Source organism: Solanum dulcamara, chromosome 6 (genome assembly GCF_947179165.1).
Source record: "Solanum dulcamara chromosome 6, daSolDulc1.2, whole genome shotgun sequence".
Classification (NCBI taxonomy): domain Eukaryota; kingdom Viridiplantae; phylum Streptophyta; class Magnoliopsida; order Solanales; family Solanaceae; genus Solanum; species Solanum dulcamara.
This window is the reverse complement of record NC_077242.1, coordinates 62602844-62747022: the sequence shown is the minus strand read 5'-3', so window position 1 is coordinate 62747022 and position 144179 is coordinate 62602844. Positions and strand designations below refer to the sequence as shown.

At 36.0% G+C, this 144179-nt stretch overlaps 1 long non-coding RNA gene and 1 pseudogene across 1 annotated transcript; one reads left to right on the top strand and one right to left on the bottom strand.

Moving 5' to 3' along the window:
- Positions 1–65579: 65579 nt before the first annotated feature.
- On the bottom strand, positions 65580–116506 carry LOC129892888 (protein STICHEL-like 2; annotated as a pseudogene).
- Positions 69091–71395, top strand: LOC129893451 (uncharacterized). The gene is made up of 3 exons (XR_008767450.1): positions 69091–69226; positions 69902–69951; positions 71237–71395. It is a non-coding gene; the product is annotated as an uncharacterized LOC129893451 (long non-coding RNA).
- Positions 116507–144179: the final 27673 nt, after the last annotated feature.

The following is a 144179-nucleotide window of genomic DNA, read 5'->3' as shown; positions in this document are numbered from 1 at the left end:
TTCTGACCATAGCCCTTTACTAATAGATATGAATGCTAAAAAGGATTTCGCTATTAAATATTTTAAATTCTTGAATTGTTGGGTGGATAACCCTACTTTTCTTGAAACTGTAGAGTCCTGCTGGGACAGACCCATGACAGGGAATCTAATGTGGTCCTTCCACCAAAAAAAGACTTTCCTCCACCCTTAGCAAATGGTCGCGAGTGGAATTCGGTGACATTTTTTCCAAGGTTAAGGAATATGAAGAATTGGTGAAAAGAACAGGATGCAATTGCATGCTCTCAACGCCGAATACATCATATTTCATAAAATTAAAGAGAACATTCTCAAATAAAAAACTCATCTACATTGGTTCAAGGATGGAGATGCTAACACCAAGTATTTCCATGATTTAATCCGTGGTAGGAGAAGGAGACTGTTCATTCACAAAGTTACCAACAAGGAAGGGGATTGGATTCAAGGTGATGAACACATTGCAAAAGCAGCTTGCGATTATTTTTAGAAAATATTCACAAGTAATGAGTCTCCAATTCCGGAGAACATCTTGAATTATGTTCCTAGAATGATCACAGATGCTCAAAATGAAAGCCTTCAAGCCATGCCTACCATTGAGGAGTTGAAATAGGTGGTCTTCTCCATGAATCCTAACTCTGTAGCTGGTTAGGATGGTATGAATGGAAAATTATTCCAAGCTTGCTGGGAGATTATTTTGGAGGACCTACTAGCAGTGGTTACTTCTTTCTTTGGGGGGTATGCTATGCCTAAGTTCTTTTATCATGCTTATTTGGTCTTTCTCCCAAAGGTAGATCACCCCAACACACTCTCTGACTATAGACCCATTAGTATCAGTAACTTCACCAATAAGATCATATCAAAACTCATCTGCCTTAGGCTTGCTCCGAATCTCCCCAGTCTTATTTCTCCTAACCAGTCCGGGTTTGTAAAAGGAAGAAGCATCTCTGAAAATATCATGCTAGTACAGGAGATTATCCACGATATCCAAAAGCCTGTTATTGGCGAGAATGTGTTTATCAAGTTAGAAATAGCCAAAGCATATGATAGAGTCTCCTGCTCCTATACTTGTCTGGTATTGAGAAGAATAGGCTTCGGCGAGACCTTTATTGATATGATTTAGCAAATCATGTCTAACAATTGGTACTCTGTTATTGTTAATGGGTATAGACATGGTTTTTTCTACTCCACCAGAGGGCTAAAATATTGAGATCCTTTTGCTCCCGCCTTATTTATTTTGGGAGCAGAGGTGCTGTCCAGAATGCTGAATAGTCTTCATAATTATCACTTCTACCGTGGTTTTAATATGGAGAAAAGAGGCCCACAGATTAATCATTTGATTTTTGTGGATGATGTTATCATCTTTCCCTCCAAAAGGAGAGAAATTCTTCAGATTATCATGAAGACCTTGACTCTGTATGAAAGGACATCGGAGCAGCTTATAAACAAGAATAAGAGCCACTTCATGATGCATTCCAATGAGCTCCAAGACAATGTAGATATGGTGAAACAGGTTACGGGTTTCACTTAGAAGAATAGTCCCATCACCTACTTAGGATGCCCTCTGTACACTGGCAGGCAGAGAGTCATGTACTACATGGACATGGTCTCTAAGGTTGTCAACAAAATTAGAGGGTGGCACTCCAAAATCCGTATCTACAGCCGTAGAGCTACACTAGTGAAATACGTACTTCAATCGCTCCCCATTGACCTTCTTTCAGCCATTACTCCCCCCGTACTACTCTCAAGCAGATTCAGAGAGTCATCGTTGATTTTTTCTGGGGGTGGAAGGATAACAAGAAATAAAATACCATTTGGCTTCATGGAAAAATATTTGTTACCCTCATGAAGAAGGAGGTATTGGGTTGAGGAGAACTACAGATGTGTGAAAATCTCTCCAGTTAAAGCAGTGGTGGATCTTTAAAGCTAAACCAATATTGTGGGTGATTTTCTTAGAGCTAAATACTGTCACAGAGACAACCCCATCATCAAAACATTCCATACTGGCCAGTCTTTTGTGTGGAAACACATGATGCACAACAAACACATTGCTGAACCTCACATTTAATGGAGGCTTCACTCGGGTTCGTGTTGTTTTCGTCTATGATTCCACTCTATGCTATTTCTGTCATAGACTAGGTCCAGACACCATAGAGCACATTTTCAAAACTGTCCACTTCACTAGGAAAATTTGGCGCTACTTCTCAGAGTCCCTAGGCATAAGGCATGAAGCCACACCCCTCAAACCTCTTGTTATGAGCTGGTTGCTTTGAAAGTACCGTACAAAATCTCACAAACTTATCCTCCACTCCACCCCAATATTTATATGTTGGAATTTGTGGAAGAATAGGTGTATGAGCAAATACGAGGGGAAGATTTCTAGCTTGGCGAGAGTGAAATTTGCAGTTTTCAAAGACATCTCAAATCTTCTTAGAGTTGCGTACCCCTATATCCATTATCCTTCGAACTGGATCCACACTATCTCCTGTATAGATAAGTTTACTCATGAGATGAAGATTACCCAAGTTTCATAGATTAAGCCACAACTCAGTTTTGTCAAGCTGAACACTTACAACAGTACATTGGGTAATCTAGAGGAAATTGGGGAGGTGGCATCTTAAGAGATCACATAGGTAGATTCATATTTTCCTATGCCATACCGTTAGGGGAGGGAACCAACTATCAACCCGAACTAGAGGCGGCAGTTTATGGGCTTAAATGGTGCATTAAACAGGGCTTTCAGCACGTTATCCTATAAGTTGACTCGGAGTTGCTTACTAAATGGATCAATTATCAGACTAAAACTCCATGGAGCCTTCACTAGGTAACTCATGACCTTGTTTTTATTTTTGAATTATTTGTTTTCTTTTCTTGCAGACATGTATACAAGGAGGTAAACTTCAATGCGGATGATCTCTTCAAGCACAGTCACACTCATACCACTCCAGCCACTACACCACCCTCCAGCAGCTACCTCATGGTACTCGAAGATGCTACATGCTAGATAGAGTTGGCCTGCCTAGCTTCAGATGGAGGAAGACCAAAAGAATTAAGAAGCCTTCATGATCTACTACTTTGTGTTGCATGTTTAGACTGAGCGCCCAATTGCAGTATTTGTAATTCTCCATGTTATATTTTTAGCCATGTTATTTGATGATCTACATTTACACTATTTTTTATATATATAGCTTTTATGAGGATTTATCTCCTTTTTTCTTTAGATTTTCCCTTTACTATATAAAGGGAGAGTCTCCTTTATTTATGCTTTCCTAGTTTCTTTTATCGAGAGGAGTCCTATCCTTTAGGTTTATAGTTTCTAGGTTATCTTTTTGTGCTTGTATCAGGGATGAGTTGGCTGACCTTAGTAGGATGACCGGCTTATGAACCACCATAGGATTGGAGGTTAGGTTTATGTCTCCTTTTGTGTATTTTTCTGCTTTTTTGTATGATACAACTTGGGGTAGGTGGCTCAACCTGTGTACGTGCATGAGAGGTGGGAGCCTAATGTAGGGTCTGTTCCCATAAACAAAAAAAGGTAGTTGTTGATGCTAGCCATCTTTCCTATTCCTTTTTATCTTTTACTTTGTTCTATTCGAGATACAAATATTAAGAGTTGTATTAATTTCAGTATCTTGTATTAGAAGGCTTGTGCATGTGACAACCATTCCATGGGGGATTTTGTAATGATTAATATTTTTCTCTTTTTTCATTTAAATTGTCTATTTTCAAACTGTTTCCGTTTTTACTTCCACATTTAGTGGATTAGGCTGACTTGTCCAGTGGGAAAGGATATGTGCCATCACACCCAAATTTTAGGTCGTGATAAATAATTTTAGAGCCCCAGGTTCATAGGTCTCACCTGTACAAGCAATGTCTAAGTAGAGTCTCGAGGATCTATACAGAGACTTCTGTACTTATATTGAGAGGATATGAAGACTGTTAGGAATCTTCTATTATTCATTTTTCTTGTTGTGTGAGGTTGTTATTGTAGTACTGAGAGTCGCGTATTGTTTTGGCAAATTCGAAGGACTTGATCTATAATTGTTGGTAGAGGGAAGGTAATTCACAAGGTTGAGGTCGGGACCCCAGCTAAGGGTAGAGGTAGAGGCTGAGCTAGGGGCCATGGGTATGAAAGGTTGTAGGTAAAGGCCATGCACGAGGAGGAGGGGAGATAATCCCCGAGGTTGACGTCGGGACCCCATCTAGGGGCAGAGGTAGAGGTCGAGCTAGTAGTCGTTGGTATGGATAGGTTGCAGGTAGAGACCATACATGAGGAGTGGAGCCAGCCAGAAGTCAGGCTAGAGAGGCTTCTCCTGAGCCACGTGTTGAGATTAATAGGGACCAGGTCCTTTCCAAGGTTTAAGGATACTTTGTTGAGGATGTTGGGAGTACTAGAGGGCCTTACCTAGGGTACTGCAGGTATGCCACAAGGTTCATATACTAGAGTTGGAGTATAGATACCCGAATAGTATCAGGTTTCCATGGTTCAGGTTCTAATGGGTCACCACCCACAGGTTTTATAGTTGATGAGGGTGGAGTACAATGAGAGAGAGATCAGGATGCATCCAAAGTCATGATAACAGACAATGAGTAGCATTGATATGAGAGGTTCTAGAAGATGGACCCACCATAGTTTCAGGGTGGGAAGACTGAGAATGTATATGAGTTTTTGATTATGTGGAGTGAATTATTAGAGGCTATGGGGTTAACTGATACACATGAGGTTAGTTATGCTACACTTCAGCTACATGGTCCAGCTCAAGAGTAGTGGAAGGTGTATTTGAGTGCCAGGCCAGTAGGGTCACAGCAGGTCACATACGATAAGTTCACTAATGCCTTTTATAACTATTTTGTCCTTTGGAGTGTGAAGGAGGAGACTCGGTTATGATTTGAGAATTTGTGGGATAGGACCTTTAACTGACACTAAGACCATTCGAGCTATTAAATAGAATATGATGAATCCTGCATCGAGGCAGGTTGATGACTCCTACATCAAAACAAGAGAGTCTACCTTGCCAAGGTATACCCCAAAAGTATAGATCCATTAGCTAGGCCATGAAAGCAACCTATGTGGGCAACGTAGTTTGGGACTTTAGGTTGCTACTAGGATTGCCTTGGATAACCAAATACGTTATCCGACTGAACCCTAACTAGAAGTCCCCTCGGTGCTTAGTCAATATCCCAATGGAAACTCATAAACTTGATTATAACATAGTAGGGAAAGATAATAACTGCCTATCAATCCATCTTTAAAATATATTAGGAATAACTTATCTACTTGGTTATTCATAAGAATCTATAACTTCGGTGAGAATTGTCCTTATCACCATCTTTAAACATGTTTTGATCTTAACTCTGGTCATCATCATAACTTTAACTTTAGAATCATAAATCTCAACTTTAACTCATATAAAACTTCGATTGAAAATCATTTAACTCATGATCAACTCATAAACTCATCTTAAATTCATAATCATAGCTTGAAAAAATAGCTTTATACATGGGCATCTATAAATTAACTTGAAATCATGCAATTCATATGAGAACATACATGTAAAGGTCGTTGATAATATTTAAAAATGAAATTAAACCATCCTAATGCAATTCATCAAAACTAGGGTTCATAATCAATTGTAAATTGAATGAAAACTTGAGAAATCTTTTGGACTTCATAGGTGAAAAAATTCCATGAATCAATCCCCACATGCCTCTCTTGAATTCCCTAGGAATTGAAGAAGAAACCTCATAGAAATCTAGAAACACTAGCTTTTTGCTTGAAGAAGAAACTTTGAGAGATTTTGTTCTTGCCTTAGAAAATTTTAGGAGAATGAATTGAATAGGAGGGAAATTTGAAGAATTGAACATTTATACACTTCGAACATAGCCGTAAAAGTGTCTAGGTTCATTGAACCGATCTTTTGAAAGGAAATAATTACCCCTTATTAAACTTAAACTAGTGGCATACGATACCTTCCTGGGGTCATCCAAACTATGATGAGTCATCAAAATGACTCATCCTGCAGGTCTGAGAAAATATCTTAAAAATTGAGTCTCTAAATTTTGCAAAGGGGAAGTTTCTATGAATTGTAATCTTCATCACGGATCATCAACTTCATCCATCCTGAAGGTCCCAAAACCTGCAAAAATGCAAGTCTCTGAAGTTTTGTGATGGGTGGTTCTTACAAACCGTCATAGGTTCTACGAGGAATTCTTTGAGGGAGGCCTCAGAAGTCATCCTATGAAAACTTTCTATGAGTCATCTACTGGAGAACGGACCTTAATAGTGAGTCGTAGGACCTCTCTTTAAGGTTGGTCTCAACTAACCATAATGAATCCCTCCATGACTCATTTTTACGGGTCGTGTAAACTTTAACGACTCGTAGAAACAATCGTGAACTTGGGTCCAGTTCAAGATTTGAGAACTTTTCTCCTTGGTTCCAACCTTCTTGCTTACGGGGTCTTACAAGAGGAGGTGGTTCCTTTAAGCGTAGAGGGACTGGTCATGCTTCTATGCCAGATTCTAAGGGTGGTCAGACACCGTGTGGATCATATAGTACAGGTCAGGGTCACCAGGGATCACAACAGAGGCCAGCAGGCTGGGGTAGTTAAATGGGTTTATTTGGTCCAGCACAACAGTATTTTGTTCCAAGATCTTGCTATAGTTGTGGGGATCCCATCCATCTAATTCATTATATCCCACTACAGGTTCATACTGATCTACAACACACTTATTCTACTCCAGCGAGAGCATCGGCGCCTCCAGCCCGAGGTCGAGAAAGGGCTCAGGTAGAGAGAGGTGGTCACACTTCTAATAGGGTGATGGTGGGGTTATAGTACCACAAGGTAGAGGCCGAGGCTTTTGATGCAGTTATTATAGGTATCGTCCCCATTTACCATCAATCTCTATCTGTGTTATTTGATCCCAAATCCATATTATGTTATATATCTACCTGCTTTGCATCTATTGTTTTATTTGACTTATGATCGCATGCTCATGCCTGTCTATATTTCCACACCCGTGGGTGAGCCCTTAGTGATGGATCCAATGTATCGATCATGCCTTATTTTTTTAGACGGATATGATACTTGGGTAGACATGATCATTTTGAGGATGGTAGACTGTGATGTGATATTGGGTATGGATTGGTTTTCTTCTTATCGTGCTATTCTTGATTGCTATGCTAATACCGTGACTTTAGCTATACTAATGCCCTGAGACTTGAGTGGAAGAGTACTAGTAGTTCATATCCTAGAAAGGTAATCTACTATCTTCGCACTCAAAGATTGATCGATCCGGGATGTACATTATATTTATCCTTTATTTGGGATACTAGCATTGAGTCACCTCCCATGGAGTTTATTCTCTTGGTTAAGGAGTTTGCCGATGTTTTCCTTACTAATCTTCTAAAAGTTCCTTCGGATAAGGACATTGACTTTTCCATTGACTTAGAGCCGGGCACTAAGTCCATATGTATTGCACCTTATCATATGGCTTTGGTAGAGTTGAAGGAATTCAAAGATCAGTTATAGGATTTGTTGAGTAAGGGGTTTATTATCCCTAGTATGTCGCCTTGGGGTGCACTGGTTTTGTTTGTGAAGATGAAGGATGGGTCTATTAGGTTATAGGTAGTTGAACAAAGTGACTGTCAAGAACAAGTATCCTCTTCTTTGCATAGATGGTTTGTTTGACCAGCTTTAGGGATCATCTTTGTTCTCTAAGATTGACTTGAGATCAAGGTACCATCAGTTGAGGATTAGGCCATTGGATATTCCTAAGATAACTTGCCAGACGCTTTATGGCCATTATGAGTTTCTGTTTATGCCTTTTGGCTAACTAATGCCCCTAACAGCATTCATGGAGTTGATTCATGGGGTATTTTATCCATATCTATACTCCTTTGTGATTTTTTCATTAATGATATCTTGATATATTCCAAGATAGAGGAGGATCTTTCTTTTCATTTAAGATCGGTGGTTCAGAAGTTGAAAGAGCAGAAATTATATGCAAAGTTCACTAAATGTGAGTTTTGGCTTGATTCTGTGGCATTTTTAGGGCATGTGGTGTCCAAGGGGAGAATTAGGGTGGATCCGTCCAAGATTGAGTAGTTAGAGGTTGTACTAGACCTACTTCTCCAACCTAGATCCAGAGTTTTATAGGATTGGCTAGTTATTATAGGTGTTTTGTGCAGGATTTCTCTACCATCACAGCTTTTTTGGACAGACTAACTCAGAAGGTTATGGATTTTCATTGGTCTAATAAGTGTGAGGAGAGATTTCAAAAGCTCAAGCCTTTGTTGACTATAGCTCTTATTTTGACCCTACCTGAGAAGGATGTGGATTTACTGCATATTGTGATGCTTTTGGAGTTGGTCTAGGTGTAGTATTGATGCAAAAAGGGAAGGTGGTTGCCTATGCTTCTAGACAATTGAAGACTTATGAGAGAAACTACCCTACGCACAACTTGGTTACTTATGCTTCAACTTTTATGGGGTGCATTATGAGGTTTTCACCAATCACCGGAGTCTTCAATACATCTTCAGTCAGAGAGATCTGAACTTGAGACAATGCAGATGGCTTGAGCTACTGAAGGACTATGACATGACTATTTTATACCATCCGGGGAAGTCCAATGTGGTGGTTGATGCTTTGAGTAGGAAGGCTCCTAGTATGGGGAGTCTTGTAGGGTTTAATATCGAAAAGAGACCCTTGGCTAGGAATGTATAGAGGTTAGCCAATAGCCTTGTCTGGCTATGGGTATCTAAGGAGAGTGGAGGCTTTATTTTTTTCCTTGAGGCTCAATCTTCACTAGTCGAGAAGATTTGGGAGTGACAATAGGACGATGAGAAGTTGTGTCTTATTTGAAATAAGTTGATAAGGGGAGAGGACAAGGAGGCCAAACTCAATTCAGAGGGTGTTTTGAGGATTGAGATTAGGATTTATGCGCACAAGGTAGGTGATTTTATCATATTGATTCTAGAGGAGGCTCATTATTCCAGATATTCTTTTTACCTCGGTGCGGCGAAGATGTATCATGATCTTAGCCAACACTATTAGTGATATGGGATAAAAAAGGACACTGCAGACTTCGTGTCCAAGTGTTTGACTTGCTAGCAGGTCAAGTATGAGTACCAGGGACCTAGAGGTATGAGTCAGAGAATGCCCATTCCTACTTGGAACTAGGAGAAGATCACTTTGGACTTTGTTGTGGGTTTACCTCCCACTGTGGGTGGTTATTAATCTTTATAGGTGGTTGTTGAATGACTGACCAAGTCCACCCATATCATTCCTATTAAGATGAAGTATACCGCGAATAACCTGGCCTAGTTGCATATTAGTCAGATCGTTCTACTTAATGGTGTTCTAGTATCCATTATTTCAGATTGGGGTTCAATGTTCACTTTGCACTTTTGGCATGTATTAGAACATGGATTGGGTACTAGGCTTAATATAAGTACAACTTTTCACCCATAGACTGATGGACAGTCCAAGTATATTATTCAGGTGTTGGAATATATGCTTCGAGCCTATGTTATTGATTTTGGTGCTCGATGGGATCAATATTTTCCCTTAGAAGAGTTTGCCTAACATAACCATTATCACTCCAGTATTCATAAGGCTCAATTTGAGGTATTGTATGGTAGGCAGGGTCGATCTCCTATTAGGTGGTTTGATTAAACTAAGATGGATTCTTTAGACATGAATTTGCTTGGAAATGCTATGGAGTAGGTTGGTATGATTCAGGGTAGACTCTTGACTGCCTAGAGTAGGTAGAAGAGATATACAAATAGGAGAGTTTGACCTTTAGAGTTTATGGAGGGTGACCATGTGTGGGTTTGAGTGTCTTCCACAAAAGGCATGATGCAGTTCGAGAAGAAGAGCAAGCTTAGATCTCGGTTCATTGGCCCATATGAGGTTTTGGGGCAAGTGGGAGAGGTGTCTTACATATTGTTGTTTCCACCTAGCTTGTTAGTTGTGAATCTGATATTCCATGTTTACATGCTTTGGAAGTATGTTTCGGACAAGTCCCATGTGATCTCCCTTGATTCGGTGGTGTTGGTCCCATATTTGACGTTTGAGGAGGAACCCATATCCATTCTTGATAGATGGGTCTTTAATCTTAGGACCAAGGAGATATCTTTAGTGAAGGTCTAGTGGAAGCATCGTACAGTTGGAGAGGCTACTTGGAAGGTGGAGTTCGACATGCTTGCTCGACATCCACAACTCTTTGAGACTTTAAGTACTTCCTTTTACCTTATGTTCGAGGATGAACATTGTTTTTAATGATGGATGATGTAATGACCTTGAAGGTCATTTTTGGAAATTTTTGAAAAATAACTGTTTTACCCTCCCTATAGTTGCCCCGAGTTTTTTCTGATTAGTATTGAGCGTTGATTTTAAGAAAATTCTATGAAATGGTTAAAATTTAGAAATTTTGAGTCTTCATATGCTTTAAGTATTCAAAAGTGGTATTCGGACCCAATTGAAACTACTAGTCTTGTAATGGGATTCCATCGATTCCAACAGCTTCATAATGTGGAAATTGGTCTAGGAGAGTTTACGAGATCAGTTTTGGAGTTGTAATGAAGATTTGAGGTCTTGAGTGGGAAATTGAGGAATTTTAGGCCAAGGCTTGACTTTAGTCAACTTTTGGAGTTTTGATGCTTAGAATGAAATTTCGATGACTCTGTTGGATTCGAAGGGGTAGTATTTTTGTTCTAGAAGAAGTGTTTGTTGAATTTTTAGAACTCCCAAGATCGTTTTTGTATTTTTGAGGTCTAAGTTAGTTTAGTTGTGACTTTTCGAGTTTCGGGTCAAAGATGCCTCAAATTCAAATTTTGATGGTTCTATTAAGTCTGGAACGTCGATTTTAGTATGGTAGCATATAGAGTTTGTGTTCTTGGCATTCAGAATAAATCCTGAGGGTCAATTTCGAGATTTGAGACTTAGTGAAATTGTTGTGTTATTTTATATCTAGTGTAGGTAATTTTTGTTCTTAGCGGTCATAGAGGTGTAGTCACGATCGAAAAGTATTATTTGGTTAGGAATTGCGATCACATGGCCTTCTCCGCGATCATCAAATCTAATGAGTTAACCAATTTTTACTTATTGCGATCGCGAGGAGGGGTGTCGCAATTGCGAATTCTAATGATTGGGAAGACTTGAAATTTCCCAAGAATCAGGAGTTATCCCATTTTCACAATTATTGAACCCTAGAAGCACGTCTTAGGCGATTTTAAAGGGGATATTCGAGAATCTTGGTATGGGTAAGTGTTCTTGAATTCAATCTCTCATTACCCAGTGATTTTAATGTGATTTTCTCATCGAATTCATGGTTTTAAAGATTGAAAAATTGAGGGTTTCACCAAGAACATTGGATTTCTTAAAATTGGTGTTTGGGTCAGATTTGGGCCCATTTTTCAAAAATATTGATTGGGTATTGTTAGACTCGTGTTATGACTGGGATTGAATATTTGAATAGATTATCTTGATTCGAAATGTCAGTGTAAGGGTAAAGCTTAGATTCTAGAGTAGTTCGAGATTGAAATTGAGGCAAGTGAATTTCTAAACCTTTGCTTAAACTTGTATGATCATATATTCATGTTTTAAGTGTTTGTAAGTAATTTGAAGTGATTTTGGGGATTAATTGATGTTCAATTAGACTTGAAAATGAATAAGGGGGTAATAGATGGCAAATGAGATAATTTAGCATGTTATGTTTGATATGAGTTGATACTTGGCTTATGGTGAATACTTGAATATGTTATTGAGATATCAGTTGTGACTTGTTGATATTATCATTCTATCATTGTATTTTATATGGACATTTCCTATTTGCATTGGTTCCAATACTTCGAGATGAAACTTGATTTGAGGATTACGCCGAAGGAAAATGACTCCAGCGAGAGCTAATTTATACTGAAGGGAAATGGTCCCAATAAAAGATAATTTATGCTGGAGGGAAATGGTTCTGGCGGATACATGGTCCATGTGTGACCCCCATGGGTTCCGGCCTGCTAGTCAGTGGATATGTATCATTTAGAATAGACATGCATCACTATATGTGACATCGCATTGCATTACATTGCATCATACTTGTTTTGCCATTATAGATTGTTTTGCCCCTAATATCCCATTGATCTTTATTATTGACTGATAAGATCCTATTTTTACTTGAGTTGTACTATTTTGGAGATTGATATATATAATTGTACTATGCTGTTAGAACTGTTAGATGGGCTTATTTATATGCATGTTGTAGTCTGGGGGTTGGATGGTATGACAGGTTTACGTGTATCTTATTAGCTTAGCTTAGTCTTAGTCGTTCGCTTGCTGGGTACCGTATCGATTATACTCAGCCTTTCTATTTGATGTACTGTAGATTTACAATACTTTAATAGTTTAAACATGAGAAGTTGAATGTTTTCTAAAGTGATTGTTAGCATATTTGATGTTAGCTGTGTTTATTTTGCAGGAAACTGAGTTGGAGAATTGATTGAGGAATCATAGCGCTGAAGTAAGGAGTTTTTGGAGATTACGGGTTCATACTACGACTCATAGTTACTTCTATAGGTCTAGGTACCAATCTTCTAAACATAAAATAGGAATGCAGTTAAAGTTAAAGGTTACGAGTCCATTTTATGACTAGTTCTTATTCTTACAAGTCTTTGTTCATAATCATCAAAATAGAAGTGAAGCATGAAGGCAAAGTTGAAAGTTACGAGTTAAGTCTATGACTTTTTCACATCACTATGAGTCGTCAAACAGTCTTGTAGAAGAAGTTACTGATGATGAAACCAGGACTGTGTCTACAATACCAGTTGACGAGTGGTCCTCAGAGTTACGAGTCGTAGAAAGCTATTGTGAAGAAGAAGAGTTCCTCAGTACAATGTGATTGATTACGAGTTGTGTCTATGACTCTTCAAAGTCATTATAATTCGTAGAAATGAGTCATAGAGCCCAATCGAGTAAAAGTTTCCTGATTCATCCAAATTTTTATTTATTTAGGATTAGTATTCTATAAATACACTCTTTAGGTTTATTCTTACATTATGCACGTTTTTGGGTTTGAGAATATAGATTGAAGTACTTTTGGTCTTTTATTCTTGAATTCCGATTTTTGTTATCGATATTTACATTCGAAATATATTTGAAGATTTTTTATTCTCACATTCAGTATAGTAAGTACATGATTTCTTTTACACCAAATATTCTTGATTGTTATCACATAATTATGAGTAGCTAATTCCACAATTAGGGTTGCAGGAACCATAAAGAATTAACTAAGTAGAACATATTGAAAATTAATTCTTGAGTAAAGTGCATGCATGTATTATTTTTCTCTTTGTTTTGATTGCTTTTTAATGGTGGCCAATGTTAGAACTCGCCTTGTTCTTACTTGCCATATCAAAGAGGTAACATATGGGAAAAGGATTAAACAATGAGATTTGGAGCTAATCATGCTCATCTAATTAGCTTGAATGGATTAAGAGATAGCTAAATTTAGGATCATTGGTAGGGGTTAGTAAGGTATACACTCGTAGACAGATCAAGTCGCATAGTGAAATTTATTTATTTGATGGGTTAAGGACTTAAGTAAAATTAACTTACTGATTGTACATGTAACATACTATGAAAGGATTACTAATAAAAAAGGTTTACTTAGTTAAGGATTCGTGGGAAACATTTAAATTCCTAGTTTCACTTTGTATTGATTTAAACCACATTAAACCATTACTTTGTTAGTTGATGCTTGTTATTTGATTTGTTAATTAGTTTTTATAAAAATCCCCCCTTTCTTTTCGGAAATAAATTGATTACTAAAGTTAATAATAATAAGCGATTAATCTAAGGTCTAAACCATATTCTTCGTGGGATCGACCCTAACTTTTGTTAGGTTCTATATTTGATCAACGATCGCTTTATACTTCATTAGGGAGATGTAATTTGAGCTTATCAAATTTTGGTGGCGTTGGCGAGGAATTTTGCTTTTAGATTAGATTAATTTTATTATTTGATTTGTAGTCATTATTTCCTTATTTTACTATATGTTTCTTTTTGTTTGTGCTGAAATAGGCTTTGATTCTTAGTGCATTTCAAATATGAGAAATCAAGTCATTCACTTTATTCTATTTAATCCCGAAATTAAAAAAACATTATGTAGGATGGTAACCAACAACTATAAAAATAATGGACACAAAATTGGTGATGAAGCGGAACATCTTAGTGGGCAACATGACAATGTACCACAACATCTTCCGGAACGTCAACCACATAATGTTTTTGACAATCAACCAGTCACAAGACAACTCCCTCTACCCAGACAATGACCTAAATTTGGCATATGGAATAACTATGGGGTCAACCTCGACACCATCGGAACTATTGGTGCCATTTGGTTACCTCTATTACCGCCTGTAACTAAGTTTAGCATCACAAGCGGCCTGATTCAAATGCTTCATAGTAGAGAACTATTTGATGGATAAGCATCCGAGGATCCGCACGCCCATCTCCAGAATATGGTGTATGTTTGCAAGAGCAGTGTTGGCGACCCAGGACTAATTATGGATTTCATTGGACTACATCTTTTTCCATAATCACTTAGTAAAGAAGCTACAATTTGGCTGTCCGAATTTCCCTATAACTCCATCACAACTTGGGATAAATTACACACGATATTTATCGAGAAGTATTTCCCATTGTCAAAAATGTTGAAACTAATAGATCAAATCAACAATTTTCAACAGATACTCGGAGTGTCAATTAGTGGAGTTTAGGAGAGATTTGTAAAGTATCTACGAAGTGTGCCAAATCAAAGAATAGCCAACGAGTCACTTCTTGAGCTATTCTACTGTGCACTTGATGATAATGGAAAACTTGTTGCAGAAACCATCACTAGTGGAGCATTCTTGGCCATTATATTTCAAGAGGCTGCGGAGAGACGTGATCGTGCTGCAAAGACAAACTAAGCTTGGAGCACTAGGGACACTGAAACTTCAAAAAATTCTTTTACTATTAGCATAAATCAAGATTCCAAGATACAAAATGAAAAAGTGCTACAAGAGCTTGCTTAATTAAAATCAATGCAATCGACCATAAAGGTAGGGCACCAAGTTATGAAGATTATGGATATGAGCAATAGACTTACTATGTGAATGAGCGCGGGGTTTATGGACTAACACCCAAGCATCCAATTAGGATTTTTGGCGCCAAGGTCAAGGAAATCAAGGTCGAAACTATAACAACTTCAATTGAGAGGGACATTACAACCGTGACAACAACTATAATCATAAAGGGAACTACAACCATGAGAACAACTACAATCAAAATGGATAAAATGATCACAACTATGGGTTAGACAGAGAAAGTAATTGGGGAAGGAGATATAACAACAAGAGTAGTGCATACATCCCACTCAAAAATTGAGATGGGGGATTCGAACTTGCAAAAATCGAAGACATGATGACAAAGATGATGAAAATGTATGATGCAATAGAGGATAATCTTAAGGAGATATGCAATGATTTTTTTAGAATGAATCAAAAAGTTGAGTCACACTCTACATCCATAAATTTTATTAAGAACCAATTGAGGAAGATTTCATCATCTTTGAATCCATGCCAGAAAGGAACTGTCCCAAGTAATACAATTTAAAATCCAAAGAATGATGGGTAATGCATGGATGTGACCACCCAAAGTGGCATTCAAACAGTGGACCCACCTATGCCAAAACTTGCGGATGATGCACACGACTTAGCTGTTAGTGAGGATGAAAGAAAAGGCAAAATTGAGGAAGAAGCAGTAGGTGAAGAGCTAGCACTAAACAGCCTAGGAAAAAAAGATAAAAATAATGGTGAGAAAGTAAGAAATGCAAAAGACGCTACCCAAACTCCGATTCCAATGCCATGACCTCCTTCTCCTTTTCTGCAAAGATTATAAAAGAAGGCTAAAAACAGAAAGTTTCTTAAGTTTATTTCCATGTTAAACAACTTTCGATGAATGTTCCATGATTGAGCTACTAGAATAAATGCCTGGATATACCAAGTTTATAAAGGATCTTGTCACAAAGAAGAGAATGGTAAGCTTTGAACCGATCAATAACTTCCATCATTGTAGTGCAATCGCATTCGCTCACTTGTGAAAAATAAAGAAGACCCAGGCACATTCACCATACCATGTACCATAGGAGTATTTAACTTTGCAAAAGCATTGTGTGACTTAGGTTCTAGCATTAACTTGATATCGCTAGCAATGTTTCGCTAATTGGGCTTAGAAGCCCCCAAATCGACGTCAATGCAACTCTTGATGGCAGATCATACAGTGAAAAAGCCCGTGAGCATTATTTATGATGTTCTAGTGAAGGTCAAATCATTCATATTCCCTGCTGACTTCATTATTATTGACTGCGAGGTAGACTTTGATGTTCCTATCATTCTAGGAAGACCATTTTTGGCAACTGGACGTGCTATGGTGGACATGGAAATGGGCCAGCAGAAGTTTTGACTAAATAATAAAGAAGTGGTTTTCGATATATGTTGAGCAATGAAACATCAGAATAACCTACGAGTAGTGTTCGTGATTGATGTTGTTGATGATTTGCAACCAAAAATACCTATTGAGGAGAGATTGGGTGTTGAAGCACTAGTTGCTATCATTCTGAACTTTGATAATGATCATATTACAAAGTATGATGAGATAGTTTGTGCACTAAATGTTCTTGGGACTTTCAATCAAGCACCAAAGAGACTCGACTTAGACTTGAAGAATAGAGAAAATCCTTTTGTGAAACCATCCATCGAGGAACCTCTGACTTTGGAACTTAAAGCTACCATCTCACTTATAATATTCTTCGGGCCCAACAACACGCTGTCAGTCATAATAGCTACTGATCTTCACCAAAAGAAATTAGAGGGTCTTACATCTGTTTTGAGACGTTTCAAAGGAACAATAAGATGGTCCATAGCCAACAAAATAGGCATCCCACCAGGCATATGTACTCATAAAATATAACTCATGCTGGAATTCAAACCAAGCATTGAACAGCAAAGGCGTCTCAACCTACCTATGCAAGAGGTAGTAAAAAAGAAGATCATCAAGTGGTTAAATGCTGGAGTTATTCACCCAATTGCAGAGAGTAGTTGGGTAAGTCCTATCCAATATGTGCTACAGAAGGGTGGCATTACTGTGGTTCCAAATATAAAGAACGAGTCATTCTAATGAGGCCTATCAATGGTTTGAGGGTATGCATAGATTATCGCAAGTTGAAGTCATAGACCGAAAAAGATCACCATCCAATGCCTTTCATAGATCAGATGCTCGATCATCTCACTATCAAGGGATGGTACTAATTTCTTGATGGTTATTCAAGTTACAATAAGATTTATATAAAACTCGAAGACCAAGAAAAAACCACCTTCATATGCCCATATTGAACCTTTGCCTTCAAAAGGATGTCTTTCGGATTGGTTAATGCACTGGTAACCTTTCAACGTTGTATGATTTCTATCTTTTTAGATATGGTGGAAGATACAATTGAAGTTTTCATGAATGATTTTTCAGTGGTTGGTGACTCATTTGACAATTGTTTGGCTCATCTCCAAGATGTACTAAAAAAGTGTGAAGAGTTCAACCTTGTGCTCAATTGGGAGAAGTGTCACTTTATGGTAAAAGTGGGCATAGTGTTGGTTCACAAGATTTCAAGCAAAGGCATAGAGTTAGATCAAGCAAAGATTGATGCAATCGCAAAGTTACCCCCTTCCATCTCTATCAAAGGCATTCAGAGCTTTTTGGGACACGCCGGATTTTATCATCACTTATTCAAAACCTTCTCAAAAATAGCTCATCCTTTATACAAACTACTAGAGAAGGAGTTGAACTTTGTTTTTGATGAGGCCTACCTAAAACGATTTGAGGAGCTGAAGAAAAGGTTAGTATCGGCTCAAATCATCATTGCACCAAATTAGGAGCAGTCGTTTGATGTCATATATGATGTAAGTGGAGTAGAACTTGGCGTAGTATTAGGATAAAGGTGTGAGAAGGTTCTACATCCAATATACTATACTAGAAAAACCCTTAATGTTGCTCAAAGAAACTACACCATGATCAAAGAAGAGTTGTTTGCTGTAGTATTCGCTTTCGAAAAGTTTTGATCCTACTTGCTTGGCACCAAGTCATTGTACACACAGACCATGCAGGATTGAAATATCTCATGGAAAAAAATGATGCTAAGCCAAGACTTATTCGTTGGGTATTATTTTTACAAGAGTTTGACTTTAAAGTGAAAGATCAAAAATGAACTAAAAATCAAACAATCTTTCTAGGCTTGAAGAAGAGGCAATGTTAAAGTTGGAAGATGGAGTTGAGATAGATGACAACTTTCTAGATGAAACAAGTATTAGCAGCATCACACAACTTGATTCCATGGTTTGCCGATGTTGCTAACTCTTGGTAGTTGATATAGTGCCATACGAATTGAATATTTACAATCAACACAAGTTCATGTCCGATGTGAAGAAGTTTTTTTGGGAAAAACCTATCACGACCCAACCCTATAGGCCGCAACTGGGGTCCGACCTGGACCCCCGTATATGTACCTATCAGCTACACTTAAGTTGAACCATGTGTGATGTGATACTATACATAAAAAACTCACTGGTTTAAATTTTTTTTCATAAATCTGTAGCCTCATTTACCTGTATCATAACAGAAAAGGGTACGTGAGCCGATGAGGCTGCTATACTATGAAAACATTTGCAATACGTCATATGGTCACAACTAAAACGAACTTACAAATAACCCACATACACCTATCTACAGACCTCTAAGAGTAATAACTACGTCAGATGGCGGGACAAGGCCCCCGCCGTACCCCTGAATAAATAAATATGTACATCAAATGACCAGTATAAAAAATTAGGCTCTAGAATAGTGAAGCACTTCCGACATAGCTGAGAGGAAATCCTAAGCTGATGGATCTTCAAAATGAACATCTGTATCTGCGGGCATGAAACACAGCCCTCCGAAGAAAGGGGGTCAGTATGATATATGTACTGAGTATGTAAAGTATAACACATCATAACTGAGACCATAACTGAAATAGGGATGCAGTGGATAAGTATAACAATTAAAAAATTACTGTACCTGCACCTTAGAACACGTAATCATATGCATCATCACATACTCTGCCCGGCCCTTTAGTGAACTCGGTGTCATAATCATTTTATCATATTCACATGTCATCATATCATCATGTAGTTTACTCCATCATATCATCGTATATGGCATCATATCATCATATACGGTATAATCTTATCATGTATGCCATCATATTATATTCGGTTCATTACGGGGCTCAGGGTTATAAATGCATCACCCTAATCTCATATGCATGCTTACATAAAGTATCTGGCCCTTTAGTGAGGTACTCAGTGAATGGAGTGGTGTACGTGTAGAGTGTACCATCATAATATACATACCATACCCGACCCTCTAGGGAGGGACTCGGTGTTCCTTCCTTATTTTTCCACATATACTATCATATTACAGTCGGCTCGGGACTCGGTGAATAATTGTATCATCATAACGTATAATATGTATCACACCTCACATATAGAATCGTCTTCTCGTATGTGGAACTTTACACATCTAGCTCGGGACATGGTGAAAGAAGTAGTAAAACTGTGCACGATAACCTTCCCAGCCCATTATAGGACTCGAGGAAGGATGAGTTACAGTATGCATGAGTAGAGTAGTGAGAAATCATATGAAACTAAATCATTATCTGAGACTCGATGAAATAGTTAAGTAAACCATCACCTGAAGACTAGGGGAGTAATTATCTGAGGTATCCCTTTAGATGTCATTAGGGTTTACATCAGTTGGGGCTGCAGGGATCACAAACATGCATCAAAATAATGCCATACAATTAATGCAATTAGAAGTATAGTTTATGCAATCAGAAACACAACTTATGTAGTTAGAGACTCACTTATGCAATTAGAGGCATTTATCATTTCAGAGCCTTTAGGAAGAGGAGCTTGTATCTCCACTTACCATTCAACATGTAGATGGCTCAAGAATAGTGGGTGAACCACTTTAAGACTCTTAATATTCAAAAGTGCATACAAGTCACGAGTGACACTCAGATTTCATAATTGGAATTACCTCTAAACCCATATCCTATATCATTTCACTTAAAATTAAGCCATTACAAAGGAAAGAAGAGATAGGCTTTACATGTAATACTTTTCATCACATAGAAGACTTAAAGGCAACAACTCAGCTATTGTAAGAGTTCTAACATCAAGAAGTCAATGAGAGTATCGACTCATACTCAGGGCTTTATGAATGGATTGAATCCCAAATATCATATACATATCATTTATAACTTACATCTAAGACATGCCAAAAGAAAAGAAGGATAGCTCTACATACCTGTTATGGGTTAGTCTTTATCCCGATCGCCTTATCGTCCCGTGAACCTAGGTAACATGAAATTAATACAAACATCAACATCTTTAGATCTTTCATTGTCTTACATTACTTACGAGTATTCATAAACCCTATTTCCTCGCTCTCCTTCTCGACTAGTTCTTTAATTAGTTAAGGCGTTAACGAAAATCGGACAGCACCTCCCCTATAATGTGCCCTATATGAATTACCAATCACGTCCCTAACACCTACAGACAACCAAAAACATAACCATCAGCTCATATATATAGAAAACTTGGTTACAACCTCCGAATGACTCGCTCGAAATTACGATATCCAAAATAGGGTTTCTAGTTTCTATTTTGCGAAACCTTTAACCGTGTGAAGTGGGGAATCATGGGGATAAAACCAGCCATTAACCCACCTATTTTAGGACACATTTAGGCCCTGCAACTAACACCACACAACTAGCAGCATCCTTCACACACACAACGCCTCATTTCCACTATAATTTAACTACGACGACTTTAATTTCGATTGTTTCTATCATCGAGCATTTCCACGACCTTATTGATACTTCAAGAAGTATACAAGGTATATATACACTACATAACAATCCCATAAACTTCAAATTAGGATGGAATACCTTACCTTTCCCTAAATTGGCCAAAACTCGCCAAAATTGCACCTCAGAACTTCTTTAGTCGCGCTGAAACTGCGTGGACTGCTTGTTGTCCATTTTGGCTGCACCAAGACATTATTTTATACTTATAATACCTCCATAACATCATGGTATATGCTATATAATTAATTTATGGAACGAAATTGGAACTTAACTTATTTTTTCTCCTAGGCCGTCACCCTTTTCTCTCTTAGCTTAGGGTTTTCTTTTCTTTGTGTTGCTGAAGTTTTTGGTGTTTTGCTGCAGGTTTTGGATAATTTAACTGAAGATAAGAGTCATTTTAACATGTATATATGGGCTGCCTTGGAGGTGACATGTGTCATCCCCTTGGGGTGACACGTGTCAAGCCATGATTGGCCACCGTAACATGCTGCCAACTAGGGCCTGCCACATGGCAGTGGGGCCCACCTCCCACAAGCAGGTGGGTCACCTACTTGACCCCAAGATGGTGGGTCACCTGCTTGCTTGAGGTTCTTCCATGTTTCACTCCTTCATTGGTTGCCACGTGTCGTCTTTTCCCCTTCCTCGTGGGTTCGTAATCTCGTCTTATTTTAAGAGCCTATGTAATCCATACTACGTAAGCTTGGCATATCCTCAAGTAGCTCAAGTATGTAAGACTTCTAAGTTGGTAGCTTACATAGGTAAATTGATTCCTACGACTCATTACTTGGCCTTCAATTCCTTCTGGATTCTTATGACTCTATTTCAAACTTTCTCTACTATGGAGTATCACATTCTCCTTTCCTTAGCATTGTTTGATAGTGTCTTAGCTTATCTGGTTCACATGATAATGTCTAAGGAACTTAAGAGACATTCCGAGCTCGAGAGTGTGGGGTGTAACAAAACCATACTTGTTTTGTGTTTGTGCCGATGGGATTATTCATCGCTGCATTCCCAAAGTTGAGATGATGAGTATTTTGGAAGCATGCAATTCGTCACTTGTTGGAGTTCATCATAGTGGTATCCAGATAGATTACAAAATTCTACAATGTGGGTACTATTGGGCAACAATTCATCAAGACTCTCATGATTTTGCCAAGTCTTATGATCGTTGTCAAAGGGAAGGAAGAATCTCAAGGAAATATGAACTCCAACTCACTCCTAATCTATTCATTGAGTTATTCGATGTATGGAGAATTAAATTCATGGGTCCTTTTCTGAGTTCAAGTGGAATAAAGTACATTCTTGTTGCGGTTGACTATGTATCTAAATGGGTAGAAGCTATCGTGCTTCCCAACAATGAAGAAAGGAGTGTCACCACTTTCCTCAAGAGAAATATTTTCTCAAGATTGGGTACACCGAGGACAATAAACAGTGATGGAGGTTCCCACTTTTGCAATCTATTGTTCAAAGCATTCCTTGAAAAGTATGGGGTTTGAGTGTAGTAACTCCTTATCATACACAAACTAGTGGATAAGTTGAAATCTCAGATCGTGAAATGAAGTAAATACTTATGAAGACAGTGAATGCAAATAGAAAGTATTGGTCAAGAAAGCATGATGACGCTCTACGGGCTTACCTCACTACATTCAAGACTCTCATAGGTATGTCACCTTATCTACTTGTCTTTGGGAAATCTTTCCATCTACCCGTAGAGTTGGAACAGAAAGCTATGTGGGCGCTGAAGAAGTCGAATATGGATTGGGATACTGAATCAAAGAAAAGAATGAATCAAATAAATGAGTTTGATGAGTTCCGCCTAAATGTATTTAAGAGTGTAACCTTGTACAAAGAGTGAATGAAGAAGTACCACAACCAAAAGATTGAAAGGCGAACATTTGTACCCGAAGCCTTAGTCCTTCATTTCAACTCAAGGATGCGTTTATTTCCTGGCAAACTCAAGTCAAAATGGTTAGGACCACTCTGAGTGGTCAAGTTTTCCGTATGGTGCAGTCAAGCTAGAGAAGAAGAATGGTACGAAGTTCAAAGGTAATGGGCAAAAAATAAAACCATACATGGGCACAGAGGGTAAGACCAAAACTATGGAAGCATGGAAGCTTAGTGAAGTCTAAGTAGCTAGGAATATCTATGTCATGCCGCATCATTAAATCAAGCGCTACTTGGAAGGAAACTCAAGCTTTTTTTTTATTGTTATTTAGTTTCTTTTGTTGTCTCTTTTTATGTTCCCTTGATAGTTTTTTAGGATAGCATATATTGTGTTGGGGTTCATGTCAAATTAGAGTCACAAAAATTATAAAAAAAAATAGACCAAAAGATGAGTACATGCCCATGACAAAATGAAAATACTAGAAACTGAAAATGAAGTAGAAAGGCATACGAGTCATTTTTATGGGTCGTAGAAACTTCTATGGCTCATAAACATAACTCGTCAACTTCAAAATCAAGATGTGAAGCAGCTTTAAGTCTATGAGTGTACTCTACGACTCGTAGAAATCTCTACAATTCGTGGCCTACACTCGTGGACTCCAAGTGTTAAAGAGATTTATGATGCTAGCTTACAACTCATAATATCTATTATGACTTGAAACTAGAAAATTTCACAGACTTAGTAAGAAACCAACCCGACCCGCGATAGAGAAATAAAAGGTTGGAAGTTCAAAAATTAACTCCATTTTTCACTTCAACATCGAACAACCCCTGTTCTTTCTCATCTTAGAACAACCCCTCTATTTTAATCTTCCCATTCACGTACATCCTCTACCATTGAAGCCTACAACAAGTCAAATCCCAATACCCTAAGTTCCCAAGTACTTCCCTGTATCAGCCAAAATTACACTCAAGGATTTAATTGACAATTGTGGTAAGTTGATTCCCCTCATGCTATTATATTTTGGAGCATATTTTACTTAAATCCATAGTGGGACTATAGGATCAGTCTGTACAAAGTTAGGTTTTTGCAATTTTGAAATTCAATTATTGAACTAGTTGTGTGAATTGGGGAACTGGAGAAATGTTTGAACTAAGGCTAAAATCAATTAATTGATGAAAGTATGGAGATATTGAACTAAAAGTTATGCTGACTTTGGTAGGGTATCATTGAAACTTTAAGTTTTTCTAATTGGGGGTTTCTACGAATGATAGATCATTATATGATTCGTAGTTATCACTCGTAAGCATGACAACAATCCTAGTGATTCAACTCTCACAAGTAACAACTCTTACAAGTCTAATTATGAATCATAGAATACACTACAGATCGTCAAGATAACGAAATCAAATTCAGTAACTACAAGTTTGGGCATTTAACTTGTACAAGTGCCTCCTACGAGTTGTAGACTTCGCTATGAATCGTATGATTGACTCATACAAGTCAGGTACCCAAATTCAAGTGTCACAGAACTAAGTCTATGAAAGACCTTACGATCCGTAGAAATCTCTATAAATCGTAAAGTCAACTCGTAGACAAGATTCAAAGACTTACAACTTGTAGGCCAGATTCTACGATTAGGTTCTATGAGTCGTAGATTCCTCTACGACCCGTAGATACCCTATCATAGAACCAAAAATAGTAGATTCAGCTAAATGTTGTTTCCTTTTCTTGCTTCTTTCTATTATGTTATTGTACCAACTCTTCCTCCACAGGTACTAATGCCTCCCAAATGAACTCTGAAGCGTGGTGGTAGGAAGAAAAACATTTCCAATAAGGAATCCACTGCAATTTTAAAATGACAGATTCAGGATGAGGCAGCAGACCTTAAAAATAGTAGTTTTGAGGAGGAGTACTCTATTGACTCCGATACACCACTTATTCGAAGGCGAAATCTGACCAATCCAAATAGATTGTACCAGTGACTAAACCAGGCGGAGGTTCTTATCCTTCTCATTCGCCAAAAACATCTATACCCCTAATATAAAGAGAGGGATTTAGCCAAGGCAAAAGAGAGAAACGATGAGTCTGTACCCCAATCTGCTTTAGGATTAGTATTCGAGAGCAGGTCAACGCTTGAGCATTCCTCCATACCATTCTACGCCAAAGGGGAACTAAAGATATGGTGTATAGAAGGGATGTTTGACTTCTACAGAATGATACAAGAGAGGAACAAATGCCAAAATTTATGACAACCCATTATTGAGGAGTCGTGTGTTATCACAACTAGGCTAGAAATAGTCCAGGAGATCCAAGATTTGTTTCATCGCCATAGATTGGAGTGGATGGCAGAGCATCCGAGCAGCTATAGTAATTCCATGGTGCGCGAGTTCTATGCCTCGTATGTGGCAACGATCAATAAGAATGCTCCATCCAAGGCAAAGAAATTAGAGCAGCTGGTGTTGTTGACTACACTACTATGGAATATCCTAGTTGATTTATCTGAGGAGATAATTTGATGAGTTATTTATGGCCCACACTTTCAACCAGCAGCCTCAATAGCTGAATTTGATCAAAAGATGAAGGTAGTGCAGGATAAAAATGCTATGAGGGATCCGGTGCAATACGGAGAGTTACTTAGATGGGTGGCTGGTTATATAGCAGAGCAGGGAATAGCAGCGGATAGGGTATCACACCCAACTCTAACATAGCGATCTTTTTAAAATTTTACAGCAAAGTTCTAGTGGGCTATCATCTGACATCAACTTTGCCTGACCAATACGGACAACAATTTGACTTCGGATCAAACCGTGAGCATGGCTAGCTTGATGGTTGGGTATGAAGTTTATTGTGTGAAAATCATAATTTCTAAGATACATAGGTAGGCCATTCAGAGAAACACCACAGCCTTATTCCCTTGCGTTGTTTATGCACTGTGTCGTGACGCCATAGTCCGAATAATTATAGGGGTCGACCCGCCAATCAGAGTTAATTAGACACAAGACGTTAGGCTCATCCTGGATGATACAAAGCCCATCGCACAACATCATGCTCTACATCTAGAGGTAGCCGGTTGCCTAAATTTGAGAGCGTCTAACAACCTTCTTAAGATGATTTGGCAGCTATTTTGGACCATGAGACACCTTTCATGGAGCCATCTGAGGCTGCCCCCACTGCCTCTGCAGTCCCTTCTACTAGTACACTGCACCTTTAGGCCACAAGCTTAGTCACTATTTCGAATGAGGTACTATAAACTTTGATGCAGCGACAGGCTCAGACAGAGGCCAAACTTAGACAATTGATTCAGCAGCTCAAACCATGGGTCCAAAAAGCTATCACTAAATTGGAGAAGCGCATAAAAACTAAGATCGAGGTTGCTTTGGCTGAGCGGGAGTGGAAGATTCATATACGTATAGACACCTTCGATCTTAGAGTGACTAAGAGGCTGCAATCTTCTTCTAGCACTAACATATCTCTTATCCGGGTAGAGGTTGGTTTACTATGTACCGAGGTCACATCCCTAGCTACACCAAGTCCTATACCATTTACTATTCCAGTAGTCCAGCCACCACACTTGTTTGATCTATTTGTGAATGATGATTCGGAGGTGGAAAAAGACAAACGGCCTCGTGCTGATGATGACACTTCAGACATGGCTGAGGCTAGGTAGAGGAAGAGGAAGGAGAGCCATGATTTAGAGAAGGCCACATGAGCATTTATAGTGACCAAGGAGATATGACGTGAGGAGAAAAGGCAGCATACTATTGGAGCTTTGAGCTTACGAGTTGACACTCATGATGACTCCTAGACTTCCATGGTACCACATGCTACTGCACCAGCATCCACACCGAGGGACCCGAATGCCGCTATATAGACTTCAACGCTTATGCGCCATATGTTCTTTATCTTCTCCCCCGTACTGTTTACATATTATTGCATTGCATTGAGGACAATGCAAGGATTTTCTAGTAGGGGTAGGGTAGTTATGAATGTACAAGTATTTAGGCAAAGTCTCAGTAACCTAGATACTCGATTAAATCCTTAGGGTTTTCTTGCCTGTGTTTTTCCCCATAAGACCTTTTAAATTTATATTGAACCGGCATGTTTAGGATGTAAATGTAAGATGATAGAAGGGATCTATGATGGATAGAAGGTTTATAACGGAAAAAATAGACCCCTCCAAAATTGATTTAAAATGTTATGACTATTTCTTTGATATGTTCAACATGTAGGATATTTGTGTGACATGATGTAAACTGATATGATAACACTTAACTTAGACGGAAATAGGAACCAAATATTAATAATTGATAATGAAACTTGATGCTAAGTGTGTGTGAGGTATTTTGTGTGTTCAGAATATTTGTGTCAGTCTAGAACTTGCCCCGTTGATCATACTGTGATAATTGAACTATTGATTAGGAAAATATCATAGGTCATTGTTGAATTAGTTCACTTAACCTTAAAAGAATCAACCAAAGACTGTTTTACCCTTTGAACCAAAGATTTGAGCCTCTTAAAAGACCTTTTTAATTCAATAACGCATACTTCAAATGTCCCTATTCCTAATTGGTATCCTTTGTTTTACCCTTGGTCCGTCCTAGGACAATGTGCACCTCAATTCAGGCAAGTGAGAAGGGCGTATGATAAAGGAAAAGCAAGAAAATAAAAGGCGTGAAAAGAGAGGTATGATAAAGAAAAGTGAAAAGAATAAAAAGGGGTGAGTGGCCAAGATGAACAAATACCTTAGCAAGCGTTAACATTGAAAAGCATGAATCATAAGAAAAGTGCTGAGAAACGATCAAACGAAATCCACCCCCAAGCGAAAAGCGAAAAGTGAAAAATAAGATTAAAACGTGTTGTAGGTTGTAAGACGTGGAATCAAAGTTTAGAGTAGTGTTTAAGGAAGGAAAAAATTCACTAAATCCAAATACACTACACCTGTCCCCAAGCCTATGTTACAAGCCAGAAAAAGTCCTATAGTGATCCTAATTCAAGGTTCAAGAGTCTAAGTATTGAAAATAAGGGTAAGTCTATGGTATTTGTATGAAGGTCTGAATTTCTTTTGAGATCATGAGTGTTTGTCCTATCTTTGAGCTTTAAAGAAATATTATGATATGTTCGAAAAAAAGGATTTCTTTTTAGTGAGGGCACAAATTACATTGTCGAAATAGTCATGAAAATGGTGAATATTTTTTTTGCATATGAGTTTATGTATTAGTGTTGAAGTGTCTAATATTGATCCACATAAGTTAGTTTGATTTGAGGTTACAACGATATCATGGATGAAAATTGGAAGGGGACGGTAGTCAGTAGCCTTGTGATTGATGTACATTATTAATCTTATATTGCATTGTTTCGTTTTATTATAGTAGTGTCTCTTTAAGACAAGCAACCATTTTAAGTTGAGGGTGTTGATGTAGAATGAGTTTATGGTACTTTTAATAATTTAAACTTGAGAAGTTGAATGTGTTTCTGAAGTGATTGTTAGCATATTTGATGTTAATTGTATTTATTTTACAGGAAACTGAGCCGAAGAATTGATTGAGGATTTACATTACTGAAGTAAGGAGTTTTTGGAGATTACGGGTTCATCCTTCGACTCATAGTTATTTCTACGGGTCGTAGGTACCAATCATCTAGAAAGAAAATAGGAATGCAGTTAAAGTTAAAGGTTACAAATCCATTTTATGACTCGTTCTTATTCTTATGAGTCTTTGTTTGTAATCGTCACAATAGAAGTGAGGGATGAAGGCAAAGTTGAAAGTTACGAATTAAAGCTATGACTTTTTCACATTCGTACGAGCCTTCAAACACACTCATAGAAAAATTTACTTAAGATAAAACCAGGATTGTGTCTATGACACCAGTTGACGAGTCCTCCTTAAAGTTACAAGTAGTAGAAAGTTGTTGTGAAGAAGAAGAGTTCCTCAGTGCAATGTGATTCATTACAAGTTGGGTCTACGACTCGTCAAAGTCATTACGATTCATAGAAATGAGTCGTAGAGCCCAATCGACTTAAAGTTTCCTGATTCTCCCAAATTCTTATTTATTTAGGATTAGTATTCTATAAATACACTCTTTATGTGTATTCTTACATTTTACACATTTTTAGGTTTGAGAATATAGCTTGAACTACTTTTGGGATTTTATTCTTGAATTTCAATTTTTGTTATCGATATTTACATTCGGAATATATTTGAAGATTTTGGATTCTCACATTTGGTATTGTAGGTGCATGATTTATTTTACACCAAATATTCTTGATTGTTATCATATAATTATGAGTAGCTAATTCCACAACTAGGGTTGTGGGAACCATGAAGAATTAATGAAGTAGAACTTAATAAAAAGTAATTCTTGAATAGTGTGCATGCATGTATTGTTTTTCCCTTTATTTTGATTGCTTTTTAATGATGGACAATGTTAGAACACGCTTTATCCTTACTTGCCAGATCAAGGAGGTAACGGATGAAAAAAGAGATTAAACAACAAGATTTGGGGCTAATCATCATCATCTAATTAGCTTGAACGGATCAAGGGATAGCTAAATCTAGGATCATTGGTAAGGGTTAGTAAAGCATACACTCGTAGACGGATCAAGTTGCGTAGTGAAATTCACTTATTTGCCAGATCAAGCACTTAGCTAAAATTAACTTACCGATTCTACATGTAACATACTAGGAAGGGATTACTAATAAAAAAGGTCTACTTAGTTAAGGATTCGTGGGGAACACATAAAACCCTAGTTTCACTTCATATTGATTTAAACCACATTAAACCGTTACTTTGTTAGTTGATGCTTCTTATTTGATTTGTTAATTAATTTTTATAAAATGTCCCCTTTCTTTACGGAAATAAATTGATTACTAAAGAAAATAATAAATGATTAATCTAAGGTTTAAATCATATTCTTCGTGGGATTGACTCTAACCTTTGTTAGGTTCTATATTTGATCAACGGTCACTTTATACTTAATTAGGGAGGTGTAATTTGAGAGTATCATTATCAATACTTGTGTAGGTTCTGAGCCCGGACAGTGACCCAGTTCTCTTATCATCCATCCGAGGCTTTCTGAGGTGATTTGAGAGGTACTTGTTAATGATGTCCATCTTTCCTATTCTTCTTTATCTTTTACTTTGTTCTATTCGAGAGACAAAGATTGAGACTTGTATTTAGTTCAGTATCTTATATTAGAAGTCTTGTACATGTGACAACCAATCCGTGGGGGATTTTGTAATGATTCAGATTTTTTGCTTTTGTTATTTAAATTGCTTATTTTAAAACTGTTTCCGCTTTTACTTCCGCATTTAGTGGGTTAGATTGACTTATCCGGGGAAAGGATAAGTTCCATCACACCCAAATTTTGGGTCGTGGCATAATTATTATTTCACTAATGTTATTTTTTATCATACAATCTATTAGAATATACTGACTCATTAACGAGTCTCACCTTTTGATAAATTAAAACAATAAATCAAATTACACAAATCATAATAATTTTATCGAGATTAAAAGTATAAGTACATGTAATGGACTTCAGATATTTTTTATTAAAATTTAGAACTTAATGAATATCTCAATTTGGTTCATTCAATACATAGTAAAGGTACTAGCACAAGAAGTTGGAATTTTACCATTCTCATGAGTAAGATAAAATTATGTTTAATTTTGTGCTACAAGCATCAAGATGTTTTTCCAACTTCATCTTTGATTGTAAATGTTTAATTTATAACTTATAAGAACCGATAATTTTAATCTTCCATGTATGAGTTCAATAACTCCATGCAAAAAAATCGTCTACCATATAAGTAATTGACACACATATTAACATAAAGAAATGTTTAAATTAAAACTTTATTATATTAAACCAAATATAATAAAAGGCTTTACAAGGAATTAAATAAAATACTATAACTTAATTACATGGTTAATAGTGTATCCCAAAAATCTCCCACTTGAACTCATAACCATGCATTGGCAACTTTAACACCCATTTCTTCCACATGCTTATCAAAAGCCTTTTGAGATAAATCTTTTGTAAATAGGTCCGCCAAATTGTTCTTCGATTCAATCTTCAGCATTCTCACATCACACCTCTGAGTTATATCACGAATCAAGTGATTATTCCTCTCATTGTGTTTACTTCTTTTATGGCTACGTGGTTCTTTCGAGTTTGCAACTGCACTGTTATGTCGAAAAGACAGTTTAAAAAGTAATTTTAACATTTTAGAGAAAAAATTAATTTTTTGAAAAAGCCGCCACTTAATTTTTTAAAAAAATTAAGAAAACTTAATTTAAAAGACCCTAACATATTTAAGTCTTAAAAATTAGAGAAATAGGGTAAGGGTTCAAATTTTCACTTTGAGAATGTGTTAGCACTGAAAGTGGTCGCTAACGCATGGTTATCCGACGATTTGAAAATTATTTGACTAACTTTGGAAAAATAATAAAGACAATTTAAATCATTTGTACAAGAAATCAACTTAAGACATTTGAAATAATTTATAAAGAAGGTATACTTTACTAAAATGACCAAGTAAAAAGAAAAGAAATTTATTTGAATAAAAAAAATTAAACTCAACATAGTTTAAGTAAATTAAAAATGATTAAGACTTGACTAAACTATGATTAAGGGAGAACACTTGCATATTTTCTAAAAAAGATAATAACTTAAAAAATTTTGAAATAAGTAAAGGATTTTGGACCAAACAGTTAAATAAATAAAGACAAAAGTCAATAAAATCTAAAAATGCATCCTAATAAAAAGAAATTAGTTTCTCTATTAGAGATTTAATTAGATTAATCTAAAAATTAAAGTTGGAGTGAACAAATATTCAATTACAAGAATGAACAATTGAATAGTTCAAATAATAAATTTAAGCTTCTTTCCCAAATGCAAACTGTTGGGCCATAGGCCAATCCTCAATCATGTCCTAATTTCTAAAAAGAAGGTAATTGTTGCATCATTTGGGCCTTTGGCCCATTTTTTATCCCTTTATCACCAATGTATAGATAATGTATATCAGAATATCCAGTCCATTTTCACCTGTAGCTCACGTATATTAGCGTCCAAAACTTGTATTTTTGGCCACCTGCTTATATATTAGTTGTATACATCGTATGCATACTCTGTATAACCAGTATATCAAACATGCATCTGATGTATATTAGCCTATATATCAACTTCATTTCCTGTATATTTACTTTCTCTGCTTTGTACATCAGCTTTATTAATCCTTTCTTTGATCGACGAGGCAGACTCAAGAAGAAAGGAAATTGGTCCTCCATGATCCATTATCTAAATCCAAGAGAAGAGTCCCAATGGACTAAACGAGGGATTTACACATAAACAAGAAGGGATTAATATTGCGTCCCAATGATAGTAACAAAACAAGAGAGAAAAAGAACACAAATGATATGAAAAATAAACATAAGAAAAGACAAGAATTCAAAAGGGAGCAGTGGGCATTTATCATGTCCAAATCATATGACGGTACACATTTAATATTCAGAGTGTGCTTATTTAAATCAACTTTTCAGCAACAAACAAAACATATCAAAATCTAATTCAGGAATCCACTTAAACATAGATTAATCAAAATTATATCAAAAATACGTATTTCACTAAGCAACCATTTTATATATAGCTTTTTAAAAATAACACAAGGAGGGGAGATTCTACCATATCTCAACCAAACAAACCATGTGCACGATCAAGGAATGTATATGCCTTTATACTATAATTTCAACAGTAAAATAATAATCTAACAACATTGACTATCCTAAATCATAAGTTCTTTTATTTAGAAAGAAACTAAGATATGATTCACATATATTCACATTTTTGCTAAGCCAAAACAGAGGATAAAAATAAGACAAGAAACGAATCATTATCTGCTTTTGAGCAGTGAACCTAGACGATGAGTAAAGAACTATTTCTCTTCGAATCCACCAAGAAATGAACAAAAGAACTTGAAAGAAAATAAAAAAGGTGAGGCCTAAACCTTTGTGGGCTTGATTTCTAAGAGTACTATTTTCCAACCATCAAATTCAACTCTCAGTCCGCCCTTTTTTCTTATTCCTTATTACTTTTTTTTTTTTTCTCTCTTTTCCCTTCCTCAGATAGTGAAGACGGTGGTGGAATTTCTAGGAAAAATTAGGTCAAAAATGAGAGGAAAATTCTGATAAAAAATTGAGAATAGTATTTATGAATTTTTGAAATTTGAAATTCAAATTCTCATTTCGAAAATCACGGAGAAAAAAGTAGAAAGGTAATATATTTATCTGGAGTTGTTGGAGAAGAAGATGCGTATATTGTAAGTTGTAAAGTGGAAAAAGGGGGGTTGATGGTGGTGAACTATTGTATATGTTATTGTGTTGAATTGTAACGGAGAAATGAGGTGTAGGTATGATGTTGCTATGTGTAAGGGGATGGGGTAGTTTAGGTGTTTGTGGTACGTTGTAGGAAATTATATTATATCGTATGTAGTGGAGAGTAAATGAGAATTGGCGTTAGTGGGAGTGCAGTAAATGTTGGTATAGGTGTCATATGTGGAGGAAATGGGCTTTGTGGTTTGTTTTAGTGTATAAGGGGATTTTGGGCCTAATTAAAAATGGGATTTGGGCCAAGACTTGGTTGGAAATAAGTTTAAGAGTAGGAATCAATTGGCTAGATTTGCAATTAAGAAAAGGGCTTCAAGAATTTCAATTATAGTCATCCGAATTATGAATTTAGCCATATAAATCTAATTGGTGAATTCGGCTAAAAATTTAAATAGGACGAATTAATATCAATTAATTAATTAGCTTATTAATTTTGACAAATTAAAATAATGAACTTAATTTTAAACTAATTAACTTGAAATATAAATCTATTAATCAAGCCAAATTAATTAACAAAATATTTAATTTAAAACAAAACATTTTTGAGACGATTTTCGAGTAATGATAAAATATAATAATTATATAAATATATATATCGTTCAAGAATTATAAAAATGCTAAAATTACTTTAAAATATTTTTTTGGATTTTTGCAAGCTAAATATTTTAAAATTGTTTAAAATTGAAGAAACTTGATTATTAATTTATATTGTGGAGGGTTAAAATTGGGTGTCAACATGCATCACTATTATCACAATAAAGTGTGATTGGTACTTCAACTGAAGGGACCACTCCAAGCTCTTTCAGAAAGTTTCCGAGCCAAACAACCTCCTTAGCCGCCTCGAAGACAGCTACATATTCAGCTTTCATGGTGGAATCAACAACACATGATTGCTTGATCCTCCTCTAAACTATGGCTCCACCTCCCAAAGTAAATACACATTTTGAGGAAGATTTCCTTGAATATCTATCTGACTGAAAATATGAATCTGTGTACCCAGAAGGTATAAGATTACCAAAATGGAAAACAAGCATGTAATTTGTAGTCCTTATATGCTTAATTATTGTCCAATGTTCTTGTTCAGGATTAGACTGAAATATACAACCATGTGAATAGATATCTGGTCTAGTGCAAAACATAGCATACATGAGATTCCATATCTTCATTCTCTTTATCTCATCGATCGTTTTGGGCGACTGATCCTTTGATCAAGTAATTCCATATCTAAAAGGAAGAAATTTCTTTTTGAAATTTTGCATGCTAAACCTTACAAGAATAGTATCAATATAAAGTGCTTGAGATAAGCCTAATATCCTTTATTTGCAATCTCGCATAAGCTTGATCTCGAGGATATGAGCCGCTTCTCTCAAGTCCTTCATTTGAAAATGTGACGACAACCACTCCTTTACAGAATTCAACATGCTCACATTATTTTCTATTAGCAAGATGTCATCGACGTACAGTATCAAAAATACTAGTTTGTCTCCCTCCCATTTTTGTAGATGCATGATTCATTTTCAAATTAATCAAAATCAAAAGTCTTAATTGAATTGTCAAAATAAATGTTCCATGCTCTAGATTCTTGTTTTAATCCGTAAATGGATCTCTTAAGTTTACAAAACATTTGTTCATTGCCACTTTTCTTGAAATCTTCTGATTGTTCCATATAAATACACTCATCAAGACTTTCATTTAGAAAAGTCGTCTTGACATCCATTTGTCAAATGTCATAATTGTAATGAGAAACAATGAATAAGAGAATCCTAATGGATTTAAGCATAGCTACCGATAAAAAAGTTTCCTCATAATCAATTCCTTCTTTTTGAGTAAACCCTTTCGCAACAAGCCTAGCTTTAAAAGTTTTCACTTTTCTATCCACACCTCTCTTTTTATTGTAGATCCACATTCAACGAATAGGTTTAACACCTACAGGTGGTTCTACAAGATTTCAAACTTAATTAGAGTACATAGACTACATTTCAGATTTTATAGCAATAATCCACATTTCAGCATCTTTATCATGTAGTGCTTCAGCGTAATTTAATGATTCTGTATTAGGCTTTTCAGGGATTCTATCATACGATTCTCTTAAGAGCATAACTATTCAGGTTTTCTAATTATCTCCCACTATAATGACTAGCCACTACAAGATTTGCTACATCTTAAACTAAATTTTAAGCATCCAAAACTGCTTCCTCCACAATTGGAGGTTGTTCGACATTACTCCCACTACTTTATGGTAGTGAGATGTCTTGAGCTTACTCTTGTGCAACCACATGGGAAATATCATGCCTACTGACATTTATTTCACTACATGGATGCAATGGTATGTCAATAACAGTTTGATGAACTTGTTCTGGTGCTACTTCATTTCTAGTTATGCTTTTGCTTTGTTCCTGGAACGCGAGTTTACTTCTAGGAACATGATTCATTAGATAGTCCTGTTCTAGAAATTTGGCATTTATTGAGACAATTACCTTTTGTTCCTTAGGACAATAAAATAAATCTCTATTTGTACCTTTTGGATATCCAATAAAAATGCACACTTCTATCTTAGATTACAACTTATCTCTCTTTCCTTTTAGCACATGTGTTGCACAACCCAAACTCTAATATACCATAGACTAGGCTTGCGTCTATTCCATAATTTGGATGGGGTTAAAGAAACAGATTTGCAAGGAACTAAATTCAGAATGTAATTCCCAATTTGTAAAGCATATCTCCAAAAGCTAAAGGGAAAATCAGAATAAATTAACATGGATCTAACAATTTTCAAAAGAGTTCTATTTCTTCTTTCTGCCGCACCATGTTATTATGGTGTTTCCAAGGCTGAATATTGAGATGTAATTCTTGATTCTAATAAGTACTTAATGAATTCGGTAGAAAGATATTCACCACCACGATCAGATCGTAATGTTTCGATATGTTTACCATGTCCCTTTTTCGTTTCTATCTTAAATTCTTTGATTATTTCAAAGCATTCAGATTTACGGTGCAATAAATAAATATATCAATATTTTGAGTAATCATCTATGAAAGTCACAAAATATTCAAAACAACCTCTTGCTTGTATGTTTATAGGACCACACAAATCATAATGAATTAATTCTTACTTATTGCCGGCTCTATTTCCTTTAGAAGGGAAGGGCCTCTTTGTCATTTTTCCTTCTAAACAGGATTAGCATGTTGGTAGTGCATCCACTTTCAATGAACTCAGAGGTCCATCACAAACCAACCTTGAAATTCTATTTATATTGATATGACATAGACGTAGATGCCATAAGTAAGTTTGACTCAATTCAGAAATATATTTTCTTTTATGAGACAAATTAATGTTATTTAATTCGGTTTGTAGCATGTTGTGAGAGACTTCAATACAAACAAATCTTGCATTTTAGGAGTAGTATGGATAAAACAATTATTATATTTAATAACAACACAATTATTTGTAAAATTAATATTATAACCAGCATTCATTATTTTTCATACAAATAGAAAATTCCTTCTTATCAAAGGAACATAAAGAACATTATTCAAAATCAAAACTCTGGAACTACTAAATGAAAAAGAAATATTTCCTATAGTTAAGGCTGGTGTTGTTTCTCCATTGGCCTAAATAACGCAGACTTCATTCTCACTTAGCCGACGCATTTTTTGAAACCATAGTTGGGTAGTGGCTCTCGAATCTATAATGCATATTTGGATAGAAACAGCCACTAAACAAGTTTCAACGATATTTAAATAAGAAGTATCTTTATTTTTTATATTGGCTTGATAGTCAGGGCACTGCCTTTTATGGTGACCAGACTGTTTGCAATGAAAGCACTTACCCTTTGGCTTAGCCACATCACCCCTAGCACCTCCAGGTGCCATAGCCTTACGAGGCTTCTGCTTCTAATTTTGGGCTTTTGCCTTCTTGGAAAAAAAGACATATGCTTTTCAACCATGAATGACACAAAGGAAGAAGCTTGCTATTTGATGATAGTCTCGGCCGCTTGCAACTAATTCAACAATTTCGCTAAGGGCAAGTCCATCTTGTTCATATTGTAATTCAAGTGAAATTGCTGAAAATTGTCAGGCAGAGTTTGTAGCACCATCTCAACTTGAGACTCCTGATCAATATTTGCTCCAAGAATTTCCAACACATTCAGTAAGACCATTATTTTCAGAATATGCTCAGGAATCGATGAGTCTTCAGCCATTTTCGTAGCCAAGAGGGCTTTCATATCAATCTGTTTTGTCGCATGATTTTTCTCACTAAACATCTCTTTGAGAGATTCGAGCATATCATACATAGATACTATGTACTAATGTTGATACTGCAAGACATTAGCATAGAACTAAGAATATAGCATCTTGCAATCTCATCAGCCATCGCCCATTTGCCATAGACTTTAATCCCATCCTCAATTGCATTCTCAGATTTTTCAGAACATTCCTCAGCTAACACAAATTTGAACCTTCAGCAGTTAGGACAATATCTAAATTTTGTTTCCATTCAACATAGTTAGGACCTTTCATTTTGTTTTGGTTCAGGATAAAGGTTAAGGGATTGAAGTGAGACATAGTTAATCTGAGAGATATTTTAATACATATCATTAGACGTATGTTCTATAAAAAACAAGTACACAATACACATATAATCATGCTAAAGAACAACTCGATTCGATAGGGAAACTTAACTATTCTAACAAATACATGAGCATGTTCAAATATTACTACTTAAACAAAATCGGTCCAACTCAGTTAGAGAATAATCCGTTAAGTTTAGTTATGTAGATCTACTTTATATAATCTATTGTTCATTGATTCAACATGTAACTTAGTTAGAAAGTTAATACAAGTCATCAAAATAAAAGACTACAAAAAAATAATATGTAAGTATACAAGTTTATCAGATGGGGAAGAAGACCTATGTCAATATTTAAACTCATACCTATACTATAAAAAATCATTCAAAACCATAAAGAATGAACTCTTGAAGCACTGGTTTGCAAAAAATATTCTTTTCAGATTTTTTAATATTCCAAAAAAATACAAAAACTGCCAAAACCCCATCAAAATGATTCTGAATGGCCAAAAAAGGGCCTAGGTCACAACATAGCAATGAATAAAAAAAGGGCCTAGGTCACAACATAGCAATGAATATTTTTCAGTGGGTCATTTCGGATGAACCATCCAAAGTTCAGGTTAATCGGAGTTCATCAAAATTTAAAAAACTCCAATAAGCTGTGTGTGAGAGAGTAGGGTTGTCTGCTCATCTTGGCTACTAATTTGAGCTTATAAATAATGATAGTAGTTGGAAAAAATCCTAATTGTAAATAAATTTATTGTCAATTGGCAGAAACTATATAGTAAGAAATTGATAAAAATTCTTTTGAGGGTGAATCAAATTATTCAAACAGAATTACCATGCACTATAGTTTCAGTTACGACATTATAAGAACAAATATATTTGGGTATAATCAAAACTCTCTACATTTATTTCCTTAATGTAGAAAAAAACTTATAAATTTTGAATCCAACAGTCAACAAGAGATAAATGAAAAATGAGCTATGAACTCATTAAATCTTTAATCAACTGAAACAGTAACAAGATATCTTCTGAACAGACAGAATAATATATATACAGATCCTGTCAAATCTTTTGATAAACAAAATTTTGTAATAAAACAAAATTATTCATCCATAATAGCAAGATATATACAGATTTTATCAAACTCATATATCAATCATCGCATTCTTATTACATTAAGAGTTATATGTAAGAAGACTCATGATACCAATTGTTAGATTGTACACAACAGAAGAAATTTAACAAGAACACGAACTTACATAATAGTTGATGAATATAATAAAACTAATGTATAAGAACACTTGCTTGCTAAAGCTCCTGCAAAATTTGTCTAGAAGAAAAGACTCTAGAATTGCAACCTTTTGTTGTGTCCTGACTAATTCTGATAAGTTCTTCCCACTCAAGATTTGATATATAGAATTAGTCAGGAAACAACAGAAGGTTTCAATTCTTCTTTTCTTCTAGATGAATTTTGCAAGAGCTTTAGCAAGTAAGTGTTCTTATACATTCGTTTTATTATATTCATTAGTTATTATGTAAGTTCGTGTTTTTGTTAAATCGATTTCGCTGTGCATAATCTAACAGTTGAATCGTGAGGTATACTCCTATACCAGGTGAAATATCCTTAAGGACATTGTCTTTGACGCGCCTCAAGCTTTATGAGAATTTCCTACAATTATTGTGACAGTACTTTTCGTACGATTTCCAACAATCTTAACGATACTTCATTTGACTATATTCTTATGGAAAATACAAAAAAAATATTTGAAAAAATAGGAAACTTCATAGTAGTGTTTATTGCTGTATTTGTAACAATTAGAGTGACAACTATTGGGAGGCTGACTGATGGGATGTCCTTAGCCTAATGTCCAAGACATGTGTTCATAAAGAAAATGATGTATAAATAGCTTACAACTGACAAACAACAAACTGAGTTTATTTTGTGCGTGGCAAATTAACCATCATATTCCTCAATATAAAACAAGATTTGGAGAAATGATAATCATGCTACGTAAAAATAAATATGACTAACATATAATATAAATTGTTATGGTCATTTCTCAAGCGAATCATGTGGCTAATCTGTGAGATTGGGTGATAGATTTGAGTTGTAGAATTTTTATACTAACAAAATTAATTTTGTGTTCTACACCCAAGTTGAAGAAGAAGAATGATTTATTTATGTTGGTGATTGTACGGTGATTTTAGAACTATTAAAATTGTTAAAATGAAATTTTCTTCTTATTAAACTCAAAAAATATTAACATTATCTAAGGTGGTAGATGATTTAAAATTGGTTCCAGATTGGTTTTTGTGGATTAATGAGACAAAGTTGAGTGAAGACTTTATTTGAGTTTAAAGTGTTCAGAAAATTAACATGTTGGCGATAAGTATTTTAAGCATGATTTATTTGTGGTTATAATATTTCAAGATGAATATGTTAGTAGTTTATTTACTTGACTGATTCATATGATTTACTACATGTTAGACTTGAAAATGTTAGTTTAAAGTTTTCTTTATGTTGAAAAGGGAGAAAATATGAGATTATCAAAAATTCATGTTTAGATTTACTATTTTAATTTTATATTAGTGAGCCATTTCTATATTAGTTATTTTTAAATATCTTGATGTTAATTTGGCAGATTCTTATTAGCCATTATAGTTATTTATTATGAAATATGAATAGAATTATTAAGTGTCCGACAATGGAATTGCCTTAATGGTTTGTATAATGAGAAAATAATGGTAGTTAAACAAATTTTTTCTTGGAAATATTTAAATTGACCACAATTTTTGAATAGCTTTTAAAAGATTTGAGAACCTTTTTTTAATTAGATGTCCATTCCTTTGACGCTTCAGCTTTGGACCTGTCTCCTTTTTCATCAGAGTATGAAATTTTTGAAACCTGATCTTTGATTTTCAAGATATAAACCCATACTTTTCATGAAGTATCATCAATAAAAGTAACAAATTATTTGTTATCGTGCATCGATTCTATCTCCATCGGACCACAAACATCTGAATATACCAAATCAAGTATATTCAATTTTCTTTCAGACGATACCTAAAATAAGACTCTATGTTATTTACTAAATAAACAGTAGTCACAAGGTTTTGTTGTCGTTCCTTTGGCAAAATAGATGGGTGATTTCTTGGCAAGAATTTGCAATCCTCTCGCTCATATGACCTATTTTTCTATGACAAAAGTTCGCAGAAATCTATTCATTAGTCGATTTCAATTCACCTCGACATTAGGCATTTTTCATGTAAGACGTGCCACAAGCAACTCCCCTTTAGACCAACAGTGCTCCGTTGGTGAGTCCCCATTTTTGATTTGCAAAGTAGTTCTCATATCCATCTCGATTCAAAGCAATCCTTAATTAATAATAACATAATAAGATAAATAACTTAATTCAGAAATCCCTAGAAATTCCTTATGGAATCGCTTACTATTTCTGAATTTCAAAAAATAGATAAAAATAACTGGGGATATTAAGTGATTTATTAGTATTATAAATCTTAATTTGTATTCCAAGTATCCAATTCAAGTAGACAAAGAGATGGTTGAATCAAAAAATTAACTTGACATGGCCAAGGCTTATGATAGAGTCTCATGGTCCTTTATCTGTCTTGTCATGAGAAAGATGGGATTTGGGGAAACCTTCATAGACATGGTATGGAGAATAATGTCTAACAATTGGTACTCTGTCATCATAAATGGCAGCAGGCATGGTTTTTTCCACTCAACAAGAGGTCTCAAACAGGGAGACCCACTCTCTCCTGCTCTCTTTGTTCTTGGTGCAGAGGTGCTGACCAGAATGTTAAACAACCTTCATCAGCACTATCTATACACTGGTTTTCAAATGGAGAAAAGGGGTCCTCAAATTAACCATTTGAGTTTTGCAGATGACATTATTATTTTCACCTCAACTTCCAAGTATTCTCTTCAACTCATCATGAAGACTCTTCAGATGTATGAAGGCATTTCTGGGCAGCTTATTAATAAGGACAAAAGCCAAATCTTAATCCCTACCAATACACCTGTTGATATAATGGATAGAGTAGTGACCATCACTGGTTATAAATGCACTCATGGGCCTATGACATACTTGGGATGTCCATTGTATATAGGAAGACAAAGGGTCATATATTTCACTGGTATAGTTTCAAAAGTGATTGCTAAAATTCAAGGGTGGCAGACAAAGATGCTAAGCTATGGGGGGAGAGCCACTTTGATCACATCAGTGCTTCAATCACTTCCTATACATCTGTTATCTGCCATAACCCCTACCAGAACCACTTTGAAACAAATAAAATGCCTTATAGCTGACTTCTTCTGGGGTTGGGATAAGGAGAAAAGGAAGTATCACTGGGCCTCTTGGGAAACCCTTAGCTTACCATATGAGGAGGGAGGTATTGGTGTAAAAAACTTGGAAGATATATGTCTGGCAATGCAATACAAACATTGGTGGTTATTCAGAACTAAGAGATCTTTATGGGGGGATTTCTTGAGAGCTAAATACTGCCAAAGAGCTCACCCTGTCACAAAAAAGTGGCATACAGGTCAATCTCTCATGTGGAAGAACATGATGAAGAACAAAGGTGACATAGAACCTCACATTAAGTGGAACTTATGTTCAGGAAACTACAGTTTCTGGTGGAACGATTGGCTGGGTATTGGCCCTCTAGCCAATCACTATGAATATATTCCAAGATTCAACAACTCCACTGTCTCCATGCTCATGACAAATGGAAAATGGAATGAAGAGAAAATCAGGCAACAGGCCCCTCAACACACGATACACACAATTCTCAATACTAAAATCATGTACCAACAAAACACATTAGATCAAGCTCAATGGAAGCTGCAATCACGTGGAAATTTCACTTGTAAATCAGCTTGGGAAAATGTGAGAAAGAAAAAAAACAAGACATTGATAGATAGGATGACATGGCATGGTAACATCCCTTTCAAGGCTTCATTCTTGCTTTGGAGAACATTGAGACACAAATTGCCAACCAATGATAAACTGATTTTTTTGGGAGAGAAACCGCAGAGTGCTCATGCTGCTACAGGCCTGGTTTGGACAACATAGATCACATATTTGTCTCGGGAAGCTTTGCTAAACACATCTGGACATATTTCTCCAACTGGGGGGGAATCGGGCAGGACCACAACTCCATTAGAGACATCTTGATGAGATGGTGGACCTACAAACCAAACAATGCTGTACATAAACTCATGTTGCAAGCCCTCCCTATATTTATTTGCTGGAATGTCTGGAAGAACAGGTGTGCAAGTAAATATGGAGGAAAGAAATCTAGTACTACTAGGGTGAAGTTCAATATAATCAAAGAAATATACATGCTTATTACTACAGCTTTTCCATATATCCAATGGCCACCAGCTTGGAAGGATCTAATTATTTGGATAGAAAACTGTAAGCATGACATAAAAGTAACCCAGGTTAAATGGCTCAAACCCCCCCTAACATAGTTAAACTTAACACTGATGGGAGTGCCATAGGCAACCCAGGAAAGATAGGAGCAGGAGGCATAGTAAGGGATCATAAGGGTAATCTGATATATGCTTTTGCCTCTCCTTTGGGAGTTGGAACAAATAATCAAGCGGAAGTGCAGGCAACCAGTTTTGGCATTAATTGGTGCATTCAACATGGTTATAATAGAGTAATATTGGAAGTAGATTCGGAACTTGTGATCAAGTGGCTGAATCTGGACATCAAACCACCCTGGAACATTCAAAACTACGTTAATGAACTCCAACAACTGGTCCAACTGCTAGAATACTTCCAATGCAAACATATTTTTCGGGAAGCAAATTTTCCAGCTGATACATTATCTAAGTACAGCCATACACTTGATAATACACAACACTTCTACAACCTTCAACAACTTCCACAAGAAACCAAGGGCTACATAAAGCTAGACAAGATAGGAATGGCAAGCTTCAGGAGAAGAAGATTAAAAAGGATAAAACAACCTTCTTGAACATTTTTTTATCTCTAATTTTCCTAACTTGGCTACGATTGGTGTTGCTGCAACTTTCCTTGGACCTACTTGGTACGACATGTCTAAAAAGAGCAAAGATGAAAAGAATTTCCCCAACCCATGCGAGATAGAAGGTTCGTATACTTGTTCTTGAATAGGACTAGTGTAGGCTACTTTCTTGTATTCTCATGGAAGGGGAGAGTCTCCCTCATTTATGCTTTCTTAGTTGATTTGTACCGAGAGGAGTCCACTCACAGGTTTAATGCTTGCTAGTTATAGTTAGTCTCTTTTTTGTATCAGGGATGAGTTAGCCGACCTTAATAGATTAGCCGACTTATGAACCACCATAGGATCGGAGGTAAGGTTTATGTCCCCCTCCTTGTATTTTATTTTGATTATTTATGTTAAGGCTTGGGGGTGCTGCTTAACCCCTGACTGTGCACGAGAGGTGGGAGCCTCGTGTAGGGTCTGTTCCCATAAAAAAAAAAAAATCAAAAATTTTTTATTTCGAAGATTAATAAAATAAGAGGTTTTGTCGTTATAGAACACAGAGTTCTCTAGAAGCAATGAGAAATACATACAAATAGAAAAGGAAAGGGAGGAAATACGAAAAAATAGAAGAGAAAAGTCATACAAATGCAAAGAAAAGAATAGGCTAGGCATTAATCGATATGCTAAAATTTAAATAAAAAAATAAATAAGAAGAGGAGCCCATTAGATACAAATAATGAATTAGAAATAGAGAAAATAAATTTAAGGTAATAGATAATAAAAACTCCATACAGTTGATGTTTTGAACCCGCTTCACGCTATCATGACAATTCACGAATCTTGGGGTAAACAATCTTTATTGCTTATGTTTACTTTAGCGGCTTGGCCAGTTACTCAAGATTCTAGATTATTCCATTTTCTAATGTTAGTAATGTACAATGGTCAAAAATTTTGAGATCAAGTTTATTTGCAAATCAGGTACATGGAGCACATCTTCACTACTAATGTGCATCCGACATTAGTCTTGATGTAAAGATTTTCAATCGCCACAATTTTGAGTAACTTGCGTTTTCCACTTTTACATTGCCAAATTTACCTGCTATATATATATATATATATATATATATATATATGTATGTATGCACAAAAGATCTCTTACCAATGTGACTGTCACAATCCAAAAATCTGATGTAATGGCACATGTCTTATCCATCCAAGAGAGGTCAGCGTAAGCAACCCTCCAGAAGGATAAATGCGAAAATTAGAAAGAAACTAAAAAACTAAGAAAAACATTATGCAAAATCCATTGATATATACATAAAACCTTCCCCAAAATCTAATGTAACGTGTTCAAGCCACTAGATGATAATAAATATTAGATGAAAGAACAAGTCTGAATGTCTCCAGTTCTAAAATAAAATAAAGACATAATATAAAGGTATGTGACATCTGCTGGAACAACAAGCAGCTACCTCACAGACTCATAAATCCAAGCCTCGGACACTCATGTACGAGAAAGATCAGGATAAATTGGGGTCGTAACCTACATAAGTGTAGAAAAGCAAGAGAATGAGTATGAAAACAACCACGGGGTACTCAACAGGCTTCCTAGCTGACCTTAAAAAAAGCGATGACAAGTATCCTAAACCCTGACACACCATCCAACCCTCCAAATACTACAACCTGCACAGAAATTCATCGACCAACCCATCCTAACTAATACAATAGTAATTAAGGATATAACGCAATAGAAACACTTAGCGAATAAGCAACACCATATGTTTCTCAACAATATCAATAGGGGAGAAGGAAAATTTCAAGTAGCACTTACAAGAGGGATCAATCACCAAAATAATAGATCACGTACAGACATCAATCAATGGTAATGAAATGCAAATTGCTAAGCAAATGTCATAGAGGATGATGTATGTCTGTTCTATTGATACATACCCACTACACAAGCTGTCGGGACGTTTGAGGGACCCCCGAGGGCCATGTATCTGTTGGAACCATTTCCCTTCGGCATAATAACACTCGCCAAAATCAACTTTCATCGACATAATAACACTTTTTAAAATTATTTCCCATCGACATAATAACACTCGTTGGAACCATTTTCCATTGCCATAATAAAGATACAAATCTCATAAATAAATCAATGGACAGTATCAACCATTAGTTAATTTCACATAGTGTCATATCATATTATATTTTCAGTAACATTACAAGTAAACAAGATCATATACTCAATGAGAGGATGATAATTTTCATTCAATGCATCAATCGTGCCTCTCGTGGATGTAACACCAACAAGGAAATCATAATACTCATCCAAGACATACATAGCATCATATAAAATAGTGACTCAACACGTATAATTAACCCAACATGCTCGACTCTAGTGTTCGGGTGGATACTTAACACTCTATCCACACCCCCACTATTCCCCACACTCTCAATCACAAAAATTCAACACATAGAGTCTAAAACACTTTCTAAAAGAGTAAAAGAGGTCCACTTACCTTAAAGAAAAGAAATCACTGAGTATCCAAATGGCTCCATTTGAATCCTTGTATGGTAGGAGGTGTAGATCTCTGATTGGATGGTTCGAGGTTGGTGAGGTTACTTTTATAGGACCCGAGTTGGTATGTGAAGCTATGAAAAAGGTTAGACTCATTAGGGGGAGACTGAAAACTGCCTAAAGCCAACAAAAGTCCTATTCGAATGTAAGGAGAAGAGATCTTGAATTTGATGGTTGGATTTACTTGAAAATATCACCTATGAAAGGTGTGATGTATTTTAGAAAGAAAAGGAAGATTATTCCTCATTATGTAGGCCCATATCATATTTTAAGGTGCTATGGCATGGTAGCTTACGAGTAGGATTTACCTTCAAAATCAGCATCGATGGATGCAGTGTTTCATGTCTCTTTGTTGAAGAAGTGTGTTGGTGATCCTACCTTTGTTGTTCCATTAGAAAGCATTGGTGTGAAAGATATTTTCTCTTATGAAGAGGTTCCGATTGAGATTCTAGATCGTCAACTATGGAAGTAGAGAAATAAGGAAGTAGCATTCGCGAAAGTACTTTGGAGGAATAAACTAGTTGAGGGTGCTACAAGGGAGGCCCAAGCCAATATGATGTCTCGTTATCCTCATTTTCCTCCATTCCATCTTGAGGTATTAAGTTTCCTCAAGTTCACCCCTTTGAATTCATGTGTTTCAGTCACTCTCATATTTTCATATTCATGCATGTTCATGACATGAGTTTTAAAAAGTCATGTTTTAGCTTAGGGTTGATTAGTCCTTGGTTTATATATTTTTATGTGTTTTTGCATTCATGTTGGGTTGTTATATCTCTTTTCCTACTCTATTCATGCTAGCTTGAGTCCCACTCAAGGACGAATGTTTCTAAGGAGGAGATTGTAAGACCCCAGAAATTGAAAAGACAAAATGAGAGAAATCTTTTAGAAAGAATTGCTGGTGCCAGTTCTCATGAGATGACCTATGGATAATAGGAAGTCATACAGATAATTGTAAGATCTCGTAGGAAGGGTACTGGAAGTTGGAAAATTTGACAAGTTAATGTTCGAGTTACAAATGGCTTCTATAGACCGTACAAGGTCCTACGGTCTGTAAAAGAAGGTAGTGGGAAGGCTCTAATATATAGAAAATTGGTTAGGTGTTAGATCATTCTACGATAGGGTCATATGGACAGTAGAAAATCCTAAGTTCCATAGGATGACTTCAGAGGCTATGGATTGTTGGCTGATTCTACGAATAATTTTTGACGACCTGTATACTGAACTCATAGGGTCAAAGTGCAATTCCAATAGCTACTATTTTGGTGCATATTTCCTATGGACGGGTCCTACGCCCCCTAGGACAAGGATCATAGGAGTTGGATCGAGGTTTGGACATGGGTTCTACGTGGGGGTTTGATGAGCCGTAGAAGGACCTACGAACCATGGGTCACTTCGACAATTTTAAGTAAGGGGTATTTTGGACACTTCTCACTCATTTAACTCCTAAACTATGTCGTTTTAGACTATTTGGACGTCCTTTAACTACTCAAAACCTGCAAACACTTTCCATTCCCTCCTAATATCCTAAAATCATCTAAGTCATCAAGTTATCTCTCAAGATTTCTTCTCAAATTCAAGGCTAGGGTTTCAAAGTTTCAAAGTTCTTCAATCTTTTTTTGTTTAGGACTTTGCTATCAAGTTATGTGGGAATTCACCAAAGAATTCCATTCATCCATTATGTCCCAAAATATCTCAATTCTAGAAAATTATTTTTACTCAATTCAAGGGTTGCATATCAATTCTCCATGGGTCTTTCTTAATTAATTTCAATTGATGTTATTCTATCATATTATGCATGAATTTACTTTAATGCATGATTTTTAATTAATTTCACATGGACCCATGCATTATGCCAAATACTTTCAAATATGAACTATGAATTATGATTATAAAGTTTATGAAGGATTTACGAATGTTTTTAAAACATTATAATTTACATTTCAAGTATGAATGAATGAATTATGAAAGGTTTTCTCACAATATAAATAAAATCATGATTTAAATTCTTAGAAGGGTAAGTATCTATATGAACAATGTTTTGAAATCATAATTTAAGGAGGTACTCTTATGATATTTTATGAATGTAGATTGGTATATGATTATTGCCTTTCCTAATTTTATAATGATAAATTATTTTATCAATTATGTTGGATTTGACTTAGCCATGAGAGGGCTTGAGGTAGAGGCTTAGTAAGATATTCTCTATAGAAACCTCTAGTCCCAAACTACATTATCCCCATAGGTGTCTTAAATGACTTAGCTAGTGGATCCATATATAGCTCATGATGTCAATGATATAAAGTCTACCCCGGCAAATAGTCTCTCCTTTTTTGGTGTAGGAGTCATATCGGACTCCATGTTATAGCTCACATGGTTTTATTATCTGTTACAATCGATATCCCATAAAAGGATTATGTTTTACTTATAATCTCTCTTAAATGATATTTTACGATGCATTAACCTTATGACATGATTTTTATACGTTACTTCACGCTTTAATATTTTGTTCATGGATCCCATCATGCTTATTATGTTCCTTTACTCATGTTATGGATATTTTTAACATACTTAGTATATTCTATTTTCTAACACATAATTTTTCCTATATAGTTTCATAATATAGGTCACAACGCTCCTATTCATCCCCGTGGCTAGATAGGAATTCTACTCAGAGTTAGCTATTTTGGTGAGTCCTCAAAATTCGAGGGAGAACCCGTTATGTCTTTCTTTCATGTTCAGACTTATTTACTTCTCTATGTTTTGGTGAGATAGGTCTAGTTCTATACCCCATCTAAGTTTAGTAGAGGCTTTGTCAGACTATAGAAATATGTTTTATTCATTTTAACTAGTATGATTGAATTCTCCTTATTTCGAGATTTCCATGTTGAGACTACCTTCCATATTTATGTCTACTATTGATTTCATATTGTTTATGTCATACCATGTATGCTAAGAGGCTTGGTAGGAGTCACTCGAGATTCTAATCGACGTGTCAAACCTAGGGCCTGCTTGGGTCGTGACACATATCATGTGAAAACTAAAGCAGAAGCTAAAACATAAACAAATGAATAACTTATTTAACATTAGTCTAGATGGAGTAATAAAAGAAATTCCATGAACTGAATGCTAATATTTGAAATAAGCCTCTAACATTTAGAACAAAAGCACTAAGTCTAAAAGGACATGACCTCTAGCTTCCAACAATGAATAACTAAACTAAAGCAATACTACTAACTATCAACGAATCTATGAAGTCTTAAATGAGCAGGACTCACTGACTATTGAATGGAATGCTAAAAGCTGACTGGCCACGAGTCTGAGGACGAATTCCTGAATCTACATCATGAAAGTATCTAAAATATAAAAGTATACAGTCGATACATGGAATGTGCTGAGTATGTAAGATGAAACTAAGCATAGTCATAATAGGTGACTATGTATAATGAAAATAAAATAAGCTTCAATAATTGAAATTAGTGCATAAATATCATTTGAGAATCTTCTCTAAAATACAAATATATAAGTCTATTTTATAGCTCTGTATTAAACAAGTGTATACTATGCCATATCTGAAAGATCAAGAATGATAAGTTAAATGTGTAACATGAAACAAAATACTTTTAATGGGGAGTTTCTTACTATAGACATATATGATGCGAGTTCATGATGTCCAACTTATAATCCAATTGGAAGGATTGCCCTATATTTTTCTAGAGTATAGAACCTATCTATCTATGTGGATCCACTATCTCAGTCTCAAAGGGCTAAAGGAGTTGACCGACAAGGCAATATACTCAAACCTACAGGGACACATAGTTATGGGACATGAGTCTTCTAAACCTACATCTTCTCGATGCTAAATAATCCTCCTAAAATAACATTCATATACCGATGCTCGTAAAGTAGGTAAATTATATCTCTCTCTGAATCAAGCATGAGGCTAAGCTCTAAAACACATCAGGTTTGGGTACTTTGTTGATGCAATATAAGATCGTTGTAGTCTATGCTTCACAGTAGTTGAAGGTGCATGAGACAAACTACCTGACTCATGATTTGGAGTTGGCAACAATAGTGTTTGCCCTAAAAATTTGGAGGAGCTATCTACATGGTGTCAAGTGTGAGGTGCTTACTGATCACCAATATTTTGAAGCATGTGTTCACCCAGAAAGACTTGAATTTGAGACAGCGAAGTGGATAGAGCTGCTCAAAGTCTATGATGTTACCATCCAATATCATTTAGGTAAGGCTAATATGGTAGAAAACATATTTAGCCGGAAATCGATTAACATGGACAGTGTAGCCTATTTGGGAGTCTGCAAATGGCCCCTGGCTAGAGAGATTCAGGCCTTGGAGACTAGGTTCATAAGACTAGGAATCTAAGAGAAGGGTGAGGTGATGGCCAGTGTTGATCTAAGACCCATTTTTATAAATGAAATTAAGGCCAAACAGATTGAAGATGTAAACTTGAATGAGATTAGAGAAAAGATTTTTATGGGCAAGGCCTAAGATTCAGTCCTTGATGAAGGTGGGGTGCTCAACTTTAGGGAAAGAATTTGTGTTCCCCGGTTATATGGCATAATTTAGAAAATTCTATCAGAATCTCATGGTTCGCGGTACTCTATTCACCCTGGAGTGATCAAGATGTATCAAGACTTGAAACATCTATGTTGGTGGATGGGTATGAATAAAGACATAGCTGAGTATGTATCTAAGTTCTAGAATTGCCAATAGGTGAAATATGAACACTAAAGACATGTAGGTTTACTTTAAAGAATGCTCATTCTTGAATGGAAGTGGAAAATGATAGCCATGGATTTTGTGGTGGGACTTCCCAAGACCTTAGATAAGTATGAATCCATCTGGGTAGTGGTTGGCAGGTCAACAAAGTCATCACACTTCATTCCAATAAGAGTGGACTACAATCCACAACAGTTGGCAAAGATTTATGTGAAAAATATAGTAAAGCTGCACGGGGTGCTCCTTTTCATCATTTTAGACCGTGCTACGCAATTCACCTCTAAATTTTGGGAAACATTACATGAAGACTTGGCACTCAACTCAGTTTTAGCACGACCTTCCTTTCACAGACAGATGGGCAATCAGAGAAGACTATCTAGGACATGTGTGATCGACTTTGGGGGACATTGGGATAGGTTCTTTCCCTTGTGTAAGTTCTTCTACAACAATTGTTAACACTCTAGTATTGAGATAGAAACCTTCGAAGCTCTTTATGAGAGGGGATGCAGGTCTTCCATAGGATGGTTTGAAGCTGGAGAAGTAGAGCAATTGGGGTTAGACTTAGTTAGAGATGCTCAGTATAATATAAGGAGCATCCAAGCTAAGCTTCTAGAAGCTCAGAGTTATCAAAAAGAGTATACAGACCATTAAGTGAGGGATATGACATTTTATTCTGGTGAGTAGGTGCTTTTTAAGGTGTCACCCATTAAAGGGGTAATGAGATTAGGTAAAAAGGGCAAACTCAGCCCTCGCTATATTAGCCCTTTTGAGATTCTTGATTTTGTAGGGCCAATAGCATATAGATTGGCATTACCACCTATCTTGTCTAGGGCACATCTAGTGTTCCCTGTGTTGATGCTGAAGAAGTACCATGGAGATGGTTAATACATCATTAAATGGGACTCAATTTGTTAGAAAAGGATCTTAAGTATGAGGAAGAGTCGATTACAATATTAGATCATGATGTTCGAAAGTTGAGGACCAGGGAAATCAAATTTGTGAAAGTACAATGGTAGAATTATTCTATAGAGGAATCTACTTGAGAGACTGCGAAGGACATGCGAGACAAGTATCCCAAGCTATTCATTGAGGCAGGTACTACTCTATCCCTATCTTAGATCTGTTTCTCTAGTTGGTCACTTGGGGACAAATGATGGGTAAATTGGTATCTATTGTAATGACCTGTCCCCATCGTTATGGATATAGGTCTATGGGGAAGGAATTTGGTCAAGAAAACTTTGGGCAGTAACTTTAGAAAAAAATTGAGTCTAGGCCAGACTTGGATGAATTCTGAGTCAAATGAGATCTAGGGTGACCTAGTGATAGGTGAGGAATCAAATTAGTGATTTGATTAAATTAGCTGATATACAAGATGATGTGGAGCTTTTATGGCTGCACCGAACCGCATTTGGGTGAGTAAAACTCCCGTAATTGGATTTGGCATGAAAGGTATCATTTAAGATGCCATGGGTTGAGTGTGTATTGTGAAATGGAGGTTTGAAGTTCAAGTTCCGCGCTCTCTATTTTCGTGCAATAGCTAGAATGGAAATAATCCTGCAGTATTAGGTTGGTCCCACTATGACGGGATAGTCGAGAGTTAATACGAAAAAACCCCCAGAAATAGTATGTGCCTAGAAACTATTCTTAAGAAGTTAGGAGGCGACCCAGGGCACTTTTAAACATTTTTCCATTGATTCTCACGCCAAAGGTAAGATTTCTACTCTCTAAAATCATATTTTGATATTTAAAACTCATAAACTATGGTGGGTGATCATTGGGGGAGGGTTTTGACCTGTGGGTAATGGTGGAAATTAGTCCTAGGTGGGGTTTAGGATCATAGTCTTGTTTCTAAGAGGGGAATTATACTATAATTTGAGTAAAGTAGAATATTATATTGATCCTTTATATGTATTAATTGTCTTTAGACCAAGAATAAGCTGAATGAACCTGAAAGGAGAAAGCTCTGACACTTTAGAGTTTTTGAAGCTGTATCGAGATAGGTGCTGATTTTTTTTTCCATATGTATTTCATGTACTTGCTAAATTACCTTATTATATGCATATGTGTATATGAATAGGGAAGAACGATATGAATTATATGAAATGATCACTTACTTGCCTAACTTGTGATGAACTTATTCTAGGTGATATGATGTTGACTATTGATTGTAATTGTAGGTAATTTGTATATTTGGATTGGGTGTCATATTTTTACACATACTTGTATCAGATGTCACCTTTCGACACATATTTGAATTAGATGTCATAGTTTGACACAAACATAGGATCAAGTGTCACATTTTGACACATAATAAGTATTTGCAGGTCCTATGAGAGGATCCTTCGGTGAAATTGCATGATATTGGGATTGCTAAACTATGATCTTGTTGAGTGCTGATTGAGATGAAAATAGTTAAGTTATTATATATATATGTGCTTACTATGTTGGGTTTACTTATCCATGACTTGCTTACTGGCTAACCACGTGATCCTACCAATACACTGGTGATTTTGTGTAATAATACTATACTTGCTCTGTTTTTGTTGAGTACAGGGCATATTCAGCCAGTTGCAGAGAGACCTCGCCTAGGAGACCACTAGCTATCAAGAGTTCAAGGGTGAGCCACTTCTTAAGGGCTACCATGAGCACTTTCTATCTCAAGTCCTTCTTTCAGGACATAGACTTTTAAATACTATTGTTATGTTTCTTTCGGGGTCGCATCCCCTCTCTAGGCTTTTTACTTGTTTAGAGTTTTGGTACGATTGACTTTTAGTTCGTAGGATGATTTTCTGCATGTTTTGAGTTTGTTGACTAAATTCTTGCTGAGTTTATGGGAGCTTAGTCCTATTATATATATTTAAGCTACTGTTGTATCTTTAAACTTATTATATCTTGTCAATGTTGTTATTTTGGTTTGTAAAAATAATTCTCCCACCAGAATGTTAGAGTGGGTGCAAGTTACGGCGTGTCAGGGTAATGAAAAATGACCATGGAAGCAAAGCCAAGGAAATTATGTTGCAGTAAAATGAGATGGTAAAAACTAAGTGTGGCGTGCCCACTTTAAGAACCACATATGGAGAAACCTGAGTATTTCATTACTTGAGTTGCTAATACTTCGGCCTTTGTCCATTCAGGGAGTTTCTTTTATCCTTTGCTAATTATTTTATAGGACTGAGGACAACACCAAATTTGAAGTGTAGGGTGAGGGAATTATTTGGATTATTTTGTGTTTATGTTATACTTTAGAATGTATCGTGCTAATAGTTAGTATTGTTAGTACAAACTTTGGGTGTTGTTTTTGGTTCTTTCACCATGGGAGTCCTTTCAATCATTGGTTTAAGGGGAGTAGGGTCTTATCTAAATAACTCATATATTTTTGGGAATATCATATTGTGATAAATTGTTCAACTCTTAAAAAAGATTGAGTGATGATTTAGAGAACGTGTGTATATCTAGAAACTTGATTATCTATAATTGTATTACAATCGAAGAATGACGCATTGCAATATGGGGACACAACCTTAGTACTTTAATCATATGAGTTTACATCTCAATGATATTACTATAATTTTTAGTCTTTATTTAATCAAAAATATTTGCAAGTACTCTTATGGAATAGAAATAATATCATCAATCTGATATTCGACTAATTAGTATATTTTGTTTCATTTTTTTTGGAATTCGATCTCAACCTTGTTTGAATTTATATATTTTTATATGACCGTGTTACTGTTGGAAAAATGATAATCTCACCTAGGTTAATATCTACGCTAAATAGCAATAACAAGAGAGTAACAACGACATCAAATATTATACTAGGATAAATATGATATAATAATATTGATGAAAACTTGGTAGTGTCAAAATTTGACTACTCTCTTATAAGAACAATACTCTTTTCATTAATCATGCATGCATATGATGACATATAGAACTGAAATGTAGGATTTTAATTGATTTGATCATGAACAACTTAGTACCTTTAGGCTCGAGTGAAAGGAAAGAGATACGGATAACGCTTCATCATGTATGATTCAGCTTCCCACGTAGCTCTCTCTACTTTTTGATTCCTCCATAACCCTTTAATGGATGCAGCGTCATTATTTCTTAACCTCTTCACTTGTTGGTCTAAAATCTCAATCGGGACATCCTCATAAGTCAAATTCTCTTCAATACTTACATTCTCCATTGGCATAATAGAATTTGGATCACCCACAAACTTCCTCAACATTGACACATAAAATACCGGATGCACCAAAGCCAACTCAAATATCAAGTGTAACTCATATTCCATTTTTTCAACATACCTTAGGATCCTACACCTCTATAGGAAAATTTATCCCAAGAGTAGTACCTCTTACTACCCATATTCAACAAACCTCAAAATCTAATAAAGAAACACACAATGCGTCGTACATTCACCCATATGCCATCAACACTACACTCAAGCCTAGTTCTATAACAACTTTAATACACTCACTTGAAAACCCTTATAAGAAGTCATCAATAGCCTACTACAGTCATTCACATATCTACAACCACACATTCAAGCCTACCATTCTAACCGCTTTATGGTTCCCTTGAAGTCAACATCACTTAATAATTTACCTATCTACCCTAGCATATCAATATCCTCATTGGTATTTATTCCTACCAAAGGTCACACCAATATACTCTTACTTATCTATTGCCCATAACAAGATATCATCTAGCTCATCCTTCATATCTATCACCTCAAATGGACCAAGCATACCACAATTATCACAATACGGAACACCCATTCTTCCCCCAATCTTTCCTAACTTATCCACCGAGAGTTATGGACTTTACTCAATATCATTTCTCTTAGGCTATCAACATTAGGACATACAACTGACCTTGGTAATGAAATACTCTATCTCCCCCTTGTGAGAGAACCTCTATCTTCTCATCAACCATCAATTTCTCATGCACTACCCATCATAATTCCTAACTATCTAAAACAAGAAAACCACCCTCATTAGCAACACTCAAACTTACCCCTAAATACTGTGTCATATGAGGGTATTAATCGAAAAGGACTCTAGCAAGATTTTGGGATATACATCAAATATTATAGATAGGTAAGGAGTAATAAAAGACAATGTGTCACCCAGATCAATTAAAACATAAACATTAAAGTCAAACACCCGCAACGTACCCGTAACCACATCAAGAGACTCCTCAACATCTTGCCTAGCTTGAAGTGCATAGAACATATTGTGGCACGGGCTGCTACCTCATTAAGCTTGTCCATCTTGAATAGCTTGCCTTTGAGGATGCCCTTCTCTCATCCTTTTAGGGCATTTGGAGACCTTGTTCCCCATTTTATCATATCTAAAACAAGCACCCATTCCCATCAAAGACCTACCCCCATGATTCCTTCTACACTTGGTGGACGTAAGAAAAGTAGTACCACTAGCATTTACATCTCCACCTTGGCCCTTAGGGTATGACACCCTATCCTTATCAAATCTTTGGCCTGAAGATCGAGGGGAACCTTGACATTGGAATCTTTGGCCTTGTTGAAAACGACCATTATCCTCATCGTTCTTGGCATTAGAAAATCCATCTTCAAACCGAGCCTTCTTGGACCTCCTCATCTTTTTTTCTTCAAGATTCTCGCCCTCTATTTGTTCAGCATAGGTCATGAGCCGAGATATGTCCATTTATTTCACAAGCATAGCAACTCGGCATTCTCTAGCAACTAAGTTAGACACATCTAAAAGGAACTTACTCATTCGGGCATGTGAATCAACTTTCAAAGGAGCATACTTGGACAACTTCATGAATTTGAGGGCATACTCCCACACTCAAACTCCCTTGCTTCAAGTTGATAAATTCCATCACCTTCGCCTCTCTCAACTCTAAGGGAAAGAAGAGGTCAAGAAAAGCAACTTTGAAATCTTCCCAACCTATAGGGCCTCTTTCAACCCTTTCGGCCTTCCATTGGTCAAACCACACTCGAGCGAGACCCGTAAGTTGGTAGGCTGCCATCTCAACCTTCTCTTCAGCAGACTTCCCCATAAATATCCATAATATTATATACCTTATAAACAAAGTATTGGGGATCCTTATCGCCTTTCAAACCATGGAACTCGAGAGGGTTCATCCTTGTGAAGTCTATAACTCTTGAAGCCGGTGTGATCACATTTGGAGGAGCCATTTCTCCTTGGTTGGCCACTATGCGAGCTAACATAGTGATAGCAGTTCAAAACTCCTTATCAGTTACTTGATCGGGAAGAGGACCATTTGCTTGAGGGATTTGTCTTCTCGGAGGCATGTTCTGAAAAATTGCAAAGAACAATCTTAAGAACGGAAGGCCTTAGAGTACCACTTTATCGCATGACATTGATCATGAAAGAAGTGAGAATTCCTAAAATTCCTCATAGCCTCCTACTCATAAGTATGGTATGCTTCACACCCATGAATAAGACTCTACTTGATGTGGTATGTTGAACACCCTGGGATACTTAAAAAACTTTGTGCTCTAAAACCAAGTTTGTCATGACCCGACCTAGGGCCTACTCGTAACACGATGATTGAAACCATGAAGGGCTCCAACCAAGCCTCTTGTACACATCATAAGCATACATAAGGTAAAGCAAAAGCGAAACATCATAAGAGAGTCTAAACTATGAATAGAAAATGATGAATGTCACATGACAACATAGACTCGAAATATCTGTCTAACTAGATGCCCCTACATATGAGTATGGGCACACACAGGTGATCTAATTAATAAGACTAGCTGAACTGAGACTAAGTCTGCATCCACCGGTAATGTGTGGAAGAGGGTAAGATTCGGGGGATAAGATATGTCCCTAGCTCACCCTCAATATGAAACACAACAAAGGTCTTTGAAAATAATAACTAACTCGATAACTAGTCCCCAATAAATGAGGACTCACCACAAACACCCCTTGATAGGAAAGCTTAACTAGCCACGTAGATGAGTATAATCTTCAACCTCAACCCCTACATTATGAGAAAATATAGGCAAAAGTATGCATTAGTACATTGGAATGTACTAAGTTTGAGGCAATGCAATGCATAGAAAATCATATTTGTACAAATGACCATATTAAATAGCATGATAGGAGGGGTAGTAAAAATCATAAGTAGTCTTTAAGAAGGATCAATACATAATAAACCATAATAGTATCATATAAAGTAAAAAATATGATTATGCATTTGAAACATAAAAAAAGGACCATACATATGTAGGATAGGAACCATAACCGACAATAAGAACATGCGAGGTATAACATGGAATCCCAATGTTTCCCCTACATCAGAGGAAAAGGGAATCTACTTGCCAAGGTAGACTCTACCCTGCTAGATGGGTCATGCATATGCTATATATGGATCCTCTAGCTAGGCCAGAAGGCAATCCTACGGTAGCACGTAGTTATGAGACAAGAGACTTTATATAAGGACCCCGTATTGGAGCCCTTATCTCAATTCCACATTCGATGCTAAGTCAAATCCCACGGAATACATACATAGCATAAACATCATAATTTCATATATCATAATCATTATCATAGGTTTGAAATCATAAAGTAGCTCATTTTCATAACATAAGTGCAATATGGGCATTGTTCTTCCACATTATAAATCATACATACATAGACATATTTCATACTTGAAAATTCATGATCATAGCTTATACTTGAAATTATGGTAAGACATGAATGCATGATCAATTGACTTGAAAATCATGAAATTGACTTTAAAACATGTGTGATCATAAATTTTTTATCATCCCATACATAATTCGTATAGATAATATCATTAGAAAGTATAATTGAAAATACTCATATTTTACATCATGAACCCTAGAGAACAAAATAGGAGAATTCATGAAAAAACTCTTCAATTCAATGCAATAACCATAAATTTATATCAAAATAGACTCAAAATCATAATTTGAATCATAATTCATGCAATGGGAGTAGAGATCATAAAACCCATAAAATACCATACTTTAATTTGATATAAAACTTGAGAAATTAATTTGGCTTCATGGATGAAAGAATCCATGAATCAATACACACATACCTTAAGTGAGAACACCAATTAATTTGGAATAACTTAAGAGTTTTGATGGAGATCTTGAGTGAATTTATTTGAAGCCTTCAATGAAGTCCTTGAGAGTCTTTTGTAGAGAGAAATATTTGAGTAGGTGAATTGTAGAAGAATGAATAGAGTTAGAGGTTTAGGTGAATTTATAGAGTTGAATTAGATCCTAAAAATGTCTAGGTTCATTAGCTAACAATTTGGAAAAAGTATAAAATGCCCTTACTAAAAACTAAATTCTGCCAAAAATATATTGCCAGGTCTGCGATGCAGAGGCAAGCAAGTCTGCGATGCAGACTTATTGCAGACCTTACTGGTTTGCGTAGTTTCTTTAGAAATCTATCTTTCAATCTACGGTCATCCACCCAGTGCCGCTACCCACTTCTACTAAGGCTGAGCTTAGTAGGAGCAAGAGACTTGGAGGCAACTCCTAAAAATCCACCGAGACTATTTTCCTGCAGGTTTTAACCCCTGATTGATATTCCAAACTCGGATTTTTCTAAAAGATTAAGGATAATTCATTGCATGAGCGGCTTATTCCCAAGGCACTTGTGAGCATTTTGAGGAATGTTACACCATCGTGCCTTTTAGGTTACAAAGAATTCTTTTAGTTACCTTCAAGGGAGTGGAGGTAGGAGATTTTATGAAGTGACTTACTACTCTAACTACAAAGAGTATATTTGGTCTCTTACATGTCAAGTACCTTAGACTCCCCATGAGACTTTTGAAAAAAGTGGAGTCTACCTTTTCACCATCATCAAACTTTGACAATTTTATTCCACTTTCCATTGGTGTGTTCACAGTATTGCAATCGAACATGTTGAACTTCTTCAAAATCTCCTTTGTATAGCTTTCTTTAGATATGAAGATGCGTTCCTTCATTTGTTTCATTTCTAGGCCCAAGTAATATGACATGAACCTTATGTCTGTCTTCTCGAACTCAAGGGACATTGCTTTCTTGAAAGCTTCAAACAAAATAGGATTGTTACCCATCAGAATAAGATCATCAACATAAAGACAAACAAGCATAATATCTCCATTAGTATGAACTTCAATGTAAAGAGCATATTCATGGAGACAACAAGTAAATCCATTTTCTTCAAAGTACTTGTCAATGCGACTCTTGCTTCAACCTATATAATGCTTTTTTCAACCTCAATACCTTATCTTCATAATGTTTTATCACAAAGACCAATGGTTGCTGAACATAGACCTCCTCTTCAAGAACTCCATTCAATAATGCGAATTTCCACTTCATTTGGGCTGCCAAAGAAATCAGCAGATGAATCGTCCCTATGTAGGCAACAGGTGCATAGAATTTCTCGTAGTTAATTCCATGGATTTTTTTGTAGACTTTAGCAGCAAGTCTTGCCTTGTATCGTTCTACTTCTCCATGAGTATTTTTCTTTGCCTTGTATACCCATTTGACTCCAATTGCTCGATGATTCTTGGGAAGAGTTGTTAATTCCCGAGTGTTGTTCTTCTCGATTGATTAAATTTTCTCCTCCATGGCTTGTCTCCACCTTTTTTCTTTAAAAGCTTCATCAAAATTCATTTGTTCACTGTTAGCAAAAATACAACATAAAAAATCAAAATTAGGAATTTCTTTTATGTCATTATAGAGTTCTTGGATGCTCCGCATCTTATGTGGCGTTTCGCTTGAACTCTCTTAAGTAGACAGAGATGCAATATTTGATCGTGAAGAAGGTGGGGTTTCATCATGTGCAGGTGTCATGGTCTCTTATTCTTCTTCATCTCCAATGTATGGAAGAAAATCATATGCTCTGGCTACCTTAGTCTCCCAATTCCATGTTGATTCTTCATCAAATTCAATATCATGACTCACCACCACCTTGTTATTGTTTGGGTTGTATAAATTTTAGCCTTTTGTACTCATGTCATATCCAACAAACACATACTTGATACTTCGATCATCAAGTTTAGCTCTCCCTTGTTGTGGAACATGAGCATATAATATTCTCCCAAACATTCTCAAGTGCTTGACACCTGGCTTTCTTCCATTCCATGCCTCTTGAGGCGTTTGATCTCGCACATTTCTTGTTAGAGACCTGTTACTCAAATAAACTGCACAAGAAATAGCCTCAACCAAAAATTCTTTTGGCATATTTTTAACTTTGAACATAAATCTAGCCATATTAAGAATTGTTCTATTCTTTCTTTCTGCCACTCCATTTTGTCGGGGCGTTTAAGATATCATTAGAGGGCGATGAATTCCATAATATTGACAAAAGTCATTAAATTCTTTCGGAGTGAATTTGCCTTCTTTATTGGACCTTAATGCTTTTAATTCATAGCCACTTTCTTTTTCTACAAGTCCTTTGAAATTTTCAAAAGCAACAAAAGTTTTTGATTTTTCTTCAAAAAAATATACCTAAGTCTTTCTATTAAAATCATCAATAAAGAGCAAGAAGTATTTACTTTTACCAAATGCAGGTGGATCGATTGGACCGCACATATCGGTGTGTACAAGCTAGAATGGCTTGGTTACTCTTGGTGTGGCCTCTTTAGGAAAACTCCTCCTTGTGTGTTTTCCAAGAAGATAAGCTTCACACAACTGATTGGGATGGCTGATTGACGGAATCCCATTAATCATGTTTTTGTCTCCCATTGATTTGAGTGCTTCAAATTTTAAGTGTCCAAATCGCATATGCCAACACCATGAGTCATCTTGCACATTAGCCTTCAAACACTTTGCATCAATAGTCTTAAGATTCAGAGGGAACCACCTATTCTTTGCCATAGTAACTTTAGAAATTAAGTTGTTACATGAATCTCTAAGCCACAGATGCATATTTTTCATATGCATATCATATCCTTTTTCAAGAAGTCGACCCAAACTCAAAATATTTCTTTTCAGTTTTGGCACATAATAAACTTCCTTAATCAATTTATGGCCACCATCTTTACAGGATATCAAAATTGTACCTATCCCTTCAATTTAGACTTTTGAGGTATCTTCAAAAGACTATTTACCTTTCACCGCCTTTTTTATCTCCACAAATTTCTCTTTGTGTCCACACATATGATTTCTTACTCCATTATCAAGATACCATGAGCTGCAATTACCTGTATCTTCTACTTTAAGTGTCATACCATCAATTTGGAGCGCGAGGCTAGCAGAGGGTTGTCGCCGCTTGATAAAGGTAGAAGCGGGGGCCTAACAGTGTTGTCTCATCTTTGTGTTTGTTGTTGTCAACAGGGTTAGCTTTTTCTTCAATATTACTACGACATTCCCAATAGTAATGTCCAAATTTATGATAATTATAGCACTCAATTTTAGATTTTTCATATCTCATTTCGTAGGTAACTCGATAAGCTCCACATCCTCTACCTCCTCATTGTACATGACCATGACCTATGAATGATTGGTGGTTTTTATCTTCATTGTTTAATTTGTTAATATAGATTCTTCCTCTTCCATGGCCACCACGACTTCCACGGCCTCGCCATTATCCATTTCCTCTATAATATTTTACACCTTCTAAATCTTTGAAGGATGCCTGAGTTTTATGAAGTTGCTATAGTGACTCCTTTTTTCTTCTTTGTAGGCTTGTAGAGAACCTTCTAGTTGCTCTACCATCAGAGTCTAAGTCCTTAGACTCCTCAATAGCACACACCACATAATCAAATTTAGGTGTTAAAGAGTGAAGCATCTTTTCTACCACACATACATAATCTACTTCCTTCCCATACCTTCTTAGTTGATTCACAACGACCATAAATCTTGAATAGAAAGCTGAAATGAATTCGGATTTTTTTCAGTTTTAAAACTTCAAAATAATCCATAAGATTTTAAAGTTTTATATTCTTAACTTTATCAACTCCTTGGAGAGAATCTTGTAAAATCTCCCGAGCATTTTTTGAGGTGGTTGCATCAGCCACCTTCTCAAACATGCCATCATCCAAACACTGGTGGATGAGATTGAGGGTCGATCTTTCTTCCTTGTCTTTAACAAGATTTCCTTTTTATTTTGGGAAAAAATTTCCTCATTAGCGGGTTTTGTACACCCTTTGTCAACAATGTCCCAAACATCTTGAGAGCCAAAAATGACTTTCATTCGTAGACATTATTTTCATATTTTGTTTTGTGAGATGGGGGTACTAAAAGGACAGTGGACTATTATTTGCCAAGGCTCTTATATCAGGTTGTTGGGAAAATGATAATCTCACCCAGGATAATATCCATGCTAAATAGCAATAACAAGAGAGTAACAACGACACTAAATATTATAACAGGGTAAATATGATAAAATAATACTGATGACAACTTAGTGGTGTCAAAAGATGACTACTCTTTTATAAGAACAACACTTTTTTATTTCGCACAACTCACTAAAATATTACTCCCATAATATTTTCTCACAAACTCAGAAATAGTTTTAAATTACTCTCCATTTATAGAGTTATTAAACCTCTTGATTACATCATTAGTGACATGAATGTGGCAACCAGTTTCTACAAGTTAGGTTGTCAACTTCTACCAAAATTTGATTAACAATTTGAACAAATATGAAAACCCATTTCTACAAAATTTGGCTACCAACTTTTACCAAATTTTGACCACTAATTTCAGGAAATATTGCTACCATTACGACGAACATTTGATTTCCACAGTTACATCATCTTGATATGTAATTTTAAGCTTATTAGTGGCACAACTTCTGAGGTGATCGGGTGAGTTTTTAAGTTTTAAAAGTTTGACCACTTTCAACATTTGGGGTTGGCGAGGTTGAATTCAAGTTTTAATGATTTCACTAGGTTTGGATGTTTGGCCCCATTCCCGAGGCGTTTAATGTTGATTTGGATCCTTGGTGGATTTCTAGCTTTTCTTAAGCTTATAGTTGACCAGGATTAACATTTGGTCAAGATGATTACAGAATGATGATTTGATCATTCCAGTAGGTTTGTAATGTGTTTTATGATTGATTTACACTATTTATTTGCGTTTGGAAGGTTCTGAATTATTTTTGAGGGTCTGTTCTAAAAAGTTGGATGTGTTTAAGATTGTTAATATTTTGTACAGTGGTCTTGTGTTCGTGATAGGAACACCTCATTCTCGAAGAGGCCGGTTGGTTGGTCTTCACATTCAAGAAAAGAAAGCATAGTGAGTTGGGTCCTATTGTGCATCATGTTCGTGTGAATAGGTCTGTGTTCGTGAGGGCATAATTCGGCCTTTCCATTGAATTAGGGAGGGCCTCCTTCCCCATCATTCCGGCCTATTATTGTTCACATTTGCATTGGGATATCGCGCTTGCGCGGAGCACTTAGAACTTGGAAAAATTTAGTTTTATTTTCAAATATAGACTTTGTGTTTTAGTTTTGGAAGATTTTGAACTTAGTTTGGGAGATATTTGAAGCCACTTGGAGATTTCTTCACGGGGGTAAGATTCTAACTCTTTACTTAGTATTTTTCTATTAGTTTGTCGATGATTTAATTGTTTTATTGCATATGGGTAATGAAATTTGAGCATTTTTTCCTAGGTTATGAAATTGTAAAATGGTGATTTAAAGAGTTGATTCAAAGAAAAATTCCAGGTTTGACATTGGATCTTGGGGTTGACTTTTTTATCTAATTTAACCCGGACTATTATATTATAATATGATTAGCAATATACTCGTACTCTCATGTGGATCATGATTTTGATAGATTGGGAGAAATCTAAGGCCTTATATAAAGGAAAAAGTGGTGGTGTGAGGGTTCGTGGTGTTTTTTGCTCATACTTCAAGGTAGGTTATGCTTATTGTTCTCAAACTAAGCTGGAGTTATAACTTATCATATAAAGCATGTTATGGGTTTAAAATATTTTTGGGTTGGATTATTGAAAAATATAATTGTTGTTGGGGAATCTGAAATTGGGATTTAGCTTATAAATGGTTCATGATTTGAAATTATATTGTTGTTGAATTTTACTCAATTTCACGCATCTTATTGCACACAAAAGGTTAATTTTCCAAGATGGGTATCATATTAAAAGTAATCTTCTTAAATTGGTGAAAGAATGGCTTATGGGGACAATATTGAGAACTAAATCTATAATTTGAGAAGATTTGTTATATATATATTACCTTAAAAACATGAACTTCCTAATTTAAATGACAACTGAAGGTTGCTCAGTTGGTTAAGCACCTTTACCCACGACCGGTAGGTCCTAGGTTCGAGTCACACTAGAGGGGAAATGTGGAAACATTATAAATCCTCCAAAATGGGGGAACTTTAAATATTAAATTACTATAATGCCCCTAACTAAAAATTGTGGTCTCTCATATCCTGCACAGGCGCCAACGTCCATTAATCCCCAGTTGATGCAACTTCTTGTTTTTCTATCTGTAAAACAATCAAATGTTGCTCAGTTTCCATCAAACATCCAACTTCTGCAAAAACAAAAAAAAAAGTATGCGTTGTTACATCCGCTTATTCGAAAGTACAGCCTTAGTAAATCAAGCCTTCTTCTACACTGAGTTATTTTTTCCCTTTTATGCACATATTTTTGACATTAACAATGCTCCTTCTCTAGCAAAACACAAATAAAGATTGGATTAGGCTTTGGTGAAATTGCTCGCCAACGTTAACGAGTTGTAAGTTTCCACCTAATTACTTTATACTCATGTTTATGTACTACATATATCAGTTCCCTCACCTATATTATTAACATTGAGTTAAAGAACTTCTTTGGCAGTATGGATGTAATTGAGTGTGTTTTCTTGCCTTAGCATGCTTTCAACATATCTTGGAGAATATCTCATGCTTCTTGTAGTATGAAAATGCCGTGCAACTGCCAGAGCTCTTGAAAATTATCAAATGGATGAAAATGTGAAATGCACCAGTGCTCTAGAAATGTGAAATTCCCCTATAATATACAACTCTGACATGGATATCAGTTGATGCTGGTGTTTGTAACAAATTTTAAAGTAATGAAAAATAAATTGCAATCACAAATTAAATATGAAGAAATATAATTTTATTGATAATATATGTGGGTACCAATTCACTCCGAAAGACTTTCTTTCTCTGGTTTACTTAATACTCACTGTTTTCAGTTATTATAATTTCCCTACCTGCAGAACATTTTCCGTTTAGAACTGCTTCAGGTGATTGTCTCTGGCTACCGTCTGCTCGGTAAGCTTCAGTCTACAAGTTTAAAGAACACCTTTATAAGGCATTTTTTTGAAGGGGGAGACTTGGAGTAACTGATAAAGTTGCTGCCATGTGACCAGAAGGTTACGGGTTCAAGCCTTGGAAACAACCTATGACAGAAATACAAGGTAAGGCTGCGTACAATAGACCCTTGTGGTCGGGCCCTTCCCCGAACCCTGCGCATAGCGGGAGCTTTAGTGCACCGAGCTGCCCTTTACAAGGCAGTTCTTGTATAAAAGATGGTGCGGTTTCCTTTGATGGTGGAATGATGAGAGGGAATGGCTTTGTATCTGCATCGATCTGTTGGATCGAGCATGTACTTTATTTTTCCTACTTCTCTATCCTTTATTTGTTTCTCACAAAGATGAGTAGATTTTGCATGACATCCAAATGATTAAAGTATGTCTTTATTTTTCTTCAGTGAACCATACATTCTATGTCCAATAATGATCAGTTGGAACCTTCCCCTATAATATACAACTCTGACATGTATATCAGTTGATGCTGGTGTTTGTAACAAATTTTAAAGTGACGAAAAATAAATTGTAATTACAAATTAAATATGAAGAAATATAATTTTATTGATAATATATGTGGATACAAATTTATTTATTTTCTTGATTCTTGTATCAGAATTGTTTCTCCATGATTCGAGGGTCATTAGTAGCATTTTCTAATGTAGGATGATTTAGACTTGATATCCATTGTGATTCAAGGGCCGTTCATTGCGTATTTCTCAAACTAGCTATGATGATTTGAACTTGATCTCTATGAAAGAAATTGTGGATCTTCTTGAAGTATTTTATTATCAAAAAGAGTTTGACATATTTTGATCTCTTTATGAATATTCATAAATTTGTGAAATTTTTGAGATGTCTTTTTAAGAGAATATAATAACCTTTATATAGGCATGAATTAAGATTTAGTATAGAGTAACTTTCAATAAACCCTAACTGAAATAGCACTCGACTTGTAGAGTTTTACAAACTTTTGATGTCTATAGCTAGTTTGCTTCTTCTGAGGCATGTACATGTAATTACCTAAACGAAAGGCTCTACATTTATTTATGCTGGAGAATTCCGTTTTTTGAAACATATTTTTGCGAAGAAACACAAGGTAGTATACTGTACAAAATCAACACCTAGAACCGTCCCAGGAAATGAATGATGAAAGTGTATCTTTTCACCTATTTTGTCTCAGTTTTGATGGGTAGAGTTACTTAATTGTCTTTATTTGGGTTAATTATTAATTTGCTGGGGAATTGAAGAAAGAAAGAGCAATGCATGACATGACGTGGAATCCTTTGAAAGATCTAGATTCCAAGAAGAGTGATTATTTAAACTGCTACAACGAATGTGGCTTTGATAAGGTGTCTTGCTGGGAATAGATAAAACCAAATTTCTTTGTGGTTGGATATCAAAAAAGTCATATGAGAAGCGTTTGATGACCTTGATCTCTTTAGAAATCCAACTGTTTGAGGAAAACAACTTGTTTTTTTCTCCGACTCTATGGTAAGTAAATCCCGGCATCTGCAAGTACTTCTGTCTTTCAAACAATCAGACTCTAACTGATGTGTTTGTAGGGAACCATCTATTAGTAATATATGAGGTGTATCTGATCCAATTCTTAGTGCGTTTCCATCACAGTTCCTTATGGTCATAATTTTTCTACCATGACAACATATTTGAGAGTCTTGAGATAAACACTCAGAGGAACACGTTTCAACAACTTTATCATCCATTATCACTCTTTCAGAATTAGAGTTCTCTGATGTATCACTTATACGTTCAATCTTGGAATGTGGTTTACCATGCGAACAATTAAAAATTCTATAAGAAATCCTTTTTATTCTGTAATAGTTTTGGGGGAACCAGCCGGGCACAAAATTGATTCTGATCTCCACATTGAAACATAGTGTTTGTTAAAGTGCATTCTCAATGGGTTTCCACAATTTCTTAGCCTTTGACATGTCTTTGGGTCAATAGAACTCCAACTCAGAAATTGCCAAACCTTTCTTAAGGCAAATTGATGACAACTAACCTCTTTTCAAAGAATTTTAAAGGGAATTGGATTTGCACATTTCAGTAGCTCTACGCCATATAGAAGCCAGAGTTCCTTTACCAGGATGTAAGACCCCGGAAGTTGGAAAGCCAAACAAATGATAGTGTTGCAGAAAAGTGTTACATCTCGCACTTTTGCGCATTTGGAAAAAAACAATTTACTTGCAAGGAAAGAGGTTATGAGTTATTTTATTTAATACCGGTGTAATGTTCAAGAAAACATTGAGGTGGAAATACGGAGGAGGGCCGAGGGAAAAATTTATGTGGAATTCTTTTTGGGAAATTAGTTTGGGAATTACAAAAGTGAAATACATAAGTTTGGGCTACAAAGGAATAATGATAAGAAAATTGAGGCCCAAAATAAGAAATGGCCCAAATTTTGGAAATTAAGTTCATTAATTAGGAAGACCCATTACCCTTTTACTATCTATTTATATATATTTCTAGTTTGCTAGAAACTTCAAGAAGTAGAAAAGTCTAAAAGATGACTTAGTAGTCATCTTGTTTTCTATTTCTAGAATTCTCAAGAAACTTGGAGAAAAGAGGGGAGAAAAAAAAAATAAGAGAGGAAAATTGGCATAGCTAGGAATTTTATCCCTTGAAATCTTGTTTCAAAATTAATTCTTCTAATATTCCAAGCAAGTTGAAGGCCCTAATCAACATAGAGAGATTGTTGGAACAAGAAGGCTATTCATTTTTGCAAGGCACAATTCTAGCAAGTTGAAGAACTAAGTGGAAAAGGTAAGGTTTCAATCTTCTCTATTTTTTATGGATGGTTGGTATATGTTGTAGAGTGAAGAAATGGATGAAGTATATGAAAATATGTATGTGGGTGTTGGCCGTGTATGTGATATTGTGTGGAAAGAATAGATTAATTTTATGTAGTATGTGGTTGTTGTTGCAAGGTATAGGAATGGATGGAAAATTCATGAAAATATGCATATAGTTGTTGTGGCCGAATATGGGGGTGGTTTGGCAAGTTATGGTGAATTGATTCTATTTAGTATTTTAGTTTTTGTGATGGATTCTATGTTGCTAAGAAAAGATTAAGGATCCTTATAAAGTTATAGTAGTTGGAGACTTGTTTTAGAAGTTTGTAAATTTAATATGATGTTCTTGCATATATGGAAGCTAATATTGTTAGTATGATGTGGTTAGTGTGTAAATTATTGGGTTGTGGTAATTGAATTTGAAAGAAGGGATTAGATTGTTATTGTTCTTATTGGAATTGCAAGGTCTTGGAGAAAGTAGTATATTGATTTGGTATGATTGTTGGTAAATTGGCCGAGTTAGATCCTCGGGGATGGTGTATTTACAAGGGAAGTGCTGTCGAAATTTTGGTAGACAAAATGTTAGTTTAGAATGAGGTTCTTGGATACCTATAGCTAATGTTGGCATTCATTAATCTTGTTATAGATTTTGGGAAAGCCAAGAGTTAAGTGGGATTGACTAAGGAAGCGGACAAGGTATGTAAAGCTAATCGTTCCTTCTTTTGGCATGTCTTTGGCATAAGTATGTAAGGCTTACCCTTTCCTTTTAAGGCATGATTCCGATGTCATGGTTTCATAAGTGCTTCCATATTTTCTTTGTTTCCAAAAGTTAGGTGTCAACGGTCCCAAGGAAATGACTACTTTTCCTATAATCCGTCAATGTTTTTCCAAAATGTCTATGATTTTCCAAAACAAAGGTTTACAATATTACAAGCTTTTATGACAATGACGATGGATATGTTTTACAACGACATTGACGATGTCGAGGATGAGAATATGTCTAAGATGACTAAGATAAAAGCGGCTTTATGTATGTAAGGTTTACCCTTCTTTCTCTTGGCATATTTTGACATAAATATATAGAGCTACTCTTTCTTTTTGGCATGATTTTTATGAAACAAGTATATGGCATTTTATACAATTTCAAGAAAGTCTTATTCGCAGAGCCACTAGGATGGCCGATTTTCTTGAGTTTCCAAAGGATATTTTCTCGTGCTTAGATACGTGTATATGCTTCCAAAAGCTTTATTTTGATATAATCCATGGTAATTTTTGAAAGGTACTTGACATGACTCTTATCTTGATTTTGAATCATAGCTCATTCCGATTTTTCTACGAGTCTTGAAAATTGGTCCTATGTGGATATGTATACGATTTGGCGTCTTATGAGATTGTGACCTTATTCTACGTTCTCTTAATATTATCTTTCGTTGATAGTCTCATCCTATAATAATTGTTCCTTCAAGGTGAGACAAAGCGACCGTGATTAATTCATAATATAATCGGAGGTTACCGACCTTCCGTCACTCCGATAGATACATGACTTTCGTTGAGCTCTCCTGCATGCTGTCTATATGTATATGTATATGTATATGTATATGTGGGATATGGGGAGGTGTATATATGGCGCTATAGACGTATTCCCACCTGATCAGTTGGAGTAATTTTCATCCTGGACGCGGGATGCCCGGACGCGGGACATATGTGGGCACGCCGACGTTGTTCGGTGATATGACTTCTATTTTCTATGAATATGAAAAAGAAATGTTTTTTTATGATAAGACAAGCATGCATGGCATCTGGCCTAAAAGGGCACTCATATGTACAGGTTACTCTCTTAACTCACTATATGTCCATGATTCTACGATATGGTTATTCATACCTTATGTTCTTTATTATGATGATTTTTATGCCTTACGTACTCGGTACATTACTCGTACTGACGTCCCTTCTTGTGGATGCTGCGTTTCATGCCACGCAGGTAGGCAGGCGGACGAGTTTGGTCCTTAGGAGCTCCACTAGCAGTACACCAAGAGCGCTCTAGTTGTTTCGGAGCTTCATTTTATCGGTACTAGTTCGTGTATATATTTGGGCACGGCAGAAACCGGCCCTCCTTGTGGTCATATGTATCTTGTTTAGAGGCTCGTAGACAGATATGTAAAGCTAGATGTTTTGCAACTTTGCTAGTCGTTGTGTAATATGTTAGCAAAGTCTGTTGACATATGGTTATAATTATGCTATTAACAATGGTATCTCTCATTCGGCCCACTCAGTAGTAAGAATAGGATACGTATAGTAGGTGCTCAGAATAACACTTTCGGGTACCCGTCGCGGCCCTGGTTGGGTCGTGACAAAAAGTTTCAAAAAATAGGAACTAGTGCAAACCCTACGAGCCTACCTACAGTGCTTAGGAAGTCCTATGAGCTGAAGGAGACCAATCGTAGGTTGCCTGGATCGAGTTGGAAATTTCGCTAAGCTTAGGCTCAACCTACGAAGTGGTCCTACGGAGACTCATGGAGGTTGGGGAATTTTTGAGTTTCATAAATTTTCCTACGACCAAGTAGGATAGTCTGTAGCTAGTAGAACGGATTATAGGAGTGACTCGTAGGTTGAGGTTTAAAAACTCAAATTTTCAAGATTGGAGAGTTTCCAGGATGAACAGGTCATACAACCTGTAGGATGATTGACGACCCATAGACCAGAGTCGTAAGTTGGGTCCTGAGTGGTTGGATTTTTGTTATACCCCATATTTTTGAGCATTGGAATATTTTATGCTAATCGAGATAAGTTTAAGGATAAGATCATTTTGAGATATGAGTTAAAGATTTTAATCCCTGATTTTAATTAAGTGTATGAATTGCTTACAAATTTTAATTGATATAGAATATTAGTGGGAATTAGGGATTAATTAACCATGATTAGATTATTAAATGGATTAGTGATTAAACTAATACTAATTAAAGCATGAGTGGGCTAAGTGGACTCCACTATAGCATGGCCAAATCTGATTGACCCATGGCATGAGTGAGGCACGTGTAACTTCAAGGTTTCATGTATAAGAGCTTAGTTGATGACTAATTAGTTAGTCATTCACTTCATTCTTCTTCAACATAACATAGAGGTAAAGAGAGAGAGTCTAAGGCATAACCTCACGGCCATGGCTGAGCAAAGTAAAGACCCCAAATTCTGATCCCTATATAAATTCTCTAAGGTATTTTTCAATCAATTGGAGGTGATTAACAACGTGAAGTAGTTATTGAGGCAGCAAGAAGAATTATCACATCAATTCACAAGTTTCAGCCAACTTAAGGAGCCAATTTGTTAAGGTAAAATCTAATTCTTTTCTACATATTTTAGAAGTGGTTTGGACTTGTTATAATTTGGTAGATGTGAATTGGATATAAGAAACTATGCATGTTGATGCTGAGGTATAGTTTGAGTCATGTAGGAGGGGGGGGGGCTGTTTTGAGTGTGTTGTTGTTCTTGTTGATTTGAGAAATTAAGAGTTAAGACTTGCATTGTGTTGATGGTAATTATTAGGCTGCCTTAATCCAAAAATGATGAAGTTAATTATAATTAATGTTGATGTTATTTTTGTGGCTGATATATAATGAGAATGGAAAAATATGATATTTCAAGTTGGAATTATAATTGTTTTAAAGGCTGGTTATAATGTGTTGTTGTTGTGTTGAATTGAAGGATTAAGTATAGTTACAAATATACATTGAATGCTTGTAATTGTTGGGCTGTTATAAATTATTTCGATAAAAAATGGTGTTTAACATCTCCTAAAAACATTGTATATGACGTTCCAATTCTCGATGAAAATGATACAACTTCTGTATTTTGGGCATAACCTTTCATAGGTTGGTTCAAATTAGGTGATTCAAATTTCTGAATAACCCCAACATCATTAACTACAACTTTTGTGGACCATATTTTATGTTTTATAGGTTAAATAGGTCAAATAAATTAATTATTATAAGATAGGGTCCTGTGATGGAATAGAGTATTTATAGAAGAAAAATCATATCTCACTGTAAGTTATTCCAAATCAGTTAATTCTTGACTGATAGGAAACTAGATTTCTAGATAAACAATTCATGTGAGACACCAAATCCTAATGAAGAAGTTATCTTGTTCAAACGCAGCTCTGAAAAAAAATATTCCGTTAAAAGAAAGTTCATCTCACCAACCATGGAAAGATCTAGATACATTTGACATCACTCATGACATCAGTAGTCCTCTATTTGACATCACTCATGACATCACAATCTTCCATTAATTTTTAGATTTTTCTTTATAATTATTTTAATTATTGTTAGGTCTCTCTTTCAAACCTATAAATACCCACCTTAATTCATCATTTTATTCATCAAACTTTCTCAAGCAACTCTTCTGTCTATACACTTTTTTTACTCATTCTCAAAATATAGTTTTAGTTCTTAGTAGAGTAGAAATACTATTTTGGTGACTGATATACTCTGAATAGCACACAAAATGCTTCGTCAAGGAAAGGATCATGCCGATCATTTGAGGGTTGTCTTAAAAAAGCTCAAGGATCGTCAATTGTTTGTTAAGTTTAGCAAGTGTGAGTTTTGGTTGAGGTCAGTCACTTTTCTTGGCAATATTGTTTCCGATGTAGGTATTATGGTTGATCCTAAGAAGACCGAAGCGGTTAATAATTGTCCTAGACCTTTTTCTCCTTCTGATATTTGAAGTTTTTGGGGCTTAGTCGATTATTATAATGGTTTGTGGAAATATTTTCTTCGATTGCATTGACCTTGAGTACTTTGACTCAAAAGAAGGTGAAATTCCAATGATACAAAGTATGTGAGAAAAACTTTCAAGAGTTGAAAGATAGGCTTACTTCCACTCCGGTATTGACTCTACTAGAAGGATCCGATGGTTTTATTGTTTAATGTAATGCTTTAAAGGTTGGTCTTGGTTGTGTTTTTATGCAAATGATAAGGTAATAGCCTACACTTTTAGGCAACTTAAGGTGAATGAAAGGAGCTATTGAAACCATGACTTGGAGTTAGTGATGGTTGTATTTGCCTTGAAAATTTGGAGACACTATGTCTATGGGGTACATGTTGATGTATTCATCGATCATAAGAGTTTTCAACCAAAAGGATTTGAATCTTCACCAAAGGAGGTGGCTTGAACTGTTAAAGGATTATGATATGTGCGTGTTGTACTATCTGGGTAAAGAAAATGTGGTTGTGGATACATTTATTAGGTTGTACATGAATAGTGTTTACCATGTTGTGGATGAAAAAAAAGAGTTAGTTTGTGATGTTTATAGAGTAGCTCGTTTAGGTGTTCACTTGGTTGATTTGAAGGATGGTGGTGTTGTTGTGCAAAATAGTTCTGAATTGTCTCTTGTGAAAGATGTCAAGTCAAAACAAGATAGTGATCCGACCTTGGTTGAGTTGAAGAAAGCGATTGTCGAAACAATCATTGAGGCTTTCTCCCAAGGGGGAGATAGGGTGCTTAGATATCAAGGTCGTTTGTGTGTTCCCGATGTTGATAGTTTGAGGAAAATGATATTATCTGAAGCCCATAGTTCACAATATTCTATTCATCTAGGTTCCATAAATATGTATAAAGATTTGAGTGAAGTGTATTAGTGGAAGGGTATGGAAAAGGACATTACGAAGTTTGTGTCTAAATATCCTAATTGTTAAAAAGTGAAAGTTGAGCATAAAAAACTGGGAGGTTTAGCTCAAGATATTGAGATTCCTACTTGGAAGTGGGAATATCTGAATATGGACTTCATTACAGAGTTGCCTCACACCTGTAGGCAACATGATTTTATTTTGGCGCATTTTCTTTTGATTAAGACTTCTTATTCAGCGAAGGATTATACTAGACTTTATATTCAAGAGTTGGTTAAACTCCATGGTATCCCGTTATCTATCATTTCATACTAAGGTACTCAATTAACATCTCAGTTTAGAGGTCTTTTGAAAAGTTTTTTAATACTTAAGTTAAGCTTAGCACAACTTTTCACCCTCAAACGGATGGTCAGTCTAAGCGTACTATTCAAAAATTGGAGCATATGTTGAGATCTTGTTTCATTGACTTTAAAGGTAACTAGGATAATCATTTTCCATTGATCGAGTTTGCCTATAATAATAGTTACCATTCTAGAATTCAAATGGCTCTATTTGAGGTATTATATGGTAAGAGATATAGGTCTCCTATTACTTGATTTGAAGTTCATGAGGTTGACTTGATAGGACCTGATTTAGTGCTTGAGGCTATGGAAAAAGTTAGACTCGTTAGAGAAAGATTGAAGACCTCTCAAAGTCGACAAAAATCCTATTCGAATGTGAGGAGAAGGTACTACAGTTTGAATTAAATGATTGGGTTTAGTTAAAAATCTCTCCCATGAAGGGTGTGATGTGTTTTGGCAAGTAAGGGAAGCATATTCCCCCATATGAATACCTATATTAGATTTTAAGGCGAATTGTCAAGGTGGCATGTCATTTAGAGTTGCTTTCGGAGTTGGCATGGGTGCATCTAGTGTTTCATGTATCGTTGTTGAAGAAGTTATATGGGTGATCGTAGATCTGTTGTACCTTTGGACATCCTTGGTGTGAAAAATAGTTTGTCTTATGGGGAAGTTTCCGTTAAGATCCTAGACCGACAAGTTAGAAGGTTAAGAAGTAAGGAAGTTACATCCGTAAAGGTGTTGTGGAGGAAGCAAGAGGTTGAGGATGCTACAGGAAAGCTAAAGCCGATATGATGAAACATTATCATTATCTCTTTCCTTCCATTTCTAGTTGAGGTATTGACTTTCTTTGATTCACTCCTTCAAATTCATGCTTTCCAATTCATTCTCATGTTCTCATATGCATCCATGTTCATGAAATGAGTTTTAACTTCATGTTTTAGCTTAGGATTAAATGTTCCATGTTTTTATACATTTTGATGTGTTATAGAATTCATTTTGGGTTTCTATGTATCTTTTACTTCTTTATTAATGCTAGCTTGAGTTCTATTTGAAGACGAATATTCCCAAGGAAAAGATATTAGAAGACCTCGAAAGTCGAAAAGCCAAACACATGATAGTGTTGCCAAAATATTTCAAAAAATAGGAACTGGTACAGACCCTAAGAGCCTACCTATGGTCTGTAGTAAATACTATGAGGAGTATGAGGCCAATCATAGGTGGCCTGGATCAAGTTGGAAATCTTTGTAAATGTAGGATTGATGTACGAAGTGGTCCTACAGATCGTATAAAGTCCTACGACCTATAGGAAAGGGTCGTAGAAGGGTTCTGAAAGTTGGGGAATTTTTGAGTTTCAAAACCTTTCCTATGAACAAATAGGACGGTCCATAGGTAGTTTAATGGATAATAGGAGTGACTCGTAGGTTGAAGTTCAGAAACTCAAATTCTCAAGATTGGAGAGTTACCAGGATTTACGGGTCCTACAACCCATAGGATGATTGACGACCCGGAGACCAGGGTCGTATGTTGGGTGCTGCGTAGTTGGATTTTTGTCTAAATATTGAAGGGATTAAAGACCCATTTCGATGACCCATCAACAGACCTACGACCCATAGGTCCTTGCCCGTATGTCATTCCGTCCAGATTTAATAAAGTATGTTTTGGTCATTTCCCATTATTTTAGCCATGTACTTGGACGTTTTTGGGGTATTATGCTAAGCCTATAACTACCTAGAACCCTCACATTTTCACCATTCCCTCTTATTTCTCTCAAAATCACTCTAAGGCATTAAGGGTTCTCTCCCAAAAGATTCTTCTTCTTCATCAAGCTAGGGTTCTAAAGTTTAAGATTCATCTTCGAATTTCAAGTTGATTTTCATCGAGGTATGTAGGAATTCATCCATGGATCCTTTCCATCCATGTAGTCCCAAGAATTTCTCTCTTCTTTTACCAATTCCAATTCTCTCAATTCTAGGGTTTTGAAAAAATTGCATATGGATCAACTTAATTATGCTCTTATATATTGATAATAGTCTATTCATGAATGATTTTAATTGAATTTCATGTTTTGAAGGTATTTTGCAATGACCCATGCAATATGCTATTAAATTCAAGTATGAATTATGGATTTACGATCATAAAGGTTAAGTATTCTTAAGTAGGATTTATGAAAGCTATGTATTATGATTGAAGTATGATTTCATGTAATAAGCCATGAATTGTGAAAGGTTTTTTCATTGTATGCAAGTTATGATAAATGGGATGCGTAGAAGGAGAGGTATCCACAGTTCAAGTTATGATCATGGTTTTCAAGGAGATATTCTTATTTTATATTTTCATAGTTTTGGATTGGTTCATTTACCTTCCATAATGACTATTTATTATGTATTCCGTTGGGATTAACTTAGCAATGAGCGACCTTTATAGTGGGGATCCACGAGGGAACCATAATAGCAAACATTAGTTCCAACACATGTCACTGTAGGTTTTCCTTTATAGCTTAGCTAGTGGATCCACATATAACTTATGTTATTTTATGTTTATGAAACAAAATCTACATTGGAAAGTAGACTTTCTCTTCTCGGTGTGGAAATTACATCAAATTCAATGTTAGAGCTCACTTAGTCACATATCAGTTAAGGTTAATATACCACATATGTATATGCTATGATCATAAGGTTATGATTATATTTTATGATGCATTGACCACATAATTATGATTCTCAAATATTTTCAAGTTATATCACCCATGTTTTTATTATATTGGTTCCACATCACATGTTCATCTTGACTATGTCCGATTATCATTGTTCATGCATGCTTCTCACAAACTTAGTATACTTCATGTGCTAACGTATACTTTTGCCTACATTATATCATAAAATAGGGTCGAACGGTCTTCACACACACTCCACTCATGGTTGGATTTTAATACTATTCTTTTATTATTGGTGAATCCTTAAGATTTGAGGATAAGGCATTTATCTGTCATTGCTCTTTATAAAGTTTACTTCTATATTTTGGGTTAGCTCGGAGCTTGTATTATGCGCCCATCTAGATAGTAGAGTCATGTTAGATGTTATAAAGTCTATGATGTCTTCTCTCAAATGGAGCTTGAATTTATTTCGTCTTTATTAAAGGCATCTATGTTTAGACTTTTATTCTATTTTTTGATGATTCTTATTATTTCATAATTAACCTATGTATGATCATAAATGATATGTCAAGAGGTTTAGTTGGGATCCATCGGGATTCCAATCATCATGTCACACCTAGGGCGTATCTTGGTCGTGATAATCCTGTATTCTCCTTTTGCAAGATTCAATGCTTTCACAAGCGCAACTTGTAAGGTGATTCAAACTCACACTTGCTGATGATGTATTACAAAGATGGCCATCAAGAACTTATTTGTATACTTTTCTCAAGAACAAATTTCATCTTTGGCATCGACTGAAGAACCCATTGACCTTAATTGTAGAAGCGAAATAGTCAACCATGTTGTTGATTTTTTTGACATCCTTAATTGTTTTTCAGTCTCAGAGAGTACTTTGAGTGCATGTTGAAGTTTCTAAGCTACAACAATGTGTTTGCTGAATAGAATGTGTTTGACTTCACAAGCACTTCTCTGACAATTTCCAGCAAGAATGTCCATTATTAGATTTGTCAATCGTGATAGTAATTGCATGGGATCTTTTATTGATCTCATTAACTCTCTAGATCTTTCATTGTATTTGAAGTGTCAGATGACAATCCCAGATGAAGCAAATCTAATAATTCATTATCAGAGACAACTCTAATACACTACACATTACCAAAGAGCTAGTATATATATATATATAAACATAATTATTGTGATCATGTATACATATTCATTCTCATGGATACACAGTATTGTTACTACAAAAATATAATGACCCTCTAGATTATTTCCTCTATTTCTCAATAATTTCAGTGTTTAGAGATTTTCTATAGCAATCCCAAGCTATTTATGAATTGTAGGGATTGAAAGATCGGTCACCTTGTCGTTCGTTTAGTTTTTATGCAAGTTTTTTTATTTTTTAGAGTTTCTATAGTTCAAATGATTAACTTTGGTGAAAACTTCAGGAAGATCACCTCAAAATGCAATTATGAGGGTTCTATTAGCTCTGGAATATTGAGTTAGGTCTAGTAGTACTTTTGTTTGGGTCCCAAGGTTTCTGAATTGATTTTTAGCAACCTTATGGCTTATGGCCATAGCAGAGCTTGAGTATGGGAACCACTGTTTATAGAGATGGGCTCCTTCAGAAGTTTTGACATATTTGTTGAGTTTAGAATATCGAATTTAGTGGGGTAACATAGTTTTTCGCGTGCACGGGGTTCTAAACGAATTCCGAGCACCTATTATAGATTTTGGGACTTATTGAATTAGCTGGTATTTCACTTATTGGTGCAACATTATTTTTCTTCAGGTTTGTAGTCACAGGCCTTGAGCTGTATTACAAAAGTCAAGGATGTTAACTCTTTGCATTCGCATGCTCGGATCTGCGTTTGCAAAGACAAGGGGCCCCGATGCTTCTCATTCGCAGATAAGCTCCAACGTTTGCAATAATGGACCAAGGGTTAGTTGGGTTATGTTTAATTTTCTATAAGGGGATTATGGGGTCCGATTAGGTTATCTTTTTACTATAGTTGCGTATCTTGTTTTCAGTTTGATAGTTGGTTATATGATTGGCTTAGAGTTTCCTCTATATCGGTGCTTTCTTATTTTATTAGATTAGATTGACCCTTTTAGGTTGTTATGATAAGTAGTGGTGATTACCACTTGTCTATCTTTGTTAAGTTGAATTCCGTAATTGGATCTTTATGTTAATAGGTTTTTGGGCCAGCGCCTTCAAGTATGTTCCTTTGATTCTGTTACTTTTTTCCTTTATCCTATTCCCTTGCCTCTATTTACTTTTACTGCATCTAATCTCATTTGATTGCATGTAGTATAAGATTCTTATTTACTTTTTATTTATACTTGTATTATTTTTGGAGCTTAGTCGGCCTATACCTATTGAGTACAATTTACTTGGTAGTCATACTACACTTTTGCTTCTTGTAGATCTTAGATGAGTTTCCGCGTTGACGCGTGCTTCATGCGGGATAGTTATGGATTTGAGACTCAGGGTGAGCTTTTGGCATGCTGAGCTATCCTTATCCTTCTATTTTTGGCTGGATTAGTCTTTACATTGTATTCGAAGAATAGCCTTTATATTAATATTTACTTTGTACTCCTATGTTAAGTTAGTGAATCGAATAAAGACAGATACCAGGTCTTGGGGATGTATGTTATGTATATTTAGATTCTATATATGTCATATATTTTTTTATATTTTGTTCCTTGGTTTTTATATATTTTCTTCTGCATGACAACCCATTGCTTCTCGTTCTAAGCTATGGGATAGACTTACCTATTGGTGGGATGTTAGTAGGTTCCATCATGACATGAGATTTTGGGTGAAGAAAAATTGGTTTCAGAGCTCAAGATTACTGATATCATTGGTATGATAAAAAATTCCTAGTTGGGTCCTATGGATAGGTGCAGACACGTCTGTATCCTATCTTAGGGAGTCCTATAGAAGAAAGGCTATAGGTCATTCTTAGAAAATTCCATCCTTTATTCCTTATCATGAGCTTTTGCTTCAATCAACCACTAAATATTTCTTTGAATGTACTCTTTCATAGATGGATAACATGAGGAATTCGATGAACGCGTATGGGGAATCACACATACCACTAGGATCTCAGTGCGTGGTCAGTCTAGAGAGCCTCTACTTGGTTCAAACCTTGAGGTTGGGGATATAGAGCGGCATCCAGAACGTCTGGTGCCATCTTAGTCTCAAACAAGACTAGTAGCTACCTTGACTCCTCAGGATTCATTATTGGGGACTCTGAGTCTCTTTGAGGGTATGTCACAAATAAGTGTGATTTAAGGTACATCAAGGGGTTCTCAGCTCAGAATTGAGTCTGTGGGTCTCCAGCAGGGAGCCTTGTCAATTTCTGAGAAAGTAATTGGGTTTTTCGAGTGGGCTGGGCATACTCCCATATTGTTTCCCATCAAACAGGATTTGACTCAAGGGTTTATTGAAGGATTGACTTTACCCCTCTGCCTAGCATCGAAGCATTTGGTAGTGATCAAGTCTACTTTTTCCCAGCTGGTTAGTTATGTGAGGGCTATAGAGAGTACATGTATAGAGAAATATAAAGGTAGTGGTAAGAGGCATCAGACACGCGGCGGTAGCACCTCATATTCCAAGTGGTTCTGAGGTAGGTTGTGATGCCCATGATGGAAAGAATTTATGTTTGGATTATCAAGGTTTGCATTATGGACATTCAGGTCTTAGAATTCATTTTATTGTTGTTAGGCTTCCTAAACAGTTTGCATTTGATAAGTCATGGTACAAGTATGGATAGTTTGGACGCTATGCCATAGATTGTCAGAGGGGCCATCTTTTTAGGCAGCATAGTAAGTAGGTTCAGGCCTTTAAGGCCCAATACATACATCTAGGGGTGGTCACCAATGTATTTGAGATTGTCCTCAACCTAATCAAGATGGCTTGTCACGTTATTCAAGTCAGGCCTTAACCCAAGTTATTTCTACGATATGGGGAGATTGGTCAGGGCCTAGAGAGTGCCCTATGCATGAATTGGTTATCCAAACATTGATAGCATGTGTTACTCCCCGTACTAGGGTTGTCGGAGCATGTCATAATTATAGAGAGATTGGTCAATGGTCTAGAGAGTGACCCTGATATGGAACCATTGTGCAGTTGGCTTAGTCAGGCTATTCCCTTTGGTTTTGAAACCTCCCATTAGAGATGGTGACCTGAGTATTGCAAGTGGTAGCTCGAATGTTCATTTTAGGGCCAAACATAATTTGTTCTATACTTCTACAAGCAGGCTGAGAAACAATGTTATGACCCAAACTAGGGACAAGCCGCGACGCGACAATTGAGATGAGAGGGACCCCAACCATAAGAAATATTAGCATACATCATATACATAAGGTAAAGAAACATGGAAATGTAAGAAGAATTAATCACCAAAAGGGAATGGGACTAAGGGAAATCAAGTCAATAGCTATCCAAACCGAACTATATTATATGCTATCTAAACATGCCTCTAGTCTAATCTTTGATGGGGGCTTATGAAAATCTCCTAGCCGACCCTAACAATAGAAGAAATTCATGTAACAATAATAATAAAAGTCATGTCCTCGATAGAATGAGGACTCACCAACTCTTTGAGATTCTATAGCAACTCTAGCCATAAAAAGGATGATTGAAAACGTTATCTGTCCCTACATTATGAGATAATGTAGGAAAAATATGCGTTAGTACATTTGAATATACTAAGTATGTGAGGTACGCACACATAATTAATAGGAATGTGAACAATATGTCATTAGATGCATGATCTATCATAATGAACATGAATAGAGCTTAAAAACATTTGAAAACATATGAAACTCATGGTCAATGCATATCATAAAACTTTATAATGAATTCATAACTTGACATTTAACTTGTGTGGGATAAGAACTTTAACCGACATAGAAGACCATGCAATCTATTACATGGAATCTAATGATCCCCACATAGAGAAGGGGGAGGCTACCTTTCCAAGGTATACTCTACCATGTTACTCAACTCAACTGTTCTATATATGGAACCACTAGCTAGGCCATGAAGGCAATCCTACGTGGGCAACATAGTTTGGGACTTTAGGTTGCTACTAGGATTTTCTTGGGTAACTAACTATATTATTAGACTGAACCCCACCTAGAAGTCCTCTCGATGCTTACTCAATATCCCAATGGAAACTCATTATAACATGATCATAACATAATAGGAAAAAGTAGTAACTGCCTATCAATCCAGCTTTAAACATATTAGAAATAGCTCATTAACTTAGTTATTCATAAGAATCTATAACTTTGGTGAGAATTTTCTTATGATCTTAAACATGATTGGGTGAGAATTGGACTTATTACACTATAATAACTTCTTTGATCTTAATTTTAATCATCATACAATCATAATCTCAACTTTAAATCATGAAAACTTTACTTGAAGATGATTGAACTCGTAATCTATTCATGAAAATCATCTTTAACATTATAATCATAACTTGGAAATAGTTTTACGCATAGGCATTCACAATTCAAGTTAAAATCATGCCCTTCACATGAAAACATGCTTATAATGATCATTGATAACATCTAAAAATAAAATTAAATCAGGACAATGCAATTCATCAGAATTAGGGTTCATAGTTTAATTGAAATTAAAAGAAACTTTGAGAAAACTTTGGGACTTCATGGGTGAAAGGAACCCACGAATTAATTCCCACATACCTTGAGTGATATCACCTAGAATTGAGGAAGAAACCTTAAAGAAATCTGAAACCCTAGCTTATAGATTAAAGGAGAAACCATGATAGACTTTGTTCTTGTCTTAGAGAATTTTAGGAGAATGAATTGAATAGGAGGGAAATTTGAAGAATTGAATATATATATATGCTTTGAACTTGGCCATAAAAGTGTCTAGGTTCATTGAATCAAACTTTGAAAAAGACAAAATTACCCCTTATTATACTTAGGATTTTGGACCTACAGGACCCCTTCTACGGGTTATAAAAGTATTGACGAGTTGTCAAAATGACTCGTCTTGTAGGTCTGGGAAAAGGCCTAATTTTTCAAGTCTCTGAAGTTTACAAATGGGTCATGTCTACGACTCATTTTAGGTGTATGAGTTGTAACATGGAATCATCCTGCAAGTTCCAAATCTTGCAATTATATAGGTCTCTAAAGTTTTGTTATGAGTTTTTCCTATGACTCGTAATATCTTCTACAAACCGTCCTATTAAGTCGTAGACTTGACCTTGAGGGACTTTTGAAACTTAGTCTCTAAGGTCTTCCTACTTGTCATGTCCACAATTAGTCTAAGTGATTACGGGTTGTAAGCATGAGTCATAAGACCTTCCTTTGAGTTTGGTCATGATCAACTACAAAGGGTCACTCCATGAATCATTCCTACTAGTCATAGGACTATCTACGAGTCATAGAGTGGCTCATAAGGCTAGAGCCATTCAAAATTTTGAGGATCTCTTTTGGGTTCTAACTCTCAGACTTTCAAGGTTTTACAATATCTCCCCCTTAAGAATATTCATCGTCGAATGAGATTAACTTATCATAGGGAGGACACGGAAAGATGACTAATAACCCAACATGAGTGTGATGATACCTTAAAATGCATAGAACATGAATACTTCAACTTAACATAAAAGCATGGCATTAAAAATCAACTTTCATGAACATGCATGCATATAAATGACATAGGAGGAACTGAATACGTAAGAGTTCAATTAGCTTGAATAAGAAACACTTATTACATAAGGATTGAGTAGAGAGAAAGAGGTACGGGTATTGTTTTAGCATATCCGCCTCCGCCTCCGAAGTAGCACTTTCTACTTGTTGATTCCTCCGTAATACTTTGATGGACACAACTTCTTTGTTCCTTAACTCCTTAACTTGCCGGTCTAATATTTGCACCAAAACTTCTTCATAAGTCAAATCCTCTGCAACACTTACATTTGTCAATGGCACTATGGAGTTTGGATCACCCACAAACTTTCTCAACATAGATACATGAAATACCGGGTGAACCATAGCTAACTCAAGTGGCAAATCTAACTCATAAGCCACCTTACCAACACGTCCTAATATCTTATAAGGCCCAACGTAATTAGGACTCAATTTCCCTTTCTTGCGAAAATGCATTACACCCTTCATGGGTGAAATCTTCAAATAGACTTAATAATTAACCTCAAATTCAAGGTATCTTTTCCTAACATAGGAATAGGACCTTTGGTGACTTTGATCCGTCTTCAACCTCTCCCTTGTGAGTCTTACCTTCTTCATAGAATCTATTACCAAATTTAGACCAACCAAGGACATCTCGCTAACTTTAAACCATCCCACCGGGGACCTATATCTTCTTCCATACAATGCTTCAAAAGGAGAGATTTGGATGCTAGAGTGATAACTATTATTATAGGCAAACTCAATCTATGGAAAATGTTCATCCCAACTTCCTTTAGAATCAATAACACACGCCCTCAATATATCTTCTAAAGTTTGGATCGTTCTTCTAGCTTGACTATCGATTTAAGGATGCAAAGTGATACTTAACTTAACCTTTGTACCGAAACGTTTTTGAAATGACTTCCTCAAGGAGTACTAAAAAAGGTGCTAATGGAAGTGGGACTCCTGCAGATAATAAGAAGCTTAAAAAATGAAGCCCATATTTTTGAAATCCCACTATAGTAATGCCAATAAAAATTGAAAATGAGAGACCCAAAGTAATGAGAAAATGACTTGTAATTGTGAAGCTATAAGGTATCATACCCTAGGGATTACAAAATAACGAAAAAGTAAAAGTGATCGAGATGCAAGGGGAAAACTTTTGTTTAATATTTCCAGAAAGACCACTTATTTGTTTGTTTACCAGGTTTAGCACGAAATCATAAATAAGCTCTACCAAGGATTGCCAAGCATTTGGTACTGAATTTCCTCCTCCCTTTTTAGTAACAAAATAAACCAAAAGTAGGACCAAATTGAGAGTTAGTAGCCTAAACAAATATGGATTTGTGAATGAGAAATATAAGTTTCCTATTTTCACCGGAAGTTCCTTCGTTTTGTTTCAGTAGAAGCTCGATTGCCGCCTTTAAGCCTAGAGAGCAAGAAGCTCTTCGTGGCAAAAGTCTTGCACGTCTTTGTACTAAGAGCGAATATGCATCATGTTGTGCTGTGAAGTGAATTATGTACCTTGATCCGATATGATGCATAAGGGAACACCATGCATTTTTACCAACTCACGAACATACAATTTAGCATAGTCTTCGGCAACATAGGAAGTCTTAACTAGTAGAAAATATGCCGACTTAGTCATCCGATCTACCACAACCCAAATAGAATCATATTGCTTCTTAGTATGAGGCAAACCTAATACAATGTCCATATTCACATCTTTCCACTTCCAAGTAGGAAATTCAATGTCTTGGGCTAGGCCCCACAGCCTTTGATGCTCAACTTTAACTTGTTGGCAATTTGGGCACTTAGATATAAATTCGGCTATGTCCCACTGCATGCCATATCAACTCTCTTAATCCATCCACATTAGGTACACACAAATGACCATGGTTACATAGCACACCATCTAGCCCTTGAGAGAAAGCCTCAATGGCTTTTTTGGCAATCGACTTCTTCAACTTAACTAACACCGGATCATGGTCTTGCTTAGACTTAACATCCGCTACAAGAGACAATTTGGAAAAATTATGCACAAGAACACTTCCATTATTAGAATCAACTAAACGCACCCTTAAACGTGCCAATATATGGACATCTTTTATCAACTCTTTCTTATCTTTATCAACATGTGCAACATGTCACGACCCAATCAGGGCCGCGATGGGTACCCGAAAGTTTTATTCCGAGCACCTACTATATATATCCTATTCTTACTACTGAGTGGGCCGAATGAGAGATACCATTGCTAATAGCATAATTATAACCATGCGTCAACAGACTTTGCTAACATATTACACAGCGACGAACAAAGTTGCAAAACATCTAGCTGTACATATCTTTCTATGAGCCTCTAAACAAGATACATATGACCACAAGGAGGGTCGGTTTCTGCCATGCCCAAATATATACACAAAACTAGTACCGATAAAATGAAGCTCCGAAACAACTGGAGCGCTCTTGGTGTACTACTAGTGGAGCTCCTAAGGACCGAACTCGTCCGCCTGCCTACCTGCGTGGCATGAAATGCAGTGTCCACAAGAAGGGACGTCAGTACGAGCAATGTACCAAGTATGTAAGGCATAAAAATCAGCATAAAAGAGAACATAGGGTATGAATAACCATATCATAGAATCATAGAGCATATAATGAGATAAGAGGGTAACCTGTACATATGTGTGCCTTTTAGGCCGGATGACATGCATGCTTGTCTTATCTTTAAAAACATTTATTTTTCATATGCATAGAAAATAAAAGTCATATCACCGAACAACGTCGGCGTGCCCACATATGTCCCGCGTCCGGGCATCCCGCGTCCAGGATGAAAATTACTCTAAGTGATCAGGTGGGAATGCGTCTATAGAGCCACATATACACCTCCCCATATCCCCCATATACATATACATATACATATACATATAGACAGCATGCACGAGAGCCCAACGAAAGTCGTGTATTTATCGGAGTGACGGAAGGTCGGTAACCTCCAATTGTATTATAGAATAACCATGGTCGCTTTGTCTCACCTTGAAGGAACAATTATTATAGGATAAGACTATCAACGAAATATAATATTAAGAGAACGTGGAATGAGGTCACAATCTTATAAGGCGCCAAATCGTATGCATATGTACATAGGACCAATTTTTAAGACTCGTAGAGTAATCGGAATGAGCTATAATTCACAAATCAAGATAAGATTCATGTCAAGTACCTTTTAAATATTACCATGGATTATATCATAATAAAACTTTTGGAATCATATACGCGTATCTAAGCACGAGAAAATATCCTTTGGAAACTCAAAAATTTTTCCATCCTAGTGGCTCTACGAATAGGACTTCCTTGAAATTGTATAAAATGTCATATACTTGTTTCATAAAAATCATGCCAAAAAGAAAGAGTAGCTCTATATATTTATGTCAAAACATGCCAAGAAAAAGAAGGGTAAACCTTTATTTTGGGAAACTATAGACATTTTGGAAAACATTGACGGGTTATAAAAAAACAAATAGTCATTCCCTTGGGACCATTGACACCTAACTTTTGGAAACAAAGAATATATGGAAGTACTTATGAAACCATAACATCGGAATCATGCCTTGAAAAAGAAGGGTAAGCCTTACATACCTTGTCCGCTTCCTTAGTCAATCCCACTTAACTCTTGACTTTCCCAAAATCTATAACAAGATTAATGAATGCCAACATTAGCTATAGGTATCCAAGAACCTCATTCTAAACTAACATTTTGTCTACCGAAATTTCGACAGCACTTCCCCTGTAAATACACCATCCCCGAGAATCTAACTCGGCCAAATTACCAACAATCATACCAAATTAATATACTACTTTCTCCAAGACCTTCCAATTCCAATAAGAACAATAACAATCTAATCCCTTCTTTCAAATTCAATTACCACAACCCAATAATTTACACACTAACCACATCATACTAACAATATTAGCTTCCATATATGCAAGAACATTATATTAGATTTACAAACTTCTAAAACAAGTCTCCAACTACTACAACTTTATAAGGATCCTTAAGCTTTTCTTAGCAACATAGAATCCATAACAATAACTAAAATACTAAATAGAATCAATTCACCATAACTTGCCAAACCACCCCCATATTCGGCCACAACAACTATATGCATATTTTCATGAATTTTCCATCCATTCCTATACCTTGCAACAACAACCACATACTACATAAAATTAATCTATTCTTTCCACACAACATCACATACACGGCCAACACCCACATACATATTTTCATATACTTCATCCATTTCTTCACTCTACAACATATACCAACCATCCATAATAAATAGAGAAGATTGAAACTTTACCTTTTCCACTTAGTTCTTCAACTTGCTAGAATTGTGCCTTGCAAGAATGAATAGTCTTCTTGTTCCAACAATCTCTCTATGTTGATTAGGGCCTTCAACTTGCTTGGAATATTAGAAGAATTAATTTTGGAACAAGATTTCAAGGGATAAAATCCCTAGCTATTCCAATTTTCCTCTCTTATTTATTTCCCTCTTTTCTCCAAGTTTCTTGAAAATTCTAGAAATTGAAACAAGATGACTACTAAGTCATCTTTGGGATTTTTCTACTTCTTGAAGTTTCTAGCAAACTAGAGATATATCTATAGAGATAGTAAATAGGTAATGGGCCTCTTAATTAATGAACTTGATTTCCAAAATTTGGGCCATTTCTTGTTTTGGGCCTCAATTTTCTTATGTAGCCCAAACTTATGTATCTCACTTTTGTAATTCCCAAACTAATTTCCCAAAAATTCCACATAAATTTTTCCCTCGGCCTTCCTCCGTATTTCCACCTCAATGTTTTCTTGAACATTACACCGGTATTAAATAAAATAACTCATAACCTCTTTCCTTGCAAGTCAATTTTTTTTCCAAATGCGCAAAAGTGCGAGATGTAACACAACACTACTCATGGACAATCTACTTAGTGCATCAACAACCACATTAGCATTTCCCAAATGGTATAACACACTCATGTCATAGTCCTTCAATAATTCAAGTCATCTCCTTTATCGAAGGTTCAAATCTTTTTGCTTAAACACATATTGTAAACTCTTATAGTCGGTGACCACATCCACATGGAAACCATAAAGGTAGTTTTTGCAAATCTTCAAAGCAAACACAACCACCTTGGTTTTCTTAGGATCAACCATAATCCCTTCACTGGACACAATGTGACCAAGAAAGGCCACCTCCCTCAACCAAAACTCACACTTATTTAATTTGGCAAATAATTGATTGTCCCTTAGAGTTTGCAACATAATCCACAAGTAATTAGCATGTTCTTCCTCATTCCGAGAGTAAACTAAAATATCACCAATAAACATAATTACAAATATGTACAAACATTTCTTGAACACCCTATTCATCAAGTCTATAAAAGTCGCGGGGGAATTGATAAAATCAAACGACATAACTAAGAACTCATAATGGTCATACCTTGTTTGATACACTATCTTGAGAATATCACACTCCCTCCCCCTCAATTGGTGATAACTAGAATGAAGATCTATCTTAGAGAAATAACTTGCCCCTTGCAATTGATCAAACAAATCATATATCCTTGGAATTGGATATTTATTCTTGATGGTTACTTTGTTCAATTGTCGGTAGTCAATGCACATACTTATTGAACCATCTTTCTTTATAACAAACAAAATAGGACAAACCCATGGGGATATATTTGGTCTAATAAAATCCTTGTCTAACAAGTCTTTCAATTGATCTTTCAACTTCTTTAATTCCACCGGGGCCATTTGGTAAGGATGAATAAAAATAGCTTGAATACCCAAAAGAAGGTCTATAGAAAAGTCAATATCCCTTTTGGGAGGAATACTGGGTAGATCATTGGGAAAAACATCCAAAAACGCATTAACAATAGGGACTAACTCTAGATAAGGGCTTTAGAATTTTCATCCCTAACCCTCAGGATTTGTATATACATCCCTTGGAAATCATTTTTCGAGCTTTTAGGCATGAATTGAATTGACCTTTGAACACGGAATTACTACTCTTCAATTCTAGGATCAGCTCATTTAGGAATTGAAACTTAACCACTTGGGTCATACAATCGATAGAAGCATAACAGGCATATAACCAATCCATACCAAGAATAACATCAAAATTATTCATCTCATGCTCAACTAAATCACATAGAGAAACTTTATGAAAGAACATAACTGGAAAACTTCTATAAACGCTGTTAGCCATAATCGATTCACCTACGGGAGTATAAATGAAAAAAGGCTTTAACAACATTTCTAGGCTAACATCAAACCTCATGGCCACATAAGGAGAAATAAAAGACAAATTTTCACCCGGATCAAGTAAGACATAAACATCATATATAAATACCTGTAACATATTGATAACAACATGGGGAGTCTCCTCCACCTCTTTCCTACTATGGAGAGAATAAAATCTATTATTGTATTGACCACCCTTTAGTTGCGCTTGGCCACCTTGACCAACTTGTCCTTGAGGATGACCATCTTTGACCCTACATTCCTTATCATGATAACCCAACTTACCACACCGGTAACATACATTCAAATCGGCTAGACATTCACCCTTGTGGTTCTTACCCTTGGAAAATGGGATCACCTCTTTGAGTCTTAGGGTTGGGAACCCTATCCTTGTTAAACCTTAGAATAGTTTCATTAGAGGACCCTTGGCCGAAGTAATTTTGGTAAAATTGAGGACGTTTACTACCTTTGGACTTACCATAAGAGAAATCGCCACCATCGATCCTTGGCATCTTAGACTCTCTATTCTTCATCTTTAGCTTCTCACTCTCTATTTTTTCCGCATAGGTCATGAGTCTAGATATATCCATTTCTCGAATCAATATATCTATTTTGCACTACTTTGAGACCATATCCAACACAACGGATATGAACTTGGTCATATAAGCTCTTGAGTTGGCAACCATGAATGAAGCATATTTTGACAATTGAGTAAACTTGAGGACATACTTCCTCACACTCATACGACCTTGATTAAGGTTGATGAACACTTGAAATTTAGCCTCCATCAATCCAATGGGAAAAGCAATAAAGAAATAATCCCTTAAACTCATCCCAACTCAAAGGACTTGCCTCTCTAGGCCTCTCACTTTTCTACTGATCAAACAAAATTTGAGCAACACCCTTCAACTAATACGTGGCCAACTCCGCCCTTATAAATGGGATAACCCACATGATGTCTATAATCTTGTGGATACTATCAATAAACTCTTATTGATCCTTATTAACTTTAGAACCCCAAAAATCTGAAGGATTCATTATCAAGAAATCACAAACTCTTGTCGTTGCTGTACCCATATTTGGTTAACGCGAGCCACCACCTCATGGTTAACGTGAGACGTAATGGCTTAAGAAAGTACTTGGAATTCCACTTAAAACTTAGCATTAGAAACTTGATCATTCATAAGATCATTTAGATCTTGTGGCTCCTCCTCAACCATATTCCTTCTGGTGGGGTATCTTTGTGTAGGTATATTCTGAATATTGCAAAGAACAAGCGTTAGATGGAAAGAATTAACCACTAACCCACAAGATATAGATCATTAAAAAAGTGCAACTTTTCCTAAGACATTTTGTATTCCCTTATTCATGGATGTGGCGTACTTCACACCAATGAACAAGACTCTATGTAACATGGTATATTAGACTCACTAGGAATCTTCTAATCCATGTAATCTGATATCAAGTTTGTCATGACCAAAATTAGGGACAAGCATCAACATGGTGACAAATTGCCCTTTCTCCAAAATTCTAAAAAATAAGCTAAAAATGCTCCTAGCGTAATAGTGGCATGTCACACCATTGTAGCGCCAGGTCGATTATGCCTAAAACCTGAACATCTGTTAGTGGTGCACCGTGCCAAGGACCAAACTACTGAGGTACATTCTTAGCGCAATAGTGGCGCATCGCGCCCTTATAGCGCCAAGGCCATATTTTCTAGGTTATGGAAATTAGGCTTGAAAACCCTTCACATCTCGTAGTGGAGCACCACGCCAAGAACCAAACTACTGAGGCATGTTCCTGGTGCGATAGTGGCATGTCACGCCACTGGGGCGCCAAGCCCAGTTTTCCAGCAATTGCAACCTAGGCCTGAAATCCCTGCCGTGCTAGTTTGTCTTAGGATCGTCATATCTTTTGACCCCGAACTTTAAAAATTACACTCTTGGTGGCGTTGGAAAGAAGACCTGATGACCTTTAATTTAATAGGTCGTGGGCCACCCAGATTATTGTCGTTCAAAAGATAGGGTCGTTAGAAGTCGACCCTTTATACGAACTCATCCTAAAACTTAGCCACAATGAATCTTTTGGACTTAGCTTGGTCCTAGGGGTCCCTTGTGACCCCACATCACCTCTAACATCCTTCAATTTCTCAAGGACTCATCCTAACTCATGTATACGCTTCTCAATACTCGAGTTCGACCCTACCCGTACACAAAAAGGGTCTGAATCTTAGCAAAAAATTTTGAGGGGTGTTACAATTTCCCTTAGTCATATTTGCTTGTGCGATGTATCCTAATATGGCTTATGGGCGCTTCTGTCAATAAGGATTTGAGAGTTTCAAAGCTTTCTTGGTATTTGACATCCCCCTTGGAGTTGTGATGAGTCTCAAAGATTGATTAAATGGATAGAGGAAATGATTGGTCATGTTTGTATGTTGCTATAATGTGCATTTAAATTTACTCTTGAAAGATATGATTGAGAGATGTTTGATTGTGATAGAGTTGATGAGTTGACAAGGTTCCATATTTTCAACCTCTTTCTCTCTCTAAAAAGCCCTAGAAAATCTCCTCTCTTCTTCTTCTTCTCCACTTCCAATAAGGAATTATTCCAAGAGCTTCAAGACTTCAAGTTCCCATCGAAGACCCAACAACAAGGTTCTTTCAAGAATCTATTCTAAGGTATGTAAGGCTATTCAAAGCATGGGTTGAGTCCACTTATGTGCCCTACTCTTTCTTTGAGGTTAAATATCCATAAGAATGGAGTTTCTTGATAGGTTTATGTTCAAATGAGTCCTGTCATTCATTAATGTGATTCTTATTTTGTTGATGTTGTTGAGAAAAGAATTTTTTAGAAAAAACCTTCATGTGAGTATGAGTTGATGTAGATGAGTTGTTAAACATGCTTTATTGATTTTTTTTAACTATGTGGATTATGATAAAAGATGTTATTTTCTTAAAAGTATTATTTATCTTGAATTGATATGATTTAATTGAGTTGATTGGATGGAGTTTTATGAGCATTGAGTCTTGGGAGGAGTATCGAGCACCAAATTGGGTAAGAGTAAAGTCCAAACTCAAACCCAATAACTACGTCGCCAAACGTAGAAGGGGATTGAACCATTAAAGTCAGATGCTTCCCTAAATTTATTTTCTCCTGACTTTATAGGACTTGGTTAGATTGGATCCATGATTGGTTGATTCATTTATACCCTGGAAAAGTATGAACGGATGCGGAAACAACGTTCACTTGTTGTACTATCACTAGCTCATAAGTGATGGTTGTCGAATAAGAGAAACTCTCACATAAATCTTGATAGTACTATGAGTCAGATTGAATTGAATGGTATGTGATTGGTCCCGTCAAAACTGTATTCTTGCTTAGACTTAGGACATTTGATTGAGTTGTTATTTCTCTTGAGTTGAGTTTTCGAGTAGATTTGATGCTTCCTTGATGTTCATTTCATTCGGCCATTTTACATATTCGTACATTCCACATACTGATGCCATTTGGCCTGCATCATTTCATGATGTAGAGACAGGTACCAGAAATCATCAACCGGCACTCCGTTGAAGATCCACACACACTCTAAGCTAGTTGGTGCGTCCTTCTAGTTTGTAGAGGATGTTGAGCTTTCCTATATAGTTTTGGTGTTATTTCCTTTATTTTGATTATTGGTAGTCATGGGCTTGTCATTGGCACCTCCTAGATTATAGATAGAGGCTTCATAGATCGGAGTGTAAAAATGTTGGATTATTCTTTTGAGTAGTTCTTCTATAACTATTTGTTGAGTTAATGGTTATTTGGCCTTTGGCCCTAATTTATGAATAGTATTTCATTGATTGAGTCTTCCGCTAAGAGAATGTGATTGAATGAATGTGTGACTGCACTAAGTGGTTTGCTTGGAGGCCAGAAATGGCCTTCGAGTGCCGGCCACGCCTAGGGTACCCTCCTGGGGTGTGATAAATATGGTATCAGAGAACAGATTTCAAGAGTCTTAGAGAGTCTATGAAGCTGTGTCTAGTAGAGTCTTGCTTATGGGTGTGTTGTGCACCACACTTATAATCAGGAGGCTATAAGACATTAGGAATTGTTTTACTTCTTTCATATTCTGAATTCGTGCGATGGAGTTAAACTCTATAAAACCTCCCTTCTAATTCGTGCATTTATACATTACAGATAATACCTCCAAAATGTACTGCTAGCTAGAGGAATTCTGATAATATAAAGATACCATAATCAGAGGTACGCCTATCGAGGGATCGGGGCCGACCTATGAGGTATGAAGAGGCACCTCAAGTGCCTACTACTCTGCTTGTACCAACATTGGAAGCAGATTTTCGAAGAGCGATTGCTATGCTTACTCAACTAGTGGCTGCCCGAAATGGTAACCAGAGTTTGCAACCTCTTAGCTCTAGTTCCCAAGAGCCATCTGCTGTCGCCAGAATTTGGGACTTTCTGAGAATGAATCCGCCAGCATTCACGGTTTCTAAGGTGTATGAAGACCCCCAAAACTTTATTGATAAGATGTGGAAAATTCTAAAAGCTATGCATGCCACGGAAATTGAGGGGGTTGAGTGTTACATCTCGCACTTTTGCGCATTTGGAAAAGACAATTTACTTGCAAGGAAAGAGGTTATGAGTTATTTTATTTAATACCGGTGTAATGTTCAAGAAAACATTGAGGTGGAAATACAGAGGAAGGCCGAGGGAAAAATTTATGTGGAATTCTTTTTGGGAAATTAGTTTGGGAATTACAAAAGTGAAATACATAAGTTTGGGCTACAAAGGAATAATGATAAGAAAATTGAGGCCCAAAATAAGAAATGGCCCAAATTTTGGAAATTTAGTTCATTAATTAAGAGGCCCATTACCATTTACTATCTATTTATATATATATTTCTAGTTTGCTAGAAACTTCAAGAAGTAGAAAAGTCTAAAAGATGACTTAGTAGTCATCTTGTTTTCTATTTCTAGAATTCTCAAGAAACTTGGAGAAAAGAGGGGAAAAAAATAAGAGAGGAAAATTGGCATAGCTAGGGATTTTATCCCTTGAAATCTTGTTCCAAAATTAATTCTTCTAATATTCCAAGCAAGTTGAAGGCCCTAATCAACATAGAGAGATTGTTGGAACAAGAAGGCTATTCATTCTTGCAAGGCACAATTCTAGCAAGTTGAAGAACTAAGTGGAAAAGGTAAGGTTTCAATCTTCTCTATTTTTTATGGATGGTTGGTATATGTTGTAGAGTGAAGAAATGGATGAAGTATATGAAAATATGTATGTGGGTGTTGGCCGTGTATGTGATATTGTGTGGAAAGAACAGATTAATTTTATGTAGTGTGTGGTTGTTGTTGCAAGGTATAGGAATGGATGGAAAATTCATGAAAATATGCATATAGTTGTTGTGGCCGAATATGGGGGTGGTTTGGAAAGTTATGGTGAATTGATTCTATTTAGTATTTTAGTTTTTGTTATGGATTCTATGTTGCTAAGAAAAGCTTAAGGATCCTTATAAAGTTATAGTAGTTGGAGACTTGTTTTAGAAGTTTGTAAATTTAATATGATGTTCTTGCATATATGGAAGCTAATATTGTTAGTATGATGTGGTTAGTGTGTAAATTATTGGGTTGTGGTAATTGAATTTGAAAGAAGGGATTAGATTGTTATTGTTCTTATTGGAATTGGAAGGTCTTGGAGAAAGTAGTATATTGATTTGGTATGATTGTTGGTAAATTGGCCGAGTTAGATCCTCGGGGATGGTGTATTTACAAGGGAAGTGCTGTCGAAATTTTGGTAGACAAAATGTTAGTTTAGAATGAGGTTCTTGGATACCTATAGCTAATGTTGGCATTCATTAATCTTGTTATAGATCTTCGGAAAGCCAAGAGTTAAGTGGTATTGACTAAGGAAGCGGACAAGGTATGTAAAGCTAACCGTTCCTTCTTTTGGCATGTCTTTGGCATAAGTATTTAAAGCGAACCGTTCCTTCTTTTGGCATGTCTTTGGCATAAGTATGTAAGGCTTACCCTTTTCGTTCAAGGCATGTTCCCTATGTTATGGTTCCATAAGTGCTTTCATATTTTCTTTGTTTTCAAAAGCTAGGTGTCAATGGTCCCAAGGAAATGACTACTTTTTCCTATAACCGGTCAATGTTTCCAAAATGTCTATAGTTTCCCAAAATAAAGGTTTACAGTATTACAAGCTTTTATGACAATAACGATGGATATGTTTTATAACGATATTGATGATGTCGAGGATGAGAATATGTCTATGATGGCTATGATAAGAACGGCTTCATGTATGTAAGGTTTACCCTTCTTTCTCTTGACATGTTTTGACATAAGTATATAGAGCTACTCTTTCTTTTTGGCATGATTTTTATGAAACAAGTATATGACATTTTATACAATTTCAAGAAAGTCTTATTCGTAGAGCCACTAGGATGGCCAATTTTCTTGAGTTTCCAAAGGATATTTTCTCGTGCTTAGATACGCGTATATGATTTCAAAAGTTTTATTTTGACATAATCCATGGTAATTTTTGAAAGGTACTTGACATGACTCTTATCTTGATTTTTGAATCAAGCTCATTCTGATTATTCTACGAGTCTTGGAAATTGGTCCTATGTGGATATGTATACGATTTGATGCCTTATAAGATTGTGACCTTATTCTACGTTCTCTTAATATTATCTTTCGTTGATAGTCTCATCCTATAATAATTGTTCCTTAAGGTGAGACAAAGCGACCGTGATTAATTCATAATATAATCGGAGGTTACCGACCTTCCGTCACTCCGATAGATACACGACTTTCGTTGAGCTCTCCTGCATGCTGTCTATATGTATATGTATATGTATATGTGGGATATGGGGAGGTGTATATGTGGCGCTATAGACGCATTCCCACCTGATCAGTTGGAGTAATTTTCATCCTGGACGCGGGATGCCCGGACGCGGAACATATGTGGGCACGCCGACGTTGTTCGGTGATATGATTTCTATTTTCTATGAATATGAAAAAGAAATGTTTTTTTATGATAAGACAAGCATGCATGGCATCTGGCCTAAAAGGGCACTCATATGTACAGGTTACTCTCTTAACTCACTATATGTCCATGATTCTACGATATAGTTATTCATACCTTATGTTCTTTATTATGATGATTTTTATGCCTTACGTACTCGGTACATTACTCGTACTGACATCCCTTCTTGTGGACGCTGCATTTCATGCCACGCAGGTAGGCAGGCGGACGAGTTCGGTCCTTAGGAGCTCCACTAGCAGTACACCAAGAGCGCTCCAGTTGTTTTGGAGCTTCATTTTATCGGTACTAGTTCGTGTATATATTTGGGCACGGCAGAAACCGGCCCTCCTTGTGGTCATATGTATCTTGTTTAGAGGCTCGTAGATAGATATGTAAAGCTAGATGTTTTGCAACTTTGCTCGTCGTTGTGTAATATGTTAGCAAAGTCTGTTGACGTATGGTTATAATTATGCTATTAACAATGGTATCTCTCATTCGGCCCACTCAATAGTAAGAATAGGATACATATAGTAGGTGCTCGGAATAACACTTTCGGGTACCCGTCGCGGCCCTGGTTGGGTCGTGACATTGAGTTAGTGTCTTATCATCTCAAAGATGTGGAAAACATATGGTATAGCTAATGGAAACAAGGTAGGGGTGAGAATGCTGAACCTACTAGGTGGGATGAATTTGAGGGAGCCTTTCTTGACCACTTCTTTCCTCGAGAATTAAGGAAAGTGAAAATGGAGAAATTTGTGAATCTAAAACAAGAGGGTATGACAGTTAAAGAGTATGGCCTAAAGTTCATCCAGCTATCCAGGTATGCTCTAGGAATGATCTCAGAGGTGAGGTCAAAGATGAGGAAGTTCGTCTCCAGATTAGGGAGACATGTGAAGAAGGAGTGCAAAGCAGCATTTTTGATCTTGGATATAGATATTTCAAGATTATTGGTGTATGCTCAATAGGTAGAGGATGAGAAGAGAAAAGATAGAGAGGAGAATCTGAGCAAGAAGGTAAAATCAGCGGGCCATGAGAATAACAGAGGCAAAACAAGGGCAACAGGTCTTTCTTCCAGAGGAGGCCTTCCAACTATGCCTCATCTACCGCCAGTGCACCTATGCCGCAGAGCAGGTATGATCGGAAGGGACAGAGTCGGTAGAATCTCAAACCCCAGGGTTCTCAAACCCAGGTTAGCATGGGTCAAGGTTCACAAGGGAAGCCACCATGCGGCAAGTGCAGTAAGCTCCACTTGGGAGAGTGCAGAGCGGGGAGGGCTGGTTGTTATAAGTGTGGCAAAATAGACCATTTTTAGAGAGAGTGTCCAGCATGGGGAGATAGGGCTCAACTCTCTACCAGTGCACCATTAGCTAGAGGTAATCAAAGGGGCACTACTTTAGGTACAAGAGGAGGTACAAACCACCTATATGCCATGGGTAGTCGTTAAGATCAGGAAAACTCTCCAAATATCATGACGGGTATGATACGAGTCTCTTGTCTTGACTGTTATGTTTTGATGGATCCGGGTGCCACCTTATCTTTTGTGACTCCTTATGTGGTTAGTAAATTCAATAAAGTTCCTGAATATCTTTGTGATACTTTTTGTGTAACTACTCCTGTCGGTGATTTTGTTTTAGCTGAGAAAGTTTATAGAGGTTGCACTGTGTCAATCCATCACAGGGATACCTTGGCTGACTTAATTGAGTAGGACATGGTCGATTTTAATGTGATCCTTGGCATGGACTGACTTTATGTCTGTTATGCCTCTATTGATTGTAGGACTCAAATTGTTAAGTTTAAATTTTCGAATGAAGCTGTCATAGAGTGGAAGGGTAGTCCTGTTATGCCTAATGGTAAGTTTATTTCTTACCTTAGAGCTAGGAAGCTAATCTCAAAAGGGTGTATCTATTACATTTTCTGAGTGAAAGATGACAATGTTGAGTCTCCATCCCTCGAGTCAGTCCCAATTGTCAATGAGTTTCCTGACGTCTTTCTTGAAGATCTGCCTAGAGTCCCTCCTAATAAGGAGATCGACTTTGGGATCGATGTTCTTTCTGATACCCAACCTATCTCAATTCCTTCATATAGAATGGCTCTGAATGAGTTGAAAGAGTTAAAGGAGTAGTTGAAGGTCTTGTTAGATAAGGAATTCATTAGGCTGAGTGTCTCACCATGGGGTGCTCCCATCCTATTTGTGCGAAAGAAAGATGGGTCCCTTAGAATGTGCATCAATTACAGGCAGCTAAACAAGGTCGCCATAAAGAATAAATACCCTCTCCCTAAAATAAATGACTTATTTGATCAACTTCAAGGTGCCACTTGTTTCTCAAAGATAGACCTAAGATCCGGCTACCATCAGTTGAAGGTGAGGGAGTGTGATATTCCAAAGACCGCATTTCGGACTCGTTATGGCCACTTTGAATTTTTGGTCATGTCCTTTGGGTTGACTAATTCCCCCGCAGCTTTCATGGATCTCATGAACCGAGTATTTAAACCTTATCTTGATATGTTTGTGATTGTATTCACAGATGATATTTTGGTATACTCCAAGAATAAAGAGGAGCACATCCATCATCTTAGAGTCGTCTTACAAACTTTGAGAGACCAAGTATTGTATGAAAAGTTCCCCAAATATGAATTTTGGCTTGCATCAGTGGCCTTTCTAGCCACATTGTATCTAGAGATGGTATTCAGGTTGACGCTCAGAAGATTGAAGCTGTGAAGAATTAGCCCAAACCCACATCCCTAATAGAGATAAGAAGCTTCTTGGGTTTGGCCGGCTATTATCGAAGGTTTGTAGAGGGAGCAACATGCCACTATCGCGCCAGGAGCTTTTTTAGCCTATTTTTCAGAATTTGGAGAAAGAGCAATTTGGGAATTGTCCCAAATTATATATGTATCACCCTTTAATGATTTTAGACCATATTTTCATCCCCTCTCTCTCTCTCTAAAAATCCCTAGAAAATCTCCTCTCTTCTTTTTCTTCTCCACTTCCAATAACGAATTGTTCCACTTCAAGACTTCAAGTTCCCATCGAAGACCCAATAAAAAGGTTCTTTCAAGAATCTATTCTAAGGTATGTAAGGCTATTCAAAGCATAGGTTGATTCCACCCATGTGCCCTACTCTTTCTTTCAGGTTAAATGTTCATAAGAATGGAGTTTCTTGATAGGTTTATGTTTAAATGAGTCCTGTCATTCATTAATGTGATTCTTGTTTTGTTGATGTTGTTGAGATAAGAAATTTCTAGAAAGAACCTTCATGTGAGTATGAGTTGATGAAGATGAGTTGTTAAACATGCTTTATTGATTTTCTTAATTATGTGGATTATGATAAAGGATGTTATTTTAAAAAAAAATATTGCTTATCTTGAATTGTTGATTTAAAGCCTTGGAGTTGTGATGAGTCTCAAAGATTGATTAAATGGATAGAGGAAAAGATTGGTCGTGTTTTTATGTTGCTATAATGTGCATTTAAATTTACTCTTGAAAGATATGATTGGGAGATGTTTGATTGGGATGGAGTTGATGAGTTGACAAGGTTCTAAATGAAACTTGTCGATATGATTTGATTGATTTGATTGGATAGAGTTTTATGAGCATTGAGTCTTGGGAGGAGTATTGAGCATCGAATTGGGTAAGAATAAAGTCCATACTCGAACCCAATAACTACGTCGCCAAACATAGCACGGGATTGAACCGTTAAAGTCGGATGCTTCCCTAAATTTATTGTCCTGACATTATAGGACTTGGTTGGATTGAATCAATAATTGGTTGATTCGTTTATACCCTAGCAAAGTATGAACAGACGCGGCAACAACGTCAGCTTGTTGTACTGTCACTGGCTCATAAGTAATGGTTGTCGGATAAGAGAAACTCCCATATAAGTCTTGATAGTACTCTGAGTTGGATTGAATTGAATGGTATGTGATTGGTCCCATCGAAACCATATTTTTTCTTAGACTTAGGACACTTGATTGAGTTGTTATTTCTCTTGAGTTGAGTTTCCAAGTGGATTTGATGCTTCCTTGATATTCATTTCATTCGGCCATTTTACATACTCGTATATTCCACGTACTGATGCCATTTGGCCTGCATTATTTCATGATGCAGACACAGGTACCAGAGATCATCAACCGGCGCTCCGTTAAAGATCCACACACACTCTCAGCTAGTTGGTGAGTCCTCCTAGTTTCCGAAGGATGTTGTGCTTTCCTGTATTATTTTGGTGTTATTTCCTTTATTTTGATTGTTAGTAGCAATGGGCTTGTCATTGGCACCTCTTAGATTATAGATAGAGGCTTCATAGACCGGAGTGTAGAAATATTGGATTGTTCTTTTGAGTAGTTCTTCTATAACTGTTTGTTGAGTTGATGGTTATTTGGCCTTTGGCCCTAATTTATGAATAGTATTTTATTGATTGAGTCTTCCGCTGAGAGAATGTGATTGAATGAATGTGTGACTGGACCAGGTGGTTCGCTTGGAGGCCAGAAATGGCCTTCAAGTGTCGGCCACGCCTAGGGTACCCTCCTGGGGTGTGATAGAAATCAACTTAATATATGTCCAAACTGGACTACATCATACACCTTCTAAACATGCCTCTAGCCAACCTTTGATAGGGGCTTTGGAAAATCTCCTATCTCACCCTGACAATAGAAGAAAGTTATGTAACAACAAGAAAAAAGTCATGTCCTTGATAGAAAGAGGACTCACCAACTGCTTGAGAATTTAGGGAAACTCTAGCCACTAGTAGGATGTTTGAGAACGTCGTTCATCCCTAAATTATGAGATAATATAGGCAAAATATGCATTAGTATGTTTGAATGTACTAAGTATGTGATGTATGCATGAACAATTAATAGAAACATAAATAATATGCCATAAGATGCATGGCAAATCATAATGAACATGAATAGAGCTTAAAAGCATTTGCAAACATATGAAACTCATAGTCAATGCATATCCTAAAACTTCATCATGAACTCATAACTTGACAATTAAGTTGTGTGGGATAAGACCTTTAACTGATATCTAAGAACATGCGAGCTATTTCATGGAATCTGATAATCCCCACATCAAGAATGAGGAGGCTACCTTGCCAGGGTATACTCCATCATATTACTCATCTAAAGTCAAATGTGCTATATGTGGATCCACTAGCTCATGGACAACATAGTTTGGAACGTTAGCTTGCTACTATAATTTTTTGGGGTAAGTAACTGCATTATTAGACCGAACCCTACCTAAAAGTCCTCTCAGTGCATAGTGAATATCCCAATGGAAATACATTAAAACATGATCATAAAATAAGATAGTAACTGCCTATCAATCCATCTTTAAAATATATTAGGAATATCTTATTAACTTACTGATTCATAAGAATCCATAACTTCGATGAGAATTGTACTTATCGCCATCTTTAAACATGATTATGTGACAATTGGACTTATCACACCATAATAACTTCTTTGATATTAACTTTTATCATCATCATAACTTTTATCATAAAATCATAATCTCAACTTTAAATCATAAAAACTTTACTTGAAGATCTATTCATGAAAATCATCATTAACTTCATAATCATAACTTAGAAAGATTTTTATGCATGGTCATTCATAATTCAACTTAAAATCAGGTAATTCATATGAAAACATGCTTATAATGGTCATTAATAACATTTAAAAATAGAATTAAATAACCCCAATGCAATTAATCAGAACTAGTGTTCATAGTTCAATTGAAATTGAAAGAAACTTTGAGAAAAATTTGGGACTACATGGCTAAAAGGACCTCATGAATCAACCCCCACATACCTTGAGTGATTTTACCTAGAATTAAAGAAGAAACCTTGAAGAAATCTGAAACACTAGTTTGTAGATTGAAGGAGAAACCTTAAGAGACTTTGTTCTTACCTTAGAGAATTTTAGGAGAATGACTTGAATAGGAAGGAATTTGAAGAATTGAATATATATATTTATAGGCTTTGAACTTGGCCATAAAAATTTCTAGGTTCATTGAACCAAACTTTGAAAAAGACACAATTACCCCTTATTAAAATTTAGATTTTTGACATACGGGACCCTTTTTATGGGTCGTAGAAGTATTGATGAGTCATCAAAATGACTCATCATGCAAGTCTGGGAAAAAGCTTATTTTTTCAAGTCACTAAAGTTTGCAAACGAGTCATGTCTACAACTCATTTTAAGGTCTACGAGTCGTAAGATGGACTCGTCTTGCAAGTTCCAAATACCGCAATTATATAGGTCTCTGAAGTGTTGTTACAAGTTATTCCTATGAATTGTAACATCTTCCACGAACTATCCAGTCAAGTCGTAGACTTACCTTAAGGAATTTCTGAAACTTAGCCTCTAAGGTCTTCCTATGTGTCATGTCCATGGGTCGTCTAAGTGATTACGGGTCGTAAATATAAGTCGTAAGACCTTTCTTTGAGTTTGGTCATGATCAACTGCCAATTTTACTCCACGACTCATTCTTATGAGCCATAGGACTGTCTACGAGTCGTAGAGTGGCTCGTAAGGCTTAAGCCAGTCAACTTTTTGAATATATCTTTTGGTTTCCAACTCTCCCACTTTCGGGGTCTTATAGTCAAGTATCCAGGCATCTCTAGTATAGGTTCTATATAATTATTTTATCCTTTATTGATTATATTATGTAGATTTTAGGGTTTTCATACCCATACCTTCCTACTTAAATTATTGCCTACCTTGTACTTGTTGTGATAGCCTTATTTGGGGTTATGTGTCTATACTTATTTCCCGTAAATGATTTCTTTTAATAGTTGATTAGCTTGGCTTGTTTCTATTATAGTAATAGTGGTTGAGTAAATCCCTTTATCCTTGTGCATAGTTGACTTTGCCTTGATATTGGCCGATCTTTGCTTAATAGATGGATAGACTAGCACTATCAGGTTAGTAATTTACCAGGTTATCCAGTTTTGTCTGGTTTTGATGGTTGCCTTCGTCGCTTGTTGCCCTCTTTATTAGTAGGTGAGACATTGATTGATGAAGGAGCTTTGTGAAAGGAGGTATAGACTTATGTGGTTTCACTGTAGTTTTAGCTAATTGATCCCTTTCTATGCCTTAGACCTATTATTAGTTTCAAAGGTTGCAAAGTTGTGGGTTTTCCTTTAGGTCAATCTAATTTGTCTCCATATGGTGGGCTTGTTGTTTGACTATCGTTATTTTAAAATCTGAGATGTGAGAATGTTCTACATTATGAGCAGGAGTACTTTCAATCAGTGTGATTCTGTGCTATGCCTTGATTTTTCCTATGTCCCACAATGATGGTGTTGATGGTTCACGGGGTTAGGTTTTTGTTATGGGTTTTGTGTTGTGGCACTCATTGACAGCTACTAAACTTTAGCCTTCATTGGAGAATAGAAACCTGCTTAAAAGGTTCATCTAAAAAATGAAGGTTAAACTAATTTGTGGAATCAGGGGCTATATGCTATATTTTGGGATGCGAGGATTGCTTTTGACGTTATGACTTTCTTATGATGTTGTTGAGGGGATTTGGTTATATTTGGATTATCATTGGCAGGTTGATTGTGTTTATTCATTACCTACCGACTTGTCTTCCCTTAGAATAGAGTGATTGGATGAAATTGGCATTGCAGAGGTACTTTGTGAGCACATGGCATCAGTTTCTACCACTTTTGGTTTAGATTTTCACCTTGCATATGTTTTTAAGAAACTCCATTAGTGGAGGGAAGACATTGAAGATGGGTCCAAGTGTAGTTATTCACCCGTGGATCGATCGTTCCTTGGAGTGTCTTGTTTAGTTTTGAGAGGTTGCATTTTAGACAAAGGTTGTGGTTTTAGGAGTCATTGGGACTAGATTTTGGACTTTGCCCTAGGCTGAGTTGCTTATATTGGCTTTTTCCACTCTGAATTTTCAAGTGGAACATGCCATTCGTTTAAGGTTTGTGTAATTATGGTTATGTGGGTAGGGTTTGAATGATGGCGGAGAGATTCAGTATGACTCAGAACAGATGGGATGCTCCTAATACCTCCATGATGCTGGTCTTGGAGTATATGACAGATAATCCAATTTGTGAGTTAGTTTGCACCTTCCCTTATAATGTGTTTGCGTATTTCTATGATATTTGTGTGGTATTGATCTATCTCATATGAATCTAGAGAGTTCGATCGAATTCGATTTAATTAGATTAAAGTTGGCATCAAAGGAAGGATTTGGTGGCTAGTTTTGAGTTTTGGAAACAAATGAGTGAATTCGAGAGTAGTTCTCCAAGCCTTAGGTTTGGGATGGTGTTGTTTGATCTAAGAGGATATTTGGGAGTCTGGTACATCATGTAGACCCAGTACCCCTAATCTTTTCAAGCCTTCAGACTTTTTTTCTCCTTGACTTTTGATGATGAATATCCTTTTAGTAGTGGATGTTGTAATGACCTTTCTCATTATTTCCTCCATTTACCTGTAATTTCAACATTTAGATCTTTTTTATAGCGGCCTAAAGTCATTTATGACTTGCTGGAAATGATAGTTTGGTCACCTAGTTGTCATTTAGTTTTATGCAAGTTTATATGTTTTTGAATTTCTAGAGGTCAAACGATTGACTTCGGTCAAAACTTCAGGAAGAAAACCTCATAATTCAATTTTGAAGGTTTCGTTAGCTTGGGAATGACAAGTTTTTTCTAGTACGACCCTCATTAGGTCTCGAGGCTTTCAAACTCATTTTGAGCAACCTTGTGTCTTATGGACAAAGCAGAGGTAACATCCCTCAAAATGCTCACAAGTGCCTTAAAAATGCCTTGGCAATAAGCTGCTCATATAATGCATTATCCTTAACCTTTTCAAAAAATCTGAGTTTGAAATATCGATCAAGGGGTCAAAACATATGGGAAAATAGTCGGTGGATTTTTAGGACCCGTATATTAAAAGATAGATTTTTGAAGAAATTTCGCAAAACAATAAAGTGCGCGACAAGTCTGCATCACAGACTCGCTTGCCTCCGTATCGTGGACCTGGCAATGTGTTTTTGGCCAAATTTAGTTTTTAGTAAGGGCACTTTAGACTTTTTCCTAAATTGTTAGCTAATGAACCTAGATGTTTTTAGGACCTAATTTAACTCTATAAATTTACCTAAACCTCTAATTCTATTCATTCTTCTACAATTCACCCACTTAAATATTTCTCTTCCTAAAAAAGATTCTCAAGGGCTCCATTAAAGACTTCAAGTAAATTCACTCAATCTCTTCATCGAAACTCTCAAGTTCTTTCAAATTATTTGGTGTTCTCACTTAAGGTATGTGAGTATTGATTCATGGATTTTTTCATCCATGAAGCTCAATCAATTTCTCAAGATTCTCTATCAAATTAAAGTATGGTATTTTATGGATTTTATGATCTCTATTCCAATTGGATGAATTATGATTATGATCATGAGTCTACTTTGATATAAATTGATGGTTATTGCATTGAATTGAAGAGCTTTCCATGAATTCTCCTATTTTGAATTCTAGGGTTCATGATGAAAAATATGAGTATTTTCAATTATACTTTCTAATGATATTATCTATATGAATTATGTATTGGCTGAAAGAAAGTTTATGATTATGCATGTTTTCAAGTCAATTGATCATGCATTCATGTCTTACCCTAATTTCAAGTATAAGATATGATCATGAATTTCCAAGTCTGAATTATGTCTATGTATGTATGATTTGTATTGTGGAAGGAAAATGCTCGCATTGCACTTATGTTATGAAAATGAGCTACTCTATGATTTTCAAACCTTTGATCATGACTATGATATATGTCATTATGATTTCTATGCTAAGTATGTATTCCGTGGGTTTTGACTTAGCACCGAATGTGGACTTGAGGTGGGAACTCGAAATGTGGTGTCCTTATATAAAGTCTCTTATCGCATAACTACGTGTCACCGTAGGTACAAAAGGATTAAAGGCGAATACCCAAATCTCTAAGAGGTGAGTACTCAAAATATCAATGCTTGGAGGTGAGTACTCGAGTCTAAGTACTAGGGATGAGTACCTGGTTAACATAACCGCTTGGTGGATCCACTTGGCATGTAAGAGTATACCTTGGAAAGTAGTCTCCCTTTTTCCTCTAATATAGGGGTAGCAATGGGAATCCATGGTATAACAAGCATGGTCTTTTTATCGGTTATAGTTTCTATCCCAAATATGTATAGTCCTTTTCATGTTCTAAATGACTGATCCTATATTTTACTTTATATGATAGCCTTGGAGTAACTGGTAAAATTATTATCATGTGACCAGGAGGTCATGGGTTCAAGCCTTGAAAACAGCCTCAGGCAGAAATGCAAGGTAAGGCTACGTACAATAGACTCTTGTGGTCAGGATCTTCCTCGAACCCTTCTCATAGCGGGAGATTTAGTGCACCGGGCTGCCCTTTTGATAGTCTTATGGTTTATTATGCATTGATCCTTCTTAAAGACTACTTATGATTTTTACTACTTTTCCTATCATGCTATTTAAAATGGTCCTTTGAACAAACATGATTTTTTATGAATTGCATTGCCTATACTTAGTACATTCCAATGTACTAATGCATACTTTTTGCCTACATTGTCTCATATGTAGGAGTTGAGGTTGAAGATCATATACATCAACGTGGCTAGTTAAGCTTTTCTATCCGATAGTGTTTGTGGTGAGTACTCATTTATCGGGGACTAGTCATCGAGTTGGTTGTTGTTCCAAAGACTTTTTGTTATATTTTATATTGAGGATGAGCTTGGGACATGTCTTAGTCCCCGCCCATACTCATGTGTAGAGGTATCTAATTGGACAAATATTGCAAGTCTATGTTGTCATATGACATTCTTCATTTACTAGCATATGACCTTATATATGCTTATGATATGTACAAGAAGCTTGGTTGGAGCCTCTTTGGGATTTCGATCGCCGTGTTATGACTAGACCCTAGGTCGGGTCTTGACAACGGAGCTTTAGGGGACCCACTTTTTATTGGGACGACCTCCATTGGAAGTTTCTACATCTTCATTGATTCTAGAATACAAAATTTAGTGGGGAACCATAGTTTATTTACATGCATGAATTTTGAACGAATCCCGAGCACCCATCGGATAATTTTGAGACTTATAAATTAGCTAGTGTTGCACTTACTAGTACAACACCATTTTTTCTTTGCTTTTGTGCATCTAGTGCCAAGTTGGTAGATACAAAGGAGTTTGTACATCACCGTCGCGGGCATTGAACCGCATCCGCAAAGGTCAAGGATGTTGACCCTTGGCATTCACGAGATAGGATCCACATTTATGGAGATAAGGGCCCCTGACCCTTTGTGTTTGTGGATGGGCTTCTACATTCATGAAGAAGGACAAGGATTGACCCAATTCGTTGATCCTCATATTCACGTATTGGGATCTGCATTTGCGAAGGTCATTTTTATGGTGTTTTTATTAAGACCAAACTCATTTTTATGTTTAATTCAACATTTTCAACTTTGAGTTCTGTATCTCTAGAGGTTTGATTAAGCTTATTTTTGTTGCATTAGATCGGGATTGCTGGAGCTATTAATTAGGATCATTGGGATTGTATGTGGGGCTCATCTAGTGGGTGAATTCTCATCCTGAACCTCCCTCCTTACTCTTTAATGGTGAATTCTTGATTTTGAGTTGGATGATTTATTTTTGCTTGTTTCTGAGCTCAGATTATGTCCATTGTTTGGGGAACAAGTACCTTGATTTGTTTGGGACCATTTGATGGAGTCAATTTTAGGATTTCTGGTGTGGATCCCATAATGCCGTTTGTGACTTATTTTTGGTCCCTTCTTAAATTATTGTGAAACAGGTATCAAAACATATTTGATGATGTTGTGATTACTTATTATTATAATGGCAGTGACCAGAGGTGTTTCAGAAGGATAATGCCGTTTGTGACTTATTTTTGGTCCCTTCTTAAATTATTGTGAAATAGGTATCAAAACATATTTGATGATGTTGTAATTACTTATTATTATAATGGCAGTGACCAGAGGTGTTTCAGAAGGATAACGCTCCACTTTCACATATTTTGGAGCGTAGGTGATCAACTTTCAGGTAGGCTATAATCAACTTTCATTTACACTGTGCTCTATTAGATAATGCTTAGTGTGTATTGCATGTGAATTAGGATTGTATATTTTGGGATAGAAATCCTTCCTTATTCCTATTTTCTGGATTCTCGTAGAAGCCTCCGGCTAGTCTTGGGTTGCGGAATCCTTAGCTTAGGCTAGTAGTTCTTTGCTCATGACCTAGTTTAGTGTTGTTATCCTCCATAGAGTTGTCACTTGAGTCTTTTGAACTGTTGTGACCTAAGTGCCTTAGAATGCATTCTAATGATCCTCAAGTCAATTTTCTTGCTCCCTGTAGTAATTGTTAAGATTTGGTACCCTTTTTTAGTGCATGGAACCTTAGTTGATTATCATATTCATAGGTTGGAATTAGATGTACTTAGACTTTTCTTAAGTAATACCTTCGGATTAAGCTTGAGATTCTTGGGTTACCCTTTTGGTTGTCAATTCTTTATAAATTCTTCATTTCCTGAGTTATGGTGGTCATATGATGATGTTATAATTGCGTATGTTGATATATTGTTGGGCTCGAGGCTTTGATCGAGGATCTATGGGATTTCATGTTAGTTTCTGATGCTCTAGGAGTAGGGTAGTATTGGTAATTTACATCTGGTTATTTAGCTACCATTGTTTGGGTGCTAGTGATGGCATGTGTTGCATTGTTACCTATTTGCATGTGTTTTATAGTACGACCCCATCTCATACATTGGAGGTTTTTACTACTATTTCCAAGAGAGTCCAATTTCACGATTTTACTCTTTAAAAAAAGGTTTTGGTGGGGAGTCCTACCACCTTTACCACTTTGATAAATGATATTTGGAAATAAAGAGGCATCAGAGATGTTCTCGCTACTTAATTCTTCGGTCAAGCAGTCTTCTGACCCTTTTCTTACTACTAACTGATCATTCGAAGATATTATCGACCCTTTCCATAGTGGAGTGGTCTCATATGTATTTCCAGTACCATGAAAGAGTAGGTCTGTAAGGATCAATCATGGAAGTCCTGGATCGAGACCAGACAATATATTGCCACAATCGAAGACTGGTATAGGCTGACTTATTTTGATAGCCTAAACTCAATCGATTGGAGTGACACCCAGCGCCACTATAGCACCCAAAATCAACTGCATTAGTTTAAACATTAGCGTGGCGCCCCCGTATAGCTCCTGCAGGGTTTTGAGCCCATTTGCTAGATTTTTTTGATGGTCAACTTGGACAATTCCCTAACTATATATATATATATATATAAACTTGGAGCATTTTGGGGTGATTTTTGCAGTCTTTCACCACCAAAAGAACTCTAATATTCATCCTCCTCTCTCCCAAATCATTCCTACAAAAAACAAAATCCCCTCAAACTCAAGGATTCAAGCTACCTATTGAAGTCCTAACATCAAGACTTCTCCAATTCTTCTTCAAGTTTCTCTATAAGGTATGTGAGTTTTCATCCATGAGTGCTTCCACCCATGGAGCCCAAAAGTTTTCTCAATCTAGTATTTTCATTTAAAATGATGAAATCTTATGGGATTTTAGATAATGACTTTAAATGCATAGATTATGATATATTTGAAGTTTATTTACATATATTGATGGATATTGACTCTTGGTTTCATAAAGTTATGATATTATTAAAGTGCCTATATGAAGGCTTGAAAAGAGTTTTAAGACATATATGTTGGGTTGTTTTAAGATGTTTAAATGATAAAATTCTTTCACTCTCATGCATGCTAACATTGATTTAAATGACTTGAAAGTTGATTTCTTTTAACCCACCTAGTTTCCTATGATAAAGTAAAGTTGAAACAAAGTTTGACTCCAATGAATGTTATGAAGTAAATGTTTATGAAGGAGAGTCATTATGAAATGATTGATTCATGAAAGGGTTTCTTAGCCAAAGTAAGGTTTTAATGTGAAAGGACAACTCTCCCATTGAATCAAATGAAATATTTAAGATTATGATATGACATGTATAACATCCCTATAGGCCATTAATGCTTTCGAATATTTTTCCAAAAAAGAAGGTCGGATTAGCATGGTACCCGAAATATCATCACTAATTGTAGACATAATTTTCTTATAAATCAAGGTTCATTATTAGAACGGTAAATAGGGCATGGCGGCCATGATGATATTATAAACTAAAGGTTTTAATAAGCTATTCCACCGATGATGTTTTGATGTTTAAAGTTATATAAATGTTTATTTTATTATGACATTTCAATGTTGTTCTGCTGAGAGCTTACCTAGAACCGAGCTAGACTAGGGGTGAATACCCATGTCCTAGAACTACGTGCCACCATAGGTATAAAGAAGATAGAGGTGAATAACCAAATCTCTAAGAGGTGAGTACCCTAAATTTCAAGGCATGGAGGTGAGTACCTGAGTCTAAGAACTAGGGGTGAGTATCCGGTTCACACAATCACTTAGTGGATCCACTTAGTCATGACGGAGTCAACCTTGGCAAGTAGTCTCCCCCTTTATTCCGGTGTAGGGGTAACATCGGGACTCCATATTATATCTCACATGATTTATGTTGGTTAACAGTCGCTCTCACAAAGGTACAATGTCCCTCTTTCAATGTTTAAGATATATCATATGATGTCTACTATGTTTATCACAAAGTAAAGTATATTCTCTCACAAAGGTAATGATTTCTTTCAAAAGGTTTATGGTACACTTACTTACGATTCATGGTTTTTGCAAGTATATGGTTTCTTATAATGACTCATGATTACATCTATAATGTTTAAGTTTATTTTATGATTCATGATGGTTTCTATATTTCATTGACTAAGCTTCATAACTCCAAATGGTATTTCAAATGAATACAAGGTTCTAGCATGGTTCATTGTATCACCTTATTGTATAATGATATATTGCATTGCATGCTCACATACTTAGTACATTCAAAGTACTAATGCATATTTTTGCCTACATGATATCACCATGTAGGAACTGATATCTCTCCTCGACCTCTTCCACCTGGCTAGCTCAAATTAGTTTGAAGATTGCTTGTGGTGAGTTCCCATGATTCGGGAGCAAAACCCATTTTATTCTAAGCTTATGTTATGCAGAACATTAAAACTTTTATTAAGGCATTACTTGACACTTATTTTGATGGTGATCTAGGGACATATCTTAGCCCCGCCAATTCTATTAGTAGAGGTATATTTGGACACAAATGGAAAATATTTTTATTTCTGCTTGTTATTGTATGTCATTACATATGAAAATCTAAATAAATGCTAAGAGGCTTGAGTGAGGTACCTTCAGGTGTCTCTCTCGCCGTGTCATGTCTAGGCCCTAGGCGTGGATCGTGATAGCACCTTAAATAAAGTCATCTTCAGAAGTACCATTCTATATCTTTCAATCTTGATTTTTGCAATGTTCCAAATAAAAAGCACATCATAGGGTCCGACGGGAGTATAGCTTGCAAATGCTTCTTTAACAAAGTAAACATCCCGAGTGGGATCAAATTCAAGAGACATTCCTTTTGGTTTCAAAACAAATTACACTTCAATATCATAGCACAGAGCTCACCATCTCTTCCAACATGTTTACCTAACTCTTCTTCTTGTCCTTTTTTGGGGCATGACAGTCGAGAGCCTTGTGGCCAACATTTCCATAATTATAGTTGTTCCCCTTGAACTTTTTCTTGGCTTGCTTTTTTCACTCCAATGGAATTTTTTCTTTTCTTGCCTTTTCGGGGAGCCTCTTCAACAATATTAACTCCCATATTTTTTTAATTTCCATGCGACTTCTTTTTAGTTGTTTTCCTATATTTCTCAATTTTGAGATGAATCATAAGATCTTTTAGCTTCATGTTAGTTTTTGAAGTCTCTCCATGAATAAGGTAACTTTTCAATAATAGCAGCCACTTGAAATGCTTCATTAACCACCATATCTTCAGTAATAAGGTCATGAAAAATAAGTTGAAGCTATTGAAATTGGGTTCTAATTGTTCTATTGTCTATCATTTTATAATATAGAAACTTGGCAACCACGAATTTTTTCAAGCATGCATTGTCAACCCCCGAAAGGGTACCCTAGTCGTGGCTGGCACTCGAAGACCATTGCGGATCCCCAAGTGAATCACTTGGTCCTATCCCACATTCATTCATTCATTCATTCAGCGGGAAGACTCAATATGAATTTAAAAGGCATTCGAATGGGATAATCAAACGAACAAATCAAAGAAGAACAATGTGTTTTGAAACCAATCTCCACTCAACACCATGTCAAATAATAGTTTAGAACCAAATAATGACTTAACATTATCACTATCCATCTATAAAGTCTCTATCAATATCTAGGAGGTCCAATGATAAGTCCATGGCTACCTAAAAGAAAAAAAAATGATCATGATTCCTCCAAAGGAAATGAGGTCTCACCACTCTCAGGAAAGGAAGATAGATCTTCAATGAAGCGCCTGATGATGATCTTAGCACCTGTATCATGATGTAGGACAAAAGGCATCAATACATGGAATGTACAAGTATGTAAAATAGTTGGAAGGAACATAATCAATAATACTCAATCTCATGCAAGTCAACCCAAGGGACTCACTCTAAAATGACTCATCTCATCAATACATGAAGTAAAATAATACTATGCTTTGAATGAGATGTATTAAGATATACAATTCAATGTATGAAAACGTCATATTCTACTCTCAGAGTTTCTCTAACTGACAACCATAACTTATGAGCTAGTGATGATACAATGCTTAAAATTGTTGTTTCCACAGCCTCCCAATACTTTGCCAGGGTAAAGGACGCTTAACCCATGGATCCAATATAAAAGTCCTCTTTTGGTTCTAGAGAAGCTTGGCCTATATCCTACGCTGGCTACGTAGTTTATGCAATTTGATTTACCTCTACTCTTTTCCAAATTAGTGCTCAATACTCCTCCAAAAATAATCTATTAAGCTCATATACATTAGGTAGGAAAATTACTCAGTTAACTCATTTAGTATTCTTTGGAATTAGTTCAAAACTCAACTCATGTCAAATCAAGGAATACATTTAAAGAATAATTTAACTCTTCAACTCAACCACAAAATAGATATTCAAATGTAATAATTCTCAACTCGTTTATACTCAAAATGCTTATGCTAAAACAATTGTTAAGAGATTTCTCAAACTGACCGCATGCTCAACTCTTTATCAATCAAAGGCAAAAATAGTTATTCTTTCAACTCAAAATAGAGCATAACAAAATCAACATGAAATGTTCATAAATCATTCTTTTACAAACTCCTTCAATGCATAGAATATAATTGAAATCTCCATTAGGGTTCATGTGAATGTAACTACGAATCCCTACTCTCAACAAGACTCAACTCAAATAACTCCTAATGGAATAAAGTAATATATGCAAGAACACAAGGAAATATTATAGACAATATCAATAGGGATTATCATTAACTCAAGAACTCAATTGATGGAACTTCAAAGCTTACCAACCAAGAAGAAGACCTCTTTATCTACGTGAATACATAAAAAAGGCTCCAAAGTGTGTGATGTGTTCCAAATCTAGTTGGTGGAGGTTGTTATTGAGTGTTTTGCATCCGAAGTTGTTGTTGAGTGTTGTGCATCCCAGCTACCTCCAATTGCACAAAAAAAGAGACCTGCATTTTGTTGAATGGTAATCTGAATCTCACCTTTATTCAGAAAGCATAAGGAGTTGTTGCTTCACATTGGAAGATCTCCAAGATTAGCTTCTGCAACTCCAAGTATGATGTGTTTCAGGAGGTGAAACTTGAGCTCCAAGAGTGATGCATCCTGCATTGAATGTACAAGATACTGCAGCTCTGTATGTTGTGTGTTGATAGGCTGAATGTTGGCTGTTGTAGCTCTGTAGTATACCAATTCCTTTTTCCTAGATGGTTTAGTGTGTATGTTGATGGTGGTCACCCTGCAGGGCTAACTTGCAGTCTCTATTTTGCACTTGGATACTGAAGTTTTGCAGGTACCTGCACAAAAGAGGCAAGAAAAGGAAAATATACTAGTCGATGAAAGAAATAAACAAGGGAGACTCTCCCCTTTACAATGTCCCTAACTATAATAATTCTTCATAAAATTATAACTACTACTAAGAGACAAACTAAATGGAGATCTACATCTTGCTGCAGCATCACTAATGGAGGTTCTTGTTTTCTTTTGAGTTTCCTCTTTCTGAAGTTGACCAAACCAACCTTTTCCAATTCATAGTATGCTCTTCCTTCCTTAGGTAGTTGACTTGACTTGAAGTAGATCTGTGACCTAGTACATTTGTGACTTTGTTTAGAAAGCTGGTCTGTAACAAAGTTGGTTTCTCTATACACATGGTAGCATCTAAAGTGTTGAAAAAGTTCAATGGTCTTATATAGATGATCCATTTGACTTCTGACTGACCATGGAGAAGTAGAACTATGATTAATCCAATTAAGGAGTAGCTCAGAATCTATTTCGAAGATAACCTTCTTGTATCCAAGTTGAAGGCACCATGTGAGACCAAACAGAGCTGCCTGAGTTTCATCTTGATTATTAATCCCCTCTCCCATAGGTGCAACAAATGCAAAAATAATCTTGGATATGTGATTATTAGAATAATTATAGGGGACTTATGGTCCCACACAGTGATACTATTAAAAGTAATTAAAAGTAATATCTTTAGGACTAGGAGAAGGACTAGGAGCTAATGTTGGTGAAGCACTTGGAGCCTCTATTCTAAAAGGAGTAAAACTAGTCAGCATTGTTGTTGTACATGGAGATGTCACAATTTGGGCATTCATAGGCAAAATTTCTAAAACAATAATGCAAGAAAGGAAAGAAATAGAGTAATAAAATGATTTTTTTTGAGTAGTTATTTTTATGATATGCTTGTAATTAGAAAATTTGAATGGTTTAATTGGAGGGGAGAAGTAAATATATGATTAAATTCACTCTACTTAAGTTTATAAAAATTTAGTCCTAATATTTTATTTATTCATATCTTCAACAGCTTTAGTCCAACATGATTGACAAGAGTTGGATTGAGAGTCCAATTAGATCAAAAGAATTCTCGAATGGTGTTGTTCGATTTTTGAAATTTGCGTTTTCAAATGCATCTATTAATGGAAAAAATTTATGTCCTTGTATTTTATGTGGATTTTCTATTATGCGCAATAGAGCTGAAGTGTTTAGTTATCTGCTTCAAATGGGGTTTCCAGAAAAGTATACTTGTTGGCATCTGCATGGCGAAAAACGTGCTCAATATAATATAAAATCATTACCCCGAGTACATAATGAGCCGTCTAGACAATATCCTATGCATGATATGTTGAATGATGTTTTTGGTGTCTTTGATAATAATGAATTTCAAGATTTTGTTCCATCAAATCTACTAAATAATGACAATCGTAGAGGTGATGAAGGTAAGGGTCAAGAAGAGAGAGAGGAAATTAACAAGTTATTGGAGGATGGAAATCAATAACTTTATGATGGTTGTACAAAATATAGTAAATTGTCATTCATTGTTTGTTTTATCATATTAAGGTCTTATGTGGTGCAACAGATAAATCATTTTCAATAAATCTTGACCTTTTAAAGGATGTTTTTCCCCAAGCGAAACTACTATCATCATTTTATGAGTCAAAAAAGATGATTAAGAAATTGGGTTTGAGCTACAATAAGATTGATGGATATCCGAACCATTGTATGCTATATTGGGGATCATCAGGGGATGAGAATAGAGATAAATGCAGGTATATATCAGATGAAAATGGTGTTGGTGCAAATGTTGCAATTGATGACCAACATAGAAAGAAATGAAAGCCAGCAAAAGTGTTGTGGTACTTTCCACTTATACCTAGACTGAAAAGGCTATACAAGTGCTCTAAAACTGCAGAACTCTTAAAGTGGCATGCTACAAAAGCTAATCCAGATGGGTTATTATGGCATCCTAGATATGGCAAAGGTGGAAACATTTTGATTCATTCTATCCAGACTTTGCTTCAGAGACTCGTAATGTGCGACTTGTTTTAGCTACAGATGGTTTCAGTCCATTTGGAAATCTAAGTTCTAGTGTTAGTATTTGGTCTGTGATGTTATATATTTATAACTATCCTCCATGGTGTTTTATGAAGATAATTTTTATTGTCATGTCGATGATATTTCTTGGTCCTAAAATGCCTGGAAATAACATTAACGTTTACTTACAAGCTCTAATTGCTGAGTTAAAACAATTGTGGAATGGTGTAAATGCTTATGATTTCTCAACTAAGGAAATGTTCCAATTGTGTGCTGCATTGATGTGGACCATAAGTGATTTTCCAGGTCTTGATAACTTGTCTGGGTGGAATACACATACATTACTTGCTTGTCCATTATGTAATTATGATACAGATTCTATAAGGCTAAAGATTGGTAGAATTTTTTTTCTTTATGGGACATCACCGTTTTCACCACATAATCACAAATATAGGTACAACAAGAAGTCTTTTAATGGTTTTGAGGAGCATATACTTGCGCCTATCCCACCATCAGGATTAACCTTGTTAAGACAAATTGAGGAGAGTCGAAAAAGGCCTCATGATGATGGTACAAGTAAGGTTGGCCCCAAACATTAGAAAAAAAGAGTATCTTCTGGTATTTACCTTATTGGAAGAACCATCTTATTCGTCATTGCCTTGAATTGATGCATGTGGAGAAGGATGTTTGAGACAATGTATTGTTTACAATACTTGGTGACAAAAAAAATCAAAAGACAATTTGTAAGCTCGTAAAGACTTGCAAGTGATAGGCATTAGAGAAGAACTTCATCCATATCCTAATTCTTCTAAGTTTCCTCCATCATGCTTTAACCTGAAGAAAGATAAGAAAGATATCTTTCTAAAAGTTTTAAACAATGTGGTGTTTCCGAATAATTACGCATCAAATATTTCAAGATGTGTTGATCTTAAAAATGCAAGATATCTAATTTAAAGAGTCGCGATTCCCATATTTTGATGGAGCATATTTTGCCAATTGCTTGTAGAAGATCTCTTCCTAAAGAAGTTACTTCAGTGTTGATTGATTTATGTAACTACTTTAGAGAAATATCAAGCAAGGTTTTGGATGTTAAGTATGTGGAGGATCTTCAACGATGAATTTGATTGAATCATGCTAATATGGAAGCAATATTCACTCCATCCTTCTTCACTATTATGTTTCACCTGATCATTCACATTGTAGAGGAAGAAATTCTTGCTGGTCCTGTACAAGGTCATTGGATGTAGCCTGTTGAAAGGTATATTCTTTGCTTAGTAAGTCTATGTATTTTTAATTTTTTTTAATCTTACGATTTGTTTTAATATTTTGTTAGGGGAATGGGCCATTTTAAATCTTATGTTCATAACAATTCCATTGTACAAGGTTGTATAGCTGAAGGTTTCCTTACAGATGAAAATCTTAATAATTGTTCTAGACATTTTGAGGATGGTGATATTGAAACAAGGTTTAATCGACCAAGGCGCAATGATGATGAAAGTGAAATTAATGCTAGTAGTGAATCTGCTATCTTGTCAAATTTGTTTTTTTCATTGGACAAGACTATTAGGGCTATTATAACTCTATCCATATCTTCCTTGGAAATCATACAAGCTCACCGATATGTATTAAATAATTGTGAATTAGTTGATATATTTCGAGAATAAGTTATATGATCTTTCATATTGTTCATTTTCTAATTCTAATATATTTATATCTTGATATATGATTTATAATTACATTCAAAAAATTTAGAATTGAGGTCATTAAGATACATCATGGCAAAAGAAACTCCTCAAAATTTGTGGAAGAATATGTGCACAAACATTTTTACGAGTGGTTTAAGAAATATGTAAGATCTCAAATATTTCATTCCCTTTTAAACTCAAAATCTTGTAATTTATATATAACTGTCCTAATATATTTTATAACAAAGGTAGCAAGTCAAAATGGTGTGGAGATTACGCCAAAAATCGAATTGCTTACAAATGGACAAAATAATGTTGCGAGGAAATAATGTTGCATGATAGACCCAAGGTACTTGAAACTACATTTCTTTTGAATGGCCTGGTCACTGAGCCTAACTTCCATGCCAACCTTCTGAGCTGTCTCACTGAACTTGCACTCTAAGTACTCTATCTTGGTCCTACTCAGCTAAACCCTTTAGACTCAAAGGTACGCCTCCAATCCTCCAGCTTAACGTTAACTCCACTATGAGTTTCATCTATCAGGACTATATCATCCGAAAAAAGCATACACCATGGCACCTCACCTTGAATTTGTTGCGTCAATCCATCCATCACCAAGGCAAATAAAAATGGACTAAGGGTTGATCCTTGATGATACCCCATTATAACTGGAAAGTGTTCTGAGTCCCCTCCTACTGTCCTTACCCTGGATTTGGCACCCTCATACATGTCTTTAATCACCCTGATGTACTCTGCAGGTACACCTTTAGCCTCCAAACATCTCCATAGTATCTCTGTGAAATTTTATCGTAAGACTTTTCTAGATCGATGAATACCATATGCAAGTCCCCCTTCCTCTCCCTTTACTACTCCACTAGTATCCTAATAAGATGGATGGCTTCTGTAGTTGAGCGTCCTGGAAAAAATCCGAACTAGTTCTTTGAAATAGACACGCCTCTCCTAACCCTTATCTCCACCACTCTTTCCCACACTTTCATAGTATGGCTTAGAAGCTTGATACCTCTATAGTTGTTGCAGCTCTAGATATCCCCCTTGTTTTTGTTTAGAGGGATCATTATGCTTGACCTCAATTCTTCGAGCATCGTTGCTATCTTAAAGATGACATTAAATAACCTAGTAAGACACTCCAAATCTATCGAGCTTGCGCTCTTCCAAAATTCCCCAAGAATCTCATCAGGTCCTATCGCTCTTCCCCAGTGCATCCTACGTACAGCACCCCTCTTCGATCGAAATAATCCTGCAACACCCAAAATCGAGAAGCCTCCCTGTATGTTCCACATCTCCCAACACAATCTCTCTGTTCCCTTCTTCATTCAAGATTTTATGGAAGTATGACTGTCGTGTCTGTTTAATGAGGGTCTCCTCTACCAATTTTTTTCCATGTTCGTCCTTAATGCACTTCACTTGATCCACATCGCGTGCCCTTCACTCTCGCACCCTGGCTAGCTTGAGCAATTTGCGATCCCCGCCTTTCTCTTCTAATTCAGCATAAAGGCGTTCAAAAGATGCCATTTTTTCCTTCGAAATCGCCGACTTCACCTCCTTCCTCACTAGCTTATAAAGTTCCCTATTCGTCCACTTCTCCACCTCATCCTTGCTTTCTATTAGCTTCGCATATGCTATCTTGTTTGCTTCCACCTTCCCTTGCACTTCTCCATTCCACCACCAGTCCCCTCGGTGCCAAGCACAACTACTAGTCGAGACTCCCAACACTTTCCTTACTACAACCCTAATACAACTAACCGTCCTATCCCACATAGTGTTCGCATCCCTACTACTATCCCAGGCCCCCATATCCTTCAATTTCTCTCCCATATCCTTCAAAAGATTGATACTGTTACAAATGTTGGTACGATTGCAGCAATGTCAATGCTTTCTGAAGGAAAGGAAAATATTGATGTGATTATAATCCATTTCCATTTATCGAACATGTTTCTTTGGATCTCTTAGCTAAGGCTGTGTCATTGGATATAATTTCACTCTGTAAATATTTATTCTACGCTTCCACGTATGATGTCTACTGTGGATACAATTTGTTATTTTAATTAATACACTATAAGAAAATTAGCTAAAAAAATTTAACCGTTAATATGTTGTTTAAGAGTTTGTAGCTAAATGAATTTTCTATAATCTATCGTTAAATAGGATTAGCAATGAACTTTGCTTAGTGACATAAATTATTCATAGCTAATTTCTATTTTTAAAAAAATTAATGATAACTAGTTGTTTTGTAACATTAGTGTTATAATAACTATGCGTGAAATTAACTATTCACATAATGAATGATATAATTCAATTCTAATTGCTAGGTTCTAAAAATTCTTATGCAGTTGTATGTGATGAACACAATAAACTCGTAGCAAAAAAGGCTTTGAATGAGGGAGCTTATCTTTACCTTAAAAATTCATTTGATGAGGAAATTCTGAAATACCTGTGGCAATTTGTATTAACGAAAAAAAAAGTGACAGAAGGACCTGAAATTAATAGAAATTAGATCACGACTGTTGTTGGTATTAATATTGTTGGAGAAAATGAAGAACAATCTCAAGAGAAGAAAAATATTTCTAGTACTGAGGAACAAAGAAATAATATTCATGAGGCTGAAAATGAATGGGAGCAAATGAAAAATACAAGAAAACGATGAAGACGGGTAGAAAAAACAAGAATTAGATTGATAAAAGAGAAAGACAAAGCGGCGATATTAATAAGGTTGTAAGGAGAAAGGCTTGCACAGTATGGACAGACGTTCTTCATGTAAAATTCATGGAAGCTGTACGATAAATTGGCCAAGAAAGTAAGTTTACTTTACTATTTATTAAATGTCATGACAAATTATTTATATGGAACAATATAAGTAGTAGGACTTCATACTTATACTTAAGCTCAACTTGTTTAAATAATGGTATAATGATTGTTGTATTTACATGCTCGTGAGTTTCATATGGTAATATTATAATTATTAAATTAAGCTTACATTCTTATGAAATGTGTAGAATGTCACCCAAAGGAAATACTTGAAGTTATGAATGTACTTGATATACCAGGAAGCAAATTGTCAGCCATCTTCAGATACATCCTCATAAAAAATTAAGTAATAAATTATATATCAATTTTATTGTTTGGTACTTGGAAAATTATTTTGCCAAAACAGTTTTTTTGTAATTTTATTTTCTCGTATATGATTACTAGAAAGTGTTTTTTTTAAAAGTATTTTTCACAAACACTAATGTTAGAAGTTATATTTTCTACAACAATAGTAACTTTAATTTTATATCAAAAGCATAACAAAATTGTTATAGTTTATTTTACTTTCTCCGGTAAATATTTAGACATTTTTAGTACTCAAAAGTCTTATTATCAAAGCACTGATTAATTAAAGAGGATTAATGTATTACTTGTTTAGTGATAAAAGTTAATTATACTTGCTCATTTGTATTATTTTATAGTTCTGTTGAATGATTTCATAATCAATTTTTAATTCATATTGTTTCAAAAGATTTTTATCGTTCACTAATGATCAAATATCAAAAAGTTTTATTATTAAAATTGGTTCAAACACACCTAAATAATAATAAATTGAGATGATATATATATATATATATATATATATATGATCTAACTCTTTCTTTTTTTATATAAAATCTCTTAGAAATATCGTCGCAACAATTTGAAAACTCCAAAAAAGCAAAAATCTACTTGTCATCCATCAGGCTAGGAATCCTCAAGAAGTTCTCAATAAGTAGCTTTCAAAACTTTGGGACAATGCCTTTTCTTGAAAAAAAATGTACCAAATTTGCAAAACTCAAAACAACCCCAAAGAGGTCCAGAGTTTTAATTTTCAACTCTCAATACTAACAATAATATTTTTGGAGGAGTGAGTTCAATTCAACAACTTGATCACCCACAACTTCAGGAGCAACCGAACTACCTCAATATTGGAAATTCATTCAATAGCACATTTTTATCGACTCAAAGTAATATTGATGGTGGAATGCAACAACAACATGGAACATTATTTGGATACATGATTCACAAGGACTACTAGGCCGAATTATTGAGAACACTAATTATAGACCCAACATGTTGTTCTACAGTGGGTATCATAATTCTCAAAATGATTATTACTTCGATCGCATTTAGGCCCATGGAGCAACATATCAAGGTGGCAAAATAATGTCTTCAACAAATATTGAAAAATAAAAAATTAATGACAACAACTTGAATGCCAATACACAACGTGACAACATATTTAGGTAGCGGAATGATACCTGATACACATGTTGGTAATACGACTATTGATGGATTGGGAGAAACAAATGTAAATTCTAAGCAATATATTAATAAACAAAGCATGTCTTATCCAAGTAATATTGTCGTGGCATCATATGAGAGTGATATTGAAGGAAGTGATTCAAATGAGAAGGAAGATTGTGATGCATATTTTGACTTCAATAATATAAATTATCGCTCTCAGAATCTTGAATCTTCGACTACTCACCCACCTAATGAATAAGACAGTGAATTTGATCAAGTTTACTCCGATGATCAGGTTACTACTTCTATCAATTTTGGTATTATGTAAATTTCGTATTTGATTATTGATATTATCTAAAATAAGTATAAATTTTAAATTACCTTTTTTGTATTATATATCCATATCAAACACGAGATTAATCAACATTTTCTTCGTGTTTTGTTTATATTATAATCTCTAATCTCCTTCTTTTGAATCAAACGAGTCCTTTAGCTAATTGGGTAGTGTTTGGATAAAATGCATTAGTATTGAAATATATATATATATATATATATATATATATATATATATATATAAATTTGGTGTAATTCGCCATTTTTTAAGAAAAGAAAAGCAGGGTAGAAAGTCTTATATATATCATTTTACTCCTCGGTAGAAAACGTTTTCCATAATGATTTTTTTGTTGACTCAACAATGACTTATTTTTTTATCATATATTTTTTGTAAATCCCATATTATCTTATCATCAAAAGATGAAAAGAGTTTCTAATACTCTTAGCAATTGGTCCAGAAATGAGTATGATGATATATTTGCTTCAGTTAACAATATGAGGAACAAGACAAGCTGAAGAGGATATCATCAATGACAACTCTGAAGAGAATAGGGCCAAGCTAAATCAGATAAATCACCATTATATCAGATACTTGAAGATGAAGCAGGCTATTTTGAAATAAAAAACACAGCTGCACTGGTTTTAAGATGGGGATGCCAACACCAAGTATTTTCATGCCATTATTAGAGGGAGAAGAAGGAAGTTGTTTATCCATCAGATCAGTGATGAACATGGTAACTTAATTCAGGGTGATGACAATATTGCAAAAGCAGCCTGTGCACACTTTGAGAACATCTTTACTGCTGAGGAGAAACAAATCAATGAAGATGTACTTAAATGTATCCCCAGGTTGGTTGATGATCAACAGAATGTATTGTTACATTCCTTACCTAACAAGGATGAGTTGAAGGAAGTAGTATTTTCTATGAGTCCTACTTCAGCTGCAGGGCCAGATGGCATGAGTGGCAAGTTCTTTCACTCATGCTGGGATATCATTTGTGATGACCTATTGAAGTTAGTTCATTACTTCTTCAATGGTCACCATATCCCTAAGTATATATCACATGCATATTTTGTTCTTCTCCCTAAGGTATTAGGACATCCCAACAAACTTTTAGATTACAGGACCATCTCTCTCAGTAATTTCACTAGCAAGGTCATATCCAAACTTTTTTACCTCAGACTTTCTCCCATTCTACCTCAGCTCATTTTTGATAAACAATCAGGATTTGTTAAAGGCAGGAGTATATCTGAAAACATAATGCTATCCTAGGAAATCATTCACAATATTAAGAGGCCCATGGTTGGGGACAATGTAGTGATCAAGCTGGATATGGCCAAGGCCTATGATAGGGTCTCTTGGTCATTCATTTGTATGGTCATGAGGAGGATGGGATTTGGAGAAGTCCTTATTGATATGGTATGGAGGATCATGTCATACAACAGGTACTCAGTGATCATTAATGGTGCAAGACATGGTTTCTTCCATTCTACAAGAGGTCTCAAGCAAGGAGACCCTCTATCACCTGCCTTATTCATTATAGGAGTTGAAGTTCTTTCCAGGCTGCTGAATAATCTCCACCAACATTACCTATATACTAGTTTCCAAATGGAAAGAAAGGGTCCTCAAGTAAACCACTTAAGCTTTGCAGATGATGTGATCATCTTCACATCTACCAGCAATTTTTCTCTAACATTTATTACCAAGCCTCTACAGGTTGATGAAAATACTTCAGGCCAGCTTATCAACAAGGACAAAAGCCAATTCCTGATTCCTATTAACACTCTTTTAGATGTTATTGATAGAATCAGTAGGATCACATATTTTAAGTGTACACATGGTCCCATGACTTACCTGGGATGTCCACTCTACATTGGAGGACAGAGAATCATATACTTTACAAGTATGGTGTCCAAAGTTCTATCCAAAATCAGAGGTTGGCAGGCTAGGGTGTTGGGTTATGAAGGCAGAGCAACCTTGGTGAAATCAGTGTTGCAATCACTACCAATCCACTTGTTGTCTACAATTAGGCCTACTACTACCACTATGAAGTAGATTAAAGGCCTCATAGCTGACTTCTTCTGGGGATGGGCAAAGAAAAGAGAAAGTATCAGTGGGGAAAAGAAAAGAGAAAGTATCATTGGGCTTCCTAGGAGACTCTGAGTTTTCCTTATGAAGAGGGTGGTATTGGAGTCAAAAACTTAGAGGATATGTGCTTGTCATTGCAGTATAAAAAATGGTGGATCTCCAGATCTAAGAGGACACTTTGGGGTGATTTCGTTAGAGCAAAGTATTGTCAAAGGGCACATTCAGTGATCAAAAAATGGAACACAGGGAAGGCCCTCATCTAGAAACACATGATGACGAACAAAGGAGCTATGGAACCTCACATTCAGTGGTGTATTAACTCTGGAAGCTGCAGCTTTTGGTGGGATGACTGGTTGGGGGTTGGTCCCTTAGCCTATCACAATAGCTTTCTTCCTAGATTGAATAATACCACATTTTCATACTTTATGGATAATGGAATTTGGAATGAAGACAAAGTGAGACAACAGGCCCCTCCTCAGCTTGTTAGCAGAATCCTCTGCACTACTGTCAGATTTAATCCTAGCTTGTAGGATCAGGCCTACTGGAAGCTTAACCCCCATGGTAAGTTCACTTGTGCATCTGCCTGGGATCTAGTAAGGAAGAGAAAAATCAGAACTACCACCAACAACAGTATTTGGCATAAGAGCATACCTTTCAAAGTCTCCTTTTTACTTTGGAGAGCTTTCAAATACAAATTACCAACCAATGACAAGCTTGTAACATTTGGCTGGGAACCTGCTGCATGTTCTTGTTGTTATATACCAGGTCTTGATGATATAGACCACATCTTTGAATCTGGAAACCTTGCACAGCAAATCTGGAGGCACTTTACTAGGTGGTGGGGCATCCAGCAGAGCTGCACTCCTCTAAAGAACCTACTTATGAGATGATGGTTGGTCAAAACCAACAATGATATGCATAAGCTAATGTTGCAAGCTACTCCTATCTTTGTGTGCTGGAACTTATGGAAAAATAGATGTGCTTGCATATATGGAGTCAAGAAGTCTAGTTCCTCTAGAGTTATATTCTCCATTGTCAAAGACCTATATATGTTGGCCATTACAGCTTTCCCTCAGATTAAGGTACCATGTAAATGGAAAGATTTTGTTTACATGGTGGAAGACAACAAACATGACATAAGTTTGATTCAGGTCAAATAGATCAAACCACCTCCCACTTTTGTCAAACTAAACACTGATGGAAGTGCCATTAACAATCCAGGTAGGATAGGATCAGGTGGTATCATTAGAGATCCTAAAGGAGACCTGATCTATTCCTATGCTACTCCTCGAGGAGAGGGATCCAATAACCAAGAAGGGGTCTAAGCTGCAGTGCTTGGAATTACATGGTGTATCCAAAATGGATACAGCAGGGTAGTTTTGGAGAGCGATTCTGAACTTTTAGTGGGATGGCTGAGGTACAAACTCAATCCACCATGGATTATGATATAATACATTACAGAGCTCCAAGAGTTTGTGGCATTGCTGGATCAATTCCAATGTAATTATGTATACAGGGAAGCCTATTTTCCAGCAGATACACTATCCAAATATAGCCATGAAATTGCATCTACTCAGCAGTTCTACACTTGCCAGCAACTTCCACATGCAGAGGTCATGTCATACTAGACAAATTGGGCATGGCTAACTTCAGAAGAAGAAGACTCAAATGGATCCAGCAACTACCATGATCTTTAAAATGTATATCTTCTTTAATGTTCTAACTTGTTATTCAAATTGGCTGTCTATACTTCATAGCTATAGATACCTTGAAGGACTCACAGTTTGGACCTTTGTAACGGGGAGAGTCTCCCTTGTTTATTGCTTTCCTACAATAACCATCCTACCAATGGAAGTAAGGCATAGAGTAGATTTCCCTCCTTGTTTTTGTTGTGCAGGTACCAACACCACAACATCGAGCACTTGGAGTTCCAATTGTTGCTTCCTGAAGTAGTTGGTTCAGCAACAAGTCCCTTTCATTGCTTTGTGCAGATCTGCAGCACCACCAAAGCAGTTGCAGTTGATCTTCCAACTAAGTACAGGCTGCAACATAAGACAATATACAATAACACCATCCAACAACAACAACTCATATGCAGGTTGCAGCTTTATATGTTTTCCATCTGAACTGCAGCAACCTACAGAGCTGCAACAGGAGGTCTTCAATGCAAGCTGCAACATTCTTGGAGGTCCTTTCTTGTTTGTGTGTGTGTTTGCTTATTTGTGCAGGTACAGAAAGGAGCTGATCCAGCACATAGTGTTTGTAAAAGACCTGCAACACTATTGGCTATCAGAAACTGAAGCTGCAGTTAGGCCATCCAAGTTGCTAGCAACATCTTCAACACTCACTCTTGGAACTCTTCAACATCCAACATCCAACACACTGCAACAACTTCTAGAGATACAACACTGCTGCAGTGTGACACCAACAACATCAAAAGCTTTCAAGAATTCCAATTGACTTGCTAGGTATGATGCAGCACTTATCAGGAACAGACTACATCAAGCCCTTCAGCTACATAACAACACCCATCAACCTACAACAAGTGGAAAAACAACTTACCAAGCTACAACAATTGAACTACTCTTTGAATCATGCAACTTTGGAATTTTTCAACAATAACATGCATCAGTACATCCAACAACAATACCCATAAACCTCCAACAACAACCAAAAAAGACTAGGGAATACCACTTTTTCGGACATATTCGGTATAAAAAGACTAAGAAGGACAAAGATGAAATGAACGATCTCGATTCATGGAAATTAGAAGTTTCGTATGCTTGCTCTTCTTCAATTTAGCTATGTATAAAATGTGGCTTATTTGAATAGGACTAGTGTAGGTTTCTTTCTTGTATTCAAATGGAAGGGGAGAGTCTCCCTCATTTACGTTTTTCTTAGTCGCATTGTATCGAGAGTAGTCCTCTCATAGGTTTATTGCTTTTCTAAGTACTTAGGAAGTACCATATTGTATTGGGGATGAGTTAGCCGACCTTAGTAGGTTAGCCGACTTATGAACCAACTTAAGAAGGAGGTAAGGTTTATGTCCCCCTCATTGTATTTTTCTTTTTATGTATAATAAGGCTTGGGTGTGTGAGGCTCAATCCCTGGCTGTCTACGAGAGGTGGGAGCCTTGTGTATGGTCTGTTCCCCTTAAAAAATATTATCTTATATATTTTACCTTAAATCTAGCTACATATGCAGGTGGCCGCGACATCGAGTGTCCTATTTTCCGAAATATAAAATTATTTTGAGAAATCGTCAATATGATAATCAAATATTATCAAAGCTATTATTGACAACTTCAATAAGGGCTCTTTGCAGTTACAAAGTTGTTTTCTTAATTGGAAATTGCATTTTTCATATTTTTCATATTTTTATTTGGTATGACTTGGATTGTTGGTTGATTTTTGTTTTTCCGTTTGTAACTAATTGCCAATATAAAGTTATAGCCTTTCGTTAATTTATTGGCTTGGATTCTTTCTTTGTTTAGTATAAAATCCATTTATCTTGTCTTTACATAACCTTTTGGCTGACTGATTATATATTATATATGGGATTGATTATTTGTGGGACTAATTATATTGCATATAAATTTGGCATAATATTTGATGTATCGTTAATATCTGTTAGTGTCATGTCCGAGTGTACTCCCTAGACATCCTTGGCAATCGAAAACCATTGTTGATTCCCAAGCAAATTCTTAGCCTGGCTGACTACTAAGAGGAAGACTTTAACTTGATAAAGATAGTTTAAAAGCAGTGAGCAACTTAAATACTCAAAGAAATTTCACAATATGTCTAAAAATACTCTGGATGGAAATAGATAAATGTTTAAAACATAATCTCTAAAAGTTTAAAGTAAACCCCTACTTAGTCGATGAAACCTCTAACTGACTTTGAACTGTATAGGGACATGCCCACCGCTACCCAAAATAATAATTAAGAAATGACACGAGTGTAAAGGACTCCTTCGAAAGCAATTAGGAGGTCTCACCAAAGGCTGACGAAGGGTGATCCTCAACGATATGCTTGTTGATGATCTCTAACACTATGTTTGCATCATAAAATGATGCAACATAGAATACCATCAGTATATGAAATGTACAATATGTAACATGTAAGAATGAAACAATATAGCTGAACTAAGTAATCAATATAACCCGATTGCAAAAGACGATCATGTAGAGAAAATAAGTTTAGCTTACACAAGTAAAATATACAATAAAAGCAGCTTCAAATAATAAAACTTTACTTTCTTGGGGTGTTTCTCTAACTGACAACCAATACTATGAGCTCCGTGATGATACAATATCTTATCCACGTTGCTAGAGACATCTCATACCTTGCCAGGTTATGCAACAAACTTTAACTTATGAATCCATCTTATGAGCATTCCCAGTGACAATGAGGAGTCACTTAACTTTTGATACGATCCTATCCTACGTTGGCTACGTAATTTATAGGACTTGAGTAATTTGAACTCCCGCCCAAATCAATGCTAAATAAAACTCCCAAAGCATGTAATTAAATGCTCATGCGAAAACTTGCGAGTAAAACTGAAAATGCTTCTTTTAGGTTTCTTTGTAAATTTAACTCATTCTGGTCAAACTTGTCTCTCAAAACTCATTCTCAAAATACTGTTTATGTTCAATGCTCTAACTCATTTAGACTTGGTAATATAAAGTGCTCAAACTCTCTTTTCTCAATCATGACTTAAAAATATGTGTCGTTCATTAACATAAAACAATACATAGAAATCAATAAAAAATCTCAACTAGGATTCATGGGAATGTAAGAATAAATAGTAAATTCAAGAATTCCAATTACGAATATAATCACAATGGAGATAATATACAGAGAATTTAAGTGAAGACCCATAACTCGCTTAAAATCTCAATATAATAGGATTAAAGTAAAACTTGAACTCACAGTGAGTGAATGAAAATGTAGGGCGAGAGGACGAACTCAGTCCAACGCTATTAATAGCATTATATACCTAGAAGATGTGAATTATCCCTTAAAGAATCTTGAACCTCATAGTTTATCCCGATCGAGACTGCGTACTTGTGAGGTTTATTTTGATAATCTTTTTAATGCTTTTATCTAACTTGTAATGTCTCAAGCTAGCTATTCTTTATTTATTCGATATATGTGTTTGACATGATGAGAGTTATTTTTCAAAAAGTGTTTTCTAAAAATTAACATTTATTTTTTGGTTTATATAATTTTCCAAATAAATCAATATTTTCCAATAGTTATTTGTTTAGAGATGAAAAGTATTAACAAGAAAGACATTTTTATTTTGAAAATTAATAAAATAATCATAGGAGCCATTTGTTTATGAGGAAGTGGAAATTAATCCCGACATAAAATTTTACATTACATATATATATCACATATTTGGTTATTGATATTAGCTACAAAAATCAATATAACTTTTCAATTAAAATCCTTGTATTATATATTTATATTGGATGTGAAATTATACTTAATTTTTCAATGTTTGGTTGAGATTATAATTAACATTCTTGTTCTAAACCAAAAGATTATTTACTAAATCGAATAGTGTTTGATGAAATTTTAGTATTAAAAAGAAGATTCATATGTAACACAGTCCAAATATTGGCAATGATAACAATTGAGGGAAACGCGAAAGAAATTAACTTTTGCCTAAAAGTGAAAGATCTTCTCTTGATTAAAAGCGTTTTGCTTAAAAAATATGTTTTTGACAACCTAACTTGACCTCTAAAAAAAATATTTTTCGTTGTATCAAACAATCTCACCACTTCCAATATATATATATATAAAATAAACCTACATATGTTGGTTGCACTGATTGTCCAGTTCTCATGAATAACAAAATTTTCTAAGAAATCCATATGATTCAATGCACGCTAAGGGCTCTTTGCAAATATAATCATTTTCTCTAGTGAAAAGTGCATCATTCATTTTTGTGGAGATTGTGTAGTTTCATTTTAATTTTATTTTTATATTTCATCGCTGGTGTTAGAGGAGACAAAGGATAGACAAAGGATAGAAAATATGAGAGTGATTGTCAAATGAGAGGGTTGAACTATATTTGGGCGGATCAAAAGTCAAACTCGATTGAAGGCAAGCAAAAGGAGAGCAACTCCAACTAGTTTGTGTTGTTAATAATGACTCGACCAAAGGTTACTTGGTTTATATATTGTCACGATTCAATTTCTCAAGTCATGATCGTGCCTACTGCGATCCACAAGTAGGCAAGCCAACCCATATTCCAGAACTGCGAGTAATGGGATATCAGGGTAGAAGACCAGCAATTCAATCTAAAACAGTAAACAAATAATAGGCATGAACGGGCGGAAGAAACTAAATATATACAAACAAAAACATCCCCCCAGAACCTGAAAGTCACATGTACAGAATTACTAGTAAAAAGACTACAAGTCCCAAAAGTGGACCACAGAAACAGAACTGTCTAAGAAAGCAAAAAACAGGCAAAATGTATATAGAGGGAGACGGGTAAATCTAGAACGTAATGTGCTCACCCTCGCCTCCGATCACAATCGCCAATGATTCGAATCAACGCTAGTAGCTAGTACTCAGACCTGCATCACGAAAACAAATGTAGAGTGTAGTATGAGTGTCAAAACAACGGTACCCAATAGGCATCATAGGACGACTCAGCAAGATAAGCAAAAGTAAATTGAAATGCGAGAAGGTAACCATAATTACAGACATGTCAAGAAGTAAATGTATGTACACGAGTAAACTCAAACAAAGAGAAATAGTCTAGCTTAATCCACCAGGATCCCATAAACCCGATGGGTACGCTCGTGCAGAACTCTAAGGTAACAACTTGAATGGATCCTATAAGCCCAATAGGAGAAAAGATAGGTGAAGTAAAATGAACGAAGCCAAAAGAGTTCCACTAATACCACCAATTTCCTGTACTTGAACCGAACCATCCCAAAAGTCTGAAACCTTCACCGAAAGTGAATAGTAGATAAAGACTTGAAACAAAGATTCATCAGAGAATCAAGAATTAACTACATATAAGCTGGACCACGGACTTCAACCGGGTAACTGTAACCAATGAGTCGACATGAGTAAGCTAGACCATGGATTTCAATCGGGTAACTTAGCCAAGGTTCAACACAGGTAAGCTCAACTACGGACTTCAACCGGGTAACTGTAGCTACGGAGCTTGAACACAAGTAAGCTAAACCACGAACTTTAATTGGGTAATATTAGCTAAGGAATCGAATACAAGTAACCAAGACCATGGTCTTGAATCGGATAACTGTAGCTAAGGGATCAAATCGAATTAGAATCAGCAGTCAATCGAGTGCCACGGGGAGTACCTCCAAAATGAGTGCCATTAATATATCACTCCAACCGGGACCATATACAACCAGCATCATCGTGAAGACTCCTAGAATTAAGAACCAAGTAATAAATGACCGTTAGGAGAATAGAGCATTTTGGAGGTGAGGTTACAATCTATGTTACTGCCTAGCTAAAGCTTAGACTATCAGACTCAAGTCTGCTATATCAGTCTATAGGGAGCTAACAGTTTTGAAACGACGTCAGAGAAGTTCTATGGCCAAACAACACAAAATCATACAAGTCTAAGGAAATACTAGTTTAAGCCTAGACTAGACAAACATGCTTCCAACCATGTAACCACAAAAAACACATACATCATAAGGCGTGGATGATCAACAATAGTAAGAATCATGCTTAAATTTTACAATGATTTCCCAAAATAGTACCTAGGGCATGAATTCTAGGAATTTAGCATGCTCGACACCTCAATCCCTCCAAGTCATACAATTCAATATACAATTGCTCAAATATGCTCAATCTCATGAGAGGAAAATCTTAGCATACCTGTAGGCTGACCGCGTGCGCTCCAACTCACAAAATTAGAGCTTTTCCCTTCCAATGGGTCTCTGAATGCTTCCACGCTATCAACAATGGAATCAAAATCTTAATACGGTCATTCTGACCTACAATAATCAAATTTAGAGATGGTCCAATTTCAGAGTCAAACATCGAGAATTGTTGGACCCTCTCCATAACTTACAGAATTGACTTCGAGAATAGGCTCCAACTACTACCCCCAGATCATGTTCCTTAAGGAAACATTATTCACACACAAAAATAGACCCAAACCTAACATGAATAAATGATCAACTTCAAGGCCTAAGAATATAGAGATGTAGGGGAAAAAGAGCATTCTACCTCAAGGAATCCTCAACTCTTAATTCTAAACACACCACTGGGTTACCCTAAAAAATATACAATATTTAGTCTTTTGAATCGTTTAGAATGTCACATTCCCTTAGTCGGAGTTGATGATAACCCGATCAGAGATAAATCTTTGAAAAGTAGTTTACTCCTTGAAGTTGATTGAACAAGTCATAAATCCTTAGAATGAGATATTTATTATTAATTGTGACCTTGTTCAACTGCTGATAGTCAATACACATTAGAAGAGAGCCATCCTTCTTTATGACAAAGAGAACCAAGAACCCCATGGAGAGATACTCATTCAATGAAACCCTTATTTAGCAAATCCTTCTACTAATCCTTTAACTGGTTGAATTCTTCCAGAGCCATGAGGTAAGGAGAAATAGAGATAGGCTGACAATTGGGTAGGAGATCAATATCGAAGTCTATTTTCCTTGAGAGGAATACTTATAAGATCTTCAGGAAAATCTTTTGAAAACTCATTAACAACTGAAACTGACTCAAGAGTAGGAGTTCCGGAGTTAGTATCTCTAACCCGAACTAGATGGTAGATTGAATCTTTGGAAATCTCTGAGCTTTAAGGATTGAGATGAATTAAACCTTAAAAACAGAATTATTACCTTTCCATTCTATGGCTGGCTCAATTGGAAACTGAAACTCAACCACATAGGTTCGATAACATACAGAGGCATAACATGTATGAAGCCAATCCATACCAATAATAATATCACAGTCGGTCATATCATGCTCTACTGGTCAACAAAGGTTACTTTATGTAAAACTGAAGCTGGAAAATTTCTATTGACTCATTTAGCCATAACCAACCCACCTACGAGAGTATAGACGGAAAAAGGCTCCATCAATATTTTGAGGCTAACATCAAATTTCATAGCCATATAAGGAGTAACAAAAGATAAATTTGCACTTAGATTAGGCAAGGCATAAATATCATATTAAAAGACATGTAACATGCTGATAACAATATTGGGAGTCTCCTCCACCTCTTGTTTACCATGAAGAATATAGAAACTATTTTTGCAATGACCACCCTTTAGTTGAGATTAGGAATCTTTTTGAACTTGGCCTCCATGAGCAACTTGGACATGAGGATGACCATCCTTAACCCTAAACTCCTTAGCATGATAATCCATCTTGCCATATCGATATCACACATTTAAACTCACTAGTCTTTCTCCCTTGTGGTTCTTCCCATACTTCTTGCATGCAGGGGTATCTTGGCCAATTAGGCAACCTCCTTGAGGTTTAGGTTTTGGTACCCTATCTATGATAAATATTGGAGTAGTAGCATTTGAAGAACCTTGACTGGAATACCTTTGACGAAAATAAGGACGACCACTCTTTTCGAACCTAGCATGAGAGGAATCAGCACCATCAGTCCTTGCCCTTTTGGACTCCCTAGTTTTCTCCCTTAACTTCCCATCCTCTATTTTCTACGCATAGGTCATAAGTCTAGAGATGTCCATTTCCTAAATCAACATACCCTCTTGCATTTCTTAGAAACCAAATCCCACACACCTGACATGAACTTACTCATACGAGCTCTTGGGTCAGCAACCATGAAGGGAGAATACTTTGACAATTGGGTAAACTTGAGGGAATACTACCTCACACTCATACTTTCTTGCTTAAGATTGATGAACTGTTGTATGTTTGCCTCCCTAAACTCTAATAGAAAAAATGATCAAGAAACACTCTTTTGAATTTTCCCACATCACTGAATCCGCCTCTCTAGGTCTCTTACTCTTCCATTGATCAAATCAAATTTGGGAAAGCCCCTATAATTGATAAGTAGCCAACTACACCCTCTCTACCAAGATAATCCCCATAATCTCCAAAATATTGTGAATGCTATCAACAAACTCTTGTGGATCCTTATCCACTTCGAAACCCTAAAACTCTGAAAGATTCATCCTCATGAATTCATGACCCCTTGTTTCCACCGTAGTCATATTTGGGTTCATGGGATCTACCACCTTAGTATTCACTTAGGCCGTCATGGCTTTATAAAGTACTTGAAAAGCCACTTGAAATTCAGCATTAGTCACTTGGTCATTTAAGGGATCATTCAGAGCTTGTGGCTCCTCTTTAACATTTGTTTAAATGGGAGCTCTTCATGGAGGCATGATTCTATAATCGCAAAAAGAAAGTGTTAGAAGAGGCAACCTTAGAGTTCAACTAGCATGATGAGATCATGAAAGAACTAAAGTATTTCCTAAGATGCCTTACAGCCTCCTATTCATAGATGTGGCATGCTTTACACCGATGAACAAGACTCTACATGACGTGGAATGTTAGAATCTCTGAGACACTTAAACACTATGCTCTGATATCAAGTTTTTCATGACCTGACTAAGCACCTAGTCATAACACGGCGATTAGAATCCCAAAAGACTCCAACTAAGCCTCTTAGAGTAACATTCATGAGCATACACAAGGTACTTGAAATAAAAAACAAGAATCAAGATACAGAAGCAAAAGCTCAAATAGAATATAAGTCTCGCAATAAGAATGACAACATAAATTCTTCTACTATTCAACAAGCCTCTAATAACTTGATGGAGGCATAAGACAAAGTTCCTATCATACCCAGATAGACAAAATAAGAGAATAAAGTAAAAACTTTCAAAGTAGGAAATAAGTGTCGTGCTCTCGAACTGTGAGGACTCACCAATAATAAAAATCTTATAGAAATACTATAGCCATGAATGAGATCAGGATTAATGTGATCGTTTGTCCCTAAATTATGATACAATGTAGAAAAAATATGCCATAGTACATAAAGAATACTAAGTATCTGAGATATGCATGAGCAATAAACATAGGGTGTAATCAATATGAATCATGGGATGAAAGACCAATATCCTTTAAAACATGTATACAATCAAGAAAACATTAAAAACATTCATCTTATTACTAAATGCATTAAAAGAATCTCATGTTCATGATAAGAACTCATAACTCAACTAAACTGTGTGGGATAAGACCTTTAACCGATATCTTAAGACCATGAAAGCTTTAACATAAAATCCGATGTAACTCCTACATCAAGAAAAGAGAGGCTAATTTCCATGGTAGACTCCGTAAGAACGACTTTACCTTTGTGAGCTATATGTGGATTCACTAGCTGAGCCATGAAGGCAACCTACGGGGGCAACATTATTTGGGACTTTAGCTTGCTACTAAAATTTCCTTGGGTGACTAACTATGTTACATGAACAAACCCAACCTAAAAATCCTCTCGATGCTTAGTCAATATCCCAGCAAAATTTATTAAAAAATTAGAAGCATCATCATTAAATTCATTATGAAAGTAATCATTAGGGTAGCTCATTAACTTTAGTGATTCATAAGAATTCATATACTTTGGTGAGAATTGTCCTTATCACCATCTAAACATGATTGTGTGAGAATTATACCTATCATACCATAATAACTTTCTTGGATCATCATTATAACGTTTATCATTAAAACATAAGTCTGAACTACATTCATAAAAGATTTTTTTTTGAAAAGTCATAGAACCTCATAATCACAACTCATGTAAATCATTATTGAAAGTAGTTTCATGCATGGAGATTCATAATTGAACTTGAAATCATACAATTAATATAAAATCATTGATAACAATTAAAAAACATAATTGAAACTACCCAACGCAATTCATCAAAACTAAGGTTAGAAATTCATTGAAATTCCAAAGATGTTTTGAAGAAACCAGAGGACTCCATGGGTGAAAGGAACCCATGAATCAATCCTCACATACCTTGACCTTGATGAGCCCTAAATTTTAGAGATTGAAAGCTTGACCTTGAAGAACCCTTTTGAATAGCTTGAGGGAGAAGATGACCTTGAGAGAAAAGTTGGGAGAGAAGGTTTTATGATTTTGGAATTATGGAGAAAATAGGATAGTTAGAAGACTCTAGGGTAGTTAATAGATAGGAATCCCAAACACCATTCATATTCATTAATGAAGTATAGTAAAATAACTAAAATCACCCTCATTAAAAATGAATTTGGAATCCATAACGGGCCTTCACCACGAATAGTTAAGGTCACCATGGTTTGCAGTCCCCTCCATGGTAAGGGACTTATATTTCTAAAAAAGAATTGTTGGAAGGCTTCCCATTACAAGACTAATCGCGGCTCGTTATGGGCTCCACAGTTTATGGTGGTACTATGTGGTGGTGGACTTAGGCCTGAAATCCTAGGGGTTGTAGGGAGAATTTCGGGAGTTCCACCACGAAACCCACTATGGTTTGTGAAGGGCATTACATTTTGGTGGTGTGATCGTGGTTCTGGCTTTTGGAAGTTTCCGAGGGCCTTAGGGGAGGGTAACCATAGAGGGCATCATGGCTCGTGGTTCTCACCATGGCTCATGGTCTTTTCTCATGATACCTTCCCTATATAATTGACATTCAGAATCCTGACCATGGTGGATAACCACAAACCGTGGTAATTAGTATGGTCCGTGATGGACTTCATGGTCATCACCTGGTGCCAAAAGCTACATTTTCTAGAATTTTATCTTTTGTTCTTCATTTTTTGTCTTTCAAACTTTTGGGGGTCTTAAAAATGTATTTTCATAACTATTTTTAATTATAAAAGATATTTCTTATATTTTCTTAATTGCCACATTGACCTATTTTTAAAATAGGTGGAACGATTCTCCTATACAAGTGGTAGAGTAGGTGCCCGAATGTCCTGATGGGTCAGATCATGACAATTTTTATCAAAGGATAGGTTACTGGTCTCATCGTATAAGAGAAAATATTGAGTAAAATTTTATAAATTTTTGTGTTGATGACCATATCTAATTTTTAGAAAGCTATAAATAATTTTACGAAACTGTTCTACTTTCTTCTCTTCTTTTGTGTGTCCTGTGTCTTGTGGTATAGGTTTAGTCGAATTGGTATCTCCATATTACAATTGATATGCCAATGGAGTAAACTATATGTCAAATTCACGACTAATGGGACACAGGCAAGGAAAATTGGAACCGAGTAGGTTTTAATTCTTATCTAGCCTTAGAGGATTTGTAGATATATGGATGATGGGATAATAGTTATCCATGAGGCAAAATAACTTAATACTTTTGACTTATTTGAGTGATGTAGCTTGAATATGTTATTATGTGTATTGCCTAAATAACTACAGTGTGTAAAGTGTACTTACTTGAATGACTAACATTATGTGAGATATAATTGCTTAAATTTTTGTGAGATTGTAGACAGGGAAAAGTCATAACTTAATTATATATAATGGATTAGTAATGACTTGTTATATGAATAACTAAACTTTTACGTGTTATAAATTATGAATGGACTTACGTTGGTAAATATGATGAGGGGAACGAATTAAATTGTAGCTATAGGGAAAATCTAATTCAGGACAGTCGATATTGGTTGGGAATCTTTGGAAAAGGGCTATTCTTTTATGATAGCATAAATATGATGTGTAAACTGCATTTTAGTGTGATTCATAAATAACTTTTGTGATAATGTGATGTTAAGCCTTAATTAAGCTCTGTTGGGTTTGGTCTTGTGATGTGCATTGCTTGGTTTGGTCTTAAAATGTGCATTGCTAGGTTTGGTCTTGAGATGTGCATAACTGGGTTTTGGTCTTAGGATGTACATTAATGAGTTGGTCTTGGGATTATATTTGGGACCTAAATGCTATTTCGAGGGTTATTACTGATAATAGAGAAGGTGGATAGTTGAATGTGTGATTTGGGTTGAAGAAGGATTCGCTTAGTTGATGTTAATATTATAATGATTTCAGGGTGTTATCCTGGGAAAAGTGATCATGGGTAGTCGATTTATGATCAAGGAAAGGTAAGGGACATGATAGTTTAGGTTGGTTGAACAGTTTCTATTAAAGTGTCACCAATAAAAAGAGTCATGACGTTTGAAAAGAGGTGAGCTTAGCCCTAAATGTAAAAGTCTGTTTGAGGTTCTTGATAGTGTGGGGCCAATGGCTTACAATTAGCTTTGCCATCTAGTTTGTCCAGAGCTCATCTAATGTTCTAGGTATCTATACAAATGAGGTACCATGGGGATGGGGATTATATTTTTAGGGGGACTTGATATTATTGGCCAATAATCTTTAATATGAAGGGGAACAAGTTGCAAATTTTATCAAAATGTCCATAAGTTGAGAAATAAGGAAATAAGGCCAGTAAGAGTTGAATGGAAGGATTGTCTAATTGAAGAAGCTACTGGTGAAACTGAGAAGGACATGCATGAAAAGTACTCTCACTTGTTTAAGAATTTCAGTACCGCTTTATTCCTAACTTAGCCAACTTTTTCTAATTTGATCATTAGGAATAAGCTATGGATAAATTGATATCTATTGTAAAGATCCTTCCAATCATTATGAGTAAGTCAGTTGTTAAAAGAATGGAGATAGAAAATTTCTATGGTTGTAAGTTAAAAATTTCAGACTAGACTAGTCTTACACAAAATCCGAGTAAGGTAAGGCCTATGAAAATATGGGAAAGAATTGGGGTTAATGTCTAAGCTTGGAAAGGATTTTCTAATAGCTCAGATGTTAAGATGTCTGTAGAAAGTTTTTAGAGTTGAAATTGGGTAAGTAGAACTCTCGATATTGAACTTGGTGTGAAAGGGTTATTTTGGAATATCAAGGTTCGAGGATGTGTTGCAAAATAGGAACTTGAGGAATAAATTTTGACTTTTTGTCTCTGTGCAAGCTGTCATAGAGGGTGGAATCCCACTATGTCGGGGCTTTTTTGGCAGGTTTGTGGCCACTATAGAGGGCTAGTGGTAGATTTAATACAGAAAAATCTCACGCCGTTCTTATTTTTGAAATGTCGTTCTTGATAAAATTAAGGCTGACCTAGGGGTACTTTCATCAATTTTCCATCAATTCCCTCGGTAAAGGTAAGTTAATCACTCTCCTAACTTGTAATTTTATTTTTAAGCCTTAGAATCTATGATGGCAACTTTAGGGGATTGATTTAACTTGAATTAATGGTTGAAGAAAGCCTTTGTTTGGGTAGATGACCATAAAATTGGCCTTGGAGTTTGGGTTTAAGTACTAATCCAGGTATATTAGGACATATTCATTGATTATTGCACTTGTGTTATTGTTTTAAGAAAAGAACAACTTTAAAGTTTCTCAAGGGAGTCAAAGTTTGTGATTAGACTTTTGCAGCAGCTGCGTAGCACTCGAGTAGGATAGGTTTCTTAACCTAGTAGTTATAGAACTATTTCTCTTGCATAATATATCATGAATTGAGGGGAGACATCATTCATAGGCCTTTGTGCATAGAGTTTGCATCATTAAATGTGCTCTTATTGTTGTTTAGAAAAGAAACGTGCTATGTGGATTATGATTATTCTGCGACTAGCAGTGGTTTTCTAGTTCTTTATTCTTAGGCTTGATAACTTTTATTGAGATGATTGATAGTTCTTGTAAGGTTATGTGGAAGAAATGTTGTTGAATTATAGTAAGATTTGGAGAATTGTGCTAATCGAGGGGGAATAGAAGGAACATATAGAGTATTTAATTCATGGTGAATGTGAAATGACTTCATGTTGAAAATCCTATTCAATGAACATATTGGTTTAATTATAGATTCAAGTGTGGTTTTTTCTTTGTGGTTGTTATTGTGGTGTGTGTTTATTATTAAGTTAGGTACCACACCATTACATTTTGAATTGGGTGCCATGTCGGTTTATTTTGATCAAGTACCATGCTGGTACATTTAGATCGGGTACTACACGACTTCACTAACAGTTTTTTAGTGGGTTCCATAAGAGAACTAGTTGATTGTTATTTTCATGTTTATGTTATATATGTTTGTCAACTGCTTTGATAGTATTGCATGCATGATATATGATTAGTGAAAAGAAAATAACATGATTTTAATATGATAAATGTTGTCACTGGCATGCAGTCAATATGTTTATTTGGGTGTACAAGTGCAATATATATTCGTAGTATTGTGATTATGATATATGATATCATCAGTTGGCTCAGGTACCATGCATGTTATATGATTTTATTTGGTTAACTTGGGTACCATGTCTGGTACAAATTTGATAATTTATTGGTTCCTTGAGTGAACAGGGTAGTTTGTGGTCACGTGGGACATGTTTCATGTTTTGATTAAGTTATGACTTGAGATTGGAGGCTATTTATGTTGTTGAGTTATTAGGATATGTAAGCCATGTCGGTCCATGAGTAACTGGGTTGTTGTGTTTATTTAATGGTATGGTTCTTGTGTCGACCAGGGTTTTATGTTATATGCCACAAACTATGTCTAAAGAATCCCTGAGTGGTCTAGGTTACTTGAAAGGTTAGTGGGACTCACGTATGAGTGAGTGCGATGGATTGTACATGTCTCATATGATGATTAAGTCAAGGTGTTGAAAGAGAAGCCTTAGTATGTATTAAGTGTAAGGCTTGGGAAGACTTAGTGTGTATAAAATGTTAGATTAAGGAAGTGTTAGTGTGTATAAGGGTTAGACTGGGGAAGTCTTAGTATGTATCAAGGGTTAGGCTTGAGAAGTCTTAGTGTGCTTAACTTGTAAGTCTTGGGATGCATTAGTGTATTATAAGGGGTATGATTAGCAAAGCCTTAGCATGATGTGAGAGTGGAATGATAAATGGTAGAGTTGGCAGTAGAAGAAGGTAGGAAGTTGGGATCAAAGGGTAGTAGTTATGGATAGTAGGGAAATGGTGACTAGGTTTGGAGTGCATATTTATTATATTGCATATTTCTTTTTCTGACTATTTACATGATATTAGGTAGTGGATTCAGGTCGACCGATGATGCCTATCAGTATGTGTTGTTTGTCCTCGTACTACCCTTGTTATACCATTATGTTGACTTTCAGTATGTGTTGTTTGTACTGGTACTACTCGTATACCATTTGATTTAGTCTGATTGTAGGATCAGTAATATTTCTTAGGTGAATACGGAGATGATCTTCGACAACTTCTACTCCTCTTTTCTTATGATGAGCATTATGTCTTATTTATTTTAAATCTCTTAATTTTTTAAAAGCTCTTGTACCTGTTTAGACGAGTTTATTTTAGGGTTTTCTTGGCATGTTTAAAAGTCTTTCATTATATTTTCACAATTATTTTTAATTGTGAAAGATATTTTTATGCGTTCTTAATTTCTATAGTGACCTCTTTTTAAAATGGGTGGAGGGGTTTGACTACCTAAGTATTAGAGTAGGTGCATGCACGGCCGGATTGACTAGATCGTGAAAGTTCTTCACTTCATTTAAATTATGTTGTTGGTCAACCCTTGTACCTCTATTTGATGGGTCAAACTACTTTAACTAATATTGTCATACCCTGATCCTATAGCCTAGACTTGATCGACACTCAAAAATCATTCCTGGTCCCAAGCAAATCCTTGACTTGGCTAACTAACTCATTCGAAGACTCAACTCATAAAAAGAATAACTCATGTAGTCATTTATAAATTATTCTCATTATTCTTTAAATAATAATGTAAAGTACTTTAATAAAAATATAACTTAACATCATAGCTCAATAATAAAGACCATAGTTTAAAACAGATTCTGAAAGGCTCATACTAAACTCCACT